General features: G+C 36.9%; 8 protein-coding genes across 14 annotated transcripts in view; 5 read left to right on the top strand and 3 right to left on the bottom strand.

Moving 5' to 3' along the window:
* Nucleotides 1-5,651: 5,651 nt before the first annotated feature.
* On the bottom strand, nt 5,652-7,094 carry fam32a (family with sequence similarity 32 member A). The gene is made up of 4 exons (XM_039682444.2): nt 6,956-7,094; nt 6,596-6,776; nt 6,358-6,411; nt 5,652-6,271 (listed from the first exon to the last, which is right to left on the bottom strand). The coding sequence occupies exons 1-4, from the start codon at nt 7,021-7,023 to the stop codon at nt 6,203-6,205; spliced, it is 372 nt and encodes a 123-aa protein (XP_039538378.1). The 5' UTR covers nt 7,024-7,094; the 3' UTR covers nt 5,652-6,202.
* A 208-nt stretch (nt 7,095-7,302) lies between these two features.
* mrpl54 (mitochondrial ribosomal protein L54) lies at nt 7,303-8,267 on the top strand. The gene is made up of 3 exons (XM_039682443.2): nt 7,303-7,443; nt 7,616-7,772; nt 7,887-8,267. Exons 1-3 carry the CDS (start codon nt 7,326-7,328, stop codon nt 8,017-8,019), a joined length of 408 nt encoding a protein of 135 aa, XP_039538377.1. The 5' UTR covers nt 7,303-7,325; the 3' UTR covers nt 8,020-8,267.
* A 597-nt stretch (nt 8,268-8,864) lies between these two features.
* malt2 (MALT paracaspase 2) lies at nt 8,865-14,990 on the top strand. Of its 2 annotated transcripts, none has more exons than XM_039682441.2 (17): nt 8,865-9,171; nt 9,946-10,100; nt 10,190-10,356; nt 10,462-10,592; nt 11,260-11,410; nt 11,496-11,683; nt 11,802-11,898; nt 12,001-12,045; nt 12,128-12,169; nt 12,253-12,456; nt 12,580-12,757; nt 12,838-12,912; nt 12,989-13,116; nt 13,495-13,644; nt 13,760-13,917; nt 14,095-14,232; nt 14,325-14,990. In XM_039682441.2, the coding sequence occupies exons 2-17, from the start codon at nt 9,964-9,966 to the stop codon at nt 14,739-14,741; spliced, it is 2,406 nt and encodes an 801-aa protein (XP_039538375.2). In that variant the 5' UTR covers nt 8,865-9,171; nt 9,946-9,963; the 3' UTR covers nt 14,742-14,990. The 2 variants fall into 2 exon arrangements, with proteins under 2 accessions (XP_039538375.2, XP_039538376.2); XM_039682442.2 differs by having other exon boundaries at nt 8,868-9,011.
* A 458-nt stretch (nt 14,991-15,448) lies between these two features.
* safb (scaffold attachment factor B) lies at nt 15,449-36,977 on the top strand. Of its 2 annotated transcripts, none has more exons than XM_039682113.2 (21): nt 15,449-15,735; nt 16,171-16,258; nt 17,165-17,232; nt 17,333-17,569; nt 18,011-18,064; nt 22,831-22,876; nt 23,620-24,064; nt 24,403-24,449; nt 24,527-24,624; nt 24,710-24,859; nt 31,691-31,788; nt 31,866-31,909; nt 32,001-32,083; nt 32,171-32,316; nt 32,395-32,691; nt 35,698-35,829; nt 35,919-35,955; nt 36,039-36,139; nt 36,236-36,294; nt 36,378-36,432; nt 36,542-36,977. In XM_039682113.2, exons 1-21 carry the CDS (start codon nt 15,583-15,585, stop codon nt 36,660-36,662), a joined length of 2,559 nt encoding a protein of 852 aa, XP_039538047.2. In that variant the 5' UTR covers nt 15,449-15,582; the 3' UTR covers nt 36,663-36,977. The 2 variants fall into 2 exon arrangements, with proteins under 2 accessions (XP_039538047.2, XP_039538046.2); XM_039682112.2 differs by having other exon boundaries at nt 22,828-22,876.
* A 1,705-nt stretch (nt 36,978-38,682) lies between these two features.
* On the top strand, nt 38,683-61,531 carry LOC120486226 (disintegrin and metalloproteinase domain-containing protein 10). Of its 2 annotated transcripts, none has more exons than XM_039682114.2 (15): nt 38,683-39,240; nt 40,613-40,760; nt 40,845-40,963; nt 41,226-41,381; nt 46,691-46,770; nt 47,613-47,732; nt 50,362-50,454; nt 50,944-51,112; nt 55,292-55,452; nt 57,410-57,581; nt 57,733-57,877; nt 59,122-59,305; nt 59,910-60,009; nt 60,173-60,393; nt 60,529-61,531. In XM_039682114.2, the coding sequence occupies exons 1-15, from the start codon at nt 39,168-39,170 to the stop codon at nt 60,631-60,633; spliced, it is 2,046 nt and encodes a 681-aa protein (XP_039538048.2). In that variant the 5' UTR covers nt 38,683-39,167; the 3' UTR covers nt 60,634-61,531. The 2 variants fall into 2 exon arrangements, with proteins under 2 accessions (XP_039538048.2, XP_088990764.1); XM_089134638.1 differs by lacking the exon at nt 38,683-39,240 and adding an exon at nt 40,176-40,377.
* A 969-nt stretch (nt 61,532-62,500) lies between these two features.
* Nucleotides 62,501-68,430, bottom strand: lpl2a (lipoprotein lipase 2 a). Of its 2 annotated transcripts, none has more exons than XM_089134639.1 (10): nt 68,094-68,430; nt 67,186-67,370; nt 66,894-67,073; nt 66,690-66,801; nt 66,371-66,604; nt 65,068-65,310; nt 63,566-63,686; nt 63,261-63,470; nt 62,827-62,922; nt 62,501-62,737 (listed from the first exon to the last, which is right to left on the bottom strand). In XM_089134639.1, the coding sequence occupies exons 1-10, from the start codon at nt 68,197-68,199 to the stop codon at nt 62,716-62,718; spliced, it is 1,509 nt and encodes a 502-aa protein (XP_088990765.1). In that variant the 5' UTR covers nt 68,200-68,430; the 3' UTR covers nt 62,501-62,715. The 2 variants fall into 2 exon arrangements, with proteins under 2 accessions (XP_088990765.1, XP_039538050.2); XM_039682116.2 differs by having other exon boundaries at nt 63,261-63,467; nt 68,094-68,425.
* Nucleotides 68,431-71,905: 3,475 nt separating this feature from the next.
* Nucleotides 71,906-77,935, bottom strand: lpla (lipoprotein lipase a). The gene is made up of 10 exons (XM_039682610.2): nt 77,683-77,935; nt 76,553-76,740; nt 76,286-76,465; nt 76,059-76,170; nt 74,256-74,489; nt 73,927-74,169; nt 73,729-73,849; nt 72,783-72,962; nt 72,228-72,335; nt 71,906-72,106 (listed from the first exon to the last, which is right to left on the bottom strand). Exons 1-10 carry the CDS (start codon nt 77,783-77,785, stop codon nt 72,055-72,057), a joined length of 1,521 nt encoding a protein of 506 aa, XP_039538544.1. The 5' UTR covers nt 77,786-77,935; the 3' UTR covers nt 71,906-72,054.
* Nucleotides 77,936-111,982: 34,047 nt separating this feature from the next.
* Nucleotides 111,983-124,614, top strand: part of tpm4a (tropomyosin 4a) — a 16,706-nt gene continuing 4,074 nt past the window's right edge. The window contains exons 1-6 of one of the 3 annotated variants that reach the window (XM_039682493.2): nt 111,983-112,269; nt 114,528-114,653; nt 122,709-122,842; nt 124,008-124,125; nt 124,209-124,279; nt 124,376-124,451. In XM_039682493.2, coding sequence (XP_039538427.1) covers nt 112,156-112,269; nt 114,528-114,653; nt 122,709-122,842; nt 124,008-124,125; nt 124,209-124,279; nt 124,376-124,451 — 639 coding nt within the window. In that variant the 5' untranslated portion in view covers nt 111,983-112,155. Of the gene's footprint in view, nt 112,270-114,527; nt 114,654-116,542; nt 117,069-122,708; nt 122,843-124,007; nt 124,126-124,208; nt 124,280-124,375; nt 124,452-124,614 lie in introns of those variants that run through there. The other 2 variants (XM_039682492.2, XM_039682494.2) reach the window with 2 other exon arrangements.

Raw genomic sequence — 124,614 nt, 5'->3', positions numbered from 1 at the left:
GAATTTTAATTCAGGGGGGGGGGGGATTAAACTATTCCCTTAACGCATAAGCTATAGATGGCACAAAAACCTGATTATTCTTTTGAAGATTTCAGTTTTAGCACCAGAATACGACAACAGCCATACGGCGCGGCTGATTACAGTGTTAAATCAAGTTCTGTCCTCCTCAATCTCCTCGATAAGTCTGCAAAAGATTTGAGAACATGTGGTATTGTAGTTGTCCTCATTTCCATTGAATTAGTGCCGATAGTAAATTAAAAACAATTAGAGCCACAAGCGGTGGTTTGATTGTTGAACTATTATGCAGGAGGTTTGCCATAAATCAAAGAAAGATGACTTTAAATGCCTATTCATGCCAGCCAATGTAAAACTTTATAGCAAGTGCCTTTCTCACGTGCATTGTGATATCATATGAGGGGTGAGGCATGAATCTGTAACATCAACAGGCATGTGTTTGGAGTCCCACAGGGCAGCGCAACGTTCGTCATCAATGACCCTAAAGCTGTAAAGTTCAGTGCTATTGGCAGACTGCTCCGTCTGCGCGAGGGGGATGGCAATATTACGCCCTTATTCTCCCTGAGCTTTCTGCGTTTATTCCCTATTGTTTTCTTCACTTAATGGTTATTGCAAGAGATAACATCAACGGCTGCTTTTCGAGTGTTTTGGTTTGCTGCATGCATTTGGTCTGTTCGATACAGTCCTGACCCCTCGCTCGAGGTCACAGGGTTAACGTCGACTCCGGTTATGAATTATGTCGGTAACTTACCGGGTCTTTCCTCTCCGGTCACTTAAATCAACTTTTATCAATGTTGGACACTGACAGGAATTCCACTGGGATTATTTTGTCTGGGAAAAAAAAATAGAAATAACAAGTCGAGACTTTGAGGTGTCAGCAGTCTGTCTTGTGTGCTGCCGTAGCATAATTGAAATAGTTAAGAAGTTAAAATGGTACATTTATTATAAATAAAATTACTTTTTTTTCTAATAACATACACGTAGGCCTATTTTATTTAGGCTATTGATATTTTAATTATTTATCAGTAAGTAAATAATGCATTTATAAATAAATGTATTTATAATTGTTATCTATAACAAAATAACATGTATTATTATTATTAATTTTATTATAATAAATGAATGTATTATTATAATATATATATATATATATATATATATATATATATATAGGCCTATATAACATATTTTTATGGTAATACATTTATTTACTTTTTCATTTATTAATATTTTTTGTCGTTGTTTTTATCAATAAGTAAATAATACATTTATAAATAATCGTATTTCAATTGTTATCTATAACAAAAAAACAAAAACATTTATTATTTGTAATAATTATTCATTAGCCTACTCATTAGCCTACTTATTTACTGAAAAATCAACACATTTATTGATTTATCATATAATACATTTAAAATGAAGCTATTTAAATTCTATGGCAAAGCAACACATTTATTATTTTGAACATTTGTTACTTTATTTTTTTAAGAAATGCATCGATTTATCGGTTAAATCTATTTATAAAGTTTATTATGACAAAATAAAGTATTCATCATTTAGAATAATTATTTATTACTTTATTATTATAAGAAATAAATTTATTTATATCAGTAAGTAAATAATAAACGTATTAACATCTATGCATTTTATCTATATGACAAAATAACACATTTATTATTATTTAATAATTATATATTTATTTAGCTTCAAAATAAATGTCATATTTATCAATAAATAATAAATGTATAAATAAATGTATTTCATTTTAAAAAAAATGTCTGTTTTAAAATAAATGAACAAATGCATTGGTTTTTCAGTTAATAATAAATGTATAAATAAATGTATTTTATTTTAAAAAATTTCTATTTTATAATAAATGAATAAATGCATTGGTTTTTGAGTAAATAATAAATGTATAAATCAATGCATTTAAAAATGTAATTTACAACAAAATAACACATTTATTATTTGTAATACATACATATAGCATTATCTTTTAATGATATAGATTTATTTACTTTTATTTGACATGGTTTTTATATTTTTCTTCTTCTTTTTTTGCTCAGTTGTCCTGCCATGTAACACCATAAATCTTAGGTATAGTCAAAAAAAAAGAAAAAAAAAAACTTGTACACCACTATTATACATAATAGGCCTACAATATTTTTTTCCAGATTTGTTTAAACTTCTGATACAACTTTCATCAATTGTGAATGCATCAAAATGCCTCTGCATATGGAGCAGAATATTGTTTAAACTATCCTAAAATCAGACGGAGGCACCCCCGAGTCTGATGTGGATCGTGCTCTGAAGCCCTTCTGTTTTTCATTGAGGCTCGTATCTCAGTTCCAGCACTTTCATTATGTCTGTGGGTTGGAGACATGTGGCTCGTGCAGGCAGTGCGCTCATGATTAGAGACCATCTTGGGTGATGAGTTTTGTGGGCTCATCGGGGGTTAAGATTAATCCTTGAATTGCTACGGTGGGACAGAACGAGTAACCAAACAGAATAGTAGTACACTAAAAAAGTCAGAAATATTTAATGTATAACACAGTGAAGGTAACAAACAGCTTGGGTTGACCAAACCAGACCATTTTTGCTTTAGCAAGCTGTACTTCCCTCTACTTTTTAACTGTAGTCTCACTAAAATTAAAACTGACAGTTTCAAATGGGAATTTCCATTTCGATGCTCTAGAGTCTATATGACTGTGTAGATTGCATAATTTAGTAATAACCGTAGCCCTCCCACGCCGCCTTCAGATCTTTGAAGCATTTAATTGAATTGAAAATTAATATACCACAAACTGTACTAGCCAAAAGGTAACTTGTGTATTAAATCTTAAAGATAAGACAAGTGCAATATAGGACTAAGAATTACATCGGTCAGATCCTAGATAACATACTTTACATTCTCATCAGAACCATATGTGACATCATTCCAGTGTCACACACACAGAGAATCCACCCTGCTCGCCACGGCAACAGTAATTTATGATAGCGTCTAATTAAGTCTGAGGTTTTGTGAATATTGGCTCTTGGGAGAGTTTAGTGCATAGAAATAAACTTAAATAAACAAAACTAAAATAAAGCATTGCAAATTATGTAATTGATATATATATATATATATATATACACACACATAGAGATAAATGTTTGACTAGCATCTAATTAAGGAGTAGTCTGAGGCTTTGTATTATATTTTAAATACATGAATTGTAATTCTTCATGGAATTGGAAAATGAGTACATTTGCCATGGCAACAGTGAAATTTTTCGTTTTCTATCATGCAGTGATCATGTATTTGTCTACGTGCCATTAGGTTTTAGTTTATAGTGTACTTAATCTGTATATCTAATATATTTGATCACAAAGCTGTGTCCAATGTCCAACGTTCCGCCTGAAGTGATCGCTTGCGCATGTACGTCACTCATTGTTTACCCAGAGATTTCATAAGTTTTACCTTTCACTAAACATATTTAGATATCGAAATCGTCTTCCATTGCGATTTCCTGTATATTCAAATATGTGTATCTTCACAGTGAAAGGTAAAACTTCCGTAATCTCTGTGTAAACGATGAGTGATGCACACGTGCAAGCGATCACTTACTTTAGACTAAACCACTCAATTCATATGGATTAGTTTGACAATCTCTTTATGAACTTTTTGAAGTATCAAAATGGTAGTTGCGTAGACTGTCAACGGAGGGACAGAAAGCTCTTAGATTTCATTAAATAAAAAATGAAAAACTTTTTTTTTTGTATTCCGAAGATGAACGAGAGGCTCACGGGTTTGTAAAGACATGAGGGTGAGTAATGACAGAATTGTCATTTTTGGGTGAAATATCCCTTTAATTACAAGGTACAGGCCACTCGTGCACGTGTGCTCTGAACACACACAGGATGAACTAAGATAAAACATGGAAAACCACATCACCTTGTTAATTACAACCTCATAAACTGACTATCAAAGCTGCACCACAGGGGATAATCACAGATCATGACGTGTCCAGCAGCATCAAACAAATATGTCATATCTAACACGAATGGGAGTTATTTTGCAATGTGGCAGATTATTTAGCCATTAAACAGCAATAAGTGTTTACAGTGCTGAGTAGACATGTAAGAAATATTTGACTCTGACTGTGTATCTAAATAATACTCAAAATGTCGACTAGTGGGTTAAACAATAATTATGCATAATGAGAGGTTCTTTCGAAGGTCTGTGTGTCATCTCAGAAAACTTGACTTTTAATTTTGCCTACCTGCTAGCAATGCCAAGGTCAAGGGTTCGATTCATAACGCACACCGGGGGAAAAATGTTTAGATTAAACACACTTAAGTTGCTCTGGATAAAGGTTATGATTATTTGTGGCATATATATATACACACCTTAATAATTAACATGTCCCAAGCTTTTGAAGACACTTTTGAAGACGATGCGTGATATCGTGATTCGAGTTTTTTTTTTTAGTTCAGCCACTAAAAAACATACAACAGCGCCTTCTGCTGGAATTATAGTCTTGCAACATGTCGAGCACAAGCATCTGTATTCATCAACATTTGTTTTTTGTGTTATTAAACTTAGATTGTACATCAAATTAACAAAACAGTAATGAAATTAAATAAAGGCAACAACGATACTGTAACCTTTGTCAGGTTAGACGCCATTTTGAATTTAACGCAAAAGAAAACGAGGCTGTGAGAGACCGTGAGAGACAGACCTGTACTGTCTTTACAATGGCACGCACTGTATAAAGGTCCTAAATCACGTAATTTTCACAACTTTTAAAACTGTTTGCGGAGGATTTTTTTTTCCAGCGAGACTTTTTACCAGCTGAACATTAGGATTGTTGTTAAACAACAGTACAATAATCCACTAAACACACCATTCTGTACCCCACAGCCTCGCTTTCATTCCTTTCAAAAAATTAAATGTGATGTTCCCTGACTAAAGTCTACACCCCTGTTTCACAGACAAGGCTTACTAATCCCACACCATGTTTAAGCTGTTTTAACTGAAAACAACTGGTCTTGAAATAGATGCATACTGGAATGTACCATTATTTTACAAGGGTTTTGGTGAGGGTAATAGGGCTGACAGGAAATCAGGGGACACTGATAAAATGATATATATTTTATACAAAAAAAAAAAAGTATACTTATGCCAAAATATTGCTTGACAATGAGACTATTAGTATTATCACTAAGTATACTTAGTATATTATGCAAATGTGATTTTTGTATCATTTTGCAAATTAAAAGTCCTGCTGAAAAAAAAAACAATCGTAGTGAGGGACAGGCCAATTCCCTTACCAAAATAAATGCATAGTATTATGTTTTTAAATCATAAATGTATATTTTGTAATATTAATTCTATGTCTGATTATATCTTAGGAGCACAAAAGGCAACAAATTCATGGAATGACTCAGGCATGTTTATAAAAGCTAAACTAAGGAATATTCTAAAATGTCTGTTTAACCAGGCCACAGTGAATAATACACAAGCTTAGTTGCACTTAGTCGGCACAAAAATCTTCTTTTTACAGGCAAATTTGACTTGAACTCAGAATGTATTGTTTGATGCAATTTAGATACATGATTATTATTAAATGGAAAAAATATTGTTTTAGTCTTCATGAAACTAATAACTAGTCTTTATTTGAAATTATTACATAGCTTCTGGTTTCTGTATGGAACTCTGATTTGCCAATCATAGACATTTAATGAACACAGAATGAATATCTCATGAGAAAAAAGTACCATCCACAAGTTTGAATAATAAATAAAAAGATAAAGCTGTCCATATGCAACGTAAAACAAGTATTAATGTGAAACCCAGTGGTCTCAGCTAAGTCATTCTTAAACCAGTAACTATTACAGCATGCAAATAATACAAAATAACATCCTTTACTTATATGGCAAGGTAAAGAGGTTTTTTAATAGTTTAACCAAAAGTTAATGATCACTGCAGGTAGACAAGTGGAACTTACTAAGTAATTGCAGGAAAATTAAACTTTTGAACATACAGTGGCCTGAAAATAGAAATTAAAAAGAAAAATCTATCACAGAGTATAACGGCTACATGTTAAAATCACTCTGTATCTTTTTTCAGTACTCATTGTTAGAAAATTAGTATCATAGCAGGTGTTTTTGCACTGAAAGCATCCAGCTGAAAAGCCATTGACATTTATTTAGTCCAGCTGACTTTGGGAATGTCATAATGCTCTGTCAGTGAATCCAGGTGTCGGTTGAAATCCTGTAACAAAGAAACATTCACAAATTAAAACACACAAACATAGGCTACACAGACACAATATAACATACAAACATCATTGACCGTACCTCAACTCTTCTCTTATGTGTTTTGGAGGCCTTCTTCAAAATTCTTTCCATTTGCTAATAACAAAAATGACAAAGAAAGAATTAATATCACTTTCTAATCAATTAGCATGTCAGAGCAATTTCATTCGTAGAAACTGACAATTTATTACTTAGGATTCAAAACAATCAAAGAGAATACACTTGTTATTTGTATACGGCACTAAAACAATATATGACAAATATAAAATGTTATTAATACCCTTTTTTCTTGTATTTTGTCGAATGATATCTGTGCTGGCGTCCTTTTATCAACATAAACTTTCTTAGTTCCGTTTTCATTTTGACTGGTCATAGCCTGCTCCTCTAATGTCATAGCCTGCTCCTCTAATGTCATAGCCTGCTCCTCCAAACGCTTCCTTTCCTTGTCCTTCTTCTTTTTCCTATAGAAAAAAACCCAAAAGAAGTAAAACTGCAAACATAATAACACTTATAACATCAAAACAGACCTAGCATAACAGCTAACGCCTGTCGTGACAGGAAACGCCATTTCCCCACAAAAAAAAATAACAGCTAAAATGTTTTAATATATAGAAAAGCATGAAAATAAACAAATACATACTTTTTACTTGCTAAAGAGACTCCTTTCAGCTTTAAAGACCCTTTGGAGACAGATTTGTACTCCGACATGTTGGCTTCAGGTTGGCTTGCTGTCTAAACAACAGACGGTCGGTAACTTATCCTCGGTCTTACTGCCCTCTACAGGACAGGAGTGAAAAGCTATAGATTAATCGTCCGTTTTTACTTTGTATTTCTTTTATATTTTGCACCTTCGTGGTTTGTTCTGTTCCACTGAATGTTAGTTGTTAGTATTTTTTTTAAAGAAACAGAAGTTTCTAGACTAGACCGAACGCAAAACGCGCATGCGTGTCACCCGGAAGTACGTCTCACGTACACTTCAGACAGCATGGTGGAAGGTCCGATGAGACACTATGGCACATATTGTACTACATTCTATGAAGAGGGTAAACTTGTCTGTTCTGAATGCTTATAACGAGCATTTTGTTAACACCCTTTTTATTCAATACCGTGGTTATGCTAAAAAACCAGGTAAGGTTTATTTTGAACCTATTACATATGTCTTGTGACCTTGGAGGACCAATTTTCAAAACATTTGTTTTTATACAGGCCTCAACATTATTATATAATATTTTGTTTATATTGGTTTGCATTCATTTTTAAAATATATTTTCTTAATTAAATATTATTTTGTTTCTCGTAGTAATTAAAGGAAAAGGTAAAGGAATAGTAAAGGAAGTTCTTAAGGGTCCAGAAGTGTGCAAGGATCCAGTGAGACTTTGCACGCATGCAGTTGGAGTCAACATCTTGAAACAGGGCGAAGACCCTCTTATTAAACCCAAGGAGGACTATCCAGAATGGTATGATGTGTTGTATTTTACTTTGTGCTTTATACTGCATTTATTGCATCTCAGATTATCTAGCCAAATAACATGTTTGTAACTCAAGTTGTGTTTGTTGTCCCATGTCTTCAGGCTGTTTCAGTTGAACCTCGGCCCACGCAAAAAACTCCATGAACTGGAACCAGACAGTTGGGAATACTGTAAACTTTTAAGGAAGGAGCATATTTGGAGACATAATAAACTGCATAAAGGCAAAAAGATGTAGAGGGAATGGACAGGATGGTTATATGAATCGTGCTTCTTTGGGAGCAAGGCCTGGGTGAACCTTTGCTTTCCCAGCAGGCACAGTGGACATTCCCAATTTTGCTGGTGTGTTAGCTTTCCTGTTTCTGAGGATGAAGTGGTTGTATTTTTGCTCATTTTGTTGTCATTCTTTTTATTAATATTATTGTTGTTTTGTTATTGGTCTCATTTCCGTCACATGAACAAATAAAATTCTGATGCCATCATCAATGTGCAATGTCAAAAAGTGTCTTTTCAAAACAAAAACAAAAAAAGTTGTGGAATTGTGGAAATATTTATCTATAAAAAAATAATTTCTATAATATATTTTCTAGCTATGGTCTGCATCTGACTGTCTATTGAGCATCTGTCTATCTATCATCTGTCTGTTTGTCTACCTGTCTGTATCTATCTAGCTAGCTAGCTATCTATCGATTATTCGTCTGTATCGATCATCTGTCTTTCTATTATCCGTCTGTATGTCTATTTCTATATCTGCCTGTCTGTCTGTCAATTTGTCTTATCATCTGTCTGTATTCGCCTGTATCTGTCTGTCTATCTATTTTTCATCCATCTATCAATCATCTTTCTGTCTTATCTATCATCCATCTGTCTGTTCGTCTGTGTGTCCATCTGCCTATATCCGCAGTTGTCTATCTCTAATAATTATAAAGTATCTAACTATCTATTTAATTATAATCTATCTAATTATTATTATTTAGCTATCTGTCTATCTTTCTAGGTTATGTGAGGGTTGCACCTCTTCTTCAGCAGGAGTGACTCATGATGAATTGCTGTTATAGGTTGAGAGAAGGTGAAAGTAAAAATCTCTTGCTGCGCGTGGTGGGGGTGTACATGCAAATACATGTTAGAAAGAGGAACTACTAACTGAAAAAGACAGAACTGCTGTGCGGATGTTTACCATTCTGATTTGCGGATTCTGACAAGTATTAGTCGCAGAAAATCAGATTGAAAGTGAGTTAAACGGACATTAAGAGATCGATTGACTTTTTATTGTTAAGAGTGAATTAAGTGAGATCTTTAATTATCAGTAACGTTAGTGCCTCGGTTACTTTACAATCTGCGTTTTACGAACCCGGGATAAACTCACTTCCGGGAGTCTACCGTTTAACAGGTGAATATACGTTTGTTTGCCTGCTAAGGTTAAGTTTAGGAGCTTTTAATTTTTACATATTTCGTTTCCAAATGCAATTAATTTTACTAAAAGCTATAGGCTAATCTGAGCTTTGCTGATCATGCATTGGAATGATATAATACCCTTTTTTTTATTAATTGCCTTTACGATTGGTTATTTAACTTATTTCTTGGCTCATTATTGCCAACTGTGTCGTAAAATTAAAAACATATTCGGTTCCGCATTTTCTTGCTATGTTGATTGTTTTTCAATGTTTTATTTTTATTTTATGTTTTATTTTTAACTTATAGGAACAACGTTTATAAAATATGTATTGAGATTTCTTCTATTTGAGATTACGGTGTTAGTATGATTTTTCTGAAAAATGACATGCATATATTTGGAACCATGACAAATAAGGATTTCAGAGCTGATAAAAAAAGAGAAGTTCACAAATACAACACGTGTGCAGTATTACAGAAATATACTTTTGTATTCATGTTGATTTAATACATTTTTTAAAAATGTTTAGTATTGTCTACAAAATAAGTAAAAAAAAAAAAACTTAAATAAGTTGTTAGTTTACTCAACTCAAAATAAGATATTATGCATAATACAATAGGCCCATAAGGTTTTTTTTTTTTTTTTTTTTTTTTTTTTTCAAGAATTGCAGTCTTTAAATGAGAATTTTTCTTTTTGGACAGTTACACCATGTACCTAGACATGAAATCCTGGTGATAAATTTAAATAAACCTCTTCTCATTTATTTCTCAGATAATCATTGATCAAATTATGGAGGACAAGAATTTGGGTGTAGAAAACCTGAGTGAGACAGAGCTAAACAGACTTGGTTACATGCTAGACAATCTAGAGTGTGGTTGGAAACAGCTGGCAAAGGCAGTGGCTGAGCAGCCACAATTCTGCTATAGGTAAGTTTTTCCCAAACTGTGTGGAATAACAAGCCGATATTGTGCATGGCTATGACCGATTCACAATTACAGAATCTCCTTCTTTGCAGTGACAAAGAGCTGACTGACTGTTCAATCAAAGTACTAAGTCCACATGGGAGTCCTGGCCGATACCTGCTTGCCCTCCTCGCAGATAAACGGTGTTCTTTGGCTTTCCTGCTTCAATGCCTGAAGAAAATTGAGCACAGAGAGGCTGTTGGATTTCTTACCTCACATGGTAGCTAAATATACATAGGGAAACATCTCTAATCTAATCTAATTTTAGGTCGTAACCCAAAGGGATGGGTCATATCACCCAGGTGTTATTTGTGTTTTTGGGTAGTGATGGAGCATATTAACATCACACTGCAGCCACAGAGTCAGCGGGTACCAGAGGGAAGTACCGTGGTTCTGAGCTGCAGAGCAGTTGGACCTGCGGAGCTCACCTACCAGTGGTTCAGGGGCAAAGATGAGGTCTGCTGCACTACATTCTGTAACTAAAGCCGCTTTTCTACCGCAGGAACTTTCCCTAGGAACTTTAGGGTGGTACTCGGTGTGTTTACACCGCAGGACTCAGGACCCCCCCCCCCCCCCAAGGTAGTACTTTTTCAGAGTTCAGGAACTTTCGGGGTGGGACTGCTGAACATGCTGATTGGTTCTTACCATTCTTGTTCTTTCTGCCCAATGGCACACACTCGCCCCATCCATCTCACGGTCAATGTCCGCTATAGCTGATAACAAACGTTGTGTACTTTTATATCTAGCATTACGAGCTTTCTGAATACGCTTTGGTATTAGTGCTTGTCTCTTTCCTGCCGTTTTGTTAATTACCTTATTAGAAAACCAATAGATTGCGCACAAAAGCAGCACAGCTTGAATCTCCTACATACCTAAAACTCAAAATGCGCAGACTGGGAGGAGCAGTCGCACGCAGTTCAACGTCACCTGACTAATTTACATAATCATCCCGGTACTTTAGTCCGCGTTGTAAACGCAGTAAGCAACCGGTCTGGGGCAAATAAAAAGTCCCTATGAAAAAAGTTCCTGGGACAAATAGTTCCTTATAATTGCAGTGGAAACGTGGCTTAAGCCTACTGATTTGAAAAGTGATCTTTAGTCTGATTATTTATGTTCTCGGTAGATGCCAGGAGGCAGTGGCCCAGAGCTGGTCCTGAATCCTGTAAGTCCATCTCAACAGGGCCATTACATCTGCCGTGTAAGTTCTGGGGACAAGTACGTCTTCTCCAACTGGGTCCATGTACGTCTACTGAGGTCTGGAGGCTCAAGTGCAGGTATGTGAATATTTCACCTTAAAACTTACTTCAGACTTGAAGGAATCAAACTTCCATCAACACTAATACATTTTGTCATCTGCAGGTGCCAGCGGTAGCTACTTCCCTTCTTCAACCAGTGGGTTGTATATTACTCAGCAACCCAGGCCTCAAGTGTTGATTGAGGGAGACACTCTCTATCTCGAATGTGTTGCTCAGGCCAACCCACCTCCACAGTTCCAATGGTTCCTTAACAAACTTCCAATGCCAAAGTGTACTAGAAGCTTCTTGAAGGTATACTCATTAAGTTGAGTTTTAAGTATCACAGTTGAATGTGTTTATTAGAAAATGCTTATGTCAAAGTTTGGTGTACAGTGTACTTAATTGGACATCTACATGGTCTTGTCCACAGATTCCATGCATTACCACAGCGGACAGAGGTACATATACTTGCAGGGTTTACAACCTCTATCATGAAATGTGGAGCGATCAGGTCGAAGTAAACATAGGTAAGGAGCTTAAGACAACACGACCCATAATCATTCCCCTAAATATAAATGAAATAAATCGACCTAAGATTTTTCTTCATAGCATGGCCTATTTTCACTCAGGTCCTGGTTCTTCTTCTGATGTCTCATGGGAAACAACTGAAGTGGGTAAGAATGATCTGTATAATTGTTTGAAAAAGCACTTGTACGGATGCTTTCTTGTCACTCACATGCACCTTATGTTTTATAGGTACTTCTGATGCGGGTCCTAGGCAAATGGGTGATTGTTGCGGTAGGTGATGAGGAAATTGCTCTTGGTATTTCTTGTATTCATTGGTTCTGCTATTTCAATCTTGTCACTTCCCAAATCTATAGCCACTGACAAGGTAGCACTTCTAATGGGGAATATGAACTACCTGCATCACCGGCAGCTGAGAGCTCCCATGGCAGATGTGCATGAGTTGACAAACCTTCTACGCCAGTTGGACTTTAAGGTCGTCTCTCTACTGGACCTCAACTGGCAGGAGATGCATAGTGCTGTTACTGAGTTCCTGCTACTGTTGGATCGAGGCGTTTATGGTTAGTTCCTTGTTGCATCAGTTTGATTTCTGCAGCAATAGAATGTTACACCAATCCTGATAGTTTATTTATTGAATATGTTTGGATCATCTAATCTCTCTTTTCCATGTCTGCCATTTCAAGGGCTGTTGTACTTTGCTGGTCATGGCTATGAGAACTATGGAAACAGTTTCATGGTACCCATCGATGCTCCAGCCTCTTATACCTTCAAGCACTGTCTCTGGGTGCAGGACGTCTTGCAGCGCATGCAAGAGCGCCAGACGGGACTTAACGTCTTTCTTTTGGACATGTGTCGGAAACGGTGTGGTTTGATTCATAGGTTCTGAATTATTGTACTTCAAATTTTACTCGAACCTGACTGCAGTTGTGATGTTCATACAGAAACCCAAACGATGAGAGCATCCCACAACCTGGCCCCTTGAGAGTGACCGCAAACATAGTGTTTGGCTATGCAACGTGAGTCTAATGCAGTGACAAGTCATTTTATTGATATCTAGAAATTGTGATTGCAATCTTCACATTCTGGATCTAGGTGTGTTGATGCCGAAGCATTTGAAGTAAATAAAGACGATCTCTCTAATGGAATCTTCATGAGCTTTCTTAAGAAGAGACTGATGGAGCCAGAGAAGGTCACGGTCCTACTTGACAAAGTAGCAGAAGGTTTGTGGTTAAAGTTGTTCCCTAGTAATCCACAATGCATTGTTGGTATCAGTGTTTTGTTTGAATTACTTTTCAGACAAGAAAATGTTACAAAATGTCCAAATAATTTTAAGCCACATATACGTCATAAACTTCTCTCAAATTGATTTTGTGGGTCATTTTTGGAAATGTTCGCATTTGAACTGCTCTGGATTGCCTTTCCCAAAATCATGGTGAGCCCAAGCTGATCGTGAAGACCATTACCACCAGTGTTCTCTACGATCATTTTGGCTGTCAATGCTTTTGGGAAACGCAGCCCTGGCTAGCAGATATAATTAGATAAAATTCTTGAACAGCAAGTGTGACTGCACAGTTTTGCAGAGTTTATTTCCATTGCAGACATGGGAAGGTGCAAAATCACTCGTGGCCGGCAGGCTCTGGAACTTCGCAGTAATCTCTCTGAGCGTCGTGCCCTGACGGACAGCATTCAAGCTCCAACGTGCCAAGTCACAGCGTCAACAAGAAACTTACAGTGGGCCATCGCGCATGGTGGGACCTGTTCATAATAAAAACCCTTTAGTTTATATCCTTATGCAAAGTACAATGGCTGTAGATAAAATGCAGAAAATATTGAAACATAATGATTTTGTGTAAATGGTTCCAGTCATCCCACAGAGCCGCTGTCTTCAGTTTGAATGTGGTGTCAAGGTACAGCTCGGTTTCGCTGCAGAGTTCTCCAATATCATGATAATCTACACTCGGATATTGGAGACTCCTAAAGACATTTTGTCATGCTCTGCTCAGCTCTCTGACTTTACAGAGGTAAACTGACATTCTTGTAGATCTGCAAATAATTTATTGAGTTAGTCATGAGAAAATAACATAAAGATGTATCATTAATTGATTTCCTGTGAATAAGATTCATTACCTTTTCATGGCCCACTTCAACTTGTCCAAGACGCATTGTTTTGTATTCAGTTTTTACTGATTTCATTTCAGGGGCCTGAAATAGACCTGAAGCACAGCAATCAGGAGAGTCTCCGTGAGACTGGCAGCTTACTACTGAACCTAGATGATCTACTGCCTTTGGAAGAACCTCGGCTCTTTACTCGTATTAGTGCCCTTCAAAGGCTGAAGGTATAGTGTCTAATGTTTATACAATATGTGCAATATATATCTAATGTATTTCTTATATGGAATGCATATTATAACTGCTTTCCCCCTCACAGAAAGAGCTCTCGTTTACTGTGTGTCTACACTACAAGTATGCTAATCTAGATGAAGAGGTCATGGAAGAGCAAAGGGTGACAGTAGGCAAACCTCTAGTGTCAAAACTCAACCTCCACGAGCCACGACTCTCTCCCGCTTCCTCCTCTGAACTGCAAATGTCCAGTATAATGGAGTCTTCATCCTTCACTGAAAGCTTCAGAGCTAACCTGTCTGACTCAAACCTTTCCTACATTGGATCTCCATCTACATCCTGGTCCTACTGTCAGGGACCCAGGGAATCACCCACATACACTGGTTTAAAGAATGAACCTGAGGAAACCTCTGAGTCTGAAGAACCTCCCGCCATCAAAAGTTTGCCTAGCGCTTCTTCCGAGGAACTCCCATTTAAATTTAGCAACTTACCAAATTCCATTTAGCATTAAAGTGTTCAGTGCTATGCGTCGGATGCATTACAAACTGTTACAGTTTGTGTAATATGTATACAATATGTCACAGTGTAAATTTTCCACTCTACTCATATGTTACAGAAGAATGTAATATAATATAATTGAGAAAGTTGATGTACACTTACAGCTTACAGTATTGTTTCGTTGGTAAATCTACCAGTGCATTAAATTATCTTATTTTGGATTTGTTTAGTTTTTCCATTAAAGTACACCACAAATGATTCTGTCAGTGGAAATTATTGTTTTGTATCTATCACTTAAATTTCGACATGCTAAAAATCATCTAAGAATAAAATACAAATTACTAATAGAATGTTTTTTTTTACCCACTAAAAGTGCAAGTACCTTTTATTTTTTGTATAAAAGGCTATATTACGTGCCCTCACTCCTGTCATAGTGTACGCAGAGCCATGACTCTGAGTGTACGTAAACAATATATTGTGATTATGTATCTATCAAATCTGCCAAATTAAATTATATTCTCACCTGTTCCAAAACTGTCAGAACAGCTTGCACATACAATATTCTTTATCTATCGACACATGGAGTGTATTTTATCCGCTCAACCCATAGACAGTAAAAGAAAAGGCTCAACATATTTTTTTACAGTCTAAGCGCGAATATTATGACATGGATGCGCATGCGCCAAAAATCAAAGGCAGACGCATGCGCAGGGTGGTTGTCGACTGCGCCATTTTGCTTCGAGTGAGAAACGCTGTATATCGTGTTCTGTCTACAATCCGGTGAGTGCTCGCGGGGTAGAAAGAGACTCATTGGTCTATTTCCACGATTATATCCACAAAACGAAAACATGTCAGACTCTTCGACAGCAGATGTGGTGTCTGTAGAGGCGGGGGTTCGTAAGTTATCGGAGCTGAGAGTGATCGATTTGAAGGCCGAGCTGAAGCGCCGAAATCTCGACATTAGCGGCAACAAGAGCCTGCTTTCAGAGAGACTCAAAAAGGCAAGTAGACCCCGAGAAATATCTAAATCTCACAATTTTTCAACTCTACAACGTTACTGCATATGAATGAACATGCTTTGCATGGACTTGAGTTAACGTTGTTGGGGTGTATGGTTATAGAAGTAACTGTTACATGTGCTGTTTAAATTCGTACTCTTTATTGTTATGAATGATGTTTTGGATTGTTAATGTTATTTTGTAATGCGTGCCCTATACGTTTATGTAATACTTTTTATGCACCGACTGTTTTTAGGCATCAAACTGACCTTGCAAGATGTTTTGAACTCATGTAATACGTTATGTAATATGCAGCGAATACAATAGGTTCTCAGTGTTGAATGAAAATAATGAGTTGTTTGTGTGACGCTGTAAACAATAGGTAACGTTAATGGATGGTAATCATTCTTGTATTTGACTGTCATACTTTCGTTTTAGGCTATTGAAGAAGAAGGCGGAAATCCAGATGAGATTGTTGTACACCTTGAAATAACGCCTAAGAAAACACCTAGGCGAACTTCAAAAGGTAAAAGCGAGATGTCTTCACGTTGATGTAATGATATACTGTGTTTTAAGGTTTTTCACTTAAATATTAGGGGTTTAACAACTACACTTGTGTCATGATCCAGTTCTATACACAATACTGATTTCATGGTAGTTAAAGGAGTAGTTCGCTTTTAAAAAAACTTTTGCTGATAATTTACTCACCCCCATGTCATCCAAGATGTCAATGTCATTCTTTCTTCAGAAGAAAAGAAATTAAGGATTTTGATAAACATTTCAGATTTTTCTACATATAATGGAACCAAACGGTTCAAGGTCCAAACGACAGTTTTTAGTGCTAACTGCAAACTGTTCAAGGGGCTTTAAACGATTCCAGACGATGATTAAGGGTCTTATCAAGCAAAACGATCAGTCATTTAAAAAAAAAAGCTCTGTTCTGTGATGCGCGTTTGCGATTCTCCTATTCGAATTCATTGATCAAAATGAACGAATCTTTTCCCGAGTCAACACGTTCATTTTGTTCGTTGAATGAACCAAATGACACGAAAAAAGATTCGTTCATTTTGATAAACGAGTTAGTTCATCCAAAATTATAATTTTATGTAGCCAATTTGACAGACCTGTGCTGCACGTTGCACTTAACTGTATTTCCCTTTTTTTTTTTTTTTGAGGTGATTCCTCATCATATTTCAAGCAATTTAAAACCACCATGGTGAACGGTGCGCATATGAAGTGTCTCAGTTGATGATAATGATCTATTATCTATCTGTTTTAATATATCGGCCACATTTTCTTATCGGGGCCGATAACAAAAAAATTATCATATATTAGCCAATTCCGATTCCGATATGGTGGTCAATATATCTGTCAGTTTTGATTTCATATGGATTTTAAGTTGGTTTAAAGTGGTATTTGTTTCTGTCTATAGGAAAGGGCAAAGATGAACCTGATGAGGCTGAAGATGGCACCCTTGAGGAGGACTCTGTTGATGGCCAGGTGCGCTGTGATATGTAGTTGTTGATGGACATAATTCTGAACTGGGTTGAGTTATTTTGCATAGCTTTATCAGAACTAACAATTTCTTTACCTCCTTTAGGAGGACCCAGATGCTATCCCAGATAACCTTCATGAGATGGATATCATGGACATGAATGTTCTGGATGAAGCCGATATGGGCAACGAAGGTGGGCCTGATGGAGACGAATATGACGAAGAGGTCCTAGATACTTTATCAAATGAAGACAACGCAGGCAGCCCGAGGGAGGATGCCGCAAATAACCACGATGCGGAGGATGCTGATGATGTAGTTCTGAGTAAATCTGATGTGGAGGAGGTGAGGTTTTAATATTAGCTAATGATAACACAGCTTTGGTATTATCAGCATTAATTTATTTTTTATTAATATTTTGGACTAGCTTTTGTTTTAGTTCTATTGTTAATTTGTTGAATTTTTTAGTAATTTCATTTTGCTTTTGTCTATTTATATTGCTATTTAGGTTTAATTTATTTTTGGTTAGTTTGTTTTAGTTTTAAGTTTTGTCATTTGTTTATGTCCTTTTAATAATGTTAGAACTTCAACTTATTTCAGTTTATTGCCAAGGCAGCATTTCTAATTTCCATTTAGTTTCTAATCCAACTAATATTTATATTTTATTTTATTTCAGACTGCTTTCAATTAACAAAAGTGTTTTTTGTTTTTTTTTAAATAGTTTTAGTTAACAGTAATAACTCTAGTTCTTATTGCACACTGAGTGATACTTTCTTTGGCTTTCAGGAAACAAAGGCTAATGACACAGACATGGATGAAAACCAGGAAGTGCCCTGTCAGGTATTCAAGGAAGTTGAATTTTGGGGGGAGGGGGTTAATCGAAGATGAATCGACGATTGATTAATTGTCGTTAATGGTTTCTTTGATAAATCGTATCGATGGTTGATTAAGCAAGGTCATCATTAGAGTGCATAGTTTTGAGGTGTGCATGGTTTATGACACTTGCAAAGACACAAGGGAAAATTATTTGTGCGCGTTATTGTTAAACTTTTTAAGGGTGGGTTGCAACAATTTTAATTGGATTAATCTTAAATCTAGATAAAATCCAGGTTTACCTAATAATTCTGATGCACCAAAATTAAAACCTTGTTTTTAAAAAAAATGTTTTAAATTTAAACCATCATTTAAGATAGATTTAACTTTAATCCTGTTGCTCCAGAACTCTCAATTAGGGATCAACTTCAAATTTACATGTGAGGAGGTTTAGATAAAATGAAGTGCACCTACAATTAAAATATGTGGCTGATTGAGCAAAGACAGAAAGAGTGGTTGTGTCTCAAGTCTCTTGTTACAAATAAAAATGAAAAATGAAGCGCTTTGATCCAGCAGAGTGTGAAGGTTATTTCGCCTTCTATCGAGTCCGGGATGTGGATCCGCCTCTCGCTGTTTGACAAAGAAGAGAGGAATATTAGCATTTATAACCTCAAACAGACAAGAGGTATTAATAAACAATAAGATCCTGGTGGATGGTTGAGTGATCTTCCAGTGCTGTTTCAGATGTGCGCTTCTATTATATATCGCATGGTATTTAAAGACCTTTCAATCTGAGCGATCAAGCTCGTTACAGCTGTGAAACAGTGTCTGATTGGTCTCCATTGGTTGAACTTTCAAATGACATAAGACAACACTGCATTATAATCGCAATGTGATCAGATCCTGGAAGTCCTATAGTTTTAGCCAAGCAGCATGTCATGTCACTCCGTGATCCATCGTTGTGTTTAGGTTCGTTTGAGACTACCTGTTCTTAAAAAATAAAGAATTGTAATCTATAGTTTATTGATGTTTCGCGAAGTTACAAAACATGGCTAGTACAAACGCTATGTACTGTTTACATGTGCGTCAGCGGCTCTTTTTCATACAAATACATGGTATAGTACCATACTTGGGCCTAAAAAAAAAAAAAGTTTGGTTCCGGTTGGTTGTCAGTTGAGGTCATGGGTCGGTAGGGATTTTTTTTTTTTTTTTTTTTTTTTTTTTTTTTCAGTGGCAGCAAGGGATGGGTAGGAAATTCAAGGGATAGTTCACAAAATTATTTTTGATATGTTTTAGCTTACCTCAAGGGATAGATGTAGGTGTTTTTGTTTCTGCAGTATTTTCAATTTTGATATTTTTTGGTCAAAACTAAAAATATCAAAGTGAACTATCCCCTCAAGCCTTTTCACGTGCTTGTCCTCCAGACAAGTAAGTAAATCTGTCAATCACTTGTCTGAGTAAAAAGTTGCTTGTCCGGATTTTTTAAATTTATTTATTTTTTATTCTGAAGCAATATTCTCATCAGTGTTCAATCAGCTTTGATATTTAAAAAGGCATATTGTAATATCTGCACCTTTAAGAGCATCTCCTCCACCAATATTATTAAATGCCCTATAGTGTCTCATTATTCTAAATAATTGAATTTATTGATCAAATTTAGGAATTTAAAATGAAAGATGAAGCATACTGTTACCCTAGGTAGGGCTGATCAAATTAAATCATTTACAATGAAAAATTACAATTTCATAAAATAATGTTATGAAATTGATTTAAATGTGCAAATAATAAATATTGGAAAGAATTATACTAGGCTACTTATAAACATAACACTAAACTGCCAATAGGTGGCGGCAGGCGGCCGTATTAATGAGTGAGTTATTGATTCATTAATTCAAACGATTCGTTCAAACGGTTGATTCATTCAAGAATGAGACAGATGTTGATGTTTATGAATGGGTCATTGAATCTTTGACTCAACCGATTCGTTCAAAATGCTGAATCATTCAGTAATGAAAACAGGATGAGTTCCTATGCGTCGTGGTTCTGCTGTGACTTTTCTTTGGAACTATTTTCGCTGCTGAAATGGAACAAAAACACCCAATATTGCTTATAAACAGTAAGTGACTTAATCTTAACTGTGTATTGAACTGTTGTAGGAAATCAATGTCACTTTTTCAATCGTGATGGTATTCAGGAAAAATAATTGAGGCTGCTTAGTGCTTAACATATGTTAAAATATAAAAACTCCACATTTAGATTTTTTATAGGCAGAGTATGTTGTTAACTGTGTGTGTGTGTGTGTGCTCCGCTCATGTGTGTAGATTTCTCTGCGCGAGCGTCAACAGCGCAAATTTACCATCAGTAATACAGTAGCTGCTGCCTGCTACATTTATTATCCACAATCGATCGCAACTTGCAATAAATGTAATAAAATCAGAATCATTCTCTCGGTTTAGTGATTCCCTCGTTATTTTTTTGTTTGTTATTGATGTTCTAATCAGGCTACTTGTCCGTTGGGGCGAGTAAAATTCTCTTTTACTTGTCCTTCAAAAATCCATTTGTCCCGGAAAAGCGGACAAGTTAGACGGGCTCTAGAGATACGAACCGCGGCAGGTTAGAGTGTTTTGGATTGCATTTTAATGAAAGAAACGAACAAATACATGGCGAAAGAAGTGATAGACAGCAGAAGATGGGATTGGGATCATGATTGGAATTTTTGGGATGATTTTTAATAAAACTAGGCGGATGGAGGTATTAGTATGTGGTGTGTACATGCCTATGAATGCATGTATTTGTATGTGTGCGAATATGAATAAAAATATCCTAAATTACAAAAAAAAGACTTGTATAGTATGTATTATAGTTCAGTTTGACGAACGATATCTGCCTCGTTTGTTAATAGATTGCTGGAGGACAAGATGCATCTTGCATCGCGTGCTATTAAAAGACGGAGCTGTACAAAAACGTAAATTTATAGTTCGCCTCAAATTTTATTTGTGTATTTATTTAATTTTTATTATTTCTTCCCCAAGCTCATAAAATAATTTTGGGTCGCACATAAATTGACAGGGTCGGTCGGAAACCGGAAACAAACAATTTTTTTTTTTACGCCCTGGCTATATGTAGTAGTCATATTGTTGAAAAGGTCTTAACTAGCAATGATTTTACAGATCACATTTTCTTGTAAAGCAGTTATTTTTTTCATGGTATGAAAATAGAGTACTTCAATTTAGGGATGCACTGAAATAAATTCGGTTTCATTCTTAAACCCGGAACACACCAAGCCGACGAACTAGTGCTGATGAAAGTCGACTGTGTTGTCGCCTCTCGTCGGGCTAAAAAGCTACACTTATACACACAGAGAGAACTACAGCCTGTCAGCTATAATGTGCGTTCTGCGCCTGCGTGTAAATGAGACAGCTGTCTATTTCTGCAGATATATTAGTCTGTTTTCATCATTCAAAACATACCGTAAACAAAGCAGCGCGTGCTTACCGTTTTGAATATCAATCCTGCTAAACGCTTTCTTTATTCCACTAAACTCATGTTAATATTGAAATATTCGCCAAGGAACACTCAGGTAAGATGACGTAACATAAGAACAGTCTTCTATCTTTACCGTTTTGACTTCTTTGCTTGCTGTTTTTTCATTTATTCTCATGCACTGACTCTTTCACTAAGCTGAACAGCCAATCAGAGTTCTCTCTTTTCCCGATGCCGATTCAACATGTCGAATCGGGCGAAACGAAGCCGACTAGGGCGCATAAGTCAGAATTCATCTCAAAATTGGATGCAAAGTCGCACGGTGTGCCCGCCTTTACGGATGCTATGATTACGTAATCGTTCAAAGCCGCGATTACAATAGAAAATCGACTCTGCGTGCATGTGTTTAGAGCATGTTATGTTATGAGAGGCGAATCACGACTACTTCAGAGAACCCAGCACAATCCTGTCCTGTCAGCTGTTATACTGTGCTCGTTGCTCACACTCTTCAATCGCACATGCAAATGCGGCTTCAGCGCACTGTGTATCGCTTCACTGTATACAAAGTGCAAAATAAACTACAAGCATGCAAAGTCGTTAGGTTGTAAATCAGTAAGTCACAAAATAAAAGTGAAAAAACAACTGGTTACTGGTACGTTGTGTGTTAACCGAGAAGGATTTGCATGCAGGTATGATTTTTATTCTATTCACCAGAAGCAGTTTCCATATTTCATTTTTTAAATGACTGTTGTAATAACAAAAACTACCCATAACTAAACATATTATTAATACAAACAGTTTGGGACTGCTATTTAATAGCTTTAGCATAGGCTTGATGTTTATGTATCAGTAGTCTTTACTAAGTCATATTCTTGCAATTTATGTGTATTGTAAGTAAAGGGAGACAGCGTGTGTGTGTTAATCTTTCATGGATTATGTATTATAATATGCCTATATTATGTGTTAGTATATTGTAATCATAATGAATAATTGCAATTTCAAGGGAATAATCTGCAATTATTAATTTTTTGTCATAATCATGCAGCCCTAATGTGAATACTGCACGAGCACCAAGTGGCTTACAAACATTCAAAAACACATTTCAGCGCCAGATCACCTCTTATTTCAACACGAACAAACTAATTGTTAATCAAATGGAGAATGAACTTTGTACTAGATACATCTGTGCTGCGAGATGTTTCAAAAAGTGGTGGGGACAATATTGAGCCTGGCAAAAAGTCAATACCTGCAAATTACGCCCATGGTTGGGTTTCTTTTGTCCGTCTTCACTCATTTTCTCTCTTTAGCAGGAGGATGATGCAGAGCCTGGATGCGAGGACACCAAAAGCAAAAAAGGTACTGTATGGGCTTCTGGAATTGCTCTTAATGTCTGGGTGAAGCCTTAAAGTCCTTTAGTGTAAATGTATCAGGTTATTCAGGAAAAAGAGACTGGAAATCCAAAGATGATTACTGGCTTTCTGCATTGCTGGCATTGGGCATTTATCCATTAATATTAATTTAGAATGACGTTATAGTCACTCAAATGCTCTTTTGTAAGGCAGAGAGTCAGTAATCTGTTTCAGTTAGTACATTGGTTGGTTTAAATGGTTGTTGCAGATGCAATTTAGTGTTTCTAGGTTGCTAAAAGAAGACAACGAAGAGAAGAGAAAGAAGAAGTGGATCACGCTGAAGCAAAATCACTGTAGGACTCAGTTTGTTAATTGGAGATTTCACTAATGGACCATTTGCTTGTTTGAAACGAAACAAATTTCCTGTAAAGACAGCACAAGCTGCTTCTTCCTTATCACGGACACTTCAACTACTAAAGTCGACGATGGACACTCGGTTGCTTGTGGCTTTCCCTAGTCAACAGTGCACCCTCAGCTTCAGGGTGCAGGTGATCTGAAAAGAAACGGCCTGTTGTCTGGAAGCTTGTTGCTTGTTCTTGCTTTGGTTTTTCCAGTCTCTTCATAGGGTAGCTTGCCTTTGCTTGTGTATGAGAAAGCAGAGGGCCACGTCCCATTCCAGTTCCACGATAACATTGCAATGTCTCAGAAGTGATTAAACTCTGTGCCATTCTATTCCTGTTAAATCCGTAGAAAGTGAGAAAGTAGCCGGGTCTTGTATATCAGAGCCACTTAAGGAAGACTTCGCTGAAGAGCCGACTGAAGACGAGAAATCTTCAGTCTGGGATTCTCACAAAGAGGAAGACAATGTGCACGACCTTGCTAGCGCAGAGGAGGCCGCCAATTTGGAAGCGGGATCGCCAGCCTGCGAAATGGAGGTTGACGCATCAAAGCAAAGTGAAGTCGATTCAGCAAGCAAGGACCAAGAAAACGTTCAGGACAATTTGGTGGACTCTGAGAGCACTTCCACTCAGGCCGCTAATGCTAGCGAAACATGTCTGCGCGATATCGAAAGCGCAGTTGATTCGGAAATGGCGTCTAAAGGAGAAGCGGACGAGGAATGCAAGAAGACTGAACCTGCTGAGTCTTCAGAAGTCAAAGAGTCCTCTGTAGAGGGTGGTGATGATCAGAAAAAGAGGTTTGTTGTTTTCTGTCTACTAGAACAATGGCTTTCTCTGTTTCATTGGCTCCTTTGTTAACAAGTATGGGTTCTCTTGGGAGGTGTAAGCGACTGCGCATTTCGTCTTTTTTTTTTTCTACCTTCAAAAAGTAATGTACCAGAAATTTGGTTCGCCATCTTAGTGCAAGGTATGTTTAACGTAATTGGGCTTCACGTGACTATTCAAGTTGTAATATCCAAATCTTTGTTCATTGACTGGTTGTGTTTTCACTAGGTGGGTATTTGTTAATCAACACTGGTGATCCCGTTCATTTTGCCCATTCAATTTCTCACAATACGATTTTCTTTTTCTCTAGCGGTGAGGAGGATACATCAACCAAGCCTGAGTCGAAAGATGATAAAGGTGGGTGTGCTATGAAGTACTACTTTTGACCCAGAAATAGTTTCTGGACATTGTAAATTGATCTTGCTCCTCATCAGGTAGCGCTGCTGCTAGCGGAAAGAACCTCTGGGTCAGTGGACTCTCTTCAACCACAAGAGCGACAGATCTGAAGAATCTGTTCAGCAAATATGGCAAGGTCTGCATCTTATAGAAAACTACACATTGGAAATGTTCTTCTTGGGTTTGGGGGTGTCTTGATCCATGTTTGCTACTACTTGCAGGTTGTTGGCGCGAAAGTAGTAACGAACGCCCGAAGCCCAGGGGCTCGCTGCTATGGGTTTGTTACAATGTGCTCTACTGAGGAGGCCACAACGTGCATCAGCCATCTGCACAGAACCGAACTGCATGGCCGGATGATTTCAGTTGAAAGGGTATGTGATTTTGTTTATTATTTGAGTGCTAACATACTAGAGTTCGCCAGAGATAACTGCGAGTGTCCATTGGTGCAACTCATTCACCGATGATAATTTATGCTTTTGGACATCTGACTTGTTGTATTCTAGAGCCCGACCGATAAAGGATTTTGAAGGCCGATGCCGATATTTGTTGGTTTTAAAATCCGATATATCGGCCGATATTTTATTTTTTTTATTTTTTCAGAAATGAGCAACAAAACATTAACAGATTTCACTAACATTAGTTCTTTATGAGTTCTAACTAAAATAATATTATAATGCATTTTATTTTATTGTCACAACTGAACAGAGGAACATCAAAATAAATTAAAGTTCTGATAAATAAAATAATAAATATAGCTGCAAGCAGCCATTACCGGGGCCAAGCGCAAGAAGCGGCAACATATGCCAAAATGGCAAGGAGTGGCAGACCAACTGTAGCAAGGAGCAATTAAGGGCATTTTGAGAGAACTTTGGGCAAATGGCTAAAAAAATCACATAAACATTAACTTATAAGATGATTTAATGGGTTATCACTTTCGAACAATAGGTGGCGCAGTTACGAAATAGATGTGATGTGGTCAGAGGGAGGTGACAATGACACATGCAAAGTTTGGTGTCAAAATGTGAAGGCATTGCAGAGATAAAGCCTAAATAGTAATTTTGGCAGCATGCCTAAATTTTGATGCTGTGGTATACAAAAACGGTTTTGTCTATCATCGTGCAATTCATAACTTTTAGTCGGCACGGTCTGGAGATGATACTATTCAATTTTCGTGAAAATCGAACAAACGGTCTAGGAGGAGTTCGAAAAAGAAGGTTTTTCAAAGAAATAAAGATGGCGAACAGGACGTTTGTCTGATTATGGAAAACCTGATATCTATGTTTTCGGCATAACCGAAGGAATCTATTAAGATCAGTTTCATTGCAATAGGCAAATTTATTCAAAAGTTATTAGCGTTCTCAGAAATTAATTATAACTTTTGACCAACAGGTGGCGCTGTCTCAAAATCTTTTGAGTACCTTCAGGGCATGCTGCTTATGGCACACACTGAGTTTTGTAATATTACACCAATGCATTTGTTTAGTATAGCATTTTATTTCACAAAACTCTATTGAAGTCAATGGGAATTTCACGTTTTGTTCTATTATAGCGCCACCAAGAGGCTCAGTCCCACAATTTTTTTTATGTGTCCTCAGAGTGACCCCATACATATGTGTGTCAATTTTGGTGCAAATATCTCAATTCACTTCCGAGTTATAAACATTTATATGAAAAAACACATAAAAAATGACTGACACATGACTTTGTTTGAATTTTACTACCCCTTACTATCAATATTTTCGCATTTGGGCATTTGCATATAGTTAACAAGCTATGATTCCGTGTTTCTGGCGGTGGTTTCGTCTCGATCGGAACAGTGGTTTTGAAGATATCGCCAAGTGTTTTTTTCGCGCTAAATCGCTACACTACACCAACCGTAACACGAAACCCAGCATGTTTAGTATCGTTGGACTCGGCAACGATTCAGGACCTCAAAAATATGACTCCCGTGAAAATAAGTGTACCACACCCAAAGTTATAAGCGTTTGAATAAAACAATTCACCAATAGGTGGCGCTGTTTCGAAACTTCTCAGGCTCCTTCAGGGCATCGTACTGATGACCCATACCGAGTTTCGTAACAATTCGTTCATGCGTTCAAAAAATACAGCATTTTCGCACATAATTCAAAATGGCCGACAGCCAAAATGGCCGATCTGGGAAAATTGGATATCGGTCGACTCGGCATGACGCCCTGAATCTATCGAGACCAAGAAACCGTTCAGAAGTTATGAGCAAAAATAGCCATTTTTTATATCTCCGGACCACTAGGTGGCGCTGCGCCGAAACGCTGCATGTAGCCTCAGATCATGCTTGTGATGACATGTACCAAGTTTGGTCTGAATAGGATGAAGCGTTGCGGAGATACAGCCTCACGTCTGTTTTCGCAAGCGCTACGTAAAATTAGTTTGCGCGTTTATCGAAAACGGTTCTTCGAATCATCTTGAATTCCATAACTTTTTGTCAGCACTGCCTGGAGATGATCCGGTGCGATTTTGGTGAAAATCGGACAAACCGTCTAGGACGAGTTCGCAAAAGTAGGTTTTTTGGAAAATTCAAAATGGCGGCCATTTTTTTATGACGGAAAATGACGTCATAGGGTGCTATCGAATCGGCATGAGCTCAGGAACAAGAGGAAAAAAGAATTTTGTTGATAGGCCTTACGGTTCAAAAGTTATTAGCATAATAAAAGTGCAACTTTGGACAGTTGGTGGCGCTAGAGGGAATGAGTTAGAGACACCAAAATTGGTGTATTTAAAGTTGGGACTGTCCTCTATCAGAATGTCAAACCAAAACAACTTTCCCGCAAACCGGTCTATGGGCTGCCATAGACGCCCAGTCGGAAGAAGAATAATAATAATAATAATAATAATAAATATAGCTGCAAGCAGCCATTACCGGGGCCAAGCGCAAGAAGCGGCAACATATGCCAAAATGGCAAGGAGTGGCAGACCAACTGCAGCAAGGAGCACATAAGGGCATTTTGAGAGAACTTTGGGCAAATGGCTAAAAAAATCACATAAACATTAACTTATAAGATGATTTAATGGGTTATCACTTTCGAACAATAGGTGGCGCAGTTACGAAATAGATGTGATGTGGTCAGAGTGAGGTGACAATGACACATGCAAAGTTTGGTGTCAAAATGTGAAGGCATTGCAGAGATAAAGCCTAAATAGTAATTTTGGCAGCATGCCTAAACTTTGATGCTGTGGTATACGAAAACGGTTTTGTCTATCATCGTGCAATTCATAACTTTTAGTCGGCACGGTCTGGAGATGATGCGATTAAATTTTCGTGAAAATCGGACAAACGGTCTAGGAGGAGTTCGAAAAAGAAGGCTTTTCAAAGAAATAAAGATGGCGGACAGGAAGTTTGGCTGATTATGCAAAACCTGATATCTATGTTTTCGGCATAACCCAAGGAATCTATTAAGATCAGTTTCATTGCAATAGGCAAATTTATTCAAAAGTTATTAGCGTTCTCAGAAATTAATTATAACTTTTGACCAACAGGTGGCGCTGTCTCAAAATCTTTTGAGTACCTTCAGGGCATGCTGCTTATGGCACACACTGAGTTTCGTAATGTTAGACCAAAGCATTTGTTTAGTATAGCATTGTATTTCACAAAACTGTATTGAAGTCAATGGGAATTTCACGTTTTGTTCTATTATAGCGCCACCAAGAGGCTCAGTCCCACAATTTTTTTTATGTGTCCTCAGAGTGAGCCCATACATATGTGTGTCAATTTTGGTGCAAATATCTCAATTTACTTCCGAGTTATAAACATTTATATGAAAAAACACGTAAAAAATGACTGACACATGACTTTGTTTGAATTTTACTACCCCTTACTATCAATATTTACGCATTTGGGCATTAGCGTTTAGTTAACAAGCTATGATTCCGTGTTTCTGGCGGTGGTTTCGTCTCGATCGGAACAGCGGTTTTGAAGATATCGCCAAGTGTTTTTTTCGCGCTAAATCGCTACGCTACGCCATCCGTGAGACGAAACCCGACATATTTGGTATCGTTGGACTCGGCAACGATTCAGGACCTCAAAAATATGACTCCCGTGAAAATAAGTGTACCACACCCAAAGTTATAAGCGTTTGAATAAAACAATTCACCACTAGGTGGCGCTGTTTCGAAACTTCTCAGGCTCCTTCAGGGTATCGTACTGATGACCCATACCGAGTTTCGTAACAATTCGTTCATGCGTTCAAAAAATACAGCATTTTAGCACATAATTCAAAATGGCCGACAGCCAAAATGGCCGATCTGGGAAAATTGGATATCGGTCGACTCGGCATGACGCCCTGAATCTAACGAGACCAAGTTTTTGATTTTTGGAGAAACCGTTCAGAAGTTACGAGCAAAAATAGCCATTTTTCATATCTCCGGACCACTAGGTGGCGCTGCGCCGAAACGCAGCACGTAGCCTCAGGTCATGCTTGTGATAACACGTACCAAGTTTGGTGTGAAAACGAGTAAGCGTTGCGGAGATACAACCTCACGTCTGTTTTCGCAAGCGCTACGTAAATTTTGTTTACGCGTTTATCGAAAACGGTTATTCGAATCATCTTGAATTCCATAACTTTTTGTCAGCACTGCCTGGAGATGATCCGGTGCGATTTTGGTGAAAATCGGACAAACCGTCTAGGACGAGTTCGCAAAAGTAGGTTTTTTGAAAAATTCAAAATGGCGGCCGTTTTTTTATGACGGAAAATGACGTCATAGGGTGCGATCGAATCGGCATGAGCTCAGGAACAAGAGGAAAAAAGAATTTTGTTGATAGGCGTTACGGTTCAAAAGTTATTAGCATAATAAAAGTGAAACTTTGGACAGTTGGTGGCGCTAGAGGGAATGAGTTAGAGACACCAAAATTGGTGTATTTAAAGTTGGGACTGTCCTCTATCAGAATGTCAAACCAAAACAACTTTCCCGCAAACCGGTCTATGGGCTGCCATAGACGCCCAGTCGGAAGAAGAATAATAATAATAATAATAATAAGAACCGGCACAGATACAATAGGTGCCTCCGCACCTTCGGTGCTTGGCCCCTAATAATAAGAACCGGCACAGATACAATAGGTGCCTCCGCACCTTCGGTGCTTGGCCCCTAAATAGTCCCTACGTTGCCTTATATGCTACCTGCAAACTGGATCAGCAGGATGTGTGGCGCGTTATACACAAGTGTTGCCAACAGGGATGGTGTAGAGTGCCCTCTGGTGGACAAACTATACAACTCCACACTATAACTGCCGATACGGATAGTTTGGAAAATGCTTAATATCGGCTGATAATATTGGCCTGCCGATAAATTGGTCTGGCTTTATTGTATTCCCATTTTATTTTCACTCCCTAGCATGGATTTTCTTCCAAAAGTTTTGTCTAGTGTGCTAGTGCCTTTATTTTTTAACTCTTTTGCATCAGAATTGGGTGGCTGGCAACTGGGCCACCCTTAAAAATATTCTTGTTTGCCGTAACCCGACCGACCCTGTCAATTTAGGGCCGACCCAATTTTTTATTTTTTTTTTCCTTTTAGTCCGACCGACTTGCCTGTTGTAACTTGCGTTCAGACCGACCGATTTTTTTTTTACTCTTCAAACGACTAATTCAAATTCAATAAAATAATATTAATTATATTTTAGTTAGTATTGTGAAAGTTGCTTGTGTCTACATAGCCTACAAACGTAGGCTACGTTCTTTCTTAAATAAAAACCCGTGGCGTCATAGTCATCCGATTATGTTTACACCATTGGTTTAACGCGTGTCACTGTATGGCTTGAACGTTCGCTCGTTTCAGTGTTCCCGCTTGGTACCCGGTATTAAAAGGGCAACGGGGCTGAATATCAACCATTTCTATATATAATAAAAATATTAAACAATTTGTCTGTGATGCAATTTTGCTATTCGCAGTCCAGAAGAGAGAGCGATCTCTCACCCGGAGCCACAGCGTGCACAGCACGACAGCCCTGCTTAATGAGTGACAATGAGGACAGAACGTGGTTACACTTTAGATCTGGGATATTATTCTAATTGTATTTTAGATTTCCGCTTTCAAAGATTATAAAAAGAAGATATTTGAGATGAAACCATTACAGACGCATTCTGTCTAGCGTAACTTCCTTCCCTTCACAGCGTTGCGCTGTCATTTCTTCCTAAAACCCAAACGTACCGTCAGAATCAGCACGATCGGTAATTGTTGTAAAATGCAGTCTGTTCTGTTGCTAAACTGCGGACGTGTTCAATCATTAAAAGAGCTATTAAAAGCACAAAAGTCTGCGCAAGAGACGCTGTTCACGACGCGCGCTCCGAAATGCACTAAAACGAGACAAGAAAAGTAGGCTATCGCCTCATTTGGGGCTTCATGTGCGCATCTAAACCATCAAATATACATAAAATAAAATAATGACCTGCTCTGAGATTCATTTGAACACAGTTTATGTCTTAATTGGACGTATAGTTGGGAGAAAATGATGGTGCATCAGTCATCTATTACAGAGTTCTGCATTCGGTCTTAAAGGGGCAGTAGTCTAATAAACACATTGTGACGATTGAGCCAATGCGAATCAAACAACAAAAGGCAGATAAAAATCACTCACAGCTCTTGAATGAATAACTTAAACTTTAATAAGCATTAATCTAACTATAAACTATGCAGTGTCTTTTTATATTTGATTAGCCAAATTAAATTTCTTTTCAGACAGAGCAACAGACTTAACTGAAAAGTAGCTAATTTTAGACCTTCCTGAAATTAAAGCACTGTGTATATAGGCTAATTTGTATCTTTGTTTAATTGTATTCTTTGTTTGACCATGTGTTTGTACTTGTTTTTGCTTATCTCATGTATATATGCATAACAAATAGATATTTTATACATTTTGTGACTGGCCTAAAATGTAACCGGTCGTATTTTGCATTAACACCTAGCAGTGGATGCAAGACCCAGTCAGTTTGAAGACCCAGTCAGTGACGTCACAATATGCATTTTTTTTTTTTTAATTCACGATCACAATCACCAAAATTGTACCTTTTTTTTTACACTGAATCTGGAAAAAAAAAATATAGACCTACCTACCGACCCTTTAAAAAAAAAAAAATGCTGTTACTGCAAACCAAAATATTTTTAAGGATGGCGGCAACAATATTGATGTGAGGTGTGTAGTCAAAGCTAATTGATTGATCTGTATCTGTATTTAGGCCAAGAACGAGCCTGCTGGGAAGAAGCCTGCTGAAAAAAGCGATGCCAAAAAGCCTGGCAGTGACAGAAGACTCTCCTCGGACTCGAAGACTGAGAAGTAAGTTGTGAGTCAATGGCATTTATTTACAGACATCTCTACATGCCAAATAACTAACTGTCTCATCATCCCTACAGATCTGAGAACAAGGATGAGAAGTCTGAAAACTCTGATGGAAAAGGTAACAAGATTAGCTTGCGTTCACGTTTATCACTACCTTCAGTAAAATGCTACGGTATCCAAATCTTAATGGTTCAATCTTGCTGTTGCAGAACAAGGAGGAGAGAGAACTGTTGTGATGGACAAGTCAAAAGGAGAGCCAGTCATCAGCGTGAAGACAAAAAGCAAAGAACGAGTATGTTTTGTGGTTCTAACCGTTTTGATTCAGACTACTTTGTGTGGTTTAGAAAATTTTAATGTGACACGCCAATCTTTGTTTCAGAGCACTAAGAGTCGTGACCGCAAATCCTCTAGCAAGGATAGGAAGGACATTTTGTCATTTGACCAAATCAAGGAGCAGAGAGAGAGAGAGCGTCAGAGGCAGAGGGAACGAGAGATTAGAGAAGTGGAGAGACGCAGGCACTCTGGGTAAATTTTATGCTTCTACCCTTCTTGATCTAAAAATCAATCTAGCAATTTTCTAACTGGGGTTTATTTACCATGCAGCTCGCGAGACCGCGACAGCCGTTCGGAACGCGAGCGCATCCGCCTCTTTCGGGAGCGGGAGGAGAGGGAGAGGCTGTTGAGGAAGCGCAACTTTCTGGAGGTGGAGAAACAGCGTCTGGATGCCGACCGCAGGGAGCGCGAGTTCCTTGAGCGCGAACGTCTCCGAATTGAGTATGAGCGGCGACGCGAGCAGGAACGCATTCATCGGGAGAGGGAGGAGCTGAGACGGCAACAGGATCAGCTACGCTTTGAACAGGACCGACGTCCCATCAAGAGGCCTTTTGACATGGATGGCAGGTATGCATAAAGTAGGGTTGCCGAACAGTTTTGCCAAACCAGTATAAGACAAGGTTTCCACACCCACTTGCAACTCTACTTGATTCCTTGGGTAAGTTCACGACGCAGGAGCACCTTGACTGTGATAGGGCTGCACCATATTGAAGAGATGTGATAACTCGTTAAAATTCGATAATGCTAAGTGTTTAAGATACATTTTAAATTGAAAACTGCACATGATGTAACATGATTTAAGCATCCCTTCAACTTTTATAAAGTAAACGGCAGTGTTTTACTGTATCATTATGTAAAAAGTGTAATTTTAACGTCAGTTTTAACCAGGTGGTGGAGGGTTTCAGGTAGGCCTATGTTAGGTTTATTTAACAGAAATTGAATAATCAAATGTAAAAATAAAACACTCTATAGTTTTCACTGAATGAATTAAATTTACACTGTTTCTTATTAAAGCCACAGAAGTTATTCAGTCAATATTTTCTCCGTTATTGTTGGATTAATAGCAAGCACACACTATTAGGCTATTAGTTATTAGGCTGCTGTCACTTTAAGAGCTGCCTGGAACCAATATATTGTTACAGGCGTCCTTTCTTTCTCAACTGTTTAGTCCACTCAAGACGCAGCTGACTGCGTTGACGTGAGTACTCGCCAAGTATTGGTAGGGCTGGGCGATAAAAAGATAATTATCGCGATATAATGTTTCTCGATAAAACGATATCAAGAGGTCTATAAATTTCAGATAATGCGCCAAAAGCGGAACGAAACTCATTTGAACTGCGCGCACCACACAGAGCATTTATCCGCTCGGCTTAAAGTCCAAACGGCAGCGGGAGCTCACGTAGACTCGCCCTCTGATCGTCTCGCTCACAAGATCCAGTGAGAAGCGCTTGAGTTAAGCGAAGAACACAAATGTCAAGTTTAAACCAGTTTAAAGGCTGATGAAACACCGCTGACAAAAAGAAACGCTGCATGCAACGATAGTCAGAATCTGAATTGATACTGAATCCATTTAGCCTACCATGGATTTACTGCAAGGTTAGCCTTGTAATATTAACTGCACCATGAAATGTGGGATATACATATTGAATTGTATAATTTTATTAATGTAGACAATGTGTTAAATGACTAATGGAAATATAAGTACAGTGTTAAACAGTAGCCTAACAGTTAAATACATTATTATTCACACAAATACCACAGAAACCATAAAGTTATGCTATGATTGTGAGGTGCTAAGTTATAGGCTATAACTTACCTGGTTTTATCGATGGTTATCATGATCTAAATGCATGAGACTGGATGACCAATGGTTAATTTTAATACAACTCAAATTTAAAAAACAAACAAAAAAAAACAAACAGATGTTACTGGTTTTGTTAATGAACATAAATTAAAAGAGTAGTTTAAAAGCATAATTAACACTCTGGTTTATACAACTTTCACTTAGGAGTAAAAATCTGCCTTTAAACTTGAAAGAATTAAAGATTTGACATGTATCGTGATAATTATCGATATCGACTGATATTATCGATACCGTGATATAATTTTTTTTGTCCATATCGCCCAACCCTAAGTATTGGGCATTTTGACAATTTTGTGTGTTTGGTCACATAAGCTGCAGAAGAGAACTGAAATTAGTCGTCACTTATTGCGCCCAATAACATCACGTATGGAACAGTCATGTGCCCAGTCTATTCTTTGCTGCCTATTGCAGTATATACATTTGCGATATTTTGATTAGAGACAGACCGACAGTGTTGGGTGTAACTAATTACTAAGTAATTAGTTACTGTAATTTAATTACTTCTCCCTTGAAAATGTAAAGTAAGGGATTACTCTTCATTTATCTGTAATTTAATTAGTTACTTCTGATGTAATTGAGGTAAATACTGTGTATAGATCAATCCGATCTCACAGCGATTCGTATGCATTATATGAGGCGTCTAAATCGTACGACTCGTACAAATTCGTATGAATTATTGTAAAATATGTCTGAAAAAAGTGTGACATGTCATGAGATCAGACATAAAACAATAGTGGGTTTAACATCAAAATGTATTGTCTGATGTTAAAAAGTATGTTTTTATAATGTAACCTTCTCCACTGTGGTCAGTCTAAGAATAATTCATGCAATTTTATAGTATTTATTTGAAAGAATTAAAACAGATTCATGTCTATCCTTGTATTATTCAGCTGGTTGAGATTATGGGATTTTGAAAGTAATTAGTAATTAAATACTTTTTAGACAGAGTAATTAGTACAGTAATCTAATTACACTGTTGAAGAGGTAATTAGTAACTAGTAATTAATTACTTTTTTTAGAGTAACTTACCCAACACTGCAGACCGAGATATCGGCCGGCCGATATTATCAGCCGATATTAGGCATTTTCCAAAATATCGGTATTGGTAGTTATAATGGCCGATAAATGTAAATTTAAAAAATAGAATAAAAACGGACGAAACACGCTTCAATCATCTCTCCTTGGCCTGTTATATTGAAAATGTATGTTTTACAATTTGCAGTATGATGTTATCTATTGCTAAATTATGGCTCATCATTGACTAGCTAACCATAAAGCTAGCTAATGCCACTATCATCAGTGGAAGGCCGCTAACGTTAACAGCTTGAAAACCACAATGAACTTTTTCTGCCTAAATAAAGTAATGATTACTGTATTTATAACTAGCATATCTCTAGTTACAGTCCCTGCATTGTAAAATGTAAGTTAGACTTGCGAGGAGTGAACATTTCGACATAGAGAAAAAGTATCAAACGTATCTTGTGCAGAAAAGTTTGCTTTTCTTTTACACGTGAGTGAAATCCAACAATATTTAATAAAAAAAAAAATATCGGCCGATATATCGGATTTTAAAACCCAAAAATATTTGTATCGGCCTTCAAAATCCTTTATCGGTCAGGCTCTAATTTTGATATATCGTGCAGCCCTAGATTATGGGATGCAGCGTCTCCGGATTACGATATTTTTTTTTGCCATTTCCAAATGTACAGAAAAGATGACTGGCAGATGAAGAGAATGACAATGGATGATCGCTATGGACGGTCGGATTTTGGACGCCAAGACCGCTACCAAGACTTTGACCACCGAGACCGCAGCCGCTATCAGGATGATGTGCTAGACAGGTAATGATCTAACAGCAGCCAACCGTCTAGATATTTGTCTATAAATTTTGCTACTGTATCGTAATGATTTACATCCCCCTTACAAACAGGAGAGACAACCGAGGTGGTATGTCAGGAGACAACCAGGTAAGAAAAGCCCTTCACAGACCTTCATTAGACTTTATCCTCGGGTATTAAAAAACATCTCATCCTCCTTTCTCAATTTACAGCACTTTTCAGATCGGGAAAGACATGGCAGGGACAGTCGTGACAATTGGGGTGGCGGATACGACAAGCGTGGGATGAATCCCATGAGGCCGGTGCCAGGCAGGTAGGTCATTTTGTCTCATCCAGTCAGACATGCCGCTTCATTAAATGGTCGCAAATTCTCTTCACTCAGTTGTTTTGCTCTGCTTCTTGTTTGAAGTCGTGACAACAGGGACTGGGAGCCTGGCCGTAAAATGGACGCGGACAGAAACTGGCAAGGTATGTCTACTATTGTTTTGTTTTCGATTATGTTCAAAAGAAGTCGCATGTTATCTCTTCTAACTTACTACGTTTCTTTTTAGGAGCAGACCGAGGTGTTCCGGGACAGGGTCACATGGCACGAGGTGGAATGGCAAGGTATTAGTTTGTCATGGCTAGACATAAATGTGTAAATAGAGTATCATGGGACTTTTTTTTCCATCTTTTGTTGCACATGAAACTAATATTTGTCTACTCTACTCCATAGCCGAGGTGGATACATACAGACAGGGACAGCCCAGTCACTCTCTGGAGCTTTAAATCGACCGAATCAAATGATTCAGGGTAGCGGTATACAAGGTGGCGGAGCCTTTGGTCGACGCTATTAACTTAAGTATCTGTTATGTGAGAAGAAACTTTGCAGCTTGTACATTTGCCAATCATGCTTTGTTGTTGTATTTTTAAGTCCACTTTTATTTTGATGGTGTAAAGACAAACAGATAATTGGTTAGATTTTTTTTTATTATTATTATTTTTGTCCTCCCCTCCATTCCACGTTTAGATTTTAGGCTTTTCTGTTTTTCACTTGTTGAATGCTCAGGAACGTTTTGCTAAAATGGAACCTGTCTTTAAATCCATGAAATTGTTGTTCAATTGTTTTTGATGTTACAATAAAAGTGTGGAGTTTTCTTTACACAAAGGTGGTACTCTCGTCTACCTATGTACGCGCTAGTATTCTGTTGCCACTAGGTGGCGCTCTTAGGCTAAGCAAAATTTGAGGATTTGAAGAATGCTTGTGAGAATCCAAGTAGATTTTTACATTTTGCAAAGAAACTGTTAGTGTTTCATGTCATCCAATCTGAACAGATTCATTTAGTATTATGAGTTGTTATAACGTTAAAGTGATGGTTCCCTTAGCAACTGATAATGTGGCATCTCTATAGTCTAGGTTACAGATTGAGATGTTATATTGGCATATTGCAACTCTAAATTAAGAAAACGGATGGCATTACTGTCATAACCACCAGCCTATTACTCAATACATCTTGATTATTTATTGCTTGACGTAGGAGGACTGTGGCTTTTAATCTAATAAACCAAAAATAAATGCACTTGTTGCATGCTTTCAAATGTCAGGAGAGCAAACAGTCACATTGTGCAAGTCTATTCACTGGAGTATTAGATCACTTGTATATCTAATAATAACCCTCAATTTCCATTGTCTTACTTATAGTAGTTCACTTTTAAATGCTGATAATTTACTCACCCCCATGTCATCCAAGATGTCCATGTCATTCTCCAGTTGAAAAGATATTAAGGTTTTTGATGAAAACATTCCAGGATTTTCTCCATATAATGGCCTTCATTGGGAACCAAACGGTTCAAGGTCCAAACGAGAGTTTCAGTGCAGCTTTAAACGACACCAGGCGATGAAAAAGGGTCTTATCTAGGACCCTTCGAGTAAAAAGCTCATCTCAGAACAGAGCTAGGCGATCGTTTCGCTAGATAAGACCCTTTTTCATCGCCTGGTGTCGTTTAAAGCTGCACTGAAACTATCGTTTGGACCTTGAACCGTTTGGTTCCCATTGAAGTCCATTATATGGAGAAAAATCCTAGAATGTTTTCATCAAAAACCTTAATTTCTTTTCGATTGAAGAGTGAAAGACATGGACATCTTGGATGACATGGGGGTGAGTAAATTATCAGCAAAAGTTTTTTTCAAAGTGAACTACTCCTTTAAACTTATGGCAAAGGGAAAACCAGTTCCTTGATATTTTAAATTTATGTTGAAGTTCCTTATAGTTGTTCTCAGAATTTTTTTAGTTAGGGGGCGACATTGTCCCAAATTTGAGACTCAGAATTCACTCCTGAATCTGTTTTCAGTTAAATCATTATGATGACAAACTGACTCCACATGGGATCTTGTGCTTTGCTAGCTTGAAATTAGCCATGCTGATGTGGGCTTTTGTTCAATACTTTGAAACAAACCACTGCAGTGCAACTTTTTGTTTGGGGGTGGGCATTTATAATTGTTATTGTCAATTGTAAACGTCATCAACTACATATGATTAACTCTTGTAGTAGAGTAATTAGCTGTCAATAATAAAGAACTCAGGAGACCATTTGGTAACAGACGACATCCTGGGAGGTGAAGTTGGTGTGTGGTGTATCAGTTCCACACTGTCCTAAAGTAACCTATGCCTGGGGAGGCATCTTGAATGATGTCACAAACTTAGATCAGGTCGTGCATTGGTGGCCAATCACATCCAGGCTGGAGGTTTTGTAGGTGGAGTCAGACAGATTTTCATTCCTAGAAATGCCTGGGGGTCATAAAACTCTCATTAAATATCATACTGCTGAAATGTGCCAAGGAATTCTTGATAAATGTATGTTGTCTCCAAGACGAAAATATCCTAGGACTGCTGGTTGTTGTACTCATTCCTAATGATATAGTCTATTGCTTCAGGTCTGAGCAATGTTTTGCTGTTTGAACTGGCACATGTTCTCCTCTGCAAATATGTCGACATGGACCAAGTCACTTGGAACAAAACCTGAGCAGAGCTGGAATTTCAATACTGTACCACAACACCCATGAGAATTTCTGTTCTCCCCCGCTGTCAACTATACTATGAGATTTCTGGAAATTTCCCAAAAGAAAAAGCATTTTTAAAGCCTTGGGAGAACATGGATGTGGGGGACCCAACATGTCGTTGTTTCCCTACGCAAACCTCATTTAAAATTCCTGTTATACTTTACAAACTGAATTTAAATTGCGGTCCTCCTTCAAAACTGATCAACAAGTCTGTATATGCCTAGTTAGTGTAGTTCAGGCATGTGTAGCCAGAAACATTCCTCTCGGAATAGGTTTCAAGCACCTAGTGAGCTAAGAAGACATGGTAGCCAAACTTTTGAGTGCTTTCAAGATTTATCTGCTGATTTATATTTTATCTAGAGGACATTTTACAGGTAAGAAATCCCTCTATGCTTTGTCTTACAGCAGGTGGTGGGCTTATCTGAGGTCAATAGAACATTTGTCTGTAGATTACTGAAGGTTTTTTGGCCTCCTTCATTGTAGTTTGCCTCAACTTGCCTGCATCAAAATAAGATTTGGATATAAGAACGCTTTTAGTCATGGTTAGAGGTCTTAAGGTAGGATATGTAACACCATTGTTGTTCATACTTAGGTTTAGTTATTTGGACAAACCCCAAAAGTATTACACTTTGGCAAGTAACTTGACCTGCAGAGTTTGTGCTACGGCTTGTGGTGGTGAGATATGCTATAGATTTCTTTTTTTTTTTTTTTAAGCAAAACGATTTTCATTTGATAGACGATAAAATGGACAAAATAAAAGATTTGTGTCCAAAGATTATTATCAAGACAGGTAGGTAATTTTAACTTGAGCCACTCAAAACACTGTAGCATGTGAGCATTAGCTGTGTGTGTGTGTGTGTGTGTGTGTGTGTGTGTGTGTGTGTGTATATATATATATATTCCCTTGTATATAGTAAGCGAATAACAGTATATGAAAAAAAAAAAATTACCGTAATGACCTCAGCGAGATTCTGAAGTGTGCATTCGATGGACACTTTACTGTCCCATGAGGCAACTGGAGAAGAGCTTGTGTTGTATTATTTCAGGATTTTTTGAAAATTTTTTCTTTTATAAGCCTATTAATTTTAGCTACTTATGAGTCTAGTTACTTATTTGTAATGTAGGCTATGTTAATACAGTATAATTATGTGCATTTATGTATATTTAATTTTTTTTTGTTTTGTTGTTTTTATTAAGTTTTTTTTTTGAGTTTGTAAATGGAAAATGTTCGATAAAAAAAATTAATTTGACATGCCGTCTCTAGAGCGCAAGAAATGCGCGAGAAAGTGAAAAAGCAGCGAGAGACGACGTCACGCCAGTCTAATCTTGGGCGTCGTGACGTCATTACTGGCGTGGCGGCGGTCGAACGAGGAGAAGGGACGTTTTACCCACACATACCTGTCCCTGGTTTCCCTATTAAACGTATCCCGGTAAATTCCGCATCCTTTTATGGATTTAATTTTTTTTTATTTTCTTTCTCCCAACTCTGCTGCTCTTCGTTCGACTTGCTGGTATGTTTACAAACTATGTTTACAAATGCGAACCTGTCGACATGGCCGCCACGTCCCAGAATGCAACATGGCGCCCAAGCCCTATTGAGAAAATAACATTGTTGGAGCACAACAACTCTAATATTTTGTGATTGTCTCAATATAAAACAGCTACGTTGGGGTTTAGTTGTCTGTGGATTTGTGGTGATAAATAAATTGGACTCGAATTTAACACTATTTTTTCCAAATATATCAGAAGCTTCACAAGACATTAGCAACTACATAAAACACTGTGAAGGCCTGTCTTATGACCGAGAGCTCTTAAAACAGCAACACCAGCGCATCAGACGCGAGACACATTTGAACAACCAGGAGCTTCATCTAGACTTCAACGCCTTTCAAAGGTAACATTAATGTCCACACATCTTCATTATCCCACCATACTTTATTATCCACTTAACCTTTTATTAAGCACTGATTTCTTGAAGGGCATTCCACCTGCGTCTCAAGCCAGATGCAAATGGCTTCACAGAAGATTTTAAGGTCCAGTCAGAAGATGAAACTCAGATGGTGGATCTCTCTCACATATATTCAGGAGTACTAGAAGGTAGGACGTCTTGTTTTGGCAGCCACACAGTTTATCTGTTAATACGCTATAAGTGATCAGTTGATTTAACTTAAAAAGGGTGTAAACCTGTTAAGTTAAAGTGATTAATAAACTTAATGCGTAATTGAAAAATATAAGTTATGTTAACTTGACAATCCACATAACTTCACATTTTTCAGTTACGCATGAAGTTTATTCGTAATTTTAAAGTAATGGGCGTCCTCACTTAAGTCAACTGATACAAATGTTTTCTCTCTCATAGATGACAGTGGATCCTCATGTCAAGGTTCTGTTGTTGAGGGTCGGTTTGAAGGCTCTATCACAACAGCCAATGGGACGTTCTACGTGGAGCCCACTGAGAGATACGACACCTCCGACTCTGACCACCATTCCATTATTTATCATGAGGATGATGTGGGTAAGTGATTATAAAATGTATTTCTTTTGTTTAAGCTTTTAGTCCAAACAAAACGTTCTCATGTCCGTTGGTCAGTATACTTTTTACAATAGACTAACACAGCCATAAAACAAGATTAATATACTGGTTAAGTTAGAGCTGGTTGATATAATAAAAACTTTTCCAACTCGATCTCATGAGGTGGCAATTTCGTATGAATTTCTAGGATGCGATTTGTGTGGAAACCTGCAGTTTTTACAGGAAAAAATGAAGCATGGTCCACCCCTAAACCTTTTAAATACAATTTATTGCATCTTGATTTGTTTGTTTTTTTATTTATTTTATTTATTTTATTTTAATGATAAACCTCACTACAATTTGGTTATTACTCTATATATGTATATACTATTGAACTTAAAGGTATAGTTCACTTTGAAATTAATTTTTGATATGTTTTAGCTTACCTCAAGGGCATCCAAGATGTAGGTGTCTTTGTTTCCACAGTATTTTCAATTTTGACATTTTGTAGGTCAAATCGTTCTCGTCTGTCAGTCATATAATGGAGCTCTATCTATGGTCACCACCTCAAAGAGCATGCACAGAGAAGTCCAAATTAAACATGATTTAATGACTCGTAAATGTAAGTACACATTGATGGCCTAAGACACGAAACGAGCGGTTTGTGTGAGAAAACGAACAGTATTTATATCGTTTTTGCCTCTTGTAACCACAGCCACAAAGCGCCCGCGCCCTCGGATCACTTGGACGTGGCTGTGATTACAAGAGGTAAAAATGATATAAATACTGTTCGTTTTCTCACACAAACCGCTGGTTTCGTGTCTCGTATCCCTTTAATTCAATGCTATTTCACTTTTTAATGATAGTAATTCATAATATTTGGTGGTAAAACATAGCTACTTTTGGAGATAAACTATCATATTCATCTAGAAAGTTAGTTTTAAAAGTGAGACTTGTGCTTTCTCTTTGTCCAAACATGAATTTAACGAACTGCGTGGGGTATTTTACTGTAGTTCAATGCCCTGAGAATTTGCAGGCAGAGGAGCTGGTCGTGTTGGACATTTTAATGATTGTTCAAAAATTATAAATCTCACAAGTGAGTATGTTTATCCCTCAAACTACCTTGATAAATGTAACAAAGAATAACCTTAATGCATTTGTTTTACGTTTAGGTGCATTTGCTTTATTGTTTAGCCAAGTCATTTTTCTTCTTTCTCTGCCAACTGACACGGAAATTATTGTTTTAAGTAGCAAGAGCAGAACCAGTTTGCAAGGATTAAAGATATCTGTCATTTACTGTAAGTAATAGACTTACATTTACTCAATGTGTCAGTCTGAGACCACCTTAAACTTTTTTTGGGGGGCCGGGAAACATTTTTACAAAACGCCAGGTTTGCTTCAGATAAAACTCAAGATACAGGAAAGCAAAATAGCTGCATTTTTATTAGTGGTCCCAGACTTTTCTACCCTGCAGTGTTATTGATGTAATTTCTGGGATTTCCATTTGTGTTTGTGTGCTTCCTTTGCTTGGGTAGTAAAAGAAAGGGAGAAAGAAAAAAAGGGGCCAGGGTGGGGGTGAGGGCCATGTGTTCCTGTTTTTGTATAGCATGGAGGTAAATATTGGCAGAGAGACAAGTGTAGGTATAGTCTGTGGATATGGCTGGTTATGTGATGTTGTGGATGAAGTCACACCATGCCCATGTGGTTTCAAGGTTATAAGGTTTCAAGGTTCCCATGGGTCCAGGGGCAGGCTATTCATATATTCAAAACTTTGGATATGTTTTTATGTTTTTAAAGGTGCACCATATAACTATAGTATGCCATGAACATCATAGTATATAAAAAATATGAACAGAATTAGCATAAGATACCCTGTTGCAGTAAATAATGTTAACAAAAAACAGTAAATGCTACAGTAATGCTAAAAACCTGTTTATTAAATGTAATTTACCATGGTGAAATACTTTATTTGGATTTATATGAATAATTTTTACTATAAAATACTGTTTTACCGTAAATGCTGTTTTAAGTCAAGTTATTTGACTCGGTGGGCATCTTTGAAACACAGCTATGGGGCAGCTATTTTGTTCATATTACAGCTTCTATATTTTTGAATGTGGAACCATCAAATTCTTCTTAGCTGTTAGCCAAGCATATACGATTAAATGTTATATTTGAAATCACCAATGAAGTCTGACAACAACTGTTGACAACCAACACATTTTTCAGGCTGGACCAGCCAATCCACATAATGCAGTCATAAGCGTGTCTCAGAAAACGTTACACACACACACATATATATATATATATATATATATATATATATATAGCAACGCAATGCCTTTACCAATTGACGATTGGCTCCTTTATTTAGAAAGTGGGACTTAGTTATCTATATTATGCCACTTTCTCCCATTCATGGTAATATTTGTCTAGTCAATGTCTTTGATGACATATAATTAATGTGAAAATCGAACAAAATAAAACTAACAGTAAAATACCGGTAAAAGAATGTGCTAGAAAATATTCAAATATATTATTTTTGTTATTATTTATTATATTACCAATATGCCAATTTTACATTGCAAAAAGCAAAAAATGACTTTTTAGACAGCATTTTTTTAAACTATGTACTAATTTGCTGCAATTTAAAGTGACGGATTTCCTGTTTGAGTTACTTGATGACTGAAGCTGATTGTACAGATCTGTTATTTATATACCGATTCATCTCGTTTTTGGACAATGGCGTGGTTTGTCTGCCATCTGGAAGTTAAAAATAACAGGAAGAGGTGAAGCTTTGATTAGGTTTTACTGCAGCTGGCTGAATAAAGGAAACAACCAATCAGAAGCAATGCATGTGAAGCATAGATATAAACACAGAATTAGGATGGTTTCCCAGTTGAATTTCATTATCAATTTGTTGTCAAATTTCAAGTCAAGTATAGCACTTTTCACAACACACATAGCATCTTTACGGAAAATAAAACATCTTTAAAAGCGTAATTTGAACAACACCAATGTCTTGGGTTTGATTCCTAGGGAACTTGCATATGAATTGAAATGACCTAAAAAGAAGGAAACAAAAATCTAATCTCCAGATTAGATTCTGCAAGTGTTCTTGGATAAACTTTCATTTTAATTTCCGCTCCCCTCTGATGTGGATTGTTTTTCAATAAATTCAAGCATATTTTCCTCAAACAACTCCTGAAACCTTTCTGCCCTGATCTCCACATGCTCAACTTGAAAGAGAGGCACGCAGGATGAAGCCAAAGTCTGGAAGTAATTCCATCAATGGGTCAATGTCCGACATTTGCCCTTCCTTCTCACATGCTCCATTTCTCTCTACTCAAAGTAAAACTCACCGATCCTGGGACGACTCTACTAGCCTTATTGTTTATAGAAACTATGATCGTTTTCCAAAGCGTGATCTGAGACCAGCGGTGGGACCTCGTTGTCCACCTCATTTACATTAAAGAATTCTTATTGGTTGATTCTTGCACACCAGGATGGTGTGATACAATCATATTGCTTCACTAGTTAAAGTCAAGGAACATCCTGACATTCACTCCCAGCTAAACTCCCAGTCATTTTACAATGTAGGTAAAACTTAACCAGGCTGTTGTGGATGTCAACCACCTGACTTTGCATGAGCTTTTTTTTTGCCCTCAACTTTAATGAGCTTTTTTCCCCCTCAACTTTAATGTTTAATCTGATTTGTGTTGTTGAAAGTCAGCTACCTTGAGTTTTAAGGTCATACCACTATTGTTATGTCTGGTTGAGGCCACGATGCACTGATATCACAAACATTCAGTGCAGCGTGAGAACAAACATTGCCTTGCTAATCTTTGTAGCTTATTGAAGTTTCCATGTGAATGTTTTTAAGTTATTCTTTAAGAAGAAGAATATTACAGCACTATCAAGGTGTTTCTTGAAAGACTTTAGGCGCACTGTGGCTTTTGTAGGAGTCTTTGAAAGTGAAATGTTTTTAATTCTGTGCTGCAGTTATTTTGTCTGCTAGAAGTCGGAAGTTGAGATTGTCTTTTTTTTTCCTTATTGTGACGTATGTCCGAGTGAAATGGCTTCTGAAATTAGAAAAAATGTAGGGCGGGGCTTGATTTCGTCCTTCGGAAATTGATTGGATCGATGGAGGTTGGGCGTTAATGGAGGCAGATTTGAGCCGCCATTGTAGAAGAATTTAATTACTGTAGGCTAGATTTGGGGCCGAGTAATTTTGTGTTGGCCCTATAAATCACCCTCAGCAATGCGTTAAACCACCAAACCCCCTTAGCAACACATTGGCAACCACCCACAACACTTTTGTTTGGTCCAGCCAGCCCCACTCATGTTTTCTTTAGGAAATATACAAATCTTATTCTTCCTTTTATATTCAGACTATGATAAAAAATATTAATAACATAAAAGGTTGGATTTTTTTTTTATTAAAACTTTTTCCTCATTTAGTCGTAAGTTGGTGTCACGTCTACCAAAGTTTAGTACTGTTAGTAATTATGTCACAATGAGAGTTTTTGACAGGGGTCAGAAAAGATACAATCGCTCAAGAGATGAGCAAGTACCTCGGTTTTGCAATGCATTCATAATTTCAAGGCTGTACAAGCGGGTCCAAGATTTTTGCAATCTTTATCAGATTGTCTGTACATCATCTAGTCCTGCATTTCGCTGGACACCAATAAGAAGTATATTGGGCATCATTAATGCATTTTTTACAATGTATGATATTTATATTAAAAAAAGCTTGCTATCTGAGAAGAACCTGATTTAAAGAAAATTAGGATGGTCCCAGAAACTACTAAAACGTCACTTAAATCTTTATTAAAACTAATCTGAACGCCTTCCTTTTTCTTATCTAATTAACTTTCTGCATTACCAGTATTATTTCAATACTATTATAGTACGTAATATCTTGAATCTGCTTTTATTATTATATTTTCAGTTTTCAATTTAACTTTCAGTATTTTTTTATGTGCTTTTTGTAATTTTTCTAACATATATTTCTATGTAGCTTTAATTTTTTTTTATTTCAGCTTTATTTTTTAGTCATTTTAATTAATATGTCAACTTATTTCGGTTATCTGCAAAGAAACATTTTTCATTTTCATTTAGATTTTTTAAGTTTTTCATCTATATGCTTTATCTTATTTTAGCTTTATTCAAATTAAAGAAAACGATTCTTAATAGTTTTAGTTTTGGTAATAAAAAAAATTGATTACAGCATTTTTATCCCTTGTTCTCTATCCCCTTAGTTGTCGACTCCCATGTCATAAACCTTTAATGTGATCTCTTTTTTTTCACAGACAGCACTCCCTTGAGAGGCGATCATGTTGGCTTCTGTGGTGCCGAGCGGCTGCAGCATCTTGTCGAAAACCACCAAGAGGTCAGACATGACCTCACCTCACTTTCAGTTCAGCCCAGTAAAGTGTCCTTATATTCACAAATAATTTTTTTAACAATTATTTCTGAATGCTAAAAACTAGAGTAGAAAATAGCCTATACTTATGATTTTTATGTTTTTGAATGCAAAAACCAAGCGATCGTCATAAGTTGACCTCAGACAACAATATAATAAAATTTAAAAAGCCAGTTCATGACCCCTTTAACTGTCTCACTCCATTATTAAGTACTTCACAGTTCACAGTCTTGTAATGTGTTTTAGGAATATATTTCTACACTTAAAGCCCTGTTTTAAGATCGTTTCTGATTAAATAGAATGGTTAAGATTGAAATTTGGATAAATGCTGCTGTCCTGAGAATTTTAGGTTTCTGTGTTAGCACCCCCCCCCCCCCCCCCCCACACACACACACACACCTACACAATGGTTGTCTAAATAATTCAGAAATAGATGTTCAGAGTTTTCTGAAATCTGCTGACATTACATCAACGGTTTATAATGTCATCCAATGATTGTTTCGCCCTACCACCATGTCCTGTTTTTAAGAGGCACCCCAAGCTACTGCTTGGACAAGAGCACTATCTGTCCGATCTATCTATTGTCCAGATTGTTAAAGCCATGTGTTCATTTACCCCAAATGGGTGCAAGGACAACCTGCCGTGTTGTTAAATCAGATAACATGCTTCTGTTATATTTTAAGCTCATATTTACTACAACACATCATTTCCAGTTGTTCGGTGGCAGGATTGAAAAACCAGATGTGAACCTTCTCCGTCATTGTTCCTTCACGCCTTCTCAAAGTTCTCCATCTTGTGACCCACAACAGGTACCAGTCTCCAGGTCAAAGCGGAAGGTCGACCAGTCCAAAACCAGCTGTCTTCTCCACCTTCATGCAGATTACCGCTTTTACAAACGCTTTGGAAGTGTTGAAGCTGTTGTGGCTCAGGTGAGTTCCCATAGTGCTCAAAAGATTCATTCAACTTTGATTTAAAGTCTACAAGGGTGATAAGCACAATATTTTTCCTGTTGACTCTAAAGTTTTTGCCCCCCTATGGTACCTAATCTCCTCGAAGTGCGATTCACAGCATGTTCCGTTCCTCAGTCCCATTGGAGACTTCTGCGAAATTGTGGGGTTGTGTCACCAATGGACCAAAGCCAAGTTCTTTACTATGGCTGCTGTGAAAAACAAAGGTCTTGAAGCTGCATTGGTGGAACTTAATGTTATGTAACGTTTGTATGCTGAAGATAAAAGACAGGATTTCCACAAGTTAAAGTAACCATTTGTTATCTTTTATCTGACGAGTTTTCCAGATTGCTGTGTTCTGGGGCCTGGGACGCCCGCTTTATGCCTGAGGTCACTGAGCTTTTACTTTGGGGGTAGTTCCCATTGTCTGCATTTTATTTTTGAAGGTTACGCAATGTTTTTGTCCACAGCTGGTTATATGTTTTACCAAATCACTGCATGTAAAATATTCCTGAAAAGCAATGTTTTTGCCAAAAGAATAACTGAAAAACATCCTTAAAATGATAATGCCTCTTTGGTACGTTTTATTTTGTAGCCTTTTTATTTATTTAACTGGTTTGTGAGCTGGGAAAAACTGTTGCATGGCCGAAAGGGTTTTGCTCCTTATGTTTGTGCCCAGCAAGAATGATTAGTACACTACCGTTCAAAAGTTTGGGATTGGTAAGATTTGAAAAATATTTTTGAAAGAAGTTTCTTATGCTCACCAAGGCTGCATTTACACTGAACAAAATTATTAACGCAACACTTTTGTTTTTGCCCCCATTTTTCATGAGCTGAAGTCCTTTTCTGAAGACGTTTTTCTATGTAAACAACGGCCTATTTCGCTCAAATACTGTTCACAAATCTGTCTAAATCTGTGTTAGTGAGCACTTCTCCTTCTCGATTATCTGCAGATAATCCATCCAGCTTACAGGTGTAGCATATCACGATGCTGATTAGACAGCATGATTATTGCACAGGTGTGTCCACCAAAGCGTTTTTCCACGTGCCTGGCGTATGTTTTCAATTGTTTTCAATGGGAGCGCCACGTTTTTAAACGGCATGAGCGTAACGATGCGCGGAGCGTTTTTTTTTTTCACGCTGAAGCGCCGAGCTTTTTTTGCTGGTCGCATAGAGTTGAAAAATGTTTAACTTTGGATAAAACGCAGCACTCATCTGTCACTTTTTACCCAGCTGTCCAATCACAGTGGAGGAAAGGCGGGACTAATACCACACCGACCAACTGTCACAACATTTTTTCTGTACAACGACATCAACCAGCAGAGCAAAACGACCAAAATTGATGAAAAATACATTTTTGGTATGAAACAAATCTGCTAAATCAGTTACAAGTAAACTGTGCTGTGGATATTCTGTATCATAGCAACGACGCGTCTCAACGGAAAAAAAACGCTGTGATGACAAAACGCTCTCAAGCGCCCGAAGCGCGGCGTCTTCAGCGTCTGCGTCTGCCGTTTTCAGCTGGCTAAAAATGTATTAGTGGACACACAGCCTTAGGCTGGCCACAATAAAAGGCCACTCTCAAAAAGTACTAGATAAACAACATTCCCCCCTGACCCGCCCAATATAGTAAAACTGCACATTTTAGAGTGGCCTTTTATTGTGGCCAGCCTAAGGCACACCTGTGCAATAATCATGCTGTCTATATATATATATATTATATATATATATATATATATACATAAATACATTTTAATTATATATATATATATATATATATATGTATAATTAAAATGTATTTATGTGTATATATATATATATATTTATATAGACAGCATGATATATATATATGAAAAGTTCAGATGCAAAAGCCTCTAAATGCCATTTGAAATTTTCTTCTTTAATGATGATTTTTATCAAACTTGTATATTTAAGTTCAGTAATTTCACTTAAATAACAATTAATAGGTAATTATCATTGCCATTTAAGTGAAATTACTGAACTTAAATATACAAGTTTGATAAAAATCATCATTAAAGAAGAAAATTTCAAATGGCACTCTTCATATATATATATATATATATATATATATATATATCATACATATATATCTATTTATATGCATACATTTAGATAAACTGTAATATATTAAGTTGTGGTTGTTGAGAAGTGTTTGTGTAAATGGGTGTAGGTAATCAGGCTGTGTGCCATATGTAACAGTGTTCTTCCACATTACCATATTCACCCAGTGCTGTGTGCTAATATATTGGTCTTGGCCAAGTTGGCCTGCTCATTGTAAGGAACAGCGGCCAGATTGTCACTCATATTCCTCACCAGACTCTTTACCCCAGAGTGGTTTCATTCCCTCAGAGGTGAAATGTGCCTCATTTCACTGACAGTGACTGGGGCAAGAGACTGTCTGGAGAATTTACTGTTGCAACCAAAACTCTTAAGCACAGTGTCTCAATTGTTCAAACAATTTGATAAGATGACCGTGGTTAAATTAAGTCGTTCGGTTTACTGGTCTGTCGCTATTTCTGTCTAATAAAGTGTCAGGAGTTGATGATGACATCTGTTAATCATAAGCATAATGCAATGATATGTTTTCCAGGTCGCCTCCTACATGAAAGCAGTAAACGACATTTATGACAAAGCCGACTTTGACGGCATAGAGCTGGTCAACTTCAAAGTGAAATTCCTCACTGTAAGGTCCTCTTTTGCCCTTTTTCATAATTCATTTCAGCCATAAAATGTTTTTTTACTGTCCTCATGACTTAATTCTTCATCTATGTCAAAGATTTAAAGTCTCAATCAGTGTTGCCAGACTTGACGAGAAATAGGGACTTTTGGTTAACCTTGTCTGACAGAAAATATGTAAAAGACACTACTTTAATGGACATTTGGATACATGTAATATAAAAATACATTATGTGAGCACGGATTAGGAGAGATAAAATATGTAAAATACACAAACTCCATGAAACAGTTTTAAACGTAAATATTGTGATCTAGGATTTTTATACAGTACGTCCCAATATAAAGACTCTTAAGTCTATCCTTCACAGCCTCATTTTCATCTGCATTAAATTGAATATGGCGTCCGACCTGACTAGTAACATTTAGCAACTTTTCAAGCCGGCTTTAGCTACTTTCCATTGAAAATAGTTGGCAACAGTGGTCTGGATATTTTCAGGTGATCACAGAGGAAGATCCCAGCAGTCCTTTGGGCAAGACTCACATTGGACCCGAGAAGCTGTTGAGTGTGTTTTCCGAGATGGACTGGAGCGACTACTGTCTTTCTTATCTCTTGACTGACAGAGACTTCAGCGGGGTTCTTGGCCTGGCCTGGGAAGGAAAAACAGGTAATATTTCAGCCCATCCGCTCTAGACGGGATTGGTAACACAAGCCGCCTCATTGACGCCCACAACAAAAGTAACGTGGAAGAATATTATTATACTCTATGGTGGCCATCTGGGCTTGTATTGCATATAGACCTTTGGTATGTGACCTCTATCCACAGTTGTCCTTGACTCGATGTGATATTGAAGTGAAGTTATCTGATAACATCACTCAAACCCTAGACACCCTATTGAAAAATTGCAGACAGTGCGGATGTTGGGTGTCTGGGTTTGGAGTGGTGGTCTTTGGGAAGTACTTTTAGGAAATGTCTTGGACTGTACTCCCATGTAAAGTTCAGAGAAATGAGCTTCCTGTGTTTTTGTGTAATTGAATTTGCGGTTTTGAGAGTTTTATGAAAAACAGGTTGACAGATTGACTTCAAAACTCCCTGGTCAAGTATTTGTTTCCAATGACTCTCGTACACAATTGAATGTGTTGAATACGTAATGGGCTCTATGCACGGCAGTATTTCCGGTGAAGCATTAGGGATGCTCGATAACTTCCGCCGATCGTAGAGTCCAATGCAATGCCGAGAATTTATATTGAATTTTATACTCCATGGTTATACTAAAGAAACGTTAGTCACAAAAACAGATAAAACAGACACCCCTCGTTGTGTTTATGCTTCTTTTTAAAATTATATTAAATAAATATAACTATATATAAAATTACATCTAAACGTATGTACGTTTCATTTCAAAGACTGGAGGACAGTAAATATTGAAGACTCTGCCATAATCCCGTTTTCCTCGGTTTTCCTCCGCTTTAATCTCCACAACCGGAAATGGACGAGCATCCTTGCGTCAAATGCGGAATTTATGCGTGCATATAGCCCATTGAACAAGCAGACAGTATATCATTTGAATCCCTTTTAACCAAAGCAATAACTGATGGTTCATTGTTTGTAGCACTGCTAAACTGACCTTTTTAATTAACATTAGCAACTTCCTCTACATGACAGGACATTACCTCATCTATCACTCTCTTTAATCTAGACATTATCAAGATCCTGAATGTCAAAAATGGGACATCGCTTATCTTTAATGTTAGTTAAGTTAGTTAAGAAGCCTGCTGGAGATACAAGGGGCCAGTTGCTCCAGTTAAGTTACATTTTTGCATAGTTGTTTGACAACAGTTACAACTTAAATACGAAATATATATGCATTGCACCATTACATTTTTCCATTGGACTTGTATCCCTGTTTAAACAAAATTATTACAGAATCTGTATATATTTTCATATTTATTTATTACCTCATATAGAAATGTTTTATTTCTGTTTTCCTGTTAGTTTATTTATTTATTGCATCATAATTTAGATGATTATGTTATAGGCCTATATAATTTATTTATTTATTGGGTCTTAATTTAATATAATTTCATTATATATTTATTTTTTATTTTTTTTACTTAATTTAATTTTCTGCTTTATAGTATTTTTCTCTCTTTATCTTACATTTCATACTATTTATTTATTAATTTATTGTTATTGTCCTTTTAATTTAAGTTGATTTTGTATTTATTTATTTTCTTATTTGTTTATTAGTATTTTATTTCATGATTATATTTACGTAAGTGGAAATAATTTATTTTAACCCTTGTCAAAAAAGTTTGAATTATTACCATAACATGATAAATATATAAATATATTCAGATTGGGTTTGTTGGTTAAGAGACAGATTTATCTCCTTTTGTGATTATTAAAACGCGTCTGATGATCCCTCAAGAAAAAGAATAGATTCCTTACTTTGAAATAGAACTGGTGCTTTACTTCATTAAATTCATTTAAACAACATCTTAGACCTATAAAAACAGATCTTAATTTGAGATCTAACAAACCTGTCTGGTGTTACCCAACTAAGCAAACTCATCCCACCAGTCCAGTGCAAGGTATTCACTCATATACCAACACATTCCTTACATTTGACTCTCAATGGCTCTCAGAGTGGATGTTTTCACAGAGGCAGTGCTTTGTAAATGTACAGTCGCCTCTACTGGTTTGCGAATCTGAATGTCCTGGGATCTCATATGGCTAGAAAACTGAGAAGTCATTGTTTTGATTATTATTGTTGTGGTTGGAGGTGCAGGCCAACAGCTGAGATCCTAGAACCTTACCATGGGATTGACCACAGCGCACGCTGTGATTGGCTGAGAAAGGGGGCGTGAATCCACGGCAATGGTGACATGTGACCAGAGAGCTATGCACTCTAGACCTCTACCCCCACCACAAAAAAACTTGGATAACCACATTCCTTTTTCCACATTTGTCTCCATGGCAAAGCCCTCACGTGAAGAGATTTGATTAGACACGCATATTAGCATTTAAACACCATGCAAATCAATTATCAAGTTGCGTTCAATTCCATGCAGGATGGGCCTCATATGTAAACTTGTTAATTCAAACCTCACAGTGATTGTGACTTCCAGTGACACCCAAACATGTCAGAAAACCCCCAATATGCTAATGCTAACATCTAGACAATTTAACCATCCTACAACTGTCTTTTGGTTTTGTTTTAACTAGGCTTGTTATCACTAATTTACTCCATGGTGGAGTAGGCTGCAGGGGTTTGCTTTCTTTCAATCACACTTGCCCAAGAAAGGTGGATTACTCTACTTCAGCAGCTTGGAATAGAGTCAATGTTTATGATGGATAGGTCAGTGGTCCTTCTAGTATTTAAATGCATTATGACTCGGACCATAACTTAAATGTGTCCTCCCATATTGTTTGTCGTACAGAGATGCTAACTTGAGGTTTGGCCTACAAAAATACCTCATCACTGCAGCACTCTATTGGCCTGGTGCAATAAACCCTAAAGTCTAGGGACTAGTCTAGTCCTCATCTAGTTTACTTTTGCATCTTTTTGTGGTTAGTTTGGACTTTTTACTGATTGTTTCGTAGAGTATAACCCAAGATCATGATGGCTTCTCCCAAGTGACTGTGTTTTGCCAATCAAGACAACAGCCTTGTGTCCTAAAAACCTTGTGACAAAAATGGCTCCGTGCAAGTTCAGTGGAAAAAGAGCCTGGTATAGCATCCTGGTCACCTTACATGTTGTAGAACGAGCTCAAAGTTCTGTAAGATGCCTGTGACTTAGAGTACACCAGAGTAAACCGTTCACCTTCATTTTATTTGGCCCTGCTCCTAGTCATGCAAGCATGCAATGCATTTATATTCCATTGCCTAATTGAATATAGCTCACATAGTTGGTTTAATGTGTTTATCTGGACCACACCATTCTCCTTCTAATAGCACTATAGCTGGATAGACATGGTCTGCAAGTCCTTAAAATTTGGAATTTTTAGACATTTACATTTGAAAGTTTTACTTTAAAACATTTTTAAACTCCTAAGTTTCTGTTAATTAAAACCAGTGACAAGTGACTCAGCAATTTAAAAAATGAAGACCTTTTCCTCATGTGAGAAGTGTGTTGGACATGAGATACAGATGATGACCATAAAGCCTCTATAAACCCTCAGTTCACATAAGTTTTATGTTTAGCCAGTTTATCCAGCCACAATGTATGGTTCTTGTAAATTCCCCCCCGACAAGAGAAAAAAAAAATCCAGCTCCCTGGTTGGGAAACACAAATCTAACAACATCTGAGAAAGTCATTAGCTTGACCTTTGATTTTGCTAGACTAAAGAAGTTCACAGCCTCGTTTAAAACAATCCAGTACTTGGGTCTTTGATGGACCTGCTGATCTTGTCCAACTACAAGTCTAACCTCTCTTACCACCCACCAGCAGAGTTTGGTCAGTGATGATGTCATTGGTTAGGGCTGTGCGAAAAAGAACAGCTGCTTGTGATCAGCAGTAAAGTTGTCTGTTGGCATTATTTAAGCTTGAAACACAGGGGAACTCAATTGAGAAAAGTAAGCAATTCTGCTAGCGGCTTCTTTTCATTCTCTACAGTATGTAAATCATGACAGAAGATATTTTGGCCAACCTAAACCCCACTGACACATCGACTTCCAAGAAAACGCGTAAATGCAGAGTTTGCGGCACTAAAACACAAGCTAAAACTTGTAGAATAGTGGCCCTCCTGGAGCAGGACTGGACTTTGCCTCAACACATGTTAGCATTTTTATGTTTGTGGACTGTTGTTTTTAGTTTGAATCTCTCCTTTCTCTGATTCTCAGATGACTGGGGAGGAATCTGCTCTGAGATGATCGTGAAGGGTGGTCGCAATTCCAGCCATAACACGGGTCTAATCACCCTTCAGAACTACGGCTACTACCTTTCTCCCAAACACGTGCATCTGACCTTTGCCCATGAATTGGGCCATAGTCTTGGAGCCCCAGTGAGTCCTATGTCAGCCTACCAGCTGGTTGATATCACCAACAAACCTCTGTCAGTTTAATTAATAGTTATAATCAATGTAGGGTTTGCAAATCAAATATAAAGTCTTCACTGGCTTAATATGTTTGTTTTGAAAATGCATGCTGCTATGCTGTTGCCAAATACTAGCTTATTTTTGTTAGATTGCAGGCTTTGGCATAGCACGTCACAAATGCCTTTCATTGATCTTTTCCACCTGTTGCAACCATGTTCTTCACACTTCCTTGGACTCTTTGGCAGATTAGCTCTGCGCTTCCCTGGCTGCCCATGTTCCCTTTTCATGTTCAGTCAAATTTGACAGCAGAGGGCTGACAAGCATGGCTCATTGTTTCCAGACTGAATTTGGGATGCAGAGCGGATCAGAGGATCCACATCACCTGTGATGAATGGCGAGGCCTGGGAAAGGGGCCAATGGCCTTTGGCCCAATTGTCTCGTTTCATTCCTGGAGCCACAGAGCCTGTGTGAATGAAAAACTCAATTTGTATACCTGGAAGTAGTTTTATAACTACTTTATAGCCATGGAAATGTAGACATTCCCATTTTCACTGACCAACTTAAGTGTATTTTGTACAAATTAACACTTTTTGATTTTGATGGCTGTAATACACTCCAAAAAAATGGGAAAGAGGCATGTTTACCACTTTGTCACATCACCTTTCCTTTTAATTGCACTTTCTGAATGTTTGGGAATTGAGGATTGTCCAATTTCGCCTGATACAAGACAGCGGCTCGACAGTTTGTGGTCATCATTGTCTGATTCTCCTTTCATGATGGGCCTTACATTTTCAATTGGAGACAGATCTAGACTGCAGGCAGGCACATCCATTCTACGGTGTAGAGCGTCTGCGAAACCACTCATGTGCAGAATGATGCCTGGCATTGTCTTGCTTCCCAGGAAAGATGTCATCTTGATGGCAGTATATGTCTCTCTAGGTTCCCAATATACGCCTCCACATCAATGGTGCCTTCACATATATGCAAGGATGTCTGGATGGTCCTTTTTGTCTTTGGGACTGAGATCTCAAAGTCAGTTTTTCCCAAAAACGAGCTAAAAAGGTGGAGGTTCAAGTTGCATTTCTTGATGCAGCGGCAGACTGTGCTATGTAACAACGTTTTTCCAAAGTACTTCCAAGCACGTGTCTATATTTAACACAGTAGCATGACGGCTTCACATGCAATGCCATTTTGAGGGCTCAAAGGTCACACACGTTCAACAGAGGTCTCCTGCCTTGTCCTACATGGACTGAGATTTCTCTGGATTCCCTGGATCTACCTCCTAGTAGGTAGTGAAAGACCTAAACAGTTTGCAATCTTTCATTGAGAAATGTGATTTTTTTTTAAATTGTTTGACTAATCTCTCATGAAATGTTGCACAAAGTGGTGAACCATGACCCATCTTTGCTTGCGTTGACAAAGTCTTTGGTGGATTCTCATTTTATACCCAAACTCGTTACTCGCCTATTACCAATTCACCTGCTAATTGTGGACTGTTTCAAAACAGTTGTACTTCAATATTCTATAGTCTTTTCACTTTTATTTTGCCTCTGTCTCAACTTTTTTGGGATTGTGTTGCAGCCATCAAATTCAAAAATTGTTTATGTATACACAATACAATTAATTTGGCCAGTGGCAAATTTTTACCACATTTACTAGTGATACACAGGTTATGATTTTTCATGGCCGATTCTGATTGTTTTACAAGCAAATTGGGTAATTCTGATACCCGTTGCCGATTTATTTATTGGTTTAAATGGCCGATTCTGATTGTTTTACAAGCAAATTGGGTAATTCTGATACCCGTTGCCGATTTATTTATTGGTTTAAAAAAAAAGACCGGCCAAAATAAAACTTAAAGCCATTTATGGCCGGTCAACTGGAGCATCTCTTACGTTTACATTTCGTGATTTGTCTGTGCCAGCACGATGAGGATTCTGACTGTGGAGGCCTGGAGATCACTGGTGGCAAAGGAAGGTTCTTGATGTTCCCTCAAGCCACCTCCAAGATCGAGGAGAACAACGACAAGTTCTCCCCTTGCAGCCTGCGGCACACAAGTCGCATTCTGAAAATCAAGAAGGACAGATGCTTTGTAGGTATGACCCCTATCTAAATTCTTGGATGGGATAGGTATGCTAATGATTGTTAGCTTGTCTCAGTCCGAAATCATTCCTTCAATGGGGCTGATCTCCATGGCTCCTTGGCTCGAAGTAACTGACTGGAGATGTACCTGTTTTGCCTCGTCAGATAGTGAACAGCCCATTTGTGGGAACCGCATCGTAGAAGAGAATGAAGAGTGCGATGTGGGCCACAACGAAAGCGATCCATGCTGCTACAGCTCGAAGGAACCTTCAGGCGTTGAATGTCGACTGAAGCCCGAAAAGCAATGCAGGTTTGCAACAGCCGTTTTGTGTCAAGAGGATGACTTTTGTAGCCTGGGAAAACCCAGACAACTTCCGGCAAATTTAGATTTGCGCTGAAAGTTAGTCTGGTAAAGAGCTCATTCAAGCCCATTTAGAAATCGCGGCACCAATCAGAAATGTTGGGGCGGGCTTTACACGATGACGACAGTGCTGAGATTTTGAAGCAGATTTTGTAGCCTACATTACAAAGATGGACCCCGCCGTCGAACATCACTTGCTCGAATCAGCTATCGTGTCTGTTTTTAAGCGATTTGAACGTTTCTTTTTTGTTAAAAACCGAGCAAAGAACGACACTAGGAGATGTTTCTCCGCCGGCCGCCGCTCTGCATACGTCATCTCCTTCATCTCTCTGATTGGTTTTAGTTCTACCCTCGATGTCCATTGGTGACGCCCCTCTGGAAATGATTTGTCTATGCCGCTTTGCCAGACCATATCTCAGTTACAACTGAGAATGGTCTGGTTTTAACCAGGCTTTTGGATTTTTTGGACAAATTAAACTTCTTTACTCTAAGGTCCCAAATAGTGCTGTCAACCCCATCCTTGGTGGTGTAAAGTCACATCAACTGTTAGATAGCAGACCACTGTTAAGACCTCAAGAGAGGGAGCTTTCTAAAACGATGGATTAATGATGAATGTAAGTGCTGGCGGGGATAGTAAAATCCATTTTAGATAAAATTACAAATGGGAGACCTTACAGCAGGAGTGTCCAGTCCTGCTCCTGGAGTTACCACCTTTTTTACGAAATTTTAGCTCCAATCTCATTTTGACGGCTGAAGTAGCTAATCAAGGTCGTCAAGATTATTTAAAATTTTCAAACAGACAAGTTGGAGTAAACTCTGCAGTAAGGTTGGCCTCCAGAAACTAAGTTGGACATCCCTGCCATCATGTGTTAAGAGGACTACCTTCTTGACAGGTTTAGCGTCAACCCTAGTTAAACATACGTTTTTCACCACCTCCTAATAAAGGTCTTGCTCAAATTACTCAAAATGTCTTGGCTGGTGTTTTATAGAGTGTTGGCGCTAAACACTTCAGGAAGGTTTCCATCCCACAGCTTGGTTGGACAAACATCCCTTCCTAAGGGTCTTGTGGACTACATGGGAAGGCTACATCAACAGCACCATTTGGGACAGGCTCTAAGAATGCCTGAACTTCAGGCACTAGTTTTTCAGGTCCACAAAACCTACCTATCTTGAAGTTGATCTTTCTATCTCAGTCCTAGCCAGGGTCTGTGCTGCAGCTCCCATTGTGTCTTCAAGGAAGCTGGGGTGATGTGTGAACGACACTCTGAGTGCCGCAACCAAAGTGTATGCTCCGGTTCCTCTGCTAAATGTCCAGAACCTGCCGCCAAGCCCGACATGACAAAATGCAGTGATGACACACGTGTCTGTTTCAACGGGGTACGTCCAATATGGATTTTTGTATATCTTTTTAGAATCCGATTTGGATTTAGTCTGATTTGAATTCAATCTTTCAAACTTTTCCACAATTTGAAAGTGATAAAATCTTGTCTGTTTCAATTTAGTGTAGTACATATACAGTCCAATCTGCATATTTACATTGATATGTGGTTAGACCTTTCAGACTGAAATGCATCCAGATTTGAATCCAGTTTCAAACTATATATAGATGTAAATTGGGTTCCGTTTGTTAACATTTTTTTTTAACTATTCAGAATACAAAAACAATGTATTTGAGATATTCCACAAATGTCAGAGCATAGCCTTGCAATATGCAATACAAAATACGCCTTTTCTTAGTCCGGAGTCATAAAAACATAATATTGTCATAAGTAATATCTGTTTGCATGAAGAAGGTTGCGTAGGGATTAGGGAATGAAAAGACAAAAGAAATCCAAAAGATTCTGTGGTTTTGAGCTGAACACATGGAATTGTTTAGGCTTAATGAGCATAGTGTTACAAATTGGATATATATTTTTGTTTATTACCCTATTATACAATGTGAGGTTCTCTATAACCAATGTCTTGTGGCTTGATGTCGCAGGAATGTGGCCTGTCTCTCTGCGCATTGTATGACATGGTGCAATGTGACTGTCCGGGAGAGAACAAGATGGAGAAGTGCCACATGTGCTGCCAGCAGAGAGGTAACCACAACGTTCCGCCTCTTCAGAACGTGTTTACTGCTCCAAATAAATTAGATGCATAAACAGCTGTTTGTGCTAACATTATTGCTTTATAAAAACGTAAATTAAGCACATATGTTCTTTTATCCAATTTTTTGCTTCCTTGGCTTTTTTTTTTCTGTAGATAAACCCAATACCTGCGCAAGCACCACTTCTTCGGTTCTTTTGCACTACTTTAGCGGGAAACGTGTCGCTTTGGTTCCTGGATCACCCTGCTCTGGAAACAGAGGGTACTGCGACAGGTTTAAAGTCTGCCGAATCCTAGATGCGGACGGCCCAATTGCAAGGCTCAAAAATTCTTTCCTCAAATTGGATGAGTTCGATGACCTAGCCGGTTGGATGAAGGTTTGTTGTTAGGATTTGAAACAGTCTAATGTAACATGCTAGCATCTTCCATTGGCTGTTTTTTTTATATTTCCTTCATTTACCTTAACTCCGTTTTCTTTATATAATTTGAGACTTCTCTCCTCTCTTTTGTAGGCACATTGGTGGGCAATTCTTCTGGCTATTCTCGCTATTTCAGGAGTAATGGCTGGGATTATCTGTGTTTTTGGACAGCCCCTTGAGATTGATGATGACAGGTAAACATCTCTCCATCTGGGGCCTTCCAAATGGCAAGAAACCCCACCAAGCAAGAAAACATTGCTTTTGAGGTAACTTTTGAATGTTCAAAACATCTGACTGATCATTGAAGGCTGGCCAGCCGCACAGCTGAGAGTCATGCACATCTGTCCAAACATGATTCGCCCATGTGTCACACACCATTGGTCTTTAGAAAGTTATTTGAACTCCAGTGCTGATTTGAGCATTGAATATTCTCCAGCTTTCCAACTATAAATCATTGCTCTCATTTACTTTGTACACAATGTCGCCTACATTTATTTCAGAGAAATTGTAAAACATGACATTGTCTTTTTGCCTCTGCCTATTTGGTTCCTCTGGAAATCACAGGTTCAAAACACTATCGGCAAAGTCAAAATGTAGTGTTTTACAAACTCTTGGCTTTGATGAGTGATATCGTGACACCAGTTTGTTTGAGTTGCTGGATTTACGTTCACGATTTTATCTCTTTGTGTTGTCCTTGGGGTGGTTACCATGATAAGCACAGAGAACTAAGTGACTTTTAAGGTTGTATGGGGTAAAATAGTTCAAAAACGATTTAATAGGAAATTAAATTGAAATTAAATTTGTAAGTGATTATAAAACATTTAAAAAGACATACATTTAGCTCAAAGATATATATTTTTTAATATTTTGACACATTTACAGTACAGTTCATTTCATTGATATAATTCACGTTATTTTTCATAAAAAAGTATAAAATGTTGTAGCAGTTTGTATGATGTATTAGACAGATTCAATGTCAGTTGCAGTGGGCCTTTTTTGGAATATTTTTTCCTGTTTATAAATGTCGATTACCTATATAAAGTGCAAAAGAGGAATAATTTAACTTTTACCAATAATAAAATGCATTCAACACACAGTAGATGCTTCATTTGTTTTCATTTCATTATGATTTTTTACATTAACTTACTACATTCGTTTGATTTTGACTTTATAAGGTGCCTTCTGGATGTAATTGTTTCTTTTGCTCAAACAACATACTAAACATTCAATATTTCAAGTGATGGTTTTAATGCACGTTTAAATTTTCCTCACTAACATCGAAAATACATTTTGGTCCAAAAATAACAAAAACTTACGACTTTATTCAGCATTGTATTGTCTTCCAGTTCTGTTGTCAATCCACGTTCACGATTCCGCAGTGATGCTGCTGACGTGGATCTGGTGTGCGTCCATGTATTCGGGTTCAAATAAATATCGATGGGCCATATTACGTCATCAGCGTCACTGAGGCGGATTGACAACAGAACTGGAAGACAATACAATGCTGAATAAAGTCGTAGTTTTTGTTATTTTTGGACCAAAATGTATTTCCGATGCTTCAAAAAATTCTAACTAACCCACTGAGGTCACATGGACTACTTTGATGTCTTTATTTCCTTTCTGGACAAGGTCAGTATACCGTACATACATTTTCAATGGAGGAAAACTCTCGGACTAAATCTAAAATAACTTAAACTGTGTTCTGAAGATGAACGGAGGTCTTGGAGTCATTAATGACATAATTTAAATTTTTGGGTGAACTAACCCTTTAAGGCGGTGAATTCACGTGACCAACTTGAATGAAATATGTGTGGAAATATTTCACCTCCACGCGACATTCCCAGTCACGTGGATTCCTACTAAAATTGCTGGATTTCGTCCTTGAAAACTCGCTGAAAAAACGTAAATGTGTCCTCCGCTTTAACATGAAACTTATAGAGTGTAATTTATAACAAAACACTTAATTTTGAATACAGTACAAATAGATACGTAATGTAATGCAATGTATTCTTGGATAGTGATTGTGGCCAGAAGAATCAGAATGACATAAAGATATATTCAAATAGTCATTCAAATATAAATCCACTGCTATTTAATGAAATCAATCACATTTCTAGACTTTTTAAGCCTATTCCATATGATAGTACAAAAGTCCACAATCCATTTGCATGAATCACATTCATAGCAATACATTATTCAATACAGTGCAGTTGCAGGCTTAATAAATAACATCTAAATACATTTGTTGAAGTGCTTCATCAAAATCTCTTGCAAATCATTTCATTGGCTCTTCAATTTAGGCCTGTGTTGGAACAAAGAAAATGGCAGTTGTTAGAATTATTTTAGATTAAATGCGAGTATATTAATTATGGTTGCCTACGCTATTATCACCTTTTAGATAAAGACCTCCATGGTTCCCTGCATTTCACAAATACAACTTCTTGAACTGAACTTCCAGTTTGGTGATCTTTTAAACACAACACAATTCTAAAGAAAATTAAAGAATGAGAGCTGTTAAAATATGTGAATATCACTGCACATCATGTGGCATTTAATGTAAAGAAAGCAAACTTTTCAACCAAAGCCTTTCGCAAAATTGAATTTCGTTAGGTTTGAAATTATATTAGTAGATACGTTCAAAATGAAGACATATTGTGACGTTTTCTGGTTGCGAGATGTTAGTGGTTCATAGTTTATGAGATGAATTACACCTGTACACACCTCTCAAGGAAAACTGACTTCTTTGAGACCAATTCATTGAGCAAAAGAGGCTCAGAAATGTGAATTTTAAGAGTCTGAAGGTTCATTATATGGTAGGAACATACTTTTTTTGTGTCTCCCCAGCTCTGACTCGGACTTTATGGATCTGTACGTCAAAATTTGTGGAATCCCCATACCACCATGAGGAGAGCAGAGTGAGTAAAGAGGAGGTGGACTCCTTCCATTTAAACTTCAGCATCAGAAGATCTCCAATGTCCTTCTCGGTTATAACGAGGAATGAATGAGACTTATTGGTGGTAATTCTCTCCTGTCTGCTTGTTGAAATAATTCAAAGATAGTTAGCATTGACATTTGACTGGTATGAACACAATATAGCCATCTTTAGAAGATATGAGTATTGATTACTCACACGTTTAACTTGAGATCTTCTGCTTCACCGTTGGTACCGTAAAGTGAGACAGTCAGGACTGGTTCCATCTCCAATTGATTTATTTTTCCAAGGAAGTTGACTTTCAGCTGATAGTGAAAAACTATGAAATAAACAATGACCAAATGTTGTAGCACCCACAACCAGGGTTATTATTTTTAATTTAAGTGCCCCTAATAGGTTCTTTTTTGTCTAGGAGGATTCCTACAATAGGTTTACATGTAGGTCAGTTCATGCATCCAAGGTCAAAAATCATTTGGCAATATATATTGAAGCATCACCTCTTTTCTCAGTGTCTAAAACAGTTCGATAAAGGATGGGGTCTCTCTAAACCCCTCTAGCAACATGCCCCCTTTCCTCGTATTTCTCCTGTCGGATGTCGGACAACCGTGAGGACACCGAGCGAGAATTTCGTTTCGGAATTCAAGATGGCTGCGCCCTGTGTGACTTGTAAGTATGAATTGCAAATACAGAACGGTGACTCTCTCGATGAATGCTCGATCAACATAAAAAAAGATGGCCGCCAACGGGTTTCGATTTTGACGCGCGTAAATTTCGCTTCAAACTTTGATTTTACGCACGTTAGTTTTAACTATATTGACAGCTATAAAACTATGACGAAGATGATAACTATATTGATAGCTATAACACTGTGACGATGACTATAACGATAACTTTAGCGATAAACATATTGATAGTTATAACACTATGGCGATGACTATAACGATAACTATATTGACAGCTATATTGATAGCTATACCACTATGGCGATGACTATAACGATAACTATATTGATAGCTATAACACTATGGCGATGACTATAACGATTAACTTTAGCGATAAATATTTTGATAGCTATACCACTATGACAATGACTATAACGATAACTATATTGATAGCAATAAAACTATAACAATGACTATAAAGATCATTTTAGCGATAACTATAACGATAGCTATAAGGACTATAGTAAAAGCCTGTCAAAAAACCTGTAAAAGTAAAAAACCTGTCATCACGCTTCTTGTCTGTGGATTTTCGTCTAACAGTCTTGAGATCCTCCGACATTTACTCAGAACCCTGCATCGTATTAGCTACTAGATATTCGCATCCGGTTGTGAACGTACCAGTTCAGAATCGGTCTTTCTTTTGTGCACTTAGATTTTTCAAAACGTTTTTTGCAGACCTTTTACTTTCACAAATGACTGTATTACACTCTATATGAAAGGTAATATCAGAAAAAGCACAATTGGGGCACTTAAACTAAAACTAAAACCATTAAAAATATTCATTACTTTAAATAAAACATTTACTAAAATAAAATATAAAATGTCAGCTAGTTGCCATCGCAAAATTTCTTATTTTCGCTTAGTTTAAGTTGAAGAGCTAAAATAACTAAAATTAAATAAAAAACTATAGAGACAGGGAAAAAAAAACCCTTTAAAATTAAGATAGAAAACAGGAAACTAGAAAATCTTGACACTGACCTCTGAATGGCATGGAGCCTCGTGTCCTGGTGAACATCTTAACGCTTCGTGCCCTGCGGACTTTGCTGACTTTGTAGCCCACAGTGTTGCAGCGGTTCTTGCGACATTGGAGGCACATGCCGCGGTCGAACATGTCATTGCTCCCGCAGCTGTACGCCCTGCTAGCTTCTTCCTCATTCAGCAGGGAGTCGATGTACAGGTGGATAGACCTCTCGTGCTCGCATCTGATGGCATTATTCATTGCTAAGGGTATTAATGAAACTGATATGATTTTGAACTTTACAGTCACACAAGTAAATATCTTGTCTCTTAGCAGAGATTCCATTGTCGAAAGGTTGCATCAGTTGTAGCAAAGGTTTGTTGTACGTTGCGAAAACAGATTAGAAAGCCAGATTATGAAAAAATGTGATTATGAAACGCTGTCACAACCTTTTGATATATAACTAATCTCTTTCCATCTTTGGGAAAGTTACAAATAGCAGTCATTTCTTGAAAGGAATTACTGCGATAAATCAGCATTTATTGTTACAGGTTATTCAAAATCGTATTCTTTATAAATATATCCATTTTATATAATTTATATTAAATTGTAGTCTTTTACATAATTTGTGTGTGACTATTTTACAAAATAATTAGGATTTATGGCCAGCATTAATTATTAATTAGAAATAAGAAAAGATCAATTATTTTCAATAAAATTATACTTTAATTGTTTTTAATGTTTTTAAGTATTTTTATGTAGAAATATAACTACCATATAATTTTTAATATTTAATAGGGCTGTAAAACGATTAATCGCAATTAATTGCATCCAAAATAAAAGTTTGTGTTTACATAATATATGTGGGTGCACGGTGTATAATTATTTTCTATATATAAATACACACACATGCTTGTATATATTTATACTGTATATAGATTTAAATATAATCTATATTATATATAAATCTAAATATTTTATATATAAATCATATTTTTTTCTTAAATATACATGCATGTGTATTTATATATATATATATATATATATATAAATAATTATACACAGTGCACCCACATATATTATGTAAACACAAACGTTTATTTTGGATGCGATTAATCGTTTGACAACCCTAATATTTAATTTTTAAATACATATATTTTTCCATGTCAAATTGCTACAATCAACTTTTCAACAATTCAAGAACCAATGGCCCCAAGTGCATGTATGCTATGCTTACTCTTCCTATATTTTTCAATCACTTTTGGTGAAATATTTAGGTAAATGTAATCATTATATTTAGATATCCCAGATCAAGGTATTTACCAAGTATTCCATAACTGGCAATTTTCTCCAGAGCTCCTCTCAGATTGCAGCCAGGCTGGAAGCTTCCTCCATTGGGGTAAATATCTACATGGCCGACCGGCTGCTCGATACCGATACTGAGACCCAGGGATCCTCGGGTGAATGTGTGGAGGACATCTACAAAATGGGCATCATCTGGGGATAGCCGTCTGTGGGCATGGACCCCTTCAAAGTCTGGCCCAGCAGGGTCAAGACCTGCAAAAACACCAAATTGTTGTCCATATATGGTGCATTTCACATATTGTGAGATTTATTTCCAACAGAAAGTCAGTGAACCTACCTGTGATTCTTCCAACTTTGTTCGTTGCATGACTTCCTGCAAAACCAGCAACGTGGGCACCAAGACTGTAGCCAATGAGGTGCAACTTCTCCAGAGGAACGTTGATAGTCTCCTTATGAATCAAGTATGAGCACAATAATACAAATTAGCACTGCAACTTGCATGAGAATGATTGTTTGCCTGATTTGATTTGCTGACACAAACCTCCAGCCAGTCTATGAAGAGTCCGATCTCTTGTCCCACCATCTTTGTGTTTTGTGCTGCCACCGTATAATGGTTCTGTGCCATGTCCAACCAGTCCACGACAATGACATTAGCGTTTTTCTCCCTGTCATAAAGGGCAGCAACCAGTTTCATAACCCAGCTCTCGAATAATCCACTTACCTAAAGGAAAAGAGCTAAATTAACACTAACTTAATGTGGGATGAGTTGAAAAAGAATCAGAATCAATTGATAAATTCATTAAATGTAGGCCTATGTAAAAGCGTTGAGGTACCGTCCACCCGTGAATGACTAGAAAGGTTTTCGAAGTGTTGTTGAAGTCACAGATGTTGAGGGTCTCTGGTTTGCCACGTACAATGTAACACACATCATCATCAGGTTGGGACGGGTTTCTCAGAGAAAACTTGACATTGGCTTTGTTGACATCTGACAGGTCCCTTAGATCCTCCAGGAAATTCCCTATGTAATAGCAATTTAAAAAATAAATAGTCAAATAAACATTTCAAGAAATAGGGCTACATCAAAATAGTGAAATATTAAAAAGGTACAATTAAAATAAAAAAGTTGTTTATTTATAATTTTAAAAAGTACGTTAAAAAATCGATATATGTGCTAAGTATAAAATGCAAAATATTTCATAATATCATTTAATATTAAATATATAAAAATAAAAACAAATTATACTTCAAAATGTAATTATATACATTTTTGAATTTGAATAAGTCATGGCGATGTCATTACAAAAGTAGCTAACTTACAATAAATATTTCCATAGTTGACATACAAGATGGGTGGAGCCAAAATATCTTTACTACTGTATACTACACCATTGTCACACCTTCTTCAATCGATGCGATATCAGTTTGCAATGTAAAGATAACCTTTAGTGATAATGAACTTGAAACATAGCCTACTTTCAAGAAACCCTTGCATACAACAGCATAAAACATCATCTGGTCGACTCAAAGAAATGTCAAGTAAAGCGTCTTCTACATGCTAATTCATATATTTAAAACCTCAGACAGATGCCGGAAATTAAAAATATCCCATGAAAACACAGGATTAGAGGTAGGATTTGAAAACAAAGACGTTAAAAACGAGAATCGCACCGCGTCCAAATAAAATAACCCCTCAGGTTATCCGAATGCCTTTCTCACGGAGCAGCATCAACAAATATCTTACCAAAGACTCCGTTGGAGAAGTTTTCTTCCTCCAGAGCAGCGACGAACAGAGCAGTGAAGCCTAGTAATACGAGCCACGAAACGCACTGGAATGAGAAAATGGTCATGTCTTTTCTGCCTAAACTTTGTGCACTTGTGTGACCTTTATCAATTCCTATCGCGCGCGCAGGCTGCTATGCGATATACGGAGAAAAAAAAAATCAAGTGTCCTGGTGCTGTTCGAAATCCTGACTAATGAAATCCGATCCTCAGACTTCAGTTAAGCTCCTAAATAGCTTTACTAACTAAGCTAGAGCACAATTTGTTTCAGCCCACAGGCGGGGTAATACGGTCACACATTTGTTGTTAGTGAGGAGCTGTTGATGTCTCACGTCACGGGTTTTTAATAAAACTGTTGTCACCTTGGACTATCTATCTATCTATCTATCTATCTATCTATCTATCTATCTATCTATCTATCTATCTATCTATCTATCTATCTATCTATCTATCTATCTATCTATCTATATATATATATATATCTCAAACAACCATCTATTAGCAGGAAAGTAATACAGTAGTTTGTATAGGCTATAAGTTTAAAAACTACATGGGTCAGACAGGTTATAGACTACTTAAAACTAACATGTGGCACTTCTCTTTCCTTGTCATTCGAGACAATAAAGATTGATGAAACATTATATGCCAGTACCCTAAATGCTCTTTGAACGCATTGTGTCATAGTCATACATAAAACTTGGACGCAGCCAAAACTCTCAATGACAACTGTGCTTTGGTCATTCCTTCCGTTTGTACTGTAATAACGTAACAAGGACCAGGCTATGTTTGCCCCTATCATCCAAGAACAAAACCATAACTAATGACCTGTCACATGCTCTTTAGCAGATGGAAACGCTTCTTCTAGAGATCATTGTCCACCATAAGACTCAGAGGAGGTCGTATGTGATTTCTCAGAAGAATTCGAGTGTGATAAGCCAATATCAATTTAAATCTCCATATCTAAATTTTTTTATCCCTATATGCATGATATGTTGCCAAAAATTCAATTTCTCAACAGTCTCCTTGCAGAAGGTTCTGACTAATGAAAGAATCTGAATGCTGTATTTTCATTCCAAGAACTCCATTCCGTGAAAAGGGGTGGGTGTCTTGAAAAACAAGCTCCTTGTGATTTGATTCGAGGTTACTACACGTGAGTCGCTCTCTCACTGCACAATGTGAGCTATTTGAGTGTTTTACACACACATGGTGTTATTTGAATGGATCACGCTCCATTTACTTAACATGGAGATAGTAAACAAAACACTAACATATAATTTATAGATTTAAACATCTTCTATAGAGATTGAGGCCTTTGGCAAAAAAGTCAAACTTTCCCAGATTTCTGTTGATGCTGTGAAATGAACAGCCAATTTCAGAATCGTTTTAGTTTGTTTGAGACATGACATATCCAAAACACTCTTTTGAAATGAGATTTAGTGTCACTATTACCGTTTTTTTATTCGCTTTGGTAATATTTTCACAAGTAAAGTGTACATTTTTAAAACTCTTAGTACACTACTAACTGATCACACTTGTAACACAGCTTGTCATTCTTTCAAACACATGATTATTGTAATATGTAATGAGAACATCAGGTTTAATCACAGAAACACAACAGTATAGTCTAATCTTCTTTCAGTTTAGTACTTTTAATAATCTTCATTTCGTTATCCATATCGGAAATTGCAAACAAGTTCTATAGAAACTGTCTATAAAATCAATATCTATTCAACTCTATTGATGTACCAAATGAAAATCATTTGGTACACATTAGGTTCAGTTGGATTAAATAATAGACAAATTTAAAAAGTTTGGTTGTAAGAGCTTTATGAAAAGCAGTTAAACATTTATATATAGATGAAACACTTATTTTGTGTTGTGAAAAGGATACTTTGTGATTTTGTGTATCGTACAAACTGTCAAAAACATGCTGAAATGTTTGAAAAAAAAGTGCACTGGATGATCTGTGATATTAGTACTAAAAGTTTTGAAAATGCACACTTTGCTTGTGAAAATAATACCAAAGTGAATAAAAAACTATAAAGCATTTCAGCGCAATTTAAAGGGATATTTCACCCAAAAATGAAAATTCTGTCATTAATTATTCCCATGTCATTCCAAACCCATAAGACTTTAGTTCGTTTTCAAAACGCGTACGAAGATCGTTTAGATGAAATCTGAGAGCTTTCAGTCTCTCCAATGAGAGCTCTGCAACTTCCTCTTTCAAGCCGCAGAAAGGTTGTAAAGACTTCATTAAAGTAATCCTCAATTTTATGAATCGATGCGAGTGCTTGGTTTGTGAAAAAAACACATAATTTACCAAGTTTTATTACAAAATGTTAATCTCTGACGCGCATTTACGATCTCGCATCAGCAATTTTTAAAATTAAGGTTAAGCCACTGGAGTCAGATGCTTTACTACCTTTCTGGGACTTAAAAGTGGTAGTTGCATAGGCTGTCAATGACAGACAGAAAGCTCTCAGATTTCATTAAAAAAAGCTTAATTTATGTTCCGAAACTGAACAAAAGTCTTGGTTTGGAACGCCAAAAGGTTTGGAACGACATGAGGGCGAGTAATTAATGACAGAATTAATGACATTTTTGGGTGAACTAACATTTTAATACAGACATGGCATTTGCACAAAAAATAAAGACGGTGACGTTTTAAATGAAAAAATATTGACCTAAGTGCTCACATAGCGTAACATAATGTTTATTAAAATGACATCATACAGTGCACGGCTTATAGATTCATATGATCACAACAGGCGACCAAATACCGATCACTTCCAGTAACTTCATTCACTCAATGTTTGTTTATAAAAATAGAGAGTCTACATGACTCAAAAGAAAAGAGCACTTCAGAAACATGGAATACATATATTAGTTGCTTAATATACAAATATATACATTCAATAAATAGGAAAAAGGTACATTGTTGATGTATTTGTAGCTATTGTGGGGCAGTCAACCCTGTAAGGCTTGAGAAAAAACTTTTTTTTTTTTTGCTCCGTGGCTGTGTGAACGAAAGTAGTTTCTCGTTACTTTTTACAAAATCCAGACAAAACAACCCTTGAGGTGCTTTGAGAAGCAACATAAAAATGGCAGAATTGTTTGTTGATTTGGTTTGTTTTACCAAACGAAACTGAATCAAATGGAGGCAAAGCCTTTAAAGTGACCTGTGCCAGACACAATAACCCAAGAAATGAAAGAAAGGTAGACATTTGAAGAGCTGTTTGTAAGTGTATATATAATGACAATTACAAATATTTCCAGTAATCATTTCATCTTCACTCAGTAGGATTTGGACCCATTTTATGCTAAAGCATTTCATTGAGACTGACTGAAGGCTGCAACAAAGGCAAATCTAAAGGTTTTGCTTTTAGAACTGAGGCAAAGAGGATTAGCAAAGCTAGAAAACCGCTTTGGTACAACCTAATTCACAGTATAACCAAACAAACGGCTACATAACCTAGATGTTTAGTCTCTAAGTGGAATTTCAAGAGTAATACTTATAAACCAAACGAACAGCAACATGTTTCGAATGGCATCTTTCTCCAGAAAGAAAAGGCTCTTTTGTGGACAACTAGCAAACCCTGTTAACTAAGTGCAAGTCATTTCAAACTATAACTGATTACTTGTATAAATATATCACATAGAGACATGATTATCATTAAATGATTTCATTAAAGATTGTCTCACAAGACTTGTCTTGAGCAGTATCCAAAGTGATTTTTTTGGTTTTAAAACTGCACAGCAGTAACATTTTCAAGATGTGTTTTCTTGCAGGATGTGTTTCATGATTTGGGTCGGGTGAAGGCTACTAGTCCAAATATATACGGGAGAAGTCCGTTTCTACCATTCCAGTTTCCCCAGCAGACTCCGTGCCAGATCCCAGCAGAGGTGGACTTGGACGTGCTTCTTTACTCTGTGTCCTGTTTGAACAAACTTCCGTGCATCTTCAACTTGTGCAATCTGCCAGAGTAAAGTGCAGAGGGTTTAGTCAAACAAAACTCGCCACAACAAATAGAACAAGAACATAACAACTGAACGGGGAAGGTCATTTTATTGAGCTGGACGACGGTTGGAAATTTACCTCTGGTTTTTGCGGCTTGACTGGGCTTCTTTGTCTTTCACGAAGACGGCAGGCTCACCTCCACGAGAAAGGTAGGAAAATTCACTCTTTTGTGCACTGAAGATGACCCTGGATCAAAAAAGACAAAATAGTATTATAAGAAAAACAGGATTGTTTAAAGCTAAAAGATATATAATAATTAGGGCTGTCAACCGATTAATCGCGATTAATCGCATCCAAAATAAAAGTTTGTGTTTACATAATATATGTGGGTGCACTGTGTATAATCATTTTATATATATATAAATACACACATGCTTGTATATATTTAAGAAATATTTTCATGTATATACTGTATAGATTTATATTATATATAAATATAAATACTTTATATTTAAATAATATTTTTTTCTTAAATATACATGGATGTGTGTGTGTGTGTGTGTATATATATATAATTATACACAGTGCACCCACATATATTATGTAAACACAAACTTTTAATTTGGATGCGATTAATCGTCTGACAGCCCTAATAATAATACATATAAAGAAAAATGTATTCTCTCTGCTTACTTAGATTGAGTTTCTCCTGATTTGATGCGTAGTTTGCGAATGTGAAAGATATCAGGGTTCCACCAGGGCCAGCTGATGAGGGAGTCTTTCTCCCAGAGAAGTTTAACCATCAGCAGCTCTCCGATATCTGTATCCGTGGTCAAAAGAAAGGACACTGTGGTGTTTGTCTCCAAAGCAGGCCTGTGGAATCAAAAACCATCTATATCAGAGTTTTCTTGGTACTTAAAGGAGTAGTTCACTTTTAAAAAAACTTTTGCTGATAATTTACTCACCCCCATGTCATTCAAGATGTCCATGTCTTTCTTTCTTCAGTCGAAAAGAAATTAAGGTTTTTGATGAAAACATTCCAGGATTTTCTCCATATAATGGACTTCATTGGGAACCAAACAGTTCAAGGTCCAAATGAGAGTTTCAGTGCAGCTTCAAAGGGCTTTAAACGACACCAGACGATGAATAAGGGTCTTATCTAGGACCCTTCGAGTCATGACTCGAAACAGGAGAGTCATGAATGCTCATCACAGAACAGAGCAAAGGCGAGCATTTGTGCTTATAAAACTTAAATTGTTTTATTTATTATTTTAAATTAGCGATCGTTTCGCTAGATAAGACCCTTATTCATCGTCTGGAATCGTTTAAAGCCCTTTGAACGGTTTGCACTGAAACTCTCATTTGGACCTTGAACCGTTTGGTTCCCAATGAAGTCCATTATATGGAGAAAAATCTGGAGTGTTTTCATCAAAAACCTTAATTTCTTTTCGACTGAAGAAAGAAAGACGTGGACATCTTGGATGACAGGGGGTGAGTAAATTATCAGCAAAAGTTTTTTTTTACTCCTTTAAGGTCATAATCACTGAAATGAAAAATCTCGGGATCTTTATAAACTTCTTAACATTGCATTTTTAGGCTTTTGGTTGTTAATTCAAAACCTGTCCAGACATCTACTTACATGATGTAAGGGATATTCTCCTTCTCGCCGTGGACTCCGAACAAAGAGATCTTCATGGGCTGGTCGTTGTAGCTTATTTTCTTCTTGCTAAAGAAGTGGATCTTCACTTGATAATGGAAAACTGTGGGAAGATAGTTATATTAAGAAAGGATATATACATAAATAAACCTTAAAAACGTAATCTTTGGTGCTCCTCACCTTTATATGGCATCATGTCTCTAGTCTTCATGTACATTTTGCTGCTTCTGCGTGTGCGGACTTTGTTGACGCTGTAGCCCACCTTGTTGCAGCGATTCTTGCGGCAGCTAAGGCACATGCCTTTGTTGAAGGTGTCTTTGGAGCTGCAGTGGTAAGCCAAACTTTGTTGCTCCTGGTTCACCAGTGAGTCGATGAACAGGTGGATGGAGCGCTCGTGGGAGCATTTAACAATCTGATCCATGTCTGCGGAGAACAGAGAGAAAGAAATTAAAGCTTTCTGATTTTGAAATCTAAGAACGTCTGAGGAAGACAATGGAGGACAAACGTACTCCTTAAGCCAGAAGTGGCCACCATCAACATAGTGTTCTGGAGGTCACAGCCAGGTTGGAAGGTTCCACCATTGGGGTAGATGTCTATGTGGCCCACCGGCCTCTGAATCCCAATACTACGATCCGGAGAACCGCGAGTGTTGGTGTGAAGAACGTCCACGAAAAGGGCATCATCTGGGGAAAGAGTGCTCTGGGCATCTGCGTACTCAAAAGTTGGCCCAGCAGGATCCATGCCTAAAAATCCAAGAAAATTGACCAATTTTGATTGTAAAGCATTTTTAAGGGAAAGTTGACACCCTAAAGTCCCCAATATACTTATATACTCATTTTCGAACAAAATTAGCGATCGAAACATATTGCCAAAGCAAACTTTCCAGTAAGTGTTTACTCCGGCTGGTAAACACCTACCACTGGTCCGTGGCGATTATGAAATTGGTAAGTGTGGCACCTCTCTGGTTTATTTCTTCAGATTGTTATTCAGACACGAGTAAAACATGAACACACCGGAGAGCCGCTTTATTACTGAAATTGAAGTAACTCTATTTGAAATGACACTGACACAAACATTTTGTGTTTAATACTGTAAACTAAACTGCAATCGGTTTAATAAGTGCTATTTAAAGGGATAGTTCACTTTGAAATACAGTTTTGATATGTTTTAGCTTACCTCAAGGGCATCAAAGATGAAGGTGTCTTTGTTTCCACAGTATTTTCAATTTTGATATTTTTAGGTCAAACCGTTTGTCTATCAGTCATATAATGGAGGTCTATGGGGTCCACCTCAAAAAGCACGCACAGAGAAGTCCAAATTAAACATGATTCAATGACTCGTAAATGTAAGTACACGTTGATGGCCTAAGACACGAAACGAGCGTTTTGTGTGAGAAAACGAACAGTATTTATATCGTTTTTAGCTCTTGTAACCACAGCCACAAAGCGCCCTCAGATCACTTGGACGTGGCTGTGGTTACAAGAGGTAAAAACGATATAAATACTGTTCGTTTTCTCACACAAAACGCTCGTTTCGTGTCTTAGGCCATCAACGTGTACTTACATTTACGAGTCATTAAATCATGTTTAATTTTGACTTCTCTGTGCATGCTCTTAGAGGTGGTGACCATAGACCTCCATTATATGACTGACAGACACAAACAGTTTGACCTAAAATATCAAAATTGAAAATACTGTGGAAACAAAGACACCTTCATCTTGGATGCCCTTGAGGTAAGCTAAAACATATCAAAAATTAATTTCAGAGTGAACTATCCCTTTAAATAAATGTGACGTTACTTGATCGGAGAGCCGAATTGCAGAGCTGGTGCCAACATATCTACGTCGCTATGATCCGGGAGTTGTCAAGATGTTCGCTAACAGTAAAGCGCTGCTTGTGTATTTGAACTACATCTTACCCCCAAGCAAAGAACAAAAAAGAACTTCACCCTGAGTATATTGGGGCCTTAAAGGGGTATTCCACTTTTTTTGGAAATAGGCTCATTTTACAACTCCCCCAGAGTTAAACAGTTGAGTTTTATCGTTTTCGAATCCATTCTGCCGATTTTCTGATATTTAGAAGAATATCAGTAACCAGATAGTTTCTGGTCTCATTGACTTCCATAGTATATTTTTTCCTACTATGGAAGTCAATGAGACCAGTCTGGTTACTGATATTCTTCTAAATATCTGAAAATCGGCTCAATAGATTTGAAAACGGTAAAACTCAACTGTTTAACTCTGGGGGAGTGGTAAAATGAGCCTATTTGCAAAAAAAGTGGAGTATCCCTTTAGGAAACAAAATCAAGTTACCTGTGATTCTGTTAACCTTATGTCTGGTGAGAAGGCCAGCGATTCCTGCTACATGAGCACCAAGACTGTAGCCCAAGAGATGTAGTTTCTCCCAAGGATAGTCAATCTCAGCCTGCATGAAGAAACAAGACATGCTAGATTAAGTTTGCTGCAGAAAACAAACTCTATATCTTCATCAAATGCTTGTACTTATCACCTTGACATAGCATAAAAAGTGTTTGACATACCTGTAACCAATTGACAAACTTGGCCACATCCTTGCCCACTAGTTTGGTGTAGGCGGCAGATGTTGGGTAATGTTGTTGCGCTCGGGACAACCAGTCCACCACAATCACATTGGCTGTTGGCTCTCGTTCAAACAGGGCTGTTACTAGTTTGGGGACCCAGCTCTCAAACATACCGGTGACCTGAGACGAAATCATTCACGTCATGCTTTGGACTGCTTCACACATTCATTTAATAACGACTTCAACAAGTGTAGTAGAAGCACCTACCGTCCATCCATGTATAATTATGAAAGTCTTGTAGTCTGGATTGAAGTTACACTCTTTGATTGTTTGGGGTTGACCTGGAACTATGTAGCACAGATCTTCCTCGGGTTCTTCGCTAGTCCTAAAGGAAAACTTGGACTCGATGTCGGTGAAGTCCATCATCCATTCTGTGGCATTTTCTATTAAGTTACCTGTCCAAAACCAGATCAACAATAAGTTTTCCAGCCAGCAATATACAATACACTAAGTGTTGCTTATATTACATGCTTTTACTTGTAAGCTGCTTATAATTATTTAAATTAACATTTAAAAGAAGCTTATCTTTCATGTGCTTATACTTATTTTCAATGTGAGGAATTATTTCCAAATGGCAAGCTTGGATACTTTCCCAGTGCTTGATTAACTACACATAAAAAAATGTTTTGCTATAATCTCCTTCAGAATGTCTTAATCTAGCATGTCAAATACATTTAAACAAAATATCAAACGTTTGAGCTGTCCTTAACAGATAATTACCACTATGATATTGTTAAAAGTCAACAAATTCCACATGTTTTTAAGATATTACGTTTTATATACATTATGTTATATACACAAATCTTTGCAGGTAAAAGAAAAGATCATTTTTCCAGGTAAACATTGATAAAATTAAACAAATCGACCATTTAAAAAGACATTTATATTTTACAAGCGTCATATTAATAATAAATGCTAGTTAAAAATATAAATACAAACAAAGAAATGTGTTTAATAGAATCTTAATATTATTTGCACTTAGACATTCTATATAAGTTCAAAACGTGATTTGTCGAATCTTAATCTTTTACACAATGTTATCTAATATAATAATAATAATATAAAATATATCGGTTTAAATTGATATAGGCTAAATAATGTTTACCAATTTTAAATAAAAAATACAATACAATAAAAAAAATATATAAATAATAATAATTATAATTTTAAGAAACTCATGCAGAAAGAATAACCACATGCCTCGGGACTCATGCGGTCATTGGTCCAATGGATATTTATTATACAACTGTGCGTGAAAGGTTTTTAAAAGTTCACTTTTTAAACTTTATAAACACAAGTTAATTATATGATTTATAAAATAAGAAAGCTTTACTTACCAAAAGCGGGAAATTCAATCGTTGGCTCAGTCGTGGTTTCAAAACCCGAGGAAAAGACGAAATATATCCAAGATATAAAACAAGCGCTGGTTACTCTCCCCATATCAATGTAATGATCACGGAGGCAACAACTTAATTAATTTAATTAAAGGCTGCTGAGATCCTGTTATTTATAGTGTTACAGCAGATTAAAATTCCAGTTGGGAGTAGCAGCTGCTTTAGATGTCTTAAGTCCAGAGTTACTCTCAAGAGTTTAAATCAGTACCGCTACAAGCGTGTCTTTATCCTGCAGTGCGGGACCGTATGCAAATCAGAGAAATGCTATTGGTCGAAAGAGGCGGGGTAAGGTCTGATGTGACCAATAAAAGGCCAGGAACCCCCACACTGACTCATCACTAACAACTACAAATCTGTAGAGTCTTCAAACAAATCGATTTCTCAATGTCTGTCTTTCAGCTTTTTCTTTTTTTGGGGGGTCAAAGTTACGATGAAAGTTGCAAAAATTGCAAGCTATGATGAACATATTTTAAATCAATTCAATTATCAATTCTTTTTAAATGACATTTTAATTATTTGCATTTAAATGTAGGCTAGGTTTTTTTTTAAATAAAAGTCATGTCTCAGTTAAGATTCTTTAAAAAAAAAAAACATTTAAAGACGTGTAAAAAATATTGAAAAAATTTAATTACATGGCTTTTATTTTTAATTAATTCTAAATAAAAACATTTTTAAAAAAAATATCATTATAACACGCTATTATAATGTGAAATACATTTGTATATATTTATTTATTTGTTAGGATTTTAGTTAGTTAGATTTATGCTATTTCTTCATTGAAGACCGGATTTAAATTCATTAATAATTCCTTTCTGATTCCTTTCAAGTCCACCCAAGGTCATCACAACCAGCTGATAAAATCGCCCACACGGTCTAAATCATTGATTGATCAGCGCTTTGCAACCAATTAAAATGTTCTAAACAGCACTGTTCACACAGAATGCGTCCCACTGTACTAAAACACCTGTGGGATTATTTGCCAACTTGAAAACCAACAACACAATATGTGCCAATCACAGCTTGCTCTTGGCAGGCCACCAATATCAGTGTGATTTCCATTCAGGGAGACGGTCAATGGGTGTTGTTGGCCACCTTGCGTCTCATTGGCCAGACAGATAGTCAAAGTCAAAACTGAAGTGATCCTTAAAAATTATATGATCAAGAAGTTAATAACATATGTTATTACATTGCTTTAACTCATCAAAATAAGTTAAGCAATTTTCAACCTTACGTTATACAAGAATCAACATTTTAAAAGTCAGTTTAATGTAATTTAAGTTGAAATGACTTAAACATCCAAGTTGATTAAACTTACAAATTTAAGTCATTTATATAGCTGAAAAAATGCAACACGATATGTGAAAAGTTATTTCACTCAAAAATATAGGTTCTCTTGTGGCATCAATGGTTCCAAATTTTCGCAGTGATGTGAATATAAGGTTCTTTATCTGCATCAATGGTCACGGAACCACAAAAGGTTCTACAAAGTGCAGAAAGGTTCTTCACCTCTTCTGAAAGGTTCCTTGGGGAACCCAAAATGGTTCTTAAAAAAAGGTTCCAAAAGGATGTTTTCAAAGTGATGCCTTAGAAAAACCATTTCGGGTTCCCTCAAAGAACCTTTCAGTGAACAGTTCTTAAAAGAGGTGAATAACCTTTCTCCACTATAAAGAACCTTTTGTGGTTCTGTGATGATAAAGGTTCTGAAATTTCAATGCTGACAAAGAACATTTTGAGAATTGGAAAGGTTCCTTTAATGATAAAGGTTCTTCACGTAATCATCGATTACAAAATTCCTGTTTGGCATCGGTTTCGAAATCGTAATTATTCAGCAGAAATCATGTCAATAACACTCGTTTAAAGGAGTAGTTCACTTTAAAAAAAAAACTTTTGCTGATAATACTCACCCCCATGTCATCTAAGATGTCCATGTCTTTCTTTCTTCAGTTGAAAAGAAATTAAGGTTTTTGATGAAAACATTCCAGGATTTTCTCCATATAATGGACTTCAATGGGAACCAAACGGTTTAAGGTCCAAATGAGAGTTTCAGTGCAAACTGCAAACTGTTTGAAGGGCTTTAAACGACACCAGACGATGAATAAGGGTCTTATCAAGCGAAACGATCGCTCATTTCAAAAATACATAAAAAGTTTAAGTTTTATAAGCTCGCCTTGCTCTGTTCTGTGATGATTGTTCGAGACTCTCCTGTTCGAACTTGTTCATCAAAATTAACAAATCTTTTTTCGAGTCATGACTCGAAGGGTCCTAGATAAGACCCTTCATCGTCTGGTGTCGTTTAAAGCCCTTCGAAGCTGCACTGAAACTCTCATTTGGACCTTGAACCGTTTGGTTCCCATTGAAGTCCATTGTATGGAGAAAATCCTGGAATGTTTTCATCAGAAACCTTCATTTCTTTTCGACTGAGGAAAGAAAGACATGGACATCTTTTAATGACATGGGGGTGAGTAAATTATCAGCAAAAGTTTCTTTTAAAGTGAACTACTCCTTTAAATACTTAAAATCCTAGCACAAAGAAATTCAACTTACACTGTTCATTTAAAAATGTGGCTTGCTAAAATATTAAGGTGTTTAGTTTTTGGGAAACCATTTCAAGAACAGATTCTCATAAAGATAGTATTTTGTCTTGAATGAAGAACGTTTAGGTGATCCTTAAAAAACCCAACCCAGAAATTCCAAAGCAGACAACGCCTAATAATCACTTATGGTTTACGGCTTAGTCACATAGTAATCAAGACTAAAATTTGGTAGTTTGCTGTGCTTTGGGGATGACAAAGTTTCTTCTTAAAACTAGACTACGATATCACATTTCCAATGCCAGCTTCCACAAATGTGTTTATATTTAATGCGTATTTAATTAAGCATTGAGAGTATGCACTTGGTAACATTTAACAACAATTGCCATTTAATTAGACACATTTTTGTTGCATGAAGCGCAATACAAATATAGGCAGGCTCACAGATTTGCCTCAAACTAAATTGTCTATACACAGTTTGGGGAAATATGTTAACAGTGATTCCAAATGTTTGCAAGAGCACTAAATAAAACCCATCTGCTCAAGGCTGTGACTCAAACTTCCAAGGCTTTCATGTCTTTAGTCTTATCCTTCATTCCCATCTCGAGTTTAGCAAAGGTTTTTGATTACAAAAATGAGGCCAGTGCATAAGTCTCTTGATAGCTGCATGCATCTACTGTGCTCCATGTTGAAACATTAGGATTGCAGAGTCAGATCCCGGTGGGCACGAAGCTAATGCCACTTTTAGCTGTGAATGTTGTAACTCTGTCTGCCGAAACCCTCGAAAGGGGGATTTGGAAAGATTTAGATATGATTTCTTTGTTAAACCTATCAAACGTATTAAAAAAGGTACTATTGTACTATATTGGGACTGTAAAATGATTAAAAAATGTCAACAAAAAAACCCTTTAATAAATTGGACATAATTTATTTAAATAAATAAAAAATAATATTTAAATATTATATTTAAATAGCCTAATTAAATTCATAAACATTTTATTAAATATACATATTTTTGAATGCTTAATGCATTCAGTTATTTATTTATTTATTTTAAGGAAAGCAAACAAGGTATTTAGTCATTTTTATTCGCCCACTGTATAAGAGGATGTGAGGAGTCTATAAAAATAATCAGAAGTCTCACTTCTCAAAATCAGTGCGTTTTGTAAGAAGTTTATTATTATATTCGTCATTTTTTTAAAATAGAAAGTTTAATTTTGTCAGCACTCACGTCACTCGGCGGAAGACATGTTGAAATTTTGGACAAAGAAATTCCTAATTAAATGTCAAATTATGACAAATAGCAAGTGTGTGCAATAAATATGAATGTCATACATGTTATAGGAACAAATGAAAAAGTAATATGAGTTATAGTCTATTAGAAACAGGCATTATGAATAAAACTCCCTCAGATAATGTGTTAAGGCTTTATTACTTAACTTAATTCACTGAGCTTGAAGTTGTAAAATTACACGGTGCTTCTTATAAAGGGATTTTAGTGCTGATATTTCTACAGGCCGTCTTCCCAAAAACAATTGTTCGGTAGCTATGCAGAAATAATGGTAACAGAATCGACTTTAAAGATTGACCTTACAAGGTTATAAGATAAAATAATAAAAAGGAGAGGTTGATAATAATCACTTTTAAGACTTTTAAATAATTCTTTTGTGTATTAAGTACTGTAAAAATACAATATACATATCCGGCATAGTGCACATAGCCTACACTGTAAAAAACCCCCAAAAACAAACAAAAAAAAACGGCAGTAATCACTTGGATTTTACGTCAGACCTTTACCGCTAAAAATACGGTAGGAGCGTAAATGGTTTTACAGACTTAAAATTAAAATTTACAGTAATAAACCGTATATCATTTTCTGAAATCTGTTGATTTATCAACCTTTTGTAAAAATTTACCTCTGTTTTGTACCATTGTAATACACCGACAACAAACAATCATCATAGTAGAGATGAGAGTTACATGAGGAATCAAAGCTCATCACAGTAGTCTTCCTTTAGACTGTCCACTTTTTTTTGGAAAAAGGCTCATTTTACCACTCCCCCAGAGTTAAACAGTTGGGTTTTACCGTGTTCGAATCCATTCAGCCGATTTTCTGATATTTAGAAGAATATATGTAACCAGACAGTTTCAGGTCTCATTGACTTCCATCGTATATTTTTTTCCTACTATGGAAGTCAATGAGACCTGAAATTGTCTGGTTACTGATTTATTTAAATATCATAAAATCGGCTGAATGGATTTGAAAACGGTAAAACTCAACTGTTTAACTCTGGGGGAGTGGTAAATTGTGCCTATTTCCAAAAAACAGCGGAGTATCCCTTTAATACTTATATAAAGAAGCTGCACAGTGTAATTTACACAAACATTAAACACCATGAAATTAAAAAAAATTCAATAAACATCGAATTAACCCTAATGTACATAACTAATTAGAAAAAAAAAAACAAGAAAACTTCCTAGGAACCATAGTTATTTCAACAAAAATACATTTGTGAGAATGTCAATTTACGGTTTTTCACTGTAAATTATACAATGAGTTGTTCTTTTTCACTTTCAAAAACTGTAAATTTAATGGTATTTTACAGTAAAATTATATTACAGTTATTTACCGTATGTAGTACGGAAACTTAACAGTTTTGCATTGTAGCATTTTTACACTCTTTTACCGTTAAAATTACGATTATTTTTTATAGTGTACATTATAGCCTTCGACTTAATGTCTTTGACTTCGTTTCTTTTATCATCTAATGTTTGCTATTCCTTAACATTTTAAATAAAGTTTTTCCTATAAAGTCCTTATGTATTTATACCGCGTTCACGTGCTATGGAAATATGATATTTTCCACTGGTACTGGTATTTACCAGTATGTTTGGTTCAAGCGGTTTTGTTGTCGTAATGTGGTAAAAAGATGGAGATCCAGACCTGTTATTTAGCTAAAACTATTTTAGATTGCTAAAGTCATCTGCTACACCAAGAAAATTATTTATCAAAACTCAAACGGTAAATAATATGCTTTGTATTTTCAAGATCATGAATAGTACATATTTTTACCATTCACGACTCTCGCGTTGCTCATTTTGAAAAGGTCAAAGGTTATCATCTTGGCAACTCGTGCATCTATTCTACGAACAGCCCAGTGGAAAATACAACATGAGGGGGTGTTCATGTGCGTTTTCCACGTCAGCTTTTGGTATTTAATTACCGTAGCACGTGAACGCACCATTACACTTATTCAGGGTGGGTTAAGACTTTTTTTACCGAGCAAATTGGCTACAAGCCTTCCGGCAGAATCCAGTCACGTGGTGCTTTCACTCAGCGTGAGATAAGCTTCATTGTTTTGATTACGGGACTCCTAAACCGCTAATGGCGAAGCTCAGCGAATGCAGTGGATTAGCATGACATTCAGTTGTGGGCCTTTTGGGTCCATAAAAAGGGAACACGTCTGAAATGTAGGGTTTCATAGTAGTGAGAAACAGCTGGCAGGAGAACTGTGGGAGAAATCCAAGTGTTTAATCTTTCTTAGACAGCTGGCCCCCGATGAAGTGAAGAACTCCCAAGTGATTCCCTTTGCACACCCTTATTTTCAGGATATTGAAAGTGATGTTGCAGAAGAATCAGAAGTTGACTTTAATCCCGGTTGTGATAGGCTATGAGTCAGTTCTGTGACTTTTAAAAAGTGATTCATTTGAACAACAGCACATGCGACACATCAGGTCATACGGTGTTGAACATAGCGCTGTTTCATGGAATAACACGGCTGTCAGTAGGGGTCTCTGAGTTATGTTTTTTTGTCAGAGATAATCTTACCGTACATTCCCACCAGAGCATAGAGACCTCTGTTCCATATGCCACATCTGTTATGCCACATGTTCATGTTGTAGGCTATGTACGTAAAGCACGCAAAGAAAAGCTTTGTTTTGCTATAACTCTCAGTGCTATATGTCAAATATTTTTCTGTTATTTGAGAAAAACTTCATGTAATTTCTTCATGAATGCAACTTTTGTATATCGTTTTGCTAATGGGGAAAAAAACTGTAGTAAATGCTGTTTAGAAAGTGTCTGTCGGCCCAGTTTTCGCGTGAATCACCCATTTGTATGAATGCTAATGAGCCACTTTTGAATAAACCTTATGTTTTTGAACACAAAAAGAGATGAAGCATTACAGGATATTAAGATAGTACCCTTGTCACCGTCAATGTTTTGTCTCCAAATGGAGAAAAACATACAATAAAATAGTTGGAACGGTATATTCAAACCGATCTCACGGCAATTCGTACAAATTCTATGAGGTGGCTAATTCGTAACAATTCGTACGACCTCACTCGTACGAATTAGAGCGATTTTTGCAAAAATTTTACGAGTTGGCCAATTCGTATGAATTCGTACGAATGACCTACCCCTGACCCCGCCCCTAAACCCAACCATCACGTGGGTTTAGACAAGTCGTACGAATTCGTACAAGTGAGGTCGTATGAATTCGTACGAATGACCTACCCCTGACCCCGCCCCTAAACCTACCCATCACATGGGTTTAGACAAATCGTACAAATTCGTACAAGTGAGGTCGTATGAATAAAGGACAATTTATACTTCTGCGTAGGGTGCGCGCAGTAGGTACGGCGTAGCATACGCACAGACGCGTACCATACCGCGTATCCTTCGTCGTAGCCTGACGCGCACCTCCTCAAAAATGTAACTACATGTTGTGACGACGCGGACCACAAGATCTGTGATTGGTCGGCTTGGTAGCATCGCATTTTCTCCTACGTATTTCCGCACGTACCATCTCCTCCGAGTAGTAATAGGATGCACTTTATGTCAAAAAGATGATTGATTGACAGGTGACCCGCCCCTTCCCGCCCCTTCCCGCCCCTTCCCGCCCCTTTCCCACGCCCCTTTTGGCATAGGATGAAAGGGTTGAATCTAGAGCAAAGGAGATAAGAGGTGATAAAAAGTATCAAAATGAGATAAAAAGTATCAAAAATGAGATAAAAAGTATCAAAAATGAGATAAAAAGAGAGCCATCTGTGTTAGCGAGATAAGATCAAAAGGCATCAAATGGATTTGACAGTTAGTTTTATGACCTATTGACCGCCTAGCCTTGATAATGTCCTTTTTTAACATTTGTTTTTATTTGTAAAGATAAGATTAAATGGATCAAATTGAATTTGACAGTTAGTTTTATGACCTGTTGACCGCCTAGCTTTGATAATGTCCTTTTTTATTATTTGTTTTTAATTGTAAAGATAAGATTAAAGGGATCAAATTGGATTTGACAGTTAGTTTTTTAACCTATTGACCCTTCTAGGTTTGATAATATCATTTTTAACATTTTGTTTTTAATTGTAAAGATAATATTAAAGGGGATCAAATGGTTTTGACAGTTAGTTTTATGACCTATTGACCTCTTCAAGTCTTGATCATGGCTTGTTTTAACTGTGGCTTTTGAAACAATGAGAGAAAGTGTCTGTTTGAGTGTTTTGAACGTCGCCGCATCCCCTCTCCTGAGCTGCAGCTGTGAAAGTGATAAGAAAAAAAGTGTCGAGGTTTATCTGTTCTGTAAAAATAATATAAATTAAAAAAGACTATCCACTGAACCAGGCATTTCATTTTAAATAAAAGATTGTTGAAACAAACTGCTTATGAAAAAACAATGCAAATGCCCCTCTCATTCATGGCTCATGGCTCAAAACATAAGTGAGCAGAGTGCATCTGAATGTGTGTTTTTTGTGTCTGTGTGTGTGTGTGTGGGGGTGTTACATGATACCCTCCGCATTCCTGAAGACACTGTGGAAGTGAGGACAATTTATATATATATATATATATTATAATTACTTTCACTATACATGCTACCACTAGGCTCAATTTTTAGGAATCACGCGGTGTCTTTTGATTTTAATGCAGACGACACTTAAATCTATCTCCCTTTGAAACATAATGACAAGCAAGGCCTAGAAACTTTGCTTGCCTGCTTATCTGACATACGGTCCTGCATGTCCTTGAATTTTCTGCACTTGAATGAGAGTAAGACTGAAGCAATTGTTTTTTGGCCCCTCTGTTGGAAAAGCAAACCCCGAATACTGACTACGATTATTTAGACTCTAAACGAGAGCACACATTACTTTTTTTACGATTTTATTATCTCTAAATTGGTTGCCAGTGTGTTATATAAATTTTGTTGCTAGTTGTAAGGCTTTGACTGGTCTTGCACCATCATACCTGTCAGATCTTTTAAATGTGAAAAAAATTAACAAGATCGTTGCGATCCTCAGACAGCATTATACAGCCATATCCAAGATCGTGCGTTTTCAGCGGCCAGTCCTAGGATATGGAATAGTCTTCTTCCTTTATCTGTGAGGTCTGCATCGTCTGTACAGGAATTTAAATCTAAGCTACAGTCTAATGTTTTTACTCTTGCATTTCATTCATAACGTTGGTTTCTCTAAACCCTAACCTAGTGTTTTATAGTTTGTTATTAGTGCATTGTGTGTGGTTTGTTTTTTACTTCTCCATTTGTACAGCACAGTGGTCGGCTTCTGTTGTGCTTTATAAATAAATGAAATTAAAATAAATGAAATGATATATGTCACACTAAAGTTGAAAAACATTATGTTCTATATAAATTAAATGGTTATAAAATTTAAATCTAGTCATTTACAAATATAATATTTAACACTAACTATAGTTGAAAAACACTGATCTTCAAAAGTATATAAATGAAATGGTTATAAATGTGCAATTATTAATTTACAAATATAATATTTCATACTATAACGTTGAAAAACATGCTGTTCTTTAAAAGTATATACATTAAATATAAAAATAAACTATATAAAATAATATTTCTCTCTCTCTCTTTCTCTCTCCCCCTCTCCCTCTTTCTCTCTCAAACACCCCGCGCATGGTAGACATGTTCTGTTTGGGTGTGTTCATTATGAGAGTCACTTTCACGAGGAGGTGTCTGCCTTACACAAAATCTTACAAGGGGTGTATCACATCATTGTCACACCTGTTTCGCTAAGAAAACATAAAATCTAAACATGTTTCTACATATGGTAGCTATATGACATTAGTCTAGATTTAAGAATTTATTTCAAAGAATAATCGTAAAAGTTTGAATATGATCTTTTAAAAAATTGTTTAAATTAAATCTTTATAGTTTGAATACATTCGTATCTTCTATTTATCTTTTAGAAGATTACTCTAATGATTGACTGTAACGGCGACCTAAAGTATAATTTTTATTAATATAGCCATAACGATTTTTGTTCTGTAACAGCATATTCGAGATGAACCATCACACCCTCATAGAGACGGAGGAGTTACAGGACAGATAAGCCTCTGGGCCACAATTATGTCACAGCGTGTGCAATGCTAGTCTGCTTTTCAGAGCTTTATTTATTGTAAATTCATTTAAAAGCATACTCTTAAAAGTTTAGATCTTTTAAAATGAAAAGATTGTTTAAATCAAATCTTTAAAGTTTTATTAAAATCGTATCTTACAAGACTTCTGTATAATATTAATGATTTGCATAAAATTTAACCTAAGTTATTATTTTGACTAAATATCGTTTGTTCAAAATAAAATAAAAAATGTTATAAATCAAGATCTGTGCTTTGGTGTCAAAGAGTAAATATTTCAAAGAGTATTTTTGTCCATGTCGCATGAAATGAAAGTTTGTCACAATGTTTTTGTTTTAAAAGAAATCCTTGGACTGCTCTTATTTGCTCTTATGTAGATTAAGTTGTATCATTTAGAAAATCACCACACATTTTCAGAGACGCAATGTGCCTCTGTGGTCCATGACGCAGCAGAAGTAAAGTTGGTATTGAGCAAATATTTAATTTTACTCGTCTTAATTCAAAGCATGATCTTACTTTTTCCACGGTAGCTATGACCTATTGTATGTAGGTACGATATATCATTTTGACTTTTCTTGTATCCCCCAAACTATCCTTATTCATTGTGGAAGCACACAAGGGGAGAGCTGATGATACTATAGCAGAAAGCATGCCCCTTTGACCTCTTCGATTCAAACACATAGTGCTCTCTAGCGCCACGCTTTTTGAAATGCGTGTTGCGACTATGGTGACCGTAATGTGCAGAGAAGCTACGACATGTCATCCAATAGCACTTTTTTGAGTTTAACTATACACATTCTACCGTTACGCCGCCTATATGATGAATTACACAACCTTGTAATTTAGACCGTAACATTGACTTACCTGTCGAGAAGAAAGCAGGACTTCAGCGTCCCTTTCAAAGACTTTCTCCTTCATTAGCTCTATCCACCTGGGAAAACCCATCCCGATATTTACCCTCATTTTGAATTTGCCAGTCACGTTTCCTTTTAGATTACATTTTTAAGCTTTATCATAACTACGAGGATTGCATTATGAAGCACCGTGCAGTGCGGCCTTTCAAGCGCCTCTCACTGACCTCCTTGGTCGCTTCAGATGGTTTCAGTCAGCCGGTTCTGAATGAAAATGCGTTGCGGTGACTAGTGCTTTTTTTTTTTGTCCCTCTTCGTTATTATAGTTTTTCAAAATGACGGGACGACATGGAGGCCTCCATGGACTCACCCGTCAGATCATTGTCAGAGCTAATTTTACACCAACGAGATCATATTTATGAATAAAGACATTGATTTTAGCTATAAGAATACTTTTTAAAATATAATGTACCTTGAATTTCAGATGTGTAAAACTTTAAATTTTACAATTACATTTTTCAACCGAGTCAATCTACACGTGAGAGATCTTCAGAAGTCATAACTTCAGGGATCCAGAGAATATTTAATTACCCTTAAAACCAAAGATTAAGTTTAATGACACTAGTTTTTGCAATGTCACTTTTTAAATGAAAATATTACTTTAATGTTTGAACAAAAAATTCAAAAGTGCTTCTTCATATTTGCTGTGCTCTGCCGCAAGGCCATAAACTGGTTCTTTTGGTTTTATAAATTGACTTTTCTAATTTCTACAAATATCAGCCTGATAAATATGGACTTAATACACAACGAAACAAGATAATCATGCTACGAAATACGTCTGACACAATGTTTTTAAGAAAAGTAGTGTTTTTAAAATTTACCTAAACCATGATAACAGATTCTTTCTTTTGACAGACCTACAGAAATGCATGTTGATTACTAAGTTTCAGGCATAGTGCAACCATGCAATGATTGAGAAAGCTAATATTGGTGTAATATTTGTTCAGTCTCACCCTCACGCTGATCCAGACATAGCTTTACTAAAAGGAAATATCATGGAAGTCGAAATATCAAACTTTGTTCAAAAATTGTTCTCTGACCCGAAAACAATCAGATAATGGAATGTTCCAAAAGTACAATTAGATATTCTCCTGCTTAGTATGTGTGTAATTAGTTGGGCTTAAATATTTGGATGTATTTTGTCACACCATAGCGATGCAAAGTACCACACTTTTGTAAATCCTGTGGACTAACTTTAAAACATATTCTTTATACAGGAATCACACGTGTCCAAAACAACCATGTAAGATTCAACAGACCAAATCACTAGGAAAAGCACTGTGTATAATAATTCATACACAAAAGTTAACAAATGATGGTTTTATTACTATTCAGATAGATGATACTGTTTCACATTTTGTATGTTGGACCGTATGTATTTTAGGTGAAGACTTTTCTTTTACAGCAGTCAATATTCAGTGTTTACCTGCAGATAACATTTCACGGAGTAAAATCTAGAGATCAACTTGCTAAAAAGTAAATACAACATACAGAAAATTGATCAGTTTTGAATGTTTGTAATTGACATTTTATATACTAGTCGATTACGCCGTTTACAGCCTGCTTCTTTTTGCTTTTGTACAGTATGCAAAAACTAGTCTCCGACCGTGGTCAAACATATAGGAATTTATGAAAAACATGAACAGATATTTCTACACAAGATATTTCTTTCAGAACATCTTTCAGCTATGTCTACAAGACATTGACATGAAAAATGACTATTGCTGTTTTTTTTTTTTTTGTTACCTAAAAACTATTATAAAACTATTATACTTCAAACTCGTCTAGAACAGTCATAGATACTCAGGTATTTTGTGTATGTGGCTTTTTTCTTATATCTGGAAGCTCTAAAAAATGTTGTTATTGACTTTGGGCAAGAAATTCAACTTTTAAATGACAAAATAGACTGTCTTGATTAAAATCAAATAATGTCATGTGACTAGTGTGAAAGGTCACATGACCAGATCAGTTCACTTCCTGCTTGCACATCTAGAAGAAGATTTCTTCCTCAGACTACTAAAATTAGTTATATATAAAACATCTTAATTTACAGATAGAACTATCAAATTTTGTGCATATATTCTTTAAAGGCTCTACTACTGATATATTTTGAGAATTATACTCCTGAATTTATATTTTGCTCGTAAGACTTGTAAATTTGTTTACGGTCACAATTGTGGCCGGTAGTATAACAGTATAACAGTGCTTCAATTGAAAACACAGGTATTTGCAGATATTGCCGGGTATTGGCAATCCTACACTGAATATGCCACATCTGTGAGGAGGATGGATGATCTCGGCGAAGGAGAAGTGCTCACTAACACAGATTTAGACAGATTTGTGAACAATATTTGAGAGAAATAGGCCTTTTGTGTACATAGAAATGGTCTAGATCTTTGAGTTCAGCTCATGAAAAATGGGGGCAAAAACAAAAGTGTTGCATTTATAATTTTGTTTAGTGCAGTTATCAGTATCCCAGAAACGTTCAATGTGTTGGACCTTCTCGACGTGCATGACCCCCCTTCCCCCCCACCCCACACCCCCAAATTGAAAGTAACTGTGATAGTGATAGCTCAGATAGGGAGTCCCAGGGTGAAACGGCCCATTTGCCTGGTAAACTATTGAATGGCGATGCAGAGGTGAACTATCTGGAGGATTGTGCAGATGTTCATGAGAACCAAATGGGGTGCCCCACACATGACCACAAACCACCCTTTCTATAACATTCGGCCCATCTTCAATGCACTGAAAGAGTGCACACACATCTACCTGAAACTGGCCTAGGACAGGGCCCAAGTGTAGACATGGTGTAGCCCATAGGGGTCTAGCCGAACAAGCAGAAGTTCCTCCAGTGTGTAACTTTGTTCATAACAACCTTTTCACTCACTAAGCCTTCTTCACGAAATGACAAAACGAGATATTGGATGTCTTGTAATGAATGTGTCAATAGGTCTAATTGAAGAATTTGAATGAATTCTGACTATGTATTTCACTACCTTAACCAACATAAAATCAAAAAAGGCATATTGTTTGAGTGTTAGGGAGGTCTCAGGAGTAAAATGCATGTACTCAAGTTGCAAGAAAAATGTGGGATTAAACAGGTATGAAAATTAAGCAGTTTGTGGCCTCTTCATCAAAATCTTTTAACATATACTAAATATCAATTGTTAGATAAATTATATGTGAAACAGGCTCAGTAGCATTAGAGCCGGATTCTTGTTTATATTGAACATTATTATTAAACCGCATGTTTAACGGCGCTAGTGTTCTTAAATTGTTTACCACACTTTCATTTTTAACAACACTATCGTAACACTTATCGTATTTTGTACGGTGTCTTCTTTACACTTTCACCCCATGGATATCTGTTTCCTACAGTTAGCTGTAATGTTAGTGAACTCTAGGTCTTCTCTTTTTCATATACGACAGTATTCACATGGCTTGATTTAATAAATGGTGGTTTAAACCATCGTCTTCACTTGAGACATATACCACCCTAGTTTTTAAATAGCACTTCATTGTATATTTGAACCCTTTATGAAGATATAAAATACCGATCTCTGAAATATTTTTCGTGTAAAACATCTATGTAGGTCGTGTACAACGTCTATGTAAATCTATCTATGTTTTTAAAAATACAGCGAAACAAAGAATGAAGGCATCTTTCAATAAGTGACCCTCAAAATCTTGGCATACAAGAAAACACAGTACATTATCAGAAAATTACTTTTGTCGCTTTTTCTGAATAATCTCACCAAGTGCGGGTGCTTGATAACTGTTATCAAGCGGTAATGACGTGTTTTACGTGATATTGATATCACGTTTTAATTTCAACTCGATAAATTTGAATGCGCTAAAGGTTTATAACTGAACGTCTTAATAGTGGGTAAAAGTTAACTTACAGCCCTAAAAATTAACTTACACCCTATCCACTTTCCAAACGCTTGTTACGGAGCTTATTGCAAACATTCACGCATCCATATGTTTTAAAATACATATTTAAGTGTAATTAATAGAATTCTCTCTGGCGGCATATGCATAACTTCTCCTTGACTTTACTTCTGATTCAATGAGGCTTTAATCCATTATAGCCTTTTACGACGTCATGACCACGACACCACCTCCAGCGGGGGTTAGGGCGGACCATAATCGCAGGGCTGATAAATTTACACAGAACCCATTCTCAGTCATCACACACAACCCCTGGCGCTAGCTCTAATAGTCGCGGACTGCTGTGCTACTTCAACATCTCATTGAACAAAAGTCGAAGGAACATTGTCTGGTTGTTACACAGACTGTCAAAGGCCACTTCAATCTTCCTGTTTGTCTGACGCAAACTACGCTTTTTCGACTCACAAGGCCTGGACGATTGTGCTGTAGAGACTTCCAGGGGAATAGAGAATCTTTCATCATCAAATAGGGGACCGAAAAATCAAACTTCTGAAATGGCGACGCAAAACCTGATGGAGAGCGACTCCCCGTCGAGTTCAGTCGTAGCGGGGGCACTGCGTCATCCGGCGTGTGAGTGTGCCACGGGGAAAGACTGTCGTTTAAGAGCTATACAAGACTCTATGTTTAAAGATCATTTTAGAGGTCCGATGGTTAGCTTGATGCACAGGATCATCGAGGCTGCGTTTGATGACAACAACGATTGCGCGAGGGATACCAAGCGTGTGAAAAACCTCAAAAAAGAAATGGAAGTCATAAGAGGGTTGGTTGGATCTTGGACAGATGTTACGCCCATGTTTATAAACGGCAAAGAACCGTCCGGCATAATCCTCAGAAAAGTTTTGGATGTGATTCATGAATCTTGTGAGGAATTTGAAGTCGACGAACTACTCTGTATGTGTACGTTTGTAACAGATCTCTGTGTGTCACTGTTGTCCAAAAATTTAAAAACAGATGTGGATGGCATTGTTGAAAGTATGGCGAACTATGCCCTAGAGAAAAACCTGATTGCGTGCCGCAATCTTTTATTCTTGCTCGATCACCTGTAAATGTCATTATTGTTTTACTTCACTATGTTGAAATAAAAAATTATTTTGTGGTCATGTCCGAGCTCATAATTTTTCTATAGGATTCTATATAAATACTTTATATATTAAGTCAAGTCAAGTCAAATATATTTATATAGCACTTTTCACAATACAGATTGTGTCGCAGTTGCTTCAAAGTATCAATCAAGACAACTTAACAGTGTTTGTTTATTACTGGAAAAAAAAAAGACATCAAAGTTTGGTAGAGCTGATCAATGGTATGATGGGTCATTTCATTTGAATATCCCCGACTGAGAATGGGTTCTGTGTAAATTTATCAGCCCTGCGATTATGGTCCGCCCTAACCCCCGCTGGAGGTGGTGTCGTGGTCATGACGTCGTAAAAGGCTATAATGGATTAAAGCCTCATTGAATCAGAAGTAAAGTCAAGGAGAAGTTATGCATATGCCGCCAGAGAGAATTCTATTAATTACACTTAAATATGTATTTTAAAACATATGGATGCGTGAATGTTTGCAATAAGCTCCGTAACAAGCGTTTGGAAAGTGGATAGGGTGTAAGTTAATTTTTAGGGCTGTAAGTTAACTTTTACCCACTATTATGACGTTCAGTTATAAACCTTTAGCGCATTCAAATTTATCGAGTTGAAATTAAAACGTGATATCAATATCACGTAAAACACGTCATTACCGCTTGATAACAGTTATCAAGCACCCGCACTTGGTGAGATTATTCAGAAAAAGCGACAAAAGTAATTTTCTGATAATGTACTGTGTTTTCTTGTATGCCAAGATTTTGAGGGTCACTTATTGAAAGATGCCTTCATTCTTTGTTTCGCTGTATTTTTAAAAACATAGATAGATTTACATAGACGTTGTACACGACCTACATAGATGTTTTACACGAAAAATATTTCAGAGATCGGTATTTTATATCTTCATAAAGGGTTCAAATATACAATGAAGTGCTATTTAAAAACTAGGGTGGTATATGTCTCAAGTGAAGACGATGGTTTAAACCACCATTTATTAAATCAAGCCATGTGAATACTGTCGTATATGAAAAAGAGAAGACCTAGAGTTCACTAACATTACAGCTAACTGTAGGAAACAGATATCCATGGGGTGAAAGTGTAAAGAAGACACCGTACAAAATACGATAAGTGTTACGATAGTGTTGTTAAAAATGAAAGTGTGGTAAACAATTTAAGAACACTAGCGCCGTTAAACATGCGGTTTAATAATAATGTTCAATATAAACAAGAATCCGGCTCTAATGCTACTGAGCCTGTTTCACATATAATTTATCTAACAATTGATATTTAGTATATGTTAAAAGATTTTGATGAAGAGGCCACAAACTGCTTAATTTTCATACCTGTTTAATCCCACATTTTTCTTGCAACTTGAGTACATGCATTTTACTCCTGAGACCTCCCTAACACTCAAACAATATGCCTTTTTTGATTTTATGTTGGTTAAGGTAGTGAAATACATAGTCAGAATTCATTCAAATTCTTCAATTAGACCTATTGACACATTCATTACAAGACATCCAATATCTCGTTTTGTCATTTCGTGAAGAAGGCTTAGTGAGTGAAAAGGTTGTTATGAACAAAGTTACACACTGGAGGAACTTCTGCTTGTTCGGCTAGACCCCTATGGGCTACACCATGTCTACACTTGGGCCCTGTCCTAGGCCAGTTTCAGGTAGATGTGTGTGCACTCTTTCAGTGCATTGAAGATGGGCCGAATGTTATAGAAAGGGTGGTTTGTGGTCATGTGTGGGGCACCCCATTTGGTTCTCATGAACATCTGCACAATCCTCCAGATAGTTCACCTCTGCATCGCCATTCAATAGTCTACCAGGCAAATGGGCCGTTTCACCCTGGGACTCCCTATCTGAGCTATCACTATCACAGTTACTTTCAATTTGGGGGTGTGGGGTGGGGGGAAGGGGGGTCATGCACGTCGAGAAGGTCCAACACATTGAACGTTTCTGGGATACTGATAACTGCACTAAACAAAATTATAAATGCAACACTTTTGTTTTTGCCCCCATTTTTCATGAGCTGAACTCAAAGATCTAGACCATTTCTATGTACACAAAAGGCCTATTTCTCTCAAATATTGTTCACAAATCTGTCTAAATCTGTGTTAGTGAGCACTTCTCCTTCGCCGAGATCATCCATCCTCCTCACAGATGTGGCATATTCAGTGTAGGATTGCCAATACCCGGCAATATCTGCAAATACCTGTGTTTTCAATTGAAGCACTGTTATACTGTTATACTACCGGCCACAATTGTGACCGTAAACAAATTTACAAGTCTTACGAGCAAAATATAAATTCAGGAGTATAATTCTCAAAATATATCAGTAGTAGAGCCTTTAAAGAATATATGCACAAAATTTGATAGTTCTATCTGTAAATTAAGATGTTTTATATATAACTAATTTTAGTAGTCTGAGGAAGAAATCTTCTTCTAGATGTGCAAGCAGGAAGTGAACTGATCTGGTCATGTGACCTTTCACACTAGTCACATGACATTATTTGATTTTAATCAAGACAGTCTATTTTGTCATTTAAAAGTTGAATTTCTTGCCCAAAGTCAATAACAACATTTTTTAGAGCTTCCAGATATAAGAAAAAAGCCACATACACAAAATACCTGAGTATCTATGACTGTTCTAGACGAGTTTGAAGTATAATAGTTTTATAATAGTTTTTAGGTAACAAAAAAAAAAAAAACAGCAATAGTCATTTTTCATGTCAATGTCTTGTAGACATAGCTGAAAGATGTTCTGAAAGAAATATCTTGTGTAGAAATATCTGTTCATGTTTTTCATAAATTCCTATATGTTTGACCACGGTCGGAGACTAGTTTTTGCATACTGTACAAAAGCAAAAAGAAGCAGGCTGTAAACGGCGTAATCGACTAGTATATAAAATGTCAATTACAAACATTCAAAACTGATCAATTTTCTGTATGTTGTATTTACTTTTTAGCAAGTTGATCTCTAGATTTTACTCCGTGAAATGTTATCTGCAGGTAAACACTGAATATTGACTGCTGTAAAAGAAAAGTCTTCACCTAAAATACATACGGTCCAACATACAAAATGTGAAACAGTATCATCTATCTGAATAGTAATAAAACCATCATTTGTTAACTTTTGTGTATGAATTATTATACACAGTGCTTTTCCTAGTGATTTGGTCTGTTGAATCTTACATGGTTGTTTTGGACACGTGTGATTCCTGTATAAAGAATATGTTTTAAAGTTAGTCCACAGGATTTACAAAAGTGTGGTACTTTGCATCGCTATGGTGTGACAAAATACATCCAAATATTTAAGCCCAACTAATTACACACATACTAAGCAGGAGAATATCTAATTGTACTTTTGGAACATTCCATTATCTGATTGTTTTCGGGTCAGAGAACAATTTTTGAACAAAGTTTGATATTTCGACTTCCATGATATTTCCTTTTAGTAAAGCTATGTCTGGATCAGCGTGAGGGTGAGACTGAACAAATATTACACCAATATTAGCTTTCTCAATCATTGCATGGTTGCACTATGCCTGAAACTTAGTAATCAACATGCATTTCTGTAGGTCTGTCAAAAGAAAGAATCTGTTATCATGGTTTAGGTAAATTTTAAAAACACTACTTTTCTTAAAAACATTGTGTCAGACGTATTTCGTAGCATGATTATCTTGTTTCGTTGTGTATTAAGTCCATATTTATCAGGCTGATATTTGTAGAAATTAGAAAAGTCAATTTATAAAACCAAAAGAACCAGTTTATGGCCTTGCGGCAGAGCACAGCAAATATGAAGAAGCACTTTTGAATTTTTTGTTCAAACATTAAAGTAATATTTTCATTTAAAAAGTGACATTGCAAAAACTAGTGTCATTAAACTTAATCTTTGGTTTTAAGGGTAATTAAATATTCTCTGGATCCCTGAAGTTATGACTTCTGAAGATCTCTCACGTGTAGATTGACTCGGTTGAAAAATGTAATTGTAAAATTTAAAGTTTTACACATCTGAAATTCAAGGTACATTATATTTTAAAAAGTATTCTTATAGCTAAAATCAATGTCTTTATTCATAAATATGATCTCGTTGGTGTAAAATTAGCTCTGACAATGATCTGACGGGTGAGTCCATGGAGGCCTCCATGTCGTCCCGTCATTTTGAAAAACTATAATAACGAAGAGGGACAAAAAAAAAAAGCACTAGTCACCGCAACGCATTTTCATTCAGAACCGGCTGACTGAAACCATCTGAAGCGACCAAGGAGGTCAGTGAGAGGCGCTTGAAAGGCCGCACTGCACGGTGCTTCATAATGCAATCCTCGTAGTTATGATAAAGCTTAAAAATGTAATCTAAAAGGAAACGTGACTGGCAAATTCAAAATGAGGGTAAATATCGGGATGGGTTTTCCCAGGTGGATAGAGCTAATGAAGGAGAAAGTCTTTGAAAGGGACGCTGAAGTCCTGCTTTCTTCTCGACAGGTAAGTCAATGTTACGGTCTAAATTACAAGGTTGTGTAATTCATCATATAGGCGGCGTAACGGTAGAATGTGTATAGTTAAACTCAAAAAAGTGCTATTGGATGACATGTCGTAGCTTCTCTGCACATTACGGTCACCATAGTCGCAACACGCATTTCAAAAAGCGTGGCGCTAGAGAGCACTATGTGTTTGAATCGAAGAGGTCAAAGGGGCATGCTTTCTGCTATAGTATCATCAGCTCTCCCCTTGTGTGCTTCCACAATGAATAAGGATAGTTTGGGGGATACAAGAAAAGTCAAAATGATATATCGTACCTACATACAATAGGTCATAGCTACCGTGGAAAAAGTAAGATCATGCTTTGAATTAAGACGAGTAAAATTAAATATTTGCTCAATACCAACTTTACTTCTGCTGCGTCATGGACCACAGAGGCACATTGCGTCTCTGAAAATGTGTGGTGATTTTCTAAATGATACAACTTAATCTACATAAGAGCAAATAAGAGCAGTCCAAGGATTTCTTTTAAAACAAAAACATTGTGACAAACTTTCATTTCATGCGACATGGACAAAAATACTCTTTGAAATATTTACTCTTTGACACCAAAGCACAGATCTTGATTTATAACATTTTTTATTTTATTTTGAACAAACGATATTTAGTCAAAATAATAACTTAGGTTAAATTTTATGCAAATCATTAATATTATACAGAAGTCTTGTAAGATACGATTTTAATAAAACTTTAAAGATTTGATTTAAACAATCTTTTCATTTTAAAAGATCTAAACTTTTAAGAGTATGCTTTTAAATGAATTTACAATAAATAAAGCTCTGAAAAGCAGACTAGCATTGCACACGCTGTGACATAATTGTGGCCCAGAGGCTTATCTGTCCTGTAACTCCTCCGTCTCTATGAGGGTGTGATGGTTCATCTCGAATATGCTGTTACAGAACAAAAATCGTTATGGCTATATTAATAAAAATTATACTTTAGGTCGCCGTTACAGTCAATCATTAGAGTAATCTTCTAAAAGATAAATAGAAGATACGAATGTATTCAAACTATAAAGATTTAATTTAAACAATTTTTTAAAAGATCATATTCAAACTTTTACGATTATTCTTTGAAATAAATTCTTAAATCTAGACTAATGTCATATAGCTACCATATGTAGAAACATGTTTAGATTTTATGTTTTCTTAGCGAAACAGGTGTGACAATGATGTGATACACCCCTTGTAAGATTTTGTGTAAGGCAGACACCTCCTCGTGAAAGTGACTCTCATAATGAACACACCCAAACAGAACATGTCTACCATGCGCGGGGTGTTTGAGAGAGAAAGAGGGAGAGGGGGAGAGAGAAAGAGAGAGAGAGAAATATTATTTTATATAGTTTATTTTTATATTTAATGTATATACTTTTAAAGAACAGCATGTTTTTCAACGTTATAGTATGAAATATTATATTTGTAAATTAATAATTGCACATTTATAACCATTTCATTTATATACTTTTGAAGATCAGTGTTTTTCAACTATAGTTAGTGTTAAATATTATATTTGTAAATGACTAGATTTAAATTTTATAACCATTTAATTTATATAGAACATAATGTTTTTCAACTTTAGTGTGACATATATCATTTCATTTATTTTAATTTCATTTATTTATAAAGCACAACAGAAGCCGACCACTGTGCTGTACAAATGGAGAAGTAAAAAACAAACCACACACAATGCACTAATAACAAACTATAAAACACTAGGTTAGGGTTTAGAGAAACCAACGTTATGAATGAAATGCAAGAGTAAAAACATTAGACTGTAGCTTAGATTTAAATTCCTGTACAGACGATGCAGACCTCACAGATAAAGGAAGAAGACTATTCCATATCCTAGGACTGGCCGCTGAAAACGCACGATCTTGGATATGGCTGTATAATGCTGTCTGAGGATCGCAACGATCTTGTTAATTTTTTTCACATTTAAAAGATCTGACAGGTATGATGGTGCAAGACCAGTCAAAGCCTTACAACTAGCAACAAAATTTATATAACACACTGGCAACCAATTTAGAGATAATAAAATCGTAAAAAAAGTAATGTGTGCTCTCGTTTAGAGTCTAAATAATCGTAGTCAGTATTCGGGGTTTGCTTTTCCAACAGAGGGGCCAAAAAACAATTGCTTCAGTCTTACTCTCATTCAAGTGCAGAAAATTCAAGGACATGCAGGACCGTATGTCAGATAAGCAGGCAAGCAAAGTTTCTAGGCCTTGCTTGTCATTATGTTTCAAAGGGAGATAGATTTAAGTGTCGTCTGCATTAAAATCAAAAGACACCGCGTGATTCCTAAAAATTGAGCCTAGTGGTAGCATGTATAGTGAAAGTAATTATAATATATATATATATATATAAATTGTCCTCACTTCCACAGTGTCTTCAGGAATGCGGAGGGTATCATGTAACACCCCCACACACACACACACAGACACAAAAAACACACATTCAGATGCACTCTGCTCACTTATGTTTTGAGCCATGAGCCATGAATGAGAGGGGCATTTGCATTGTTTTTTCATAAGCAGTTTGTTTCAACAATCTTTTATTTAAAATGAAATGCCTGGTTCAGTGGATAGTCTTTTTTAATTTATATTATTTTTACAGAACAGATAAACCTCGACACTTTTTTTCTTATCACTTTCACAGCTGCAGCTCAGGAGAGGGGATGCGGCGACGTTCAAAACACTCAAACAGACACTTTCTCTCATTGTTTCAAAAGCCACAGTTAAAACAAGCCATGATCAAGACTTGAAGAGGTCAATAGGTCATAAAACTAACTGTCAAAACCATTTGATCCCCTTTAATATTATCTTTACAATTAAAAACAAAATGTTAAAAATGATATTATCAAACCTAGAAGGGTCAATAGGTTAAAAAACTAACTGTCAAATCCAATTTGATCCCTTTAATCTTATCTTTACAATTAAAAACAAATAATAAAAAAGGACATTATCAAAGCTAGGCGGTCAACAGGTCATAAAACTAACTGTCAAATTCAATTTGATCCATTTAATCTTATCTTTACAAATAAAAACAAATGTTAAAAAAGGACATTATCAAGGCTAGGCGGTCAATAGGTCATAAAACTAACTGTCAAATCCATTTGATGCCTTTTGATCTTATCTCGCTAACACAGATGGCTCTCTTTTTATCTCATTTTTGATACTTTTTATCTCATTTTTGATACTTTTTATCTCATTTTGATACTTTTTATCACCTCTTATCTCCTTTGCTCTAGATTCAACCCTTTCATCCTATGCCAAAAGGGGCGTGGGAAAGGGGCGGGAAGGGGCGGGAAGGGGCGGGAAGGGGCGGGTCACCTGTCAATCAATCATCTTTTTGACATAAAGTGCATCCTATTACTACTCCTCCGACATCTTTTCTCGTTTCTGCCTTTTAGTTTTAGTAATTTCACTAAAATTAACTGTTTTTCCACCTCAATAAGCTCCAACTCCAACATGATCCGCTCTTTCAGTCGCCATTGCTTGTAGTAACCTAGCCGCGAGGAATCTAAACACAGTGGAGGATTAAAACCCTCCACCGCCAACTAGCGTTTCGGAGCAGTACTGCAGATTAACCAAGACCTGAACGCAGAAGTATAAATGCTCACGACGGCGTAGCCTACGTGTGTAAAACGCTGTACACTACGATGTACCCTCGACGCAGAAGTATAAATTGGCCTTTAGTAGGAATTAGACACTTTTTAGTCACTCGTACGAATTCGTACAAATTGGTCGTGAGATAGCGTTGATATATTCAAAGTCATTTGATAGCTTTGTATAAGGAAAAGGCTACAATGAGTCGTTCACTAAAAGTCGTATTCATTTCAGCAAACTTTTTTTGGACCATGCATAAATGAGCCAAATACAAACGACTCACTGAATAATTTTGTTACCTTTTACTTTAATTATAGTTTGCAACATACAGTGGTGTGAATAAGTTTTGGCACCCATGCTAAAGTTGCCTAAAAAGAGGAATAAAAAATCATCTTTTGGATATTGATCTTAATGCCTTAATTAGAAAAATGAGGAAAACTCCAACCTTTAAGGACACCAATTTTCTTTGTGAATGAATAATGTATCATAAATAAATAAATGTTTTTCCTTAAAATACAGGGTGCATAAGTCATGTTAAATTCCCATAGAGTCAGGCAGATTTTTATTTTTAAAAGCCAGTTATTTCATGGATCCAGGATAATATGCATCCTGATAAAGTTCCCTTGGCCTTTGGAATTAAAATATCCCCACATCATCACACACCTTCCACCGAACCTAGAGATTGGCATGGGGTACTTTCCATAAGATCAACTTTCAATGCAAATCAAACCAGCTATTTGGCTAACTAAAGTAAAACCATGCCAATCTCTACAGTAGGTGTGGTGGAAGGTGTGTGATGATGTGGGGATATATTTTAATATTCCAAAAGGATATTCCAAAAGATGATTTTTTTTATTCCTCTTTTTAGGCAACTTTAGCATGGGTGCCAAAACTTATTCACACCACTGTACGTATTTTCGGGAGGAGTGAACCCATCTTTCAATTAACCGCCAGGCCCAGAGCACAAGCAGCCACTTGCCTTGCTCTGGCATCAGCTGCATGTTCTGGCGTCCCTCCACATGCCCAACTCAACCAGCATAATTTAGGCATCTTGCTACCATACTCCTCATCCAAGCATTAGTAGTCCCACTGGGGGGTATTATCTTAGCTCGATTTGAAGCTCCTTCCTTGAGCCCCTCTACTGTGGACAGCAAGCCAAATAGGCTTAAAGGATTAGTTCACTTTTGAAAAAACTTTTGCTGATAATTTACTCACCCCCATGTCATCCAAGATGTCCATGTCTTTCTTTCCTCAGTCGAAAAGAAATTTAGGTTTTTGATGAAAACATTCCAGGATTTTTCTCCATATAATGGACTTCAATGGGAACCGGATGGTTCAAGGTCCAAAAGACAGTTAATAACTGTTTCAGATGCAGCTTCAAATGTCTTTAAACGATATCAGATGATGAATAAGGGTCTTATCATGCGAAACGATCGGTTATTTCAAAACTTATTCCAAAAATGTAACTTTTCTAAGGACAAATGCTAGCCTTGCTCTATTCTGTGAGGCGCGTTTGCAACGTCACGTATTAAGTAATTACGTTCAAAAGGTCACGGGGCGACGTAGCCGAAAGTACAGAGTCAGTTGTTTACAAGTTGAACGCATAGGTTGAACGTGCAAACTAGCTCAAACACCGTTTACAAAAAAAGGAATTAAAAGGAAAAACAACGATGTCGGACGATTTTGATTCTGTACTTCAGGCTACGTCGCCCGTGACCTTTTGAACGTAATTACGTATTACGTGACGTTACAAACGCGCCTCAGAGAATATAGCAAGGCTAGCATTTGTCCTTAGAAAAGTTACATTTTTGGAATAAGTTTTGAAATAACCGATCGTTTCGCATGATAAGACCCTTATTCATCGTCTGGTGTCGTTTAAAGAAATTTGAAGCTGCATCTGAAACTGTTATTAACACTATCTTTTGGACCTTGAACCATCCGGTTCCCATTGAAGTCCATTATATGGAGAAAAATCCTGGAATGTTTTCATCAAAAACCTAAATTTCTTTTCGACTGAGGAAAGAAAGACATGGACATCTTGGATGACATGGAGGTGAGTAAATTATCAGCAAAAGTTTTTTCAAAAGTGAACTAATCCTTTAACCTTATTCTCAGATAGCACACGTACGTCTGCAAGATGTTTGTTAAAGATCGCTTTATCTGGAAAGCATCTGCTGTTTTCTAAAATCTGACAGACATCTTTAAGATGTCAGTTCAATATACATTCTAAATCATTACATCTTAAAGACATCTTCTAAACGTCTATTTGACATCTGACTCTGAAAAAATACGTCTTCCAGATGTAAGGACACACATCAAATAGACGTCTCCGTGATGTACCTGTGCTATCTGTGCTAACTTGAGTAGCTTGTGACCTAACAAGCAGACTTAAAGTAGTCCTAAAAGTAATGGGGGGGGGGCGCTGCTTTTGATGCCAATATGTGTTCAAGCTAATAACAATATATTTTGTTAGCTTTTAGCGTAGGCTAGCTACAGTAAAGTTACAGTTTCAGAGCAGCCATAGCACTGACTCGGAGCTTCTGAAGATACCGTCCTCTGTGGATGTTACCTGTCCTTTCATGTCTGTTTGGGTGCATGTGTGCATCTTGCGAGCAACATTTGAGGTGTTTGCTGCAGCTTTCATGGGCCATGCGTGCCACAGAACTCAAATGCACCACTGGGAGGCCTGTTGGCTCAGTGGGGGCCTCACCAAAGACAACGTTTCACAAGTCTTCACTCCCAGGAGCATCACACTGAAGACCGCGGTTCAACCTCTCCCTCCTCGTCTTTCACAATATCGCCGATTAGAGCGAGCCAAGTTCAGTTTCAGATGATTTGTGTTGTTTCTGGTGTGCTGCCCGTTTTAAAATCTCCATTTTTTTTTTTCTGTCTGTTGTAAGCGGATACTTGTTCTGCATTATCGCTTCTTGTACTGTTCCAAGAATTCCACAGAAACACAATAAGGATGTTTTCACAGCATGGGATAGCTGCGTCCTAGAATACTCTCTGATGCTGCACTATTTGGATGCCTGCCACTGCAAAATACTTCAAGCTGTGTGAAGCATCAAGATGAAGGTTTAAGCCCAGCAGCGAGAACATCAGTTGATGTTTTTTTTCTGTTTGAATGAGTGCAGGATGCAGGTGGTTTGTTTTCAGAGCAACTGGAAGAACGTTTTTTCAAGCAAGCGGAGCGCTCAGTTGGGAATAGGATGGATTAGCTTTTAATATTAGCTTGATGGATTTGGAAGGGATCCATGTTGGCAAGTCCACATTAATAGTTTCTTTGCTTAGTCATTTGATTAATAGGTTGTTTGGTTATTCATGCTTCTTTATAAAGTTTGTGAAACAGCTGCACCAAATGCAGTAATGATGGCTCTACCTGTCTTCCATTGGATGGACAAACAGGTAGCCAGACGCTCAAGCTCTCTTTAGTGGAATTTACCAACAAAAGTTATAATTAGGCTATTCATATTTTTAATATGACAAACTTAATTACAGCCATAAAAAATGTTTTACACCCTAATATCAATGTAGCACTGTGTAAAATCTGAGAGATCACCTGTTGCAAAAAGGAGCAGCAAGACTTTACGCATATTGGAGTCATTGCTCCCTCTTCTGGTCATTATGAAAAATTACGCAAGAGGACATGGCCTCATGAATACTGTATATGTCTGACTCTAATGTTCGCCAGATGCTTTTTTGGGGGTTTAACGTTAATAAAACCAAATAAATTTGTTATCTAAAACTATACTTGTTGCTGTATTAATTCAGTTATTGGTTCCAGTAGCCTAGGCTACTTGATATTTTTTTATATAGTGCCCTAATGTCTAATTTTTAAAATCTTTTTTAATGTACTGCATAGCCACTTTTTTTGTTCACATTGACAAGATTGAGAGATTGGGCTTGGTAAATGTGAATCTGCGTTAAATGGATAGTCAACCCAAAAATGAACAGTAGTCTACTCTACTCTATCATTTACTCACCCTCAAGTTGTTTCACACCTGTATGAATTTCTGCTGAATACAAAAGAAGATATTTTGAATAATTTGGATAACCAAACAGTTGATGGACCCCATAGTAGCCTATTTTTTCCATGGACTTTGTTGTCTTCAATATCTTTTTTTGTGTGTTCAGTAGAACAAATACATTCATACAGATTTGAAACAACTTGAGGGTGAGTAAATTATGACAGAATTAAAAAAATAAATTGTGAACTATCTCTTTAAGCAGCTAAGGTAAAACTAGCCGCTGATTTGCATCTCTTTCAAGTCAGCTCATCCGTATCTGCAATGCCCACTAATATACCACAAGGGGGCGCACTAGTTTTGCCAGCGCTACAGTTAGATGGAATCAGTCATCATTTAATAACAACTTTTCAATACAGACTTCATCACAAACAACGTTTAAAATAAGCTACTGTGTTTTATTGATGTGAACTAGCAAGTTTGAGGCTAAACCTTAATGTTAAGATAGTTCATTATAATTAACAATACGTAACCTGGGTAATTTGAAAAGCAGGAGACCAAGTAGGCTAATGAGATTAAACTACAGGTAGCAGTGTAGGTGTAGCTTTGTTGTTGTATTAAAGCTAGCTTGTTTCCTGCTGCTTATCCTGTCACGTTGTAAACACTTTTTCATTCCGGGAAGTCAGAACTATTTACTATAGGTGAATGTTTTTGTTTATCTGTCTCTTTGCTTCTGTTCAAATCAGGCTTGTGGCTGTGCTTTCTTAGCTCTTGTTTCTTTAAACCGAGTTCTTATAACTGCTATTCCCAAGACAGGCAGCCAGCGGTTTGGGGAATTTTTACCATAAAAGGTCATGCTGAGCTTAGCTACGGTTTCCTGTGGGAGTGGCCTGTCAAATTCTGTCTGTTTCTCTCTCACTCACAATTACTCCCTCAGTCATCTCCTCTGGTCTTATCTCCAGCTGAATGTCTGCACTTCCCACAATACAGAGCATTCTGCACTTAAAAGTATGCACTCAACAAATACATCGACAGTTCAGAGGGGAGGTAATAGAAATGTCTCTCTTTGTGCGTATTTGAGGTTGAGTGAGTTCAGCGCATGTTATTGTTGGAGAGGAGAGGCTACTTTACAACTGAAGCTTGATAAGCTGTGTGTAAAGTGAAGAAGTTAAAATATATTTAAACTACTCTTTTAGGGAAGTATTTGGCTAACAAAATTAGAACTAAAGATACACAAGGGGCACAATTGCAAAGAGGGTTTTTTCTTGTCCTTTTCAGAGTGCCCATTTTAATTGGCATAAAACTGGTTAAAGGCCTGTTCACAGTAAGGACCATGCCTATAACGAAAACAGTGAAGAATTAGTTTTAAAAATCGTAAATTTATTAGAATAGCAGAGTCCACACAACAACTATAACGACAGAGTTTTTTTCAACTAATGAACAATAAAAACATTAACATAATCAGAATCCATCCTGCTTTAAAAAGTTTAAGCATTTAAAGTAGCGGATGACAAAACTGCGAGTGGTTTCACAGAATGTTGGTGTGAACATTATTTAGTTATTATTATTGTTCTTATTGTAAACAGGCCTTCAATGTTAAAATGATGTCGCCATGTTAAGTCCAATTTATACTTCTGCGTAGGGTGCGCGCAGTAGGTACGGCGTAGCATACACACAGACGCGTACCATACCGCGTACCCTTCGCTGTAGCCTGACGCGCACCTCCTCAAAAATGTAACTACAACTCGCAAGGACGCGGCCTGCAAGATCTGTGATTTGTCCTTGGTAGCATTGCATTTCCTCCTACGTATTTCCGCACCTATCATCTCACGCATTTCCGAACGTACCATCTCCTCCGACGTCGACATTTCTGCCTTATAGTTTTAGTAATTTCCCTAAAATTAACTGTTTTTCCACTTCAATAAGCTCCAACTCCAACATGATTCGCTCTCTTTCGGTCGCCATTGCTTGTAGTAACCTAGCTGCGAAGAATCTAAACACAGTGGAACATTAAAACCCTCCGCCGCCAACTAGTGTTTCGGAGCAGTACAACAAGACCTGAACGCAGAAGTATAAATGCTCACGACGGCGTGGCCTACGGCGTACCCGCAGAAATATAAATTGGCTTTTAGTGTTAGCGACTTTCATAATTATGACTATGCCCATAGCGGCCAAATAGTAAAGTACTTGTTGAATTTTTTTTGACTTTGTGCATTTATACTTTGTCATGCTATATTCTACGATAATTGTTGAAAATCTATTCTTATTGGTTTGGCTGTTAATTTTCACAACAACAGCGTTTTGAAAACGAAAACTTTTGAAAACGATGTTCAAAGTGCAAGTTTTTGAAAACTATAGCGTTATCGTCTCTGTGTAAACTACAAAAACGTAAATTTCTGAATGCACATGCGTATTATGTGTTCAGTTTATAGACATGCGTGTTTGTCGCGAGTGCTTCTTTACAACCTGACATCGCCAAGTATGGCATGTATAATACGTTTTCAGTCGTTTTTGTGGATCCGTGTGAACGGGATCATTTTGATAACATTGTCATCTGTACAAAGACAAAACGTTACCATTTTTAGTACATCATTGTTGTGTAAAAATACCCTTTGGCTATGTTTACACGGAAACGATTCTGAAGAGAAAACGCGAAAGTGGTGTTGCGTCACCACTTTTTATTCTGTGTTTAGACAAGCACAGATAATTCTGTGTTTTAGGTGGGAAATCCGTGTGCATATGGTGACACAAAAGAGTGTCAAATTCAATGTAGTATGCACTCCAGGCGGCTAGGTGGCGATGTGAAGCACTGCCACACAACAACGCCACGTCCGCGCACCTGCGTACAACCTTCACGGTCAAGCAGACTGACTCTTGCGTTTTTACCCTTTACACGGGAACGCAGCGGTGGAGCGTTTTTAAGATTTCCACTCTGGAGGGTGGTTTCACTTTTTTCCGTTTTTAAGCCCCAAAAACGCCGTCGCTGTGTAAACAAAGGGCACATCCGATAAAATATTTTTACATTTTCACGGGCGAGCGTTCTCGTGTAAACAGGGCCTTGGGTTAAAGGAATGCTAATATCTATCGATATCATTTGTGGCATGTTAATTACCACAGAAAAAAAGTAGTAATGTCTGGGTAACACAAGTTAAGATACCACAAGACTTAAACATTTTAACAGCTTTGCAGCTCAAACAATTAATGCTTATTTATTTATTTTTGACTGAGGAACTAGATTTTATTATTATTATTGCCAAATAGGTCAACTCGTATTGAACCTAACATAGCTGTAGGCACTTTTTAACATCATACCTGCATTAAATGAATTCCTGTAGCATGTTTTTGTCCATTGGCTGAATTTACAAAGTACACTTTGTGTTGTACAAGTCCGTTGAACTATTTCCACGATGGGGCATTGCCCAATTATATGACACATTCCCTTCATCCTTAAAACTCAGTGGAGCAGGCATGAGTAAGTAATGTTGAATGAATGCCAAAGCACATTACATCTTTTCCTTACAACAGTGCCTAAGGGAGGCCAACAAAGACAGGGCACACCGGAGTGGGTATGCAGATGTCAAACATCTGTGCATGGCTATGACGTCATATGATAACACGTAGCAGACGTCAGAGAGCTGTTTGTCTGGAGCACAGGTGTTTTTGGACACTCTTCTCAGAATGTTCATCCAGGTGTTATGGAGAGTGAATCACCCGTTTGACAGTTGAGTATGTCTGAGGTACATGTCAAACATGTCTCGCAGTTTTACCACCTCGATGCTGAAGTTGTGGTTTTTGGCGTGGCGGGGATTCAAGCATTCGTTGACTTAAAACTGTAAAATGAGAGCTTATGACAGAAAATAGACACAAAATGCCTAATGGAAGGGCAAGTGTCCAGTTAAGAAAGCCAGTTGGACAAGAGTGTTACATTCTGCACTTCAGCTTTATTTTTCAATGCCAAAACACTTAGATCCAACGGTTTCGCCATTTAGCACTTTGGGACTCGACAACTCTAAATCAAGTGTGTGCAATTGCTTTACGTCAGACTTGATTGAACAAGGCAGTGGAAGGAATAGAAAGCAACTTTGTTTGCTTTCTAATGAAGGTTTGATTAACATATATTTATCAAACCTTATATATTTGTATAAGTATATTGTATATTTTCTGTGGTTTCTAGAGTGTTGCAATGGCGTATGAAATGTGTTCTGAGTGGGGTTTTGCAAAGTCAAAAAAGTCCACCTTCAAGTTTCTGTATAGAGTGTCGAAGTCACGACGTCACCCTGTAGGCCAAAACGCGGAAGTGAGTTAGCATTTTAGCACTCCCGGTTCCCTCGCTCTAAAGTCTATGGGATTTTTGAATGGGTTTTGCTAAATCACCTGAAATAAGGTTTATGGTGAACAAAGCCTCTAAATAGTTTCACATTTTAATCTATGACCTAAAACACACCAGTTATAACCTGCTTGTGTTTTTTTAAGCTTTATTGTGTCTGTTTGTGTTTTTAAAAAAAACTTTATATAGGCTTTAATAATCATTGGATTATCTTGTAAAGATTATCTTGAGAGACAAAACATGTAAGGGTCACAACTCTTTGTTGAACACAGATCTTATTGCTATTTTCAAAAAGTCTATGGGGAAAATGCATAGCTTTTTCGATCGAGGGAACCCATGCGCCGCTAGCTTCCGAGTTGTCCAACAAAGTGACGTCATCACTTCGGCACTCTATTCTGGCCATTGAATAGTCGCTCTAATATATGAGATTTTTTGGTGTTTTTATTGTGCGGCAGATTAAAAGTACAAATGATACTGCATCATGCAGGCTATAATCAGTGGTCAATATAATTATTATTATTTTTTTTAACCTTTATATCGAGGGCTTGGAGCCAGAGGGGCGTTGCATTTTTGGGCGAAGTTGCATTTTGGGCGAATATGAGTTCTTTATATCAAAATAAAGGTCTTGATGAGCTCTATCCAATGATACAAAAATACCTATCTGAGATCAAACTGTATTAAATAAAGTAACAAAAAGGCGTATCTGACGTATTTGACTTGTTCATTGTGTTAATATGCCATACATTTTTTACTTAAATACTCATTCAGGCAAGTATGCCTGAGGTTGCAATGTTTGTCGTTTAAGGTTAATAATACAGTTGACTGAAGTGTGGTCAAAATTTTGTTTTGTCTCTCCTGTAAAGTTCGTTGAAAGCCACTTACGCCCCTCTGGCTCCAAGCCCTCGACATGATTTCAAAGCTTTCGCTAAGAAAAAAGTATAGAATGTACAAAATGATCAGCCTTGCAACAAGATAAACATTGCAATAATTTAGCAGTAATAAAAGTGTATAAGCAAGATTAATAAATGCCGTAAAAGTATTGCTCAATGTTAGGTCCGATTGTTACTGATTTTTTTCCGACTACAGCTGATAACTAAGATGCGCGATGGCACAAGTTTTTTTTTTTTTTTTTTTTAATGATAGAATCTCCAGTTTTTGTTCTGGTTGAGAGGTTTTAATAAGCGTTATCATGGACGACTGTGAATATATATGACCTCCAAATGCTGTGATTGACCGATAAGATTCGAGGAGTCCAAAGAGCCACTTAATAAGAAAAATAATAGCTCCTCTGCTCAACAAACTGCCCAATTTGAGGTATATTTTGCATCTGCTGAGTGGTAGGGGTTTTGAAAAGTGCATTACTAAAAATATTAGCAATTATCATATTGATACCTTGGTAAAGGCATTTTAGATGAATGTCACCTAACAAGGACTTCAGAGCTTCAGCAAACATTCTGGCAAGGTTCTATCAAAAGTTATTTACAGTAACATTAATAGAACCTTCATTCAAAGTTATCTTTTTAATTCCAATAAATTGTTCTCAAAACGTTAGCATAAGAAGGTTCATGGAAGGTTTTTTTTTTAAACTTACTTGAATGTTACTTCTTGTTTCATGATGTTCCAATAATGTGTGCAAAATGATATAATGGAGAGTTAATATTTAAAAATTCACAAATAATGTTTACAGAACTTAACGGGAATGTTCGCAAAACGCTCTTAGAACAAATTTTGTTCTAGATCTGGATGCAGGGCCTATAGTATTTGCTCACCTCTCCATCCCTTGGTCCTTTTTTAAAAAAACAGTATGCACCACTCCAAATAAGGAGAAGTGCTTCTGACTGTTTGGACCAGGCCATTCCTTCTCACAAGTGGTTAGATAGGGAGACGGGGGTGGGGGTGCTGGGGGGTTAGACTTCGGTTAGGTTATGTAGAGCGATCCAGCATTGCTGGCAGCTCTTGGTTGCAGGCAGCATCAGCTGCATTCTTCTCCTCTCCTAAATCTCCTCGCATCCATTAGTCTGACCACACTTTGGGCTGAAGGACCGAGAACTGCACTTCGTAGCTCGTAGCTCCCTTGAATTTCACATTCGACTCAGACACTAGATCAACCTGCAATCATGGAGGCCATCAAGAAGAAGATGCAGATGCTCAAACTGGACAAGGAGAACGCCATCGACCGGGCCGAGCAAGCCGAGACCGAACAGAAAGCTGCAGAGGAGAAATGCAAGCAGGTAAGAATCAACAAATGCTGGTAACCAGATTGGTTAAAATATTACAATGAAAAGGTCCTGGCATAGGCATCTGTCAAGGCTGAAACTTGACGACTGTACTCAAGGAGACGTTTGCCAAGACCTCATACTTGAAAACCAAGGATTCATTTGAGCTGCAATTCTGGGTTCTTTCGCAGTACTGGCTACTTATTTTGCACAATTATGTAGTCTTATAAAAAGGTCAGTAACAATCTGACCTAACGATGAACAATACGTTTACGCTATTTATTAAGCTTGCATACTCTAATCAATTATTAACATTAAATGTTTGCATGTTAACATGAGTTGAAATAACAATGTATAAATAATAAACTGTAGGCTAAAAGATTGTGAATTATATATTATATAGAATATATTTATTTTATTGACCAATTGGTTTGTTTTAAGTGGAAGGCAATGGAAAGCAAAATTGCTCTTTGTAAATAGACAGATACCTTAGTAAATGAATATTAGCTATAAATCAATCAATGTCTTCCAGCAATTAGAACACTTAAGGTTATAAATGGACAACAGAGCTCAGGCTGTCAGGAATCCCAGTAGATTTACAGACCCTGTCTCTCTCTTATAAGCCAAACTGATAGCCATAGATAGCAAAGTGTTTGTGAGTGTTTATCTCACTTTCTGCCATATGACAGCTCACCTCAGACTAAAATTAGTTATCTGCTGTCCACTAAAGAGAGTAGGCCAATGATATAATGTGGGTGACCAAATCCATTTTTGATTTCCATTATTAGTACAGTAGAGGTCAATAAATGAGCAAACAATGTTAGCTTTACTTATTTGAAAAGTAATTCAGATATTTTGCTGTAAGTGTTAAAGTAATGCGTTACTTTACTCATTATTTTTAAAAAGTAATCGGATTACATAATTTAAGTTACTTGTAACGCATTATCCAAACACTGACCGTACCAGAAAGATTTTTATCTTTACTTATTTGAAAAGGTAACTCAGATATTTTTGTTGTAAATGTAAAAGTAATGCGTTACTTTACTCGTTACTTTAAAAAAGTAATTGGATTATGTAACTTAAGTTACTTGTTGTGTTACCCCAACACTGATCATACCAGAACGATTTTTATCTTTACTTATTTGAAAAGGTAACTCAGATATGCTGTTGTAAATGTAGAAGTAATGCGTTACTACTCGTTACTTTAAAAAGTAATCGGATTATGTAACTTAAGTTACTTTTTATGTATTACCTCAACACTCATCATACCAGAACGTTTTTTTATCTTTACTTATTTGAAAAAGTAATTCAGATATTTTGTTGTAAGTGTTAATATAATGTGTTACTTTACTCATTATTTTTAAAAAGTAATCAGATTACTTAATTTAGGTTACTTGTATCGCATTATCCCAACACTGACCATACCTGAAAGATATTTATCTTTACTTATTTATAAAAAGTAACTCAGATATTTTGTTATAAATGTAAAAGTAATGCGTTACTTTACTCATTAATTTAAAAAAGTAATCTGATTATGTAACTTAAGTTACTTGTAACGCATTATCCCAACACTGATCATACCAGAACGTTTTTTATCTTTACTTATTTGAAAAGGTAACTCAGATATTTTGTTGTAAATGTAAAAGTAATGCGTTACTTTACTCGTTACTTTAAAAAAGTAATCGGATTATGTAACTTAAGTTACTTGTTATGTGTTACCCCAACACTGATCATACCAGAATTTTTTTTATCTTTACTTATTTGAAAAAGTAACTCGGATATTTTGTTGTAAATGTAAAAGTAATGCGTTACTTTACTCGTTACTTTAAAAAAGTAATCGGATTATGTAACTTAAGTTACTTGTTATGTGTTACCCCAACACTGATCATACCAGAATTTTTTTTTATCTTTACTTATTTGAAAAAGTAACTCAGATATTTTGTTGTAAATGTAAAAGTAATGCGTTACTTTACTCGTTACTTTAAAAAAGTAATCGGATTATGTAACTTGTTATGTGTTACCCCAACACTGATCATACCAGAATGTTTTTTATCTTTACTTATTTGAAAAGGTAACTCAGATATTTTGTTGTAAATGTAAAAGTAATGCGTTACTTTACTCGTTACTTTAAAAAAGTAATCTGATTATGTAACTTAAGTTACTTCTTATGTGTAACAACACTAACCATACCAGAAAGATTGTATATGGACATTTGGTATATTCCCTTAAATTATGCTCAATTGTGCTATGTTTACTCACTCTCCCTCATAAAGCTGGATGACGAGCTGGTCGGCTTGCAGAAAAAGCTCAAACAAACTGAAGATGAACTGGACAAGTACTCAGAGGCCCTGAAGGACGCCCAGGAGAAACTGGAACTGTCTGAGAAAAAAGCTGCTGACGTAAGTGATGCTTAGGGTTCAATAAAACAAACTCAGACATGAGTCCTCTACAATAAACAACTTGAGTCATTCAAGCTTTGTTAGGATGCTTTCACTTCCCGTCAGCCCAGCCGGTCTATTTCAGGGTCACGGCACCATTTAAAAGAGCTTCAAATGGGGCAATAAAAAGCTTTACCTCAATAAAAAACATGTCAACACAAGAATCTTAAAAAATATCTCTTTCCTCAGGTGTACCTCTGTAATGCCTTGAATTGAACACATTGCTCATTAAATAGATAATTTGAAGGTTTAAACGCTCAAATTGGTTACTTTTAAGTTTAAATGAATCAAAGCGCAGTGCGTTCCACCTGTAAGAACGTGTTTGGCCTTGGGACTAGTGAGAAAATTGTCGTAATCACACCTGCATGGTTCTGAAGCGGTCCATCCTGTCCGTCTCTCAGATAAGCTCAGGTTACTCCTCACAATGTGACCTCAAAGGAAATGACTGCAGTATGAGAAGGAAGCCGAGGAGGGGCAAATCTGTTGTTTGTGAATCTTTAATGATTCCAGCATGGGGGTAAATCCATTTGCGAAAGAGGGATGTTCTTCATGTTGTCATTGACCTCAAAATACTTCTAGGACACACCGTGATTTCAAACTCTATTTAATAAGTGCAGTACAAATGCATACAATTCATTTCCTGAATGTTCTGCGAGACTGAAACTGGGGATAAAAGCACATTTTCGAGTTCTTTGCAGTGTTACCCTGTCCCTGAAAATGTACTCCAGACAAGCCACATGTCAGGCATTAGAGGAAACTGTAAACTAATTATGCATCTGCATTCATAACGCCAAAGAAGTTGGTAAGATAAGTTCACCAATGAGTGAGGGATTTTTTGAGGCCTGTAACTGATAAGTTGGGGGAACAGCAGGGGAGACTGGGACTTTGGTTGCAGTGTAGAAGCTCAGGAATCCCAAGAATGCAGTGAAAGCAAACAGAGGACCACACTCCTGTGACTAATGAAATCAATGCTTCCAGATCGCTGGCTCGTCTTTAGAACAAAAGCACACTTCTGAGGAAAGTGTGTGACACAAGAAGTGGTGTGCAACGTCAAGATTTGAGGTTTTAATTGCGGGGGTTGTAATCGGAAACTTGTGCGTAATTGCAGCGTTCAATTTGTAAGTGAAATCAACAACCTGCAGTGAGAGCGCTTTATGCTTTTCAACTAATTTGAATTTTACATTTGAATGTTTTTAATAAAATAAAAACTAAAAACATGATATAATTGTTGACTGTATGATTTAAAAAATATATATTTTGGACATACTGTTAAAAAAATGTTTTTTTCAGATAACGTAAAAATCTAAAACGGCATGGTTTTATTCAAAAATATTTTTTAATATGATTAAATCAACCGCATTAAGTTACAATAGCGGAAGTGTTATTTCTACCTAATCTAAACCTCAGAATACTCCCAATAAATTATTTAAAGTTATTTATAAGATATTACAATAATATAACTTATTTAAAATGATAGCCAAACAGCTAAAATAAAGGTGTACAGCATGAAAACTGCAATTTTATTTCTTATTTTTATTTGACCCATCAGCCACTGTATAAACAGTCTTGAAACATCTGAAATTAAGAAATTGTGGTTCAAATAAAATATATTTGCACGTCAAATTTCTGTTTAAAATGTTTTTACAGTGTAGCATAAAGTCATTATGCTAAAAACAAAAATAATACTTTTAACGACAAGCTCTAAGAGTAGGCTACGTTTTTGAATACATTTTGACAAGAGAAAGAAGTAATTAACATAAAATGAGCTGGAATTTTGACTCTGTTTGTGCCCCGCCCACAGTGACGTCACGGGGACTTCACTTTTCCACAGTTACATTGAAACTTTTCTGCAGAAGTTCTGCCTCCTTACATTCTCTAACATTCCAATGACTCCATGAGACAGAAGTAACCTCCTGCGAAGACATTTTTTTTGTTCATTGAACCGTTTTGTATTGACCCGGACTGGGAAGAATTTGGATTGCACATTTCGTGTCATTTTCACTCTTTTTTTTTCTTCTTCTTCTTTACACTGGCCTTCCAACTACAGCGCCATTCCGTTATTTTTTAGAATCCTATATTCGTGATTATATATTTTTTTAGGCTTTTCAATTTTGAAGTATTTATTTTTTATAGCTTTTGAGTTTTTTGTTGTAGCCTATTTGCACATCGTTTATTTTTTCCCTGACCAAAGTCGCGGCTCGTTTTGTTTTCTAGTTGTAAATATAATATAATAAAGCATCTAAAATGACAGGTGTGACTTCTTTGGACGCAGTGAAGAGAAAGATCCAGACTTTGCAGCAGCAGGCGGATGACGCAGAGGATCGAGCTTTGGTTCTGCAGCGCGAGCTGGACAATGAGCGCGAGCTCCGGGAGAAAGTGAGACAAATCTTCATATTTCTTTGTTCTTGTTTACCGTCTTTACACTCTCCGGATTCTTGTACTCGTTACCTCTGTGAACTGTTCCAAAAAAAGCTCCCGGGCTCCGCTGAAGACTATAATTTTATGTTGAGGTGAACAGTGAGACCCGAATGAAGACGTGAGGTTGTGGAATGAAGGCGTTGGTCCAAAGGGACAGTCACAGAGTCCGACCCTAAAATCTGCCTTTGGGCAGTTGTTAGGCCGCACTGTTTTCTCATACAGGTTTATTACACTTCCACCCCATTATTTTAGTCTTAAAATCATTTTAATTTACATAGTTAACTATTTATTTGTTTTAACTAACAATTGCTACATTTGAGTACATTTTTTTACACAGAATTGCGCTATTTACCTACTTAGCGTTTTCTAAGTTCCTGAAAGGCTTTAAAATTTTAAGATTTAATTAAAGATTGTGTTCACTAAATTGTTTTACAGATATTTTGTCAAATAAACCTAAATAATGTAATTTATTTTTAATATATAGGCCTAATTTAGGCTATATTACATTTTTTATTTCAATGAACACCACATTTTAAGGCAACCACGTTTTAAAACAAAGCTTTTGTAAAATCAACAGTATGTTTTACACTATCTATCTATCTATCTATCTATCTATCTATCTATCTATCTATCTATCTATCTATCTATCTATCTATCTATCTATCTATCTATCTATCTTACTGACTCTTAAAATGGACTTTCTTTGTTATAATCGAATGTTTTCAGCCATAAAACCATCAATCCAACATTACAGTAAAACAAAGTGAACTAGTTATTGCAATAATAGGAGTGATTGGTGTAATGGGGTCATATAATTTTTTTGTTAATTTTGACGAAGAACATGGCAAAATGTTGTATGGACATATTTCCTCGATACCAAGATGCTTAGGAAGCCCCCCTCCCCCACAGTCCTTGAAGGATTTAGATGCTCCATTTTATACAATTTTCTGAGTCATCCCTTCTTGTGAACCTTTTGTAAGGCATTCGGCCAGAAACCTACAGTCTGTTTCTTCTCATTTGAACTCCTGTTTTTGCGCAACCAGTGAATAATTGTTTGTCTTTCTTAGAAGTTAAAAATTCGAGTTTGTTGCATTCAAGAACGACCCAAAGGATGTCCCATCTTGAGCTCCCAAAGGAACTGAGTCAGGATGTTGTCTCTTGTTCCACATTGGAGTTTCCTGTGGTCCTTCTTAATACTCAAATGACCATGCAGATATACAGGAAGCTGGCACTGCTCAAGAAAAGTCTTGTTCTTCTAGTGTTTGTAGATCAATAGTGTGTCTTTGTCTACGATCTGTTGCCTTTTACATTTAATGGAGAAATGTTAGGGAGGTCAGTGATCCAATCATTCTTCTAAATCAACTCCCTTCTTTCTCTTTTAGGGTTTTGCAGTCAGGCACTTCTAATACAAATTTTGCTGACTTTACTTTCATAAGTGGGAGTTTTCCCACTCTTAGTGTAGACTTGGTAATGACGTGACCAATGACCTCTCCATGATGGTCATAATTTATGGAAGGCATAATTCACAGTGGGGTTAAAAGTCAAGAACATGAGTGCGAACATATGTGAAGCCTGTACAAAGCCATTAGGAAATTGGTAAATAAGTAATGGAAGATAAAGAAATGCTCCTCAAATTTGCATTGACAGGTTCCCATGGTGTTAAAAATGATATCAAGACCTTTTTTGCATATCTTTTCAAAGTTTAGTTACACAAGTGGTCACAAAACCCCTACAGTCTTCTGCTTTTCTTTGTATTAGTTTAGAAATAACTAATAATTTTACATCTCCAACTCTCTCTTTGACTGTTTTACCAGTAAGCAACTTTATAGTATTAACTTGTAGTGGCTGAAGCCTGGAGCGTGTACTTCATTTCCACTGTTCGTTTTCTTCTGATAGGCCTTATTTTCATATTATCAGCCCATAAAAAGGCCATTACATTGATAGTGTTCGTCTCAAGTGTTTGCTCAATGTCACGTACGATAATGCTGTGCCTCAGGAAGTCGACAGCAGAAGTCCCAGGTGATTCCCCAACATTTCGACCCTAAACGTATAATTGGACATGGACGTCACTCCGTCTGAGCGTATTGTGGTGTAAATAAGCCTGGGAATCCATAGATCTGGGAATGTCGTCGTCTCATATCACACACATGCACGTTTGGGTTTGTCTTGTACGCGATAAAATGTTCAAGGCTTTATTTTTTTGTGCTCTTCTTCTGCCTTTAAAACTTTTTGGCACTTCACCACTAGCATTCTCCAGAGCTTGTTTTACCATATATGGCTAAAGCAACCAGGGAACGCTGTGACTAAGGAAAGGGCACGGCTCATGAGGGAGTATCCTGACCCTGAACTGAATGAGTATGTTGGGAGGGGAGAGGATGTGGAGTGTGTCCATTTCCTGTGCATTTTTCTCCTCCCCTCTCTGGCTGTCTTTTATTCGAAAGGGGGTTAACTTCCTACCTTCGTGATGTGTTGGTGAAATGTGTGTGAATGAGTGCTCATTTGACCCCTTCTTCAATCGTATAGCGTATTCATTGTCGTTTAAGGCACAAACTTACACATTGCAAAATATAAATTCGTATTTTGAGATGTAAAGTCGCAGTTATGAGAAAAGTCACCAACATTATAGCTTGAAATCAAACATTAAATCTCGTAATTATGACTTTATTTCTTGTAATTGTAAGATATAAAGTTATATTTTAAGATAAGGGGCCCTATTTTAACGATCTATACCAAAAGTATCAAGCGCAAAACGCTAGTATCTTTGTGGGCGGGTCTTGGGCGCTGTTGCTGTTTTATCGGCGGGATAAATGACTCTTGCGCCCGACGCAAGTTTAAAAGGGGTTGGTCTGAAATAGCTTCATTATTCATAGGTGTGGTTTGGGCGTAACGTGAAATAAACCAATCAGAGTGTCATCCAACATACCATTTAAGAGCAGGTGCGCATGTTGCATGGCGGATTGTAATTACAACAACGAGTTTACCAGCGGTTCACAGCCGAGGAGACCGACGTTCTTGTCAGGGGAGTGAAAGCCAGAAGTGACGTTGTATGGGGATGGGAAAAACACACCCAAATCAGCATTGGTTAAACATTTTATACATGTTTCTTGCCACTATTGGGCAAACAGGTCTGATCCTTCAGTACAAAAATTAGCCTTAAAAATTGGGTAATTGGGTTTTTTCATCTTCATGGAAACCACAATGATTTCCCTCATGTGTTAATATTTTTCCTTGTTATAATGTATGATTTGCAAAAGTATAAACTGCTTTTAAGAAGAATCAAAGTGTATGCGCGTTATGCACCCGCTACATTATGGCCTATCATGTGCGCTTAAAATAACATTATGAACAACGCGCCACTGACTTTAGACGAGGTTTTTTTCTGATCAGTGGCGCAATTGTTTTCTGGAACTGCAAAATAGCACCAGGGAATGTTTGCGCCGGAACACGCCTCCTTTTTGCGGCGATCCGCCCAGTTCATTTCCTAGTTACCGATGTGCGTCATTGGAGGAAAAAAGCCCACTTTGCGCGGGCGCAAAATACAAATGAGGCATGCGTCAGCGTACATTTGCGCCGGGTGCAAGATAGAGCACATATAAAGTCACAGACAGTTCCGAGACAGCAACTGTCAGTGTCGGCCCAGGTCCGGCCCACAGCTGGCACACAGGAATCCACACATACCAGATGTGGGCCGGATCCAGGCCGACAATATGTTGCTGAGTTGGTTTGAACAAGTTATTAAAGGGATAGTTCAACCCAAAAATAAATATTCTGTAATTTACTCACACTCGCCTTCCAAATATGTAACACAAAAAAAAGATATTTTGAAGACTGTTGGTAACCAGACAATTGGTAGACCTCATTGACTTCCGTAGTATGAAAAAAGAAATACTATGGAAGTCAAGGGGGCCTATCGACTGTTTAGTTACCAACATTCTTCAAATATCTTCTTTAAATCTTCTTTAATTTTTGTGTGAACTATCCCTTTAAAGGGATACTCCACTTTTTTTGGAAATAGGCTCATTTTACCACTCCCCCAGAGTTAAACAGTTGAGTTTTACCGTTTTCAAATCCATTCAGCCGATTTTCTGATATTTCGAAGAATATCAGTAACCAGACAGTTTCTGGTCTCATTGACTTCCATAGTCGGAAAACAAAATATACTATGAAAGTCAATGAGACCAGAAACTCTCTGGTTACTGATATTCTTGTAAATATCAGAAAATCAGATGAATGGATTCGAAAATGGTAAAACTCAACAGTTTAACTCTGGGGGAGTGGTAAAATGAGCCTATTTCCAAAAAAAGTATCCCCTTTAAAAGTAAAGAGTATCCCTTTAAGTCACATTGTGAGATAAAAACATATGACAGTTGATTTGGACAAATTATTAAGTCAACATTATGAGAAATCTAATATAATATAATTTGCAATTATGTGGAAAAAAACAGTTGTTTTTGAGTCAAAGGCCTATACTATGATCTATTACATTCATTTTTGTGTTTGATCTTTTTATGCCATCCAGTTGCAAAGCAGCTACAAAAAAGCTTAAAGTATATAAAAGCTTGTATGCAGTGAGGTACATCAGCCATGATCCGTTTACTAGTTTTCATTCTCCAAATGATCTGCCATAGGAAGCAGTAGAAATCCATTTACCAGCCGATCTGAGGCCCCGTCCACACTGCTGCGTTTTTCATTAAAAAATGGGCGAATTAAAACGAATACGATCTCCATCCACACCTGTGTTTTATTAGAATTGATCTCTGTCTACATTAAAACGACTGAAAACGTGGATCACGTGACCATTCACCAACACTGGGCATGTGCGTGCTGGTGTAAACAGGAAACGGATTGACTATTCCTCAGATTTGGGGATGGGGGCGGGTCATGTGATGGGTGGCTGACGAATCAGGGAAGGACACGTCATTATTGATGACACCTAATCATAGAGCCGAGCGTGAGTCTCTGCGTCATCGTTTCGTTTTGTCCTGTCTTCCGGAGATTCAAAACGTTTTAGTTTTTTTCCGTTTTAGTCTAGACGGGAGGTGCAAACGTAGCAAAAGGTCTCTGTTTTTAAACAAAAACGCAGTAGTGTGGACGGGGCCTGACTCAAAACAAAGATGTGATTAGAAAATGGACGATTTGCTCCCTTTGACTTTTCCCTGTTGCCTCTTAAATTTTAAACCCAGATACAGTTTCCTGGCAGTGAGATTTTCCTAGCGTTTTGAGAGAACTGTGCGCTTTCTCAGTTGGAGCGTCTGCAGTACGAGAGCCACCGTGATATTTGTCATAATTATGGTTGCAATTATCAGTGCAGTAAGTGGGTTGGTTTGGCTGTGAGGTCTCTTTAAAACTGAAAAATGTCACAGAGGCACCATTGTGCTCATTATGAGGCCAATCTTTGTTTGAATCACAACGGGAGGTGGTGGTCGTAAAGGGCACACAAATGTTTTTTCTTTTGCTTTGAGCAAAAACTGATGAAAATGATATGGCATCATTGGGAGAATCCCCAAAGACCTGAACACATCATAAATGCACATTACTGCTACTTTTAAAGTCGGCATATAATCGTATATAAGTAACCTTTGACCTTTTCTTTGACAGGCTGAGGGTGATGTGGCGGGCCTGAACCGCAGAATTCAGCTGGTGGAGGAGGAACTGGATCGGGCTCAGGAGAGGCTGGGAACTGCACTGCAGAAACTGGAAGAGGCGGAGAAAGCAGCAGACGAAAGCGAGAGGTCAATGGAAACCATTAATTCATGGAATGAACTGCTGTGCTTTGGTTGAAAACTAAATGGCTTCTGTGGACCAAACACTTTTTTCTCGTTGGAAAACAATCCACACAATTTTACGGAATTCATTTTCAAGAGAAATTCTGGTTGGAGAGGGTTTTACCAATGGAAGCAGACTTACCCACCTTTTATGATTTAATATATAAATACTGTGATCAATAAGTTATGACAACATGTTTTTTTACATTGCTTTAACTCATCAAAATAAGTTATACAAGATTCAACTATTTTTTTTTAAGTCAGTTTAAGTTGAAATGACTTAAACATCCAAGTTTATTGAACTTAAAAATTTAAGGCAGCAACATCTTTTTTTATGCTGTATTAGAAACCAATGATATTCATATTAAACTTGAGCAAACAGGAAATTAACATGGTTTTCCATGAATTTTCATAAATTCAATGCTTGGAAATCACACTTATGTTGACGATTCCATCAATTTGTCAAACCAATTGAATATTCATGAGCAAATCTGTCTAAATCAAAATGTAAAAAAGAAATCAAAAACATTATTCATTAAAAATAAAAAAACTTATTCATTAATCGCACAGGACTGGAAAGCTGTAGGAAATTCATTGGCCAATTCTCATTTCCAGATTTCAGGAACATTTTGATTATGAAATAAAGGCCCTGTTTACACGAGAACGCTCGCGGGTGAAAACGTAAAAATATATAATCGGATGTGCCTTTCGTTTACATGGCGACAGCGTTTTGGGGCCTTAAAAACGCAAAAAAGTGAAACCACCCTGTAGAGTGGAAGACGCTCCACCACCGCGTTCTCATGTAAACGGTAAAAACGCAAAAGTCTGTTTGACAGTGAAGGTTGTATACAGGCGCGCGCACTTGGTGTTGTTGTGTGGTAGTGCTCCACATTGCCACCTAGCCGCCTGGAGTGCATACTACATCGAATTTCACCCAATTTTGCACAAGATTCCCCACCCAAAACGCTAATCTAAACGCGTAAGTGATAACGCAACGCTACTTTTGCATTTTCTCTTTAGAATCGTTTCTGTGTAAACATACCCTTGCGATCTTGCGTTAGCAAATTAGTTGATCTACATTAGCTGAAGAGGTCATCAGTGATGTCTCGCTCACCGCTTGTTTCTCCTCCAGAGGAATGAAGGTAATCGAGAACCGCGCCATGAAGGACGAAGAGAAGATGGAGATCCAGGAGATGCAGCTGAAAGAGGCTAAACACATCGCAGAGGAGGCCGACCGCAAATACGAAGAGGTGAGGTACAAGCGCCTTGAGGAACATCACTTCCAGATGTTTAACAATTGAAGCTCTTCGTTTGAACGCCATCTTTGCTACAGGTGGCTCGTAAACTGGTGATTCTCGAGGGCGAGCTGGAGCGAGCCGAGGAGAGAGCCGAAGTCGCTGAATGGTATCGTCTACCTATTCTCACGCTTCAAATAGACTAGAATGTGAATGTTTGTTGCTTGACCAGTTAAAACATTGTTTTCTGCTCAAATACCTCCAGCAAAGCTGGTGATTTGGAGGAGGAACTGAAAAACGTTACCAACAACCTTAAATCCCTAGAAGCTCAGGCAGAGAAAGTAAGTCAACGTCTCTCTTTTATCTGTTAATATCACAATTCCAGACCTCAATAATAATCACTCAACTTCAGAGCCTGATAATCGCTTTGAAACTGAAACATGGTAATTTATGGACTTAAAGTTCTGACAACACAATAGTAGCTCTGAGAGCGATACAAATTTT

The sequence above is a fragment of the Pimephales promelas genome, chromosome 2 (assembly GCF_988280905.1).
Source record: "Pimephales promelas chromosome 2, fPimPro1.hap1.1, whole genome shotgun sequence".
Taxonomy (NCBI): domain Eukaryota; kingdom Metazoa; phylum Chordata; class Actinopteri; order Cypriniformes; family Leuciscidae; genus Pimephales; species Pimephales promelas.
This window is presented reverse-complemented; position numbering and strand designations above follow the sequence as displayed.

Bases quoted from the DNA above. Each gene is read 5' to 3' on its own strand.
- LOC120486226 (XM_039682114.2), top strand. From the start codon at position 39,168: ATGGTAGCCAAACTTTTGAGTGCTTTCAAGATTTATCTGCTGATTTAT. The intron at 40,761-40,844 runs GTAACATTAATG...GATTTCTTGAAG, and splicing joins GACTTCAACGCCTTTCAAAG to GGCATTCCACCTGCGTCTCA. The intron at 40,964-41,225 runs GTAGGACGTCTT...TCTCTCTCATAG, and splicing joins ATATTCAGGAGTACTAGAAG to ATGACAGTGGATCCTCATGT.
- mrpl54 (XM_039682443.2), top strand. From the start codon at position 7,326: ATGGCACATATTGTACTACATTCTATGAAGAGGGTAAACTTGTCTGTT. The intron at 7,444-7,615 runs GTAAGGTTTATT...TGTTTCTCGTAG, and splicing joins TGGTTATGCTAAAAAACCAG to TAATTAAAGGAAAAGGTAAA. The intron at 7,773-7,886 runs GTATGATGTGTT...CCATGTCTTCAG, and splicing joins AAGGAGGACTATCCAGAATG to GCTGTTTCAGTTGAACCTCG.
- malt2 (XM_039682441.2), top strand. From the start codon at position 9,964: ATGGAGGACAAGAATTTGGGTGTAGAAAACCTGAGTGAGACAGAGCTA. The intron at 10,101-10,189 runs GTAAGTTTTTCC...CCTTCTTTGCAG, and splicing joins CAGCCACAATTCTGCTATAG to TGACAAAGAGCTGACTGACT. The intron at 14,233-14,324 runs GTATAGTGTCTA...TCCCCCTCACAG, and splicing joins GTGCCCTTCAAAGGCTGAAG to AAAGAGCTCTCGTTTACTGT.
- lpl2a (XM_089134639.1), bottom strand. From the start codon at position 68,199: ATGACCATTTTCTCATTCCAGTGCGTTTCGTGGCTCGTATTACTAGGC. The intron at 66,802-66,893 runs GTTTGTGTCAGC...TTGATTCATAAG, and splicing joins TCTTCATAGACTGGCTGGAG to GAGACTATCAACGTTCCTCT. The intron at 63,687-65,067 runs GTCAGTGTCAAG...TTTATTTCATAG, and splicing joins AGGCTCCATGCCATTCAGAG to TTTTTCACTATCAGCTGAAA.
- lpla (XM_039682610.2), bottom strand. From the start codon at position 77,785: ATGGGGAGAGTAACCAGCGCTTGTTTTATATCTTGGATATATTTCGTC. The intron at 76,466-76,552 runs GTAGGTGCTTCT...ATTTCGTCTCAG, and splicing joins TAATTATACATGGATGGACG to GTCACCGGTATGTTTGAGAG. The intron at 72,107-72,227 runs GTAAATTTCCAA...TTACTCTGGCAG, and splicing joins TCAAGCCGCAAAAACCAGAG to ATTGCACAAGTTGAAGATGC.
- fam32a (XM_039682444.2), bottom strand. From the start codon at position 7,023: ATGTCGGAGTACAAATCTGTCTCCAAAGGGTCTTTAAAGCTGAAAGGA. The intron at 6,412-6,595 runs GTATTAATAACA...TTTTGTTATTAG, and splicing joins ACAAAATACAAGAAAAAAGG to CAAATGGAAAGAATTTTGAA. The intron at 6,272-6,357 runs GTACGGTCAATG...TCTTTGTTACAG, and splicing joins CACATAAGAGAAGAGTTGAG to GATTTCAACCGACACCTGGA.
- safb (XM_039682112.2), top strand. From the start codon at position 15,583: ATGTCAGACTCTTCGACAGCAGATGTGGTGTCTGTAGAGGCGGGGGTT. The intron at 24,860-31,690 runs GTATGTGATTTT...ATCTGTATTTAG, and splicing joins GGATGATTTCAGTTGAAAGG to GCCAAGAACGAGCCTGCTGG. The intron at 32,692-35,697 runs GTATGCATAAAG...CCAAATGTACAG, and splicing joins CCTTTTGACATGGATGGCAG to AAAAGATGACTGGCAGATGA.